The 144,179-nt window shown below is 34.5% G+C and overlaps 1 protein-coding gene and 1 pseudogene across 1 annotated transcript; one reads left to right on the plus strand and one right to left on the minus strand.

The window, feature by feature from the left end:
• Positions 1 to 6,261: 6,261 nt before the first annotated feature.
• LOC149543345 (Cleavage/polyadenylation specificity factor, 25kDa subunit) lies at positions 6,262 to 63,794 on the plus strand. Its single transcript, XM_089798162.1, has 7 exons — positions 6,262 to 6,805; positions 40,474 to 40,519; positions 48,628 to 48,721; positions 48,884 to 48,957; positions 62,621 to 62,707; positions 62,795 to 62,905; positions 63,086 to 63,794. Exons 1-7 carry the CDS (start codon positions 6,687 to 6,689, stop codon positions 63,155 to 63,157), a joined length of 603 nt encoding a protein of 200 aa, XP_089654288.1. The 5' UTR covers positions 6,262 to 6,686; the 3' UTR covers positions 63,158 to 63,794.
• LOC149543346 ((R,S)-reticuline 7-O-methyltransferase-like) lies at positions 15,741 to 21,358 on the minus strand (annotated as a pseudogene).
• Positions 63,795 to 144,179: the final 80,385 nt, after the last annotated feature.

Consider the following 144,179-nt stretch of genomic DNA (forward strand, 5'->3'; position numbering starts at 1 on the left):
GGTATAGGTGGAATTGGTAGGGATTCTTCAGGTAATGTGGTTTTTATATTCTCAATCAATAAAGGGATGCAAACTGTTAATAGAATGGAAGGGTTGGCTATTCTTTATGCTTTGCAGAGGGCATTTGCTCTTGGGTGGCGTAAGGTGATTTGTGAATCTGACTCTCAAGTTCTTGTGAATCTTCTACTTGAGAGAAAGTGTTCGAATGTTAGCTGGGAGTTGTCTTTGATAGTGCAACAAATTTTACAGGTTAGTTCTATGTTGGATTCAGTGTCTTATACCCATATTCCAAGGGAGTGGAATAGGGCAGTTGATAGTTTGGCAAAATGGGCATCTGGAAATATAGATGGTTGGCAGATTGATGAGTGGGAGCAGCTACCAGGTGAGTTACGTCAAGATTTGGAGAGGACGTTGACAGAGGATGTAAGTGGAATCAGGGAGAGTTGATTTTGCTTCTACGATTTTTCTGTGGTTTCTAGTGTTTCCTAGGGTTCAGGCCCTGGTTTGTTCTGTACTGCTTTGATTTCTTTTTCAATAAAGTTTTTACCCCTCTTTTTTCAAAAAAAAATAAAAAATTAAAAGAGAGGTTTTCTTTTAATTAAACGGGGACTTATTTTATTTAATTAAAAGAAAGCAAGTTCTTTTAATTAAATAGGAAATATTTAATTAAATTAAAAGAGAGGTTTTTCTCTTAATTAATTAAATGTGGATGAACTATTTAATTAAAAGAGAGGTTTTCTTTTAATTAAACGGGGACTTATTTTATTTAATTAAAAGAGAGCAAGTTATTTTAATTAAATAAGACTTAGGATAAAATGATCAACCTTAGAAATAAAACAAATTGAATTTGATCAAAGAAATTGATTTGAATTGATTTAATAAAATATTACACACCATTGATTTAAGAAATTTGATAAATTGAATAATGGGGGCCCATAGTCTAGGCGACTATTTTAGGGTGCATACAGGAGGTAGTTAAGCTATGCTGCGAACCCTATGAGGGATACTGGCCTACTGCCAACAATCCCCCTTAAAGCATCACTCACTATGGCTTGCGGGATTTGAACCTATGACCAAGCTCTGATACTAATTGTTAGAAAGAACAAGGTCATTGTTGCCCCAAAAGATTGACCTATTAATGCTCGATACAACCAATAGTCTTATAGAACCATAAGAGGTGGTTAAGCCATGTCAGGAACCCTATGAGGGATATTGGCCCACTACCAACAAGTTGATGGTCAAGATAGAAAAGCTTTAACTGATCCATGTGAGCTTGTCCTTTGTCTCCCATTGGTTGATTTGGATTTGTCCTTTAGTGTCATGTGAGAGATTTTAGGAGGGAATTAATTCAAATGATTAATTAAATTATTCATGTATTGAGTAAATGGGTAGGATTTAATTAATTAATGATGGTCTATATAATTAAATATAAATTCAATTATATAATAGGCATTTTTTTGTTTAACTAATCCGATAACATAAATTTAATTAATATTTGTTGTTTAAATATTTTTTAGTGTACACACCTTACTTGTGTGTTTCTCCCATATTTGTGGATGAGTTTCTATCTCCACAAGCATGGTGTGATAGGCTTAAGGTCTCTACATAGTAGGGTGACGTTGTAGTTTACCACTATTGGGACCAATGTATAAATGACAAACTCTTCTACATGTAGAGTTTTTAAGCATACATGGCTCAATTATATTTTCATCATGTCTTGTACCGTTGATACATGTGTACATATATGTACTAGTGGTATGATCTTTAGCTTAGTTTCCTTTATGTTATTGATATTGTAATTAGTGATACAATTAAGTGATTATGACATCAATCTATGTTATTTGGTACTCCTTGATATGGAGCTAGATGCTTGCTAGTTGAACCTTAGTGTCAGGTTAGGTTTTGGGTTTTGTCCCTTTAGTTTTCAACCGAACTCAAGAATCAACATTTCTGCCAGATTCAATGTTTATCTGGATCAATATTCCCACAACCTGAATTAGCATTTATAACTCACCAGTAAGAGAATTTTTTTATCCCAAAAGTTTTCCAGTCAAAATTGACACTTGCGTGAACTAGCATTTGTGCTTAAATCAATGCTTGCACCTAGTTTTGATGTCTATACCCAATGTACTTTCCACCCAATTTTGAAAGCCAACCTAGATGTTTATGATTTTGGGTTGGTTTCTTGAGGGTTCTTGGATGTCTTTCATGCATCCTTAGCTCAATTTTAGCCTAGGGAAGTGCATTAAATGTATCATTTAATTTACATATTCTTCCTTTTTATATTTTAAGTTATATTTTATGTAATTTTTTAAAGATATTTGAGAGTGGTTTCAGATTCGTAGGTGTTATAATAAAGATTCTAGATTTTGAAAATTTCTACAAAATTTTAGGCTTAGCCAAAATTTAGGAATCAACATGTTTTCTTCTGGATGATTTTTATATGGCAACTTAAATGTGTCTTTCCATTCTTGCCAAGTAATCAGAGTCATCTTGGAACCTTTGGTTTTCTTTAGTCACTGACTTATGTGTGATCATTTGCGAATCATTGCTTGTCGTATTATTTATTTTTATAGGCAGTTGGTAATTAATACATATGTTGAATCATGATATTAGGAACACTTGCTTTAGGTTTAAAATGAATGTCAGATAGATGGATTAATCTCCTTTGTATAGTTGCAGATTTGTGCTGACTTAGCCTCTTGTATCCATAGATATTGTCTAAATCCTTGTAGGGTAGTTTTGTGAATGTGTGTTCTCCATTTCAAGTATGTGATTGACTTTTCTTGGACCATTTAGAAGTGCTTGTTGGTGTTATTCTTGTGCATAATTGTGTGGCAATCATGATGTATTCTTTTGCATGTTGTATCTTGCTTATGTTTATGGTTATGTGATGCACATTGCTACATGATATCTATTCCAATTTTCAAAAAATATATTGTAAAGTACATATTTAACCTCTTTGTTCCAAGGGTTCATTAGTGAGACATTATATACTACTCCAACTCAAATACGCTTAACTACAAAGTTTCCTCCGTGGTTATACCCTCTTTGCCTGCAACCCTATTTGCAAAACCTCCAACAAGTGTTGTGTCTTAAGGATAATTCATTAGAAAGCCCTTTGAGCTCATCAATTGGTAAGTAGAAGAAAATTTTCTAGAAGTCAAATTGTGAAAACTATGTAGTATTTTGAGTCAAACTAATTGACCTATGTTTTATGAGTAAGTAATGGTTCACATGAAACCACTTCTAATGAAAATGAATAAAACATTAAACACTCATTGCACCCAAGTGATACTTAGAGAGGTAGAACACATAAATATATTATAAAATGATTGATTAGACATAAATATTTTTAATCTTATTTAAAAAAAATTAAACAAGAGATGCATAGCGTCCAGTTCCTTTCATTCTATAAATTGGATTAGTGAAAGGTATTAACTATTACAAAATAACTAATTTGTTAATTTTGGTACCTTTTGTAGTCCAAAATAATAATATTTATTTAATTTTATACTTGAAATTTTCTTATGTTTACTTTTGGTAGCTATTTCGCTAACCATGGAATGCTATTAGTGTATATTTAGCACAATTTGAGTTATCTTCATATAGGTGTAACACTTTAGTTGATTTCTTAGTAATTTGGAAAATATAGTTTATAATTTGATCATAAGATTATATCATGAACTTAGATGGAAGGGAACTTATACATTAACCAATCATTTTAGGGGGAATGGGATGTGCTTCTACAAATTCAACACTAACAAATTACACTAGTGTTACCTACAAATAAGACATAACTTCAGTGACATGAAAATTAGTTTTAGGACCAATATAGAAGTATCTTTATTCGAGCAACATGGTTTTCTATGTTTTTTGTTCTCTAAGTATTCCATTTGATGAAGCAATATTATATTTCAAAGTGATCATAAGCAAGTGTTGGCTGGCTGAAAATAAATAATTGTGACTATGTAATAGACAATCTCATGTACGAGAACACTTATTCAAATGGGAATTTAAATTCTAGAACTCAAATTTCTTGTTTAGAAGATGTAATTGGAAGAGAAACACAAACTTGCTGATTTTAAATGCATATTTTGCTACTATAATAGCTGGTAAAGTGTGACACACCACAACAACATGTAATGAATTATTTAGTTCAACAATGCAGACTTCTACTGCTACATACCCTCCCACAGTAACATAAAAGAGGTAAATTGTGTAAATGTTTGGTTGTCAGAATACAAGACATAAGTCCTAAAGGGATGTATGAGAAAGATAAGACGAATCACAAAAATCTCAAAACATAGAACACTATAAACAAGAAAACGTTCAAAACAAGAGTAACACCTAAATGCTGAAAATATTCTTTATATTATGCATTTTACATTTACTACACGTGGTGACAAAAATAATCAGTAGGAATTGTCCAAAGTGACTGTACAATGCAAGGGCTCTCCCTCTTTGATGTAACATATCTTGGCAGCTGCTAATTAAAATAGATAAACAGGAAAAGAGAACAGAATTTTCAGTAGATTCTATTGAATACAAAACTTAAACACCAAAGATTAGACCAATATAGTTCAACTAATAAACAATAGATTATTTGGATAGGAAGAGAGTCATGTCATGGACAACATGAATTTTTAAATGCACTAATAAGATTGAAGCCTAGAAAATTGCAGGTGATTTTATGATAACATTGGGTGAGACAACAATCGCACAAAAACTCACTACTCACAAACTATGTAGACAATGTCTTAATTGGAAGATATAAATATCAAGTAATTTGTTCATGACATGACCTTTGTGTTGTGTTCAGTCTTTACGAATATAAGTATAGATGCAACTAAATACATGACACAACCATAGCAACAAGCAAGGAAGGAAATAACACCCATATTTACAACCACATAAAAGAAAAAGTTTCCAATATAATGATTATAGGATTCTTCAAAAACTAACCCTTTCCTATGCCTAATCCCGAAGAATTTTTTATAAAAAGCATCAGGGTCAAATGGACACAATTTTTAGTGCTATCTACTAAATGAAATAATGCATCTTGAGTATCTTGATAACAATAGATACAATTGAGTAGAAGGTTACAGAAACCCTCCTAACCAAAATATGAAAGCACGACACAATTTTTAGTGGTATCTACTAAATGAAATAATGCATCTTGAGTAACTTGATAACAATAGATACAATTGAGTAGAAGATTACAGAAACCCTCCTAACCAAATTATGAAAGCACTAACAAATTACAAATATTTTATAGCTTCGACACAATTGTTGACACACAATTTTAAGAAGATACATCCAACATATTTTCTATCAAGAGTATTTCCTTACCGCAAGGGATGAATACTGCCCAAATATAGATTCTAACCACTATAATAGATGATTGTAATCTGAAATATAGAAGTGAACTTAAGGCACAAAAGCTATGACCTTTTCAAGAGTACTCAGATAAGTAAGAAACTTTTCTAATTTCAAGTTTTCTACTTTGCTAACAATAGATGGTTATAGAAAATTGAAGCGACAAATAAGGAGTCTCACAAATCTTGAAGATAACTTTATTTAATGTTTTCCTATTCTCTTACTTGTCTACCTTTATTATAATAATACAAGTAGACATACAATACATGCACCAATATCTAGAACTTTCAATAGATATGTGGGTTTCTAGTACCTACTTAACTGTGCTAGTGGTAGGAAGATAAAATTAGGCTGACAAAACACCTCTACCTTCGCCTTTTCAAGCTAGCCATTGAATCTTGACTGCAAATTTTAGAGAAGTTTAAGCCAAACCAACTGCACCTATTAAAAGGGATTGGATGGATATTGTCTTTGTTAGGATACCCAAAAAAATTCAACATTTTTACATTATTTTTTGAAAATAGTATCAACCAAAATTCAAGATTGTTCACTATATAAACAAATTAGAATAAAAGAATTTGTAATTTAGAAAAGAAGAAAATAAATGTTTTACATAAAAACATTATACCAAAACATTGCTTTAAAAAAAATCATTGATCTGATGTAGTTAAAAAAAATGGAAACTACTAATACTATCTTGTACCAATTAATAATATTTTTATTTAATTTTCATAATATATATTTTTAAGTAAAACTATTTTAAATAAATAAACATACATCCGAGCTACAAATCTTTTACAACTAAATCATCATCATTCTTACCAATTAGACTTGCTAGCTAAACTACAACCAATAAATTGTCAACTCCCTCGAACCTAAATTACTTTCTAAAACTTAACCGTTGAGGGTTAGGGTGTGGCGTTGCGGGGGATGCAACCTACAAGAACTTTTCCAAGAAACGCAAAATATTTAGTTACAGGACTATTTTTAGCGAATGAAATAAAGGCCTAAAATTTGAAAAATAAGCTTCGTCAACATTGTTGACCCCAGCACTGGACTGCATCATTTAATTTATCAGCAAAAATGAAAACGGAAGAGCAGCAGTAGCGCACCTAGAATTTTCGAGCCTCTTCAGTTTCCAGACTTTTTTGACCTTTTTTGAGTGTCTACAAGTCTCTACTGCATGCATTAGTAAGCATTTACAGCATTATTTGGGCCACTGTTTAAAGGCCGGGACTTTGCACAGTAGATACTATTTCCTGCTCCTTTTCCTGCTCTGTATTTTTTCAAACGAGAAAGAAGCGAAGATGTTGTCTGGACCAGTGGTGAATGCGTATCCTCTGTCGAGCTACACATTTGGCACAAAGGAGCCCAAAATGGAGAAGGACACTTCTGTTGCTGACAGGCTCGCCAGAATGAAAGTCAAGTAACAATCTGTCTATCTAATCCCGTTCTTTTTCATCATTGTTTGTAATAACGCTTGATTTCTCGCCTCTTGGCCTGTTAATTCCCGATCTTCAAATGATCATTTACCTTCAAATGATTTTTGTTTGGATACAAGTCGTAGTTTTTATGCTTAGCAGTGATGGAAAAGAGTAGAGGAAACCCTTGTTTACTGTCGGAGGGGTTTATATGTTGTCTGTATGTTATCTGTATGGTTATCTGCATGGAGGGATGTTAACGAAAATTTATTGGTACTAGGGTTAATGCGGGAAAAAGAAAAGAGGGGAATGCTAAGCTACTATGTTGGTCTTCAATTCTTGCAGTGGATTCTAAGTCTATCGAATAGTTTATTCAAAATTGCAGATAGTCTGTAAGAGCTTAAACAATTAAACCAAGGAGATCATTTCTACTCCGTTGGAGTCAAAGAGATCAGCCCTAGAAGACTAAAAACAGCACGGGAGTGAAAACAGGGGTAGTTTTAATTTCTTTGATAATCATAAAGTTTTGGTATCACGTTGCTAATAGGAATAGCAGTGTAATGTGGGTCATCAGTAAGGATTTGGTGGTAAATTTTCTAAAACAGAGGTATCAACAAATGTTGTCGTTTTGAGAATAGTTTAGTAATATACCCGAGTTTAGTCGGAATATCTTTGGTTAGCCACACCTTCCTGGGAAAGTCATGTAGCGCATAAAAGCAGAAATGGAGAAATTGGTACTTGGTATGCAGGCTAAGTTTTCCATACAAAAAGGTACAATTTATTTTAAACATTAAATCAAAAAATGATCAAATAAATTTGACCTAATAATTTGCGACTTGTGATTGAATTACTATTTTCAACAATTTTTTGTAGAATTTTTTTTAGAGTTACTGTGTTTTTATAACCCTGACCTGACACTGTCCAAATTAAATCCTGATTGGTTGATAAATCTTCATCTTTGGGCTTGCCGATTTTCCTGAGCAAGGATTTTGCTACTATGATTATGTGCTCTATGTCCTGTGTCCAAAATAGTTTTCAATATGCAGGAAGGTTCTGTTTTAAGAAATCTCAGTATTTATGAGTTCGTCTCTTTCTGTCAAAATGGTTCATATTTTATTTTTAAATATAAATATCAATAATTATAGAATGCTTTGGGCTGTATTTGTCCACTTTCCTATGACTGAGAACTTATTTTGTGGCATTGGAATCGCCTTCTTGGACTTGTGTGAGAACTTCAGTGGGAAACTCCTTATATGAATTATATTTTGGGAAATTAGAAATTGAATTGTTGAATGAAGAAGAACTAAGAAATATCATGGAGAGGAGAAGGGGAACCATTTGATGAATTTGCCAAGACCTACTCTTATTGATTGCGTCAATTGAGGGCAAAAGGGAAGAGAACAATGCCATAGTATAGGTTCTTGAATATCCTGTGCAGGGAAATGGAAGGATATTACTCATGAAAGATGTACCATAAATGGTAAACTACATGTTAAACAACCTTAGAAGTGGAAAAAAAGGTTCAAGGCTTGAACAAAGCAAAAGTGAAAATCCAAAAGGGTGATGCAGAAACCCATCTTTAGGTGTAACGGGTCAATCTGCACAATTCTTGAACTTATGTCATCAAGGGTGATACTTGTTCTTTAATATGTATGATTATCACAAACCCAATTGGAGTTGATGATGACTCCAACCTCCCAGGAATTACTTTGGAACCGAAAATCCTCTCACAATTGAGAGAAAGAGCAAAATGGGTTTGTCATTCAACCTGAGAATTCTATTAATCTTGAATGAATGATTACAATGAATGACGAATCCTTATGAAAAGGAAAGGAAGTCCTAGATTAAACTGTCGGTGAGGACAAAATCAGATTATGACGAGTGTTCTCATCCAATGCAGTGAGACAATATACCGTATAGTCTATAATAAAAAGGAATTCCAAAGTTTAGCTGAAGTTAACAAAATAAAAGGAACCTAATGATTAATTAAAGATTAATCATTTACTAAGTGATTGCCTATGTACTCCAACACGTCCTCTTAAGTAAAACTTAGGGAGAAGGTAAAAAGTAATGATGAATCTATAGATGGATTCCTGAATGGGTCTTGTCTACAAGGGCCGATGAGGGACCCATGCACAAACAAATGAATCCCTTTATACTGGAGAAAATGAGAAAACTTTATGGCAAAAATTTGCTCTCCAAAAGAGAGAAGAAATACAAGTGGAAAAAAACTGTAGGACTCAACATGTTCCCCCAAATTTTGCTTTAGCCAGATAAGTAGAATCCAAATTCCCTTTGTAGCAGAGAAAAGAAGAGGCAATGAATTCCCTCGGAGGGAAGTAGCTCCTCTGTCAGAAGTGAATGCTTGGAGAACAATGTTGAAGATGATCCAAAATTGGAAATCATTAATCCTTCCTTTTAAAAGAGCAAATTCAATGGGGAATGGAGAAGAAACTCCCTCAAGAGATATGCAAGAAAAAGCCTCATGATGTCTCCATCAGAGAGTTGCTCAAGTGGCCACATGTTTGAATCAAAAGAAGCCAAATTAGATTAAGCCAATCCAAACAAGTGTGAAGCCTCCTCTAGAACAAATTTCAAAGTCAATGATAATGTGATATCAGGCCTGTTGTGGCGATCATCAAAGAGGAAGTGAATATCCATAAACATGTCCCCTAAATCTTGATACAGGCCCTAGGGTTTACTGATCTGCTTTACCAAATTCACTGGTGTATGCAGGTCTAATTTACCAATTTCAATCTATTTGTGTTCAAACAAATTCAGACATTAACAATTTACCAATGAACAACACGTCACAGTAAACTTAGAATTCAAACTTCAAATCAGCTTCAGAATTGCAATTACATTGTCGATTTTTAGAACAACTGGAATATTTGAGGTCTGATGCAGGCTCACTTATTCAATGATACAATGAACATGGATTCTTCTTCCATTTGAGGCATGGAATCCTAAGTACATCTTAAATATAACACTCAGCTCTTGTAGAGTACTATATGTGCACCTATTAACCTACTGCCCTGTATATGGATTAGAAATCCCATGAAGATCTGCAGGCATTTCTGAGATTACTGCACAGCATCTTAGGCCTGGAATATATATAGATAGGCATAATGCCAGAGATTTCCTATATATATAGGTATAATGCCAGATATTTGCTACTTGGTAAGATAATTTTCTAATCCTAGATCTTGAAATTGTGTTTGCAGTACCTTATTTTGGACATGTCTTAGAAGGGACATTGCATCAACCCAAACTCACATTTGGAGGCCTTGGCATATAACGAATGTTGCTCCAATATGCCAACTACCTCATCTACATGCCTCAGATGGTCCTCCCACGGCTTACTAAAATCAAGATGTCATCAAAGAAAACAAGCACAAATGTCCTCAACTGTAGAATAAATATCTGATTCATGGAAGATTGAAATGTGCCCAGTGCACTGGTTAAATCTAAACAGCATGACCAAGAACTTCAGAGTGACACCTGGAAGCAGTTGTATGCACATCCTCATTTAATCCTTATTTGATGATACCACAATCGTAGGTCAATCTTGGAGAATTATACCACACTGTGAAGTTCATTAATCAACTCAGTGGTTTTGGCTATGAGGTAACAAATTTTTAGTGTACTTTAGTTGAGGTTTCCATAGTCAATGGACTTATTCATAAATCAATCTTTTTTCTCAATGAACTCCATAGATGAGGCAAATGGGCTGGAGCTAGGTTGTATGTACCTAGTTCATTAATCAACTCAGTGGTTTTGGCTATGAGGTAACAAATTTTTATTGTACTTTAGTTGATGTTTCCATAGTCAACGGACTTATTCATAAATCAATCTTTTTTCTCAATGAACTCCATAGATGAGGCAAATGGGCTGGAGCTAGGTTGTATGTACCTTATGTCCAGTAACTTTTTGATTGCCTTCTCAATCTCTTCCTTGAATGTCCTCAAATGTCAATAAGTAGTGATGACTGGTTTTTCTTCTTCCTCAAACTCAATCACATGCTAAAAGCCTCTATCGTGTGGTAAACTAGGGGGAATGTCATGAAATACATTACTAGTTATGTCCAAGATGGATTGAATATTAACATGGGAGGATCTCCCATCCTTGGATGGACCCGTGACTGTAAGTGAGCACTTATTTGCCCAAGCCACTTGATCTCTTTGCAAAGCTCTGTCCATCCTCGTATTGGAACCAACTTGGGACCCCATTGGAAAGGTCATAAAGAACTACCTCCTTCCCTTTAAATCTGAACCTCAACTACATGGTCTGGTAGTCCTAGGTGTTCTTTAAGTGAGTGTTACCATTGTAACCAACACCATGCCACCAGTGCCTATTACATAGAAGTCATCCTACATCTTATGTTCACCTAGAGTCAATTCCATAATTGAACCAAATTCAATTGCATGGAAGAGTATAGCCATTGACCACTATGACATTTAAACCTTCAAAATCTTTGGTCTGCATGGCTATCTTGGCTGCGAACTCCTCATCAATGAAATTGTAGTTTGCCTGACTATATTAAAATTATCACTCTTTGACCTTTCAAGGGTCCTCTTAAAAAATGGTGATATCTATGTGCCCTGTATAGTGCTGCAAGTGTGTCTCCTAGATGCCCCTCCTTAGTCCTCATGCTCAACCTCATCCACAATAATCCCAGGCTTAAGCTCATCTTCTCTAAATCCTCTTCAAAGAACACTTCTATTGGGTATTTTTCCAAATCATCTGTGGTGTGCTTGCGATGGTTCTCTCCATGTGAGACCTAGCCTTTTCCTTTAAAGTTCATCTTGGATACCTCAATTTGGTTTTAGCTTCAGGGGATGATGTTTTGGGTGGAGGTATGCTCTTCAACAGAGGTGCTTTTAGTTGATTTTATAGCAAAAATAACAAAAAGTAGAGAACAGATAACTCAAAACACAAGAACACCAAACATACCCTGGGAAAACCCTCCAAGTTGAGGGGAAAAAACCCAGTCACACCAAAAACAATGTTTTATTAAATAATAATGAAAGTTTGAATACAATATTCTCTGACTTTTGAGACTACACACACTTAAGGAACAATGGATCCTTTACACTAAATACACCTTTAACAACAATGGACGCCAAATATACCTACCAAAAGTGATGGATGCTACATACAATAATTAAACCACCTACAAAACAACCACGATAATCTGAACAAAATACACCCGATAACAAACGAAGGACTCTTGCAGCGATCATACAAAAAATCAACTTGTCGATAATCACAAATAATGTAAGATTCTAATGAATGATAACACCCTTAGTAACCAGAACTGTGTCAAACCAGTATATGGTACAATAGTACATCATCTCCGCGGAACAAAACAAAAGGCTTTTTGTCTCCTAACTGTCGTGGCACCAGTTACAAAGAAGAAGACCGTTCATAAGTTGGAAACAAAGACTCTTCTTAGTCTCTTGTCCATCACTAAGGGGCGTGACTATACAGTTTCTTGAATTGTTCATAATCAAATTAAGGACTCTTCGAAGTCTTAAACATTGGTCCTCTGTGCAAGAATAATATCTGACGACATCATAGAATAGGAATATACTTTTGAATAAATACATTGCAACAAAATTAGATTACATAATAAGGAATGAATGATCAAAACCATATCATAGAGAAACCATGGTAGGAAGCAAGATATCTCTTGCAACTGCAATTGCCAACACTAGCTCTTTGCAAAGGAGATGTCTTTTCAAATACATGTCATGAAATCTCTCAACATGACACTCACAATGGCTACACCCATTGGTGAGAAGAATAAGAGTTTATCTTGACATCTCTCAATGTGATAATGTCATTGACTTACATGACATTCGCCATGGCTACTCCCATGTGTGAAAAGTTCAAGGTCTTCTCTTGGAATTTCTCAACATGATGTCCATCATGGCTACTACCATGTGTGGAACGAGCATAATCACATGCTTTTATTATAGAATCACTCAATGTGATATTATCGTGGAATCTCTCAACATAATGTCCATCATGGCTACACCCATGTATGGAAAGAACACCTTTGCATTTTTGAATGCATTTTTCTTTTTGTTTCCAAATACGAGTATATATATATGCCAATAGTGGCATGTTGTGATGGTTAAGTTGTTGTGTTGTTATCCTTGCCATCAAGGTTCAAATCTCATGGGGATGAGGTCCCCCGTTTGTGGCCTCACTGGTTCATAGCTTCAGGTCAAAGCGTTTACCCCTCTTAAACTAAACTAAATACGAGTATATGAAAGAGCACCGTTGTAGGTAATTAGGATATCTCTTGCAGCTACAAACATCAACATTCCCTCTTAGCAAAGTAGATATCTTTTCAACTGTCAACATGTCACTCGCAATAGCAATACCCATTTGTGAGGAACCAATTTTTTTTATCACAGTCTCTCAACGTGATAGCATCACGGAGTCTCTCAACATGATGTTCACCATGGCTACTCTCATGTGTGAAAGCATAAACTCTCATCACAAATTCTCTCAACGTGATGTTGTCATGGAGTCTCTCAACATGACATCTACTATGGCTACTGCCACAAGTGGAAAGAGAAAAAAGGTCTTTCACCTCAAATTTCTTAGTCTTAGAGAAAAGTACGTTATAAGGATTTTCACGTCAAATATCTCCTCTTAGAGAAAAATGCATTACAAGGACTTTCACCTCAAAGTTCTCCCTCAGAGAAATATGCATTACAAGTGCTTTCACCTGAAATTTCTCCCTCTTAGAGAAAAATGCATTAAGCTCATAATAAGAACAATTGAATGCTGAGACTCCTTAACAAAGATATCCTCTTAGTAAGGGCAGCATTCTTACAATTTAAATTATCACAATGATTTACAGTTGGCTCCAATGTTTGACCAAACAATGAGCTTTTGAAGCCACACTACTTCTCAAGCTTACTGATCCTCTGCAATGGACTTGACACTTTCCATTTGGCATTCAAGCTCCCTCTGAATCTTCAAGCACTTGCATTAACCTCTTGACCTCCTTGTTCAAAGATTGCCTGCAATGCTTGCCTTAGAGGAACTATATTCAACACACACCTCCGTAACTTCTGATATGCTAAAGTCTAGGATTGTCCTCTATCTCATCTCAAATCACCCTATATTGAAAGTTCATGGTGCTACTAGTGTCAAATCGAGATTGACTATGCAATTATGTACTTTGCAACATTGCAACCCACTTGGTTCATATCTTCACTTCTTTATAGAACTCCTTCTTGGTCCTTGCTGCCTTAGAGATCGCAAAGAACTTTTCTGGAAGTGAACTCCCCTCTCTTAATCCTAGAACCCTAATGCTATTTCAAAATTCCTAATTTGCAACTATGATGGTTGCAACAATATAGTGCACTCTAGCGAGTCTGACCTTAGCAAAGAAAAACTACCATAACAGAAGTTGAACATCTAGTTGTATTTAATGTCTTAGCTCAATCTGTTCTTTAACAATATGAAAGTGCAACGACAGAAATAGGTAACTCATGATATTTGTAATAGCCATGCACAATAGTGTTATGTAGCTTCCAGACTTGCAAAGAAGAACTTCCTCAATGAGGAAGTATAAGAGCAACACAACAATGAAGATTCAATGATTTCATACCAAACAACAAAGACTCTTAGAATTGAATAGCTAACACAGAAGTTACTTGACCTTATTTATGCCTGTAAGCTTCACGTGAGTTCTAATAAGCAAGCCAACAAGCATTTCCAATAGTGTGATTGTGAAATGGCAAATACTTGTGGAGAAGGTGGAATAGATGGCCTTCATAAAATACCTGTGCTGAGATAGAGAAATGACAATTGGTAATTTCCTCTAGCACTGAATCATTCACGTTTAGTGCAAATAAATGAATTCATACAAAGAAATATAATTTGCCAAGGCTCACGATGGCTCATATTTCATTTCCAAGATTCCAATATTTAGTGTAGCTTCTTACGCTCATTTAGAGAAGCTTCCTCCAGATATAACAATAACATTAGAGAGTTAATAATGTTTATCAACAAATTTTCACTAGTGTTACTTGGGGACGTGTCCTCGTCCTAATTTCCCTCGTCCTAGTACTGGGGACATTTCCAAGACTTGGGGACGACCAAGAGACGTCCTAGAAATTTTGGGTACTTTGCCAAAAATCTGGGGAAGATTGGATGTCCTAGGGATGTAATGCCCATTCAACTACAAGACTCCTTAACTTCCCATACCCTAGATGTAATGCCTATTCAACTGCAAGACTCCTTAACTCCCCATAATAGACTGATTATTGTTCATAGGAGATATTGTGCTTTTAGGAATCCCATCAACCATTGCAATTCATGTTAACAATGAATGTTATATTCTTCAAACGTTGAATTTGTCCACATCAATTTTTTTCTTTATTGTTATAATTCTGCTTAACCATACTAATAATCATCTTGACTATGTCTCAGCCACTTAGATCACAATAAAAGAACATTTATTTTTCTCTCACGTCTCAAGAAATTTTACAGTAATTTGTTTGCTCGAATAACAAATAAAATGAATATTCAATGACCAATATGTGGTTACTATGAATTATTAAAATATCAATAATTAACATGAATGCCTTTTAAAACCAATATAACAATCGTCAGAAGAACAAGGTGAGATACCCAAATGTTTCTATTTCTAACTTTAGTTCACGATTGTTTCTTTTAGAAACATCGTCTTTGTAAATCTATATAAGGAGCTTTCAACTCCTTCGTTTAACACAGTTACAACAACATCAATTTACCATAACATGGTATCATAGCAAGTCGATGGGATTTCATAAAATTTGGTAGATCTTTTAAGGAAAACTCAAGCCTCTTTTGATCTGGAATTTTTTTTTTAGAAATTTGCTTTTCGATTTCTAGAAATAAAGATCATAAGAGGTATTTAGCCGATAGGCTATTTTATTTGGGAATGACCTCCCGCCGGATTCCTCTTGTCTCACACCGCCAAAAATTATTTTCCCGGTATCGTTGACAGGTACGACAATATGTGAAGTCTAGTATTTTCTCGGCTGCCTTTCTCAACCTGCTGCCCCGACGAGCTGCAGCAAACCAAAATTTCAAATACATGTACAAATTGGCTGACATGTGTCCAGATTCCTCTTGTCTTACACCGGCAAAAACTATTTTCCTGATATCGTCAATGGGTATGGCAATATGTGAAGTCTGGTATTTTCTCGGCTAGCTTTCTCAACTTGCTGCCCTGATTAACTGCAACAAACCTAAATTCCAAATAGAACATGAACAAATTGGCTACATGCGTCTAATAGATATTTTGCTTGCTTGAAGCGAAGAATGGCAAAGCGCACATGTGTACTAAGTACCTAATGTCACCAAGACAAATCAAGTATACAATGCAAAAAAATTGCATTCACCTTGGAGTTTATCTGCAAAGCAAGTACTAGCATTATTGGGAGCCTCTAAGATTACTTTAGGGAGATCAAAATTACAATACTTGATATTGGGGAAAGAGCGGGAAATTTCAAACATTGTGGAATTGTTTCCGCCGGCAATGCCTACCAGATTCCTGAACTCTAGCTTGCTGAATCCATTGCCATAAGCTACTAAAATCTCTTTCACAAGGATCTTTAAATATATGCCCATTGCCTTGTTAAACAACTTGCCAAGCTCAGGAATACCCTCGGTAAGGAAGAAAATCAATTTTCTGTGAGCTAGCGCAAATGGAAAGCGCCCTTGGATATAATACTCTCGCCCAAACAATACAATTGTGTAATTAGCGATTCGTGAGTGTGAAATAACAACCAGGGAGCAATAGTCCCTTCCGTTGCTCCTCCATTGTCTCTATCTTTGACAAGCCACTTCGAAATAGGCACATGGCAGTATTTAAAGGCAAAATCTGATAGTAGGGTTTGGGAGAAATACCTTTGGTGGCCGAAAATTCGAGTGTGTGGGAGAGGAAATTGTTGGTGTAAATAAGTATTCACTATTTACACTTAAGTTTACTTAGGTAAATGCATTATTTTATTATTTATTAGTTAGTCACGTAGGAGTATGCGTACTCTTGTGAGTTGTCATGTTGGCAACACAGGAGTTACCACCTCTTTTTATGCACATAGTGTCTACAACATGGGAGTTAGCACTCTAATTAAGCACATGGTGTCTACAACATCTCTACGTGAGATACACATTGTTATACTTATCCTCTCATCTACAATGAAGGATAAGACGTGTGCTTAGTTGTCATGCTTATCTTATCTCCTAGAGACACTCTAGAGACATTCTAGATGCATCTTAGAGGCCTTTATATACAGGCACTCCTAGTGTGTATGTACATGTAACAGAGCATTGAATAGCAATAAATCAATTTTGGATATTGTTATTCTGATCATACCTTTGGTCTACTGCTTTGCTTGTGCTTGAGTTCCTAGATCTTGGGTGAATCTTGCCCTAAGGCAAATTCTGATTTGGTATCATAGCTATACCAAATTCTTACATGGTATCAGAGCTCTTGGGGAATTTCTCTTCACATAGCCATTCGAGACCATCTTGTTGCTTCAACACCTCAGCCCAGATCCAGAGTATCGCAGTCATTGGGAGCGTCTAGAGCCAAAGCGGACCTCACCATTGTGTTCAGAATGTCAATTCGGTGAAAATCAGCTATAAATTCGCCTACCCTAGGCCATAGTCGAATTTGAGGCAAAATTGTTTTGCAAACCGACACTCGAAGGTCCGATTTGCAAATCTGATATGATCGTTCTGTAGATCTACAATTTCTTCATTTAGATCGGTATTTATTTTCTCTGCAAATTTTTGGAATTTTTCGGCCAATTGGGCTTGCAGAGATTTTTTTTTGCAGGAACTAGGTAGTGACACCTCGGCTCCCGTAAGGAATATTCCCTGTACATTGGGAATATTCCTTCATATTTTGGCAGGCACACTTTACATTTTTAGGCAACTAATTTCCACACGGCGGGCAGACCGTAATCTGGCGAATGGCAACCGGAAACCACCTTCCATCTCTCAGTGGGTTACAAGACCATCGGTGGCTCTTTGCTTATCCATTGCAAACTGCGGTTTTTAAATAAAATATTATTTTGACACCCCACCAATGTGGGATTAAACTCTACATCTGGCGGCATAAAAACACACCGACGATAGCGATTCCAAATCTCCTTCCGGTGTGCTTGGCTAGCTCCGGCGCCACGTAGTCTTTCCTGCATGAGGTTCTTCTTTCCCAACGACGTTGAAACACTCAGCTTGCCGCTGCTCTTAAAGCCCACCGACGATTTGAAGACTGCTACATGGACCACGTCGTCCTCGTCAACAGTGAGTCCCAGTCACCTGCCAAGTAGTAATGTGGCATGACCATAGACTACCACGTCCGCATGCAGTTCAATGGACACATCGCAAGATCCGTACCTTGTCGAGTCAGCCTTGTTGTACAGTCCAATTGCTTGCCGTACGCCATGTTGGATCCGTACATGCTGACGCCATCACATCTGTATGCTGATGTCATCCGATACGTCACCCAGGCAGCCTTTTTTCGTTGACGTCAGCCAGACACTGCCTTAAATTTGATGGCCGTATGACTGTCGTTTCCAGGGAAATTTCAACTGCTGCGATGGCAGTTTGACCGTCAAATTTAACCTAGCAGTTTGCTGCAAGACCCCTCTCCAAATTCAGTTTTCATTTGACAGTCCAACTTTGTGAGGCCATAACTCAATCATCTAGACTCCAAATCAAGTGCAATTTTGTTTGATATTGGGTAGAATTTCCTGAACTCTTCATTGGTGCTTTTCTTTTCTGGTTTTGGTGCACGGATTTGTTAGAAATTGCATCTTTTGGCGACTGTACCTGTCCAATCTTGCATTTTGCAACTTGAAATGCTCCGTACGGGCTCATCTGGACACATTTTCAAGTTACTTTTTTTTGAAATTGCGTTATTTTTCGTCTACTTTCCAGATCTGCAATTAGATTATAGGGTTGTGTGGACAAAAAATCACTTTTAGACTTAGGGCCTTTTCTGCATTGTATTACTTTGATTACTTTCCAGAATTGTTGTACATCTAAGCTATAGTGCTGAGTGCCAGATTTAGGCCTCAAAAGGTAGTTGTAACTAGCAAAATCAAAAGTCCACCTTGTACATTTTGACAAGTGGCCTATTGCACACGCACCACCTCTAAAGCACCGAATCATGCATAAGGGGGGGGGTTCATTGTTTTTTTCTGCATTTTGGGGGGTACATTGATTAGTACATCATGGAAGAGGAAGATTTAATTACCTTGACACCAGAAAACTATCAACAATAGAGTCAATTGGTTCTCACTTATCTTAGTCAGCATAATGCATTGCCATATGCAAAAGGACTTACCTACAATGAGGACACAAGTTCCATCACTTGTTGTACCCTCTTTCTCAATATGGATGAGGAGTTTATGGATTCACTTGATGACATGACGTCAAATGATCTATATGATATTTGGATCTATCTTTGAGAGCTTTAGGGAGATCCACAAATTCCTCCATTCCCAAAAGATCTTTTACCTCCAGTTGCAACTGCATCCTCACCAGATGAGATCACACCTCCAGATGCTCTTGTTGCTACTATTGATCCAGGTCCAGCCACAAATGCTCCAGATTCAGTGCAACAGGAAACTTCATGTCTTCCTACTTCAGCTTCATGGGACAACTTCCTTCCAGACATAGCAGAGCTGTTCGTGGAGTCTCACATTGAAGATTTGGGAGACATCATCGATGATATTCGTCTTCTCTTTGTTGAGGCGAATACTTCATCCATTGCCACAGTGATCGATTCATGTACCTCAACACAGCAGGGTACACCTTGTCTTCCAGCTCCAGCATCCGTGGACGACTTCCTTCCAGACATTGAAGGTTTGTTTGTGGAGTCGCATATGATTTGGGAGACTTTGTTGATGATCTACACCTTCTTTTTGATGAAGCAGATACTTTTCCAGTTGTGGCAAGGGATCACTTTAACCCTCCTGTTCATTCTCTACATGATCAGTCTTCACAGGTTGATATGATTGTGGATCCTTATGTACAACAGTTGTAGGAGTTCTCTTTACCATTTGAGGAGATACTTGGTTCTTTGGAACAAGTTCTACATTCATCCTTACTAGAATTGCACTTCTTTTCAGTAGTATTGGAAGAGCCACCATTAGTATCGACACAGGGATAGTTGAGCAGGTTTCAGAGACACCTTTCATCATCGAGATTTTTCCTACTCATAGGGAAAGCATCTCACCTATACCTCTTCCATTGTTTCTTCCAAAGGGGAGGAACATTATTCAGTGGTCATGGATCAACTTTTACATTGGAGCATTTCTCACTGATTAACACACTACATTTAAGGGGGGGGGGGGGGGACTACCTTGTCTCCTTCTTCTCTTTTATGGGGTTTTGTCCTTCTCATTCTCTTTTGTATATACTTGATGTATGTCGTAATGGGGGGATCTTGATTCCTCCATCCATCCGTGCATCCTAATTTTTCATCTCTCTTTTTGGGTGACAGTTTTCCCCATAAGGATTTCCCCCTTTCGCTGCTTTATGAGAGATTTCATTGCATTTCATTATGTACATGGGTACCTAACATGGCCTAGTAGCCGAGACCCATTATGCATTTCATCCTAGTTTTTGTGAGCTTAAGTGCATTCCCGTAAGTCACACTTAAGGGGGGGGGGGGAGTGTTGGTGTAAATAAGTACTCACTATTTACACTTAAGTTTACTTAGGTAAATGCATTATTTTATTATTTATTAGTAAGTCACCTATGAGTATGTGTACTCTTGTGAGTTGTCATGTTGACAACACGAGTTACCACCTCTTTTTATGCACATGGTGTCTACAACACGGGAGTTAGCACTCTAATTGAGCACATGGTGTCTACAACATCTCTATGTGAGATACACATTGTCATACTTATCCTCTCATCTACAATGAATGATAAGACGTGTGCTTAGTTGTTATGCTTATCTCCTAGCACCTTCTAGAGACATTCTAGATGCATCTTAGAGGCCTTTATATACAGGCACTCCTAGTGTGTATGTACATGTAACAGAACATTGAATAGCAATAAATCAATTTTGGACATTGTTATTCTGATCATACTTTTGGTCTATTGTTGTGCTTGTGCTTGAGTTCCTAGAGCTTGGGTGAATCTTGCCCTAAGGCAAATTCTTATTTGGTATCATAGCTATACCAAATTCTTATAGAAATCTAATTTTGATGATGGGAGAGGCAGAAATCCAGCAATTTCCTCTACGAAAAGTATCGATTCAGGGCCACCCTTGGCAATAATGTCTGGATTCTCCAATGCCACAGCCCATTGCAGCCCTAAGGAGTACATAAAACCGAACATGAGCTTTCATAGATCGATAAAACCTTCCAAATCCTCTCCTCTCACTAACCGACAAAAATGGTATCTGATTTCTTGGAATCCATTGTTTCCTCTGCATGATTCTGCCCTTCACATTTCTCGCCTATAAGCAATTCATGCCCCTCTACTTGCACTTCAACCTCAATTTCTAATGAAAATTCCATGAACAGTCTGGTTTTGTTTGGGTAAATTTGAAAGTGCTCTTTTCAGTCCAATGACATCTTTGGTAGTGCATACATAAAGAAATACGTAGGCCCTATACATTTTAGATTTTTGGAGTATACGTACCAAAGGATATCTCAATTAATGTTTTATTGAATTTAATTTTTTTGCTTGTGATTGGATTCCAAGCAAGTTTGAAATTGGAGGGTCACATATGAATTTATTTAATTATAATTCTATTGTTTATTAAAATTGCCGCAATTAAATTGTCCAGTGTGTCCATTTTCTTGACCTCGTGAATTATGAGAGAAGTCCGCTTTCAGAGCTTAAGGAAGTCTACTATTTTCTCGACTAGCTTTCTTCTATTTAAGAATATATTAGCGAGTTTAAATAAGCATAATAAGGATGAAAAATCTATAATATGTTTTAGATTTTTGCTGTATACGTACCAAAGGATATCTCAATCAATGTTTTATTGAATTTAATTTGTTTGCTTGTGATTGGATTCCAAGCAGGTTTGGAATTGGAGGGTCACATATGAATTTATTTAATGATAATTCTATTGTTATTAAAATTGCCGCAGTTAAATTGTCTAGTTGCGTCCATTTTTCTAACCTTGTGAATTATGAGAGAAGTCTGCTTTTAGAGCTTAAGGAAGTTTGCTATTTTCTTGACTACCTTTATTCTATTTAAGAATATATTGCCGAGTTTAAATAGAGCATAATAAGAATGAAAAATCTATAAATAATTAAATATATTTATTAATATTAATGATAAATTTATCATATCATGTATTTTAGTTCATTTTAAAAAATAAATATTTAATATTATTTATTTCTTAGAATCTTAATATTTAATTATTTAAATATTCTTTGTTAAATAAGATTGTTCTACATTGTTAAATTGTATTTATTCACATGTCACATGATGCATGAATAGGTAGATGGATGTGTTGAAGTTTGTAGTTGCGATAGAGATCTTCATATCTGATTTTATTAGATGATCGTTATGGTCATCTTCAATTGAAAGAGATACATGTGATAATAATTAAGTTAATATAATGTGTCATATGCCATGCGAAGAGGCATGCATATGGAAATGTAAAGTGTTGAATATTTAAAAATTGGAATGGTCTTACATTTAGAATTTGAAGAGACCTTCGTATGTAATATGAAGAGTCCAATGCAATCTATTTATGTGATTGCTCAGTATATTGTAATAAAGGTCAAGTAAAAAGCCTTGTACTCAAACATTTTTATCTTCAATAATATAGATATTTTGTTGGTGTGGCTGGGTTTTTCTCTTTAAGTGGAAGGGTTTTCCTAGGATAAATCTTTTGTGTATTTTGTGCATCTTATTTACTTTGCTTATGCTGTTTATCTGATTTCTAGGCATAAATCTTAACATTGTATGAGACCCAGGTTAAATAACAACAATTAGAACTTTATGTGAAAGAAGTCTCTTTATATGTCTTCTAGTTTCAAGTACCCAAAGTGATGGTTCCTAATCATATGCTTTGTTGAGTCGTATGATAGGTCATCCGTGCATAATATTGGATAGTCATTGTTGGTCATGCATTTCTTGATGGTGTTGATTTTATTGTGGAACTGTTTGGCATCGACAATAGTCAAGATCTAGTCTGTATCGGCATTTCTTTGAGGGAGAGTATTCATTCATTACATTTTTTTGTTGAAGGGCCTTCATCTCGGTTTATGTTCATTTTGGGCAAAGTGAAGGATAATGTGCTGGATTTAATGCTGGTCAAAGCTTAGGGCAAGGATCTTCAAAATATTGTTTGTTGCATCCAATGTTTTCCGTGACAACTGCATGCATATTGTTTGCTCGCTTCAAGAATATTGTGCTCGACATTATCATAATTAATGATAATTGCCTCCTCAAGAAGCCGTCAAGCTTAATCTTCCATCACTCTTTATGTGAGGTTATGGAGTTCATTTTTTCTACCAATATGGGTTCAAAACATCTCTTTGCTATGTAACGGGGGTTTGCACTCAATGAAGTTTGTACGCGATTACTGGTCGATGATGCTCTTTGCATTCATTAAAGTCTGTTTGCAATTACTGGTGTATATTCAGAGGTGTCATTGATGCTCATTACACTAAATAAAGTTCATTCATGACATGATCGATCAAAGGGGCATAACCATAGCAAATTTCGTCGCAGTCAAAAGATGAAGCAAATCGTCATCTTTATCGTTTCTTTATATGTTGGCTAATGTGGTTCTATTCTTATGTGCAATGACGTTCATTTTTGCTTTTGTCAACATCAAGTCTTGATAATGTTCTTCTTTATCCCCTGCTTGCTTTGAATTTTGGTTAACTGAGCCTTTGCAAAGTAATCTTGATTCTGTAGGTAGTCATCGAAATGTGGCATCTCCATCTCAACTATATTGGTGTCGTATTATATATTGAGTTCTGACTTTGAGGCAAGATTTTTCATGAATTTTTATTTGGGCTTGGACTTCTTTTGGGCAAGAAGTTTAGATTTGTTGGTGTACTATTAGTTCCCCTACTCTTAAAACATTTAAGGTTGGTATCAAGTCAAGAGTTAAGGTCATGTTTTAGTCTAGTTTTCCATTTAGGGCTTCTTCTCTCATCTCTTCCTCGAGTTTACCTAGGTGGGAATCAATCAAGCCAAGTGCATTCAAGTCCTGCTAGGAGATTTAGGTGGGAGGGCAAGTGTTCTATGTTTCCCTAGATGAGAGAAGTAGTTATTATTCTCTGAAACTATAACTTCATGGTTAAAGATCTCTATGTAAAGGAAGGATACACCTAAAGGGAGAGATTACACTACATTCAGAGCAGATGGCGACTAAAAGCATTAGGATCAAAGCGCAGGACCAAGGTGCATATCACAAGAACATCATAGAAGCAAGAGAAATTAGATCAATTGCAGGAGAAGCAGAGAAATGCTTAGAATTGGTGAAAGAACTTGGTCAAAGGTGGTCCCATGTCTAGCAAGGATCCTAACCATCGGATGTATTAAGATCAATGGTGGGAATGAAGTATTGAAGACTACGTAGTAGGACGAGGGATAGTCAACCACCAATGAGAAGCTGCCACCTATGCACGGACCCACAAGGTATCAGAGATCAGTTAAATGAAGATTTGATCCAATAGTCCCCTGTTACAAGCTAGCATTGCTGTTGCACCAAAAGATCGACATGTTAATGCTCAATACAACCACTAGACTTATAGAACACGGGAGGCAGTTAAGCCATGTCACGAATCCCTAAGGGGAACGTTGGCGGTTAGTCCAACAATCTCCCCCTCAATGTTACCCGAGGAGATTCGAACCTGTGACCAAGCTTTGATACCACTTGTTACAAGCTAGCATTGTTGTTGCACCAAAAGATCAACCTGTCAATGTTCAATACAACCACTAGACTTATAGAACATAGGAGGCGATTTAGCCATGTCACGAATCCCGAAGGGGAATGTTAGCAGTTAGTCCAACATCCCTGTTACCCAAGGAAAGATGATCACTCATTAAAGCTTGCGGGATCAACGGGATCCTGTCCAAGGCAAAAAGGCACTCAAAGCATTAACAATGAGATTAGATCGTGATCGTCCATCCTCCCAGATCAACGGTGGTTGCAGTGCCATGTTAGAAACGAAAGCGATGGGCCCGCATCCAGTTAGTGAGTTGTTAGAATGAGCTGGAACCAATGAAGACAAGCCACATGGAGGTGGACCCAGAGGGATGTGGGTAAGCGGACTACGCCTTGATTAGATCCGACGGTATACGCTTTCCCGTAAAGGCAAGATGTAAAATCTTTAAATCATGCAGGGCCACGGGCACCGTCGACTCACCAAGGCACTATGAATGGGCCTGCGTGATTATGATTGTTAGATCTTGTCAGATCGACTATGAGGAATGAAGCCAGAGAAAGTTAAGTGGGCCACAAGATGCAGTTAGAACTCCGATCGCAATGTGCCACGTAGAGGAGCATGCTCAGTCAGTTTCTCCGGACAAATGAAATAGTACCATCTGTCTGCCATGACGTATCCAGATGGAGAGAAACCCAAAAATTAAGGCAAATGAAGAAGAGTTAAAGCATGATCTCATCGTGCGGCTCCTGTGCTCTTGCCAAGATTAAGTGCATGGAGGTTAAGGTCTACTGGTGAACAACAATCGTCGATCGTGTTATAAAGGAAATTTGAAGCGCGGGCTAATGAGTTAAGATCTTTTAATTGCAATTGTCGGTTTCAAATAAAGAAAGATCTACGATCAAAGTTCAAATTGGAGGTGATTGTTGAGATATGAAATTCTGATAATGGTGCCAACTGGATTTTGCAGAGAGGGAATAAGCCATTTTTTTGAAGATTTCTCGAAGCTGCCATAATCTACAGAAGCTAGGATGAATGCCAAATGTCTGCAGGAGTACGAGGAAGTTGAAGCCAAGCATCTGGAGCATTTTGAAGATGATTAAGGGCGTTTGCAAATAGGATTTTGACAATTTGCTATACCTTTTTCTCTCATTCCTGATACACACATAAGTGTAACTGATGATTCTTCCTATTCTGAGTGTCTGCATTATAATTAGGATGTAACTGATGGTCTGCTAGGCGACTGAAATACATTAGAATTAGAATGATTAGTGGTAACTGGCCAAGAAGCCCTAAAGGGAGGCATATATATGTAATTTCATTAGAATTAATGAGGGCTCAACGAGTTTCATGCATTTCTCCCCCTGTAGCAAAGACTATTTAGTGAGAATCGAGATGTGTATGGAATGGAGGATTTGTATGATGTTTGCAACTAGGTAATGTTATGTTTTAATTCCACATAAGACTAGCATGCCTATGTTTCTTTCGTTGTCTCCTTCAGCTGAGCAAGCATGCATGTAGATTAGTTTCCCCTTGAAGTTGTAGGACAAATACATTGTGGAGCTGTTAATGTCTAGCTGATCAGAGAGTCAGTAAGAGTTGATAGTTAAAGCAATCAAAGTGTTGTATTCCACATGTGTTTCTGCTCCTTTCCTTGGTTGTATTGCATCCCTTGCATGTGTAGTATGAAGTTGGAGTTGAAGTGAGCTGGGAGTTTTATAATGGGCAACCTTGATTGGTCAGAGAGCCACTTGGGACCATGAATACTTTACCTCATATGCACACCCTTGCATTCTATAGTTAGATGCATTTAGGAGTTGGAGTAGTCTTTATAGATAGCCCTAAACCTCGCGTAGGTTGCTTATGTCTATGAGCAATCTAGTTAGCCTCTTCTGCTCTCAGGTTAAGAGCATACCTCATAGTCACCCTTTGATCAAGTAAAAACATCTTTCATTGAACATCATATTCACATATGGGAGCTGTACCCTTTAATTCAGGTGTTAAATCTCAAATTTTGACCTAATTTAAATTATTATATGGGTTTTTCTTTCCTATTCATGTGAAAAGGGTAGTTAAATATAGCCATTGTATCCTATGAAATTGTTTGTCGTCAATTATTTTGTCTAACTTTTAATGATGATGGTCGTTATTCGTTATTTGTCATATGATGATGCTAGTAGTTAGCAGTTGCTTGGTTTTGGAATTATGGTTATTAACTAAATTTCTTGTTAATATCAATGTTAAATGTTATTATGGATTTATCATAGAACTTGGTAATATTGTGGAAAATTATTGCACGGGTGATTGTAGGAGCAGATGAAGGGGAGAAGCATTGCTTAACGGGATTTATGGAATGGGGTACTACCTTAGTCCATTTACCTCTAACTATCATGGTAAGGACCTAATGACTTGAATAACATGATACAATCTTTGGACACACGAGCTATTAGATAAACATTAAAAACATTAATCATTTTAACTTAATTAAATACATACCTCTAATGGCTTTTGGTTGACATTTCATCCCTTCTATATAATACATATTTATGTGCGTGCACATAGATATAAAAATAAGGTGACACCATAGTATTATTTATACAAGATTATATTTATTAAAATACGTACATTTAATTGCGTGAACACCATGAGTGGATAAGAAGATAAAATAATCTTCTAGGTGAAAAATATATTTAGATATACATACTTAATAGGTATAACCTTGAATAAACATTAAAATATGATGCCATCTTAATAATATATAAGTGCAAGTAAATATATATGTGTTTATAAATTATCCTTTTTAGTAACCTTCGAGTTCTCTTCCATATTTATTTATTTTCCTTATAAGAGGCAGGAATATACACTTGGCATATGTTCTTGATGGTGCAAGAAGACAATTCTTTTTTTTTTTTTTTTAAACTGCTCAAGAGTTACGGCTTCTTGGAAGGCTTTGATATTTTCAAATGCCTCCTTATTTATGGAAGTCAGGTGGGGCCAAAGACATTCTTTTCCCACGATTTTACCTCTGCTCTCTTATGTTATTTCCTTCTTCTACCCTTTTGTTGCAAGTGATTCAGACTAGTCATAATTTATATCTACTCTGAGTTTTGCATTTGGATCACTCACGTCTAAGGAACCAGCTGCTTAGAATCAAGCCAAGGCTCATGTCTTCTTTTTTCAGACCAGGTTATGCGGTCAGCCTTCCATTTTCAGATTGCTATGTGTTTTAAACTGTTTTCAAATTTACAGCAGAAAGGAATGTGTCCATGAAAATTCCGTACATTACTTTTGAATTGCAAATCGAATGGATATTTGATGAGTCTAATCTCTCTATGTTGAGTCAAGACCAAATGTACATGACATGTGCATACATCTTTGTTTTATTGAAGTATATCAGAATCAAATTATATTTCCCTGCAAGCCCATTAAGATCTTTTTTCAAGTCATAGAGATTGTGATATGACATATTGAAATATGTAATATTCTGACACCAACTGAGGTTCAATAGAAAGCGCTGGATTACTCTAAGATTTAATCACTTGGGACTCACCCGGCTGTATGGCCAAGGGAGAGGCTAAAGAGCTGAGAGAGAAATCTGCAATAACATGAAACAAAATTAGATGTGACATAACTATTATTTATTATTTTTAAAAGGAATCATTTAATAGCTCATGCATGTCCATATTTCTTGTTTTCCTGTTGTCAAGTCGAGTGGTGGTGATCGGGTAATAAAAACCCATCCAAAAACCTTGGCCAAGGTCATTACAGGAATGCTTGCCTTCTTAAGATCACATGATGTCGGTTGTGCCAGTTATTCAGACATGTCCGTCCATAACTGTGCGGACATTCTAAACATCAGTATTGCTCGGATGGCTGGACTATTAGTACCCCAAGCTTAGTCCCAGGGTAGGGATGGCCTTTCTTTCAAAAGATTGTGTGGGGATGGATATGGTCTGCGGTTGGGAGGTTAAGCTTAAGTCAATGCTTCTCCTCTTACCTGAAAGCCGATGCTTGCACAACCAGTTATAGACTCTACCAGTTACTTTTAGTATGTTTTTTCTGTATCCCTGCTATGCATTTGATTCCTCTTACATTATAGTAAAATGACAGTAATCTCCTTTACTTGTTTACAAAGAATGATTAGGAAATGGTTATTTCAGTTAATGGTTATTTTATTTAATCATTAATTAAGTTAATTGTTATTCAGTTGATATCTCATGGAATGGATTATAAGATGTTATGTTTCGAAAGTTAGTTGAAGTATTATTTTCATTTCTACTTAAAAACAGATTTTTGTTTTTTTATTTTATATATTTTTTTTCCGTTAAGAAAATTCGTCAAGGATTAGTGACACAGGAGTGCACTAATTCAATATGTTGTGGATAGTCTGCTTCCTTACTTTTGGGCATCTAGAGTCAAGGTAAAGCCAACTTATAAGAGGATTACAAACTGTACACCAATAGTTTTTGGCGACCCTACTGGGGAACGAACCTAGAATCTATGGTTTCGCAAGATCAGCTTGCTTCCCCAAGTTTTCAAATTTATCCTGTATGTCAAGATTGGCGATTCTATTAAGTGACCATGCCTAATGACAAGAAGATGGTTAGGTTTAAGCCTAACCCTACTCTTGAAGATCTCAATAGATGGGGTGATCCTTTGCTCCATCAACTTTATGATGAATATCAGTGGTGTACCTCCTACACTGACAGTCAAAAACTTTGGTACCGGTTCTGTGCAAGATACCACAAGCTGCAAGACTGGGCTGAACCCAGATTAAAAAGGATAATGCAAGAGATGGAGGAAATAAAAAAGGAGCTGGTCGCTAGAGCTAATCCCCCTCCAATGGTATGTACCTGTGCTCCTGTGGAAGATGAAGAGCTCTCTATGAAGAGAATGCTGGATGTTCATGTGTGTACCCAATAGGAGAAGTCTTGTTAAGGACTAGGACAAATAAAGAAAGTTGCTCTCTACGCATACAAGCCTATCATCAAGATGTGGAAGAGCCCTTTCAGTATGAAGAAGAAACAACTCCTGCACCTCTTGCAAAAGAAGAAGAGGATGTAACTTCACTGGTGCTCAGCCTTTTGAAGATCAAGAGGAATGATGATGAAGGAATCCAAGATTTCATGGACCGGTTTGATCAAATACTGGCTAAGATCCCTGAAGACAGCATGCCCAACCCATACAACCAAGCTGTATTCTTCATCCTAGCCGTGCCTTTGGAGATAAGACATAAACTAAAAGAGATTGAGGTATGTGATCTTGAAACCACCAAAGAAGAAGTAATTAGGATTGAACAAAGTTTAAATTTATCAGGACTGATAAAAGGATTAGAAGATGCTAAGGTTCCTGATAATGCGGATGTTCTAATTGATGAGTCTCAGTCTGAAATGTGTCAAGGCCCATCCCATCCTATTGAGATTATAGATTCATTTGCTGAACACCCTCAAAAGGATATCATGAATGCCAATCCTCAAGTTGCTTAACCTTCTCACTCTACTTGTAAAGATAACATAGGAAGCCCAATGATCGAAGAAGAAAACCTTGGTTACCTTATGTCTCAATCAGCCCCTATTCTTTATAGAATACCAGTCAGCAATGACGAGGAAGAGCCTTTTCATGAGACCACTTTCCATCCTGATACAACTTCTGGCCTTGGCAATTTCATTTCTGATTACCATAACCGTACCTCTGATGATGATGAAGAACAAGTCCTAGATGACAAAGGGAACATAGAAGGCATAGAAAGAGAAGTTTCTCCGTTTTGGTCATCACCTATTGACAAATGCTCACCTGATGGACTCGTTGAAGAAGGCTTAAGGGCGGATGTACTATTTGAGAGCTCGCTGTTATAAGAGGATTACAAACTGTACACCAACAAGATTCACGCATATGATTGAGCTTTAGATTCTCATCTTCTATTTCCTACGGAAACGAGTTAAGGAAATTTTGATCGATTTTGTTTGATTACATTTCTGTGTCTGTCATCGTGCATGTATCTGATATATTGTGCATTTTTTTCCTTCTGCATATTGAGAATGATTCTCGGAAGTGTTGTCAGTTCTTTGAGGAGTTGTAATTTGATCGTTTTTAATCCTATGTGAAGTCACTTTCTGCAAGAACGATGGTTAGTGTTTAATGGTCATGTATGCTGATATCTGTGGTCTCTTGGTGTTCAGTCTTCCTCAACTTTGTGTCGCTATTCATGATAACCTGCAGTGCGGATAGTATAACAAACCAATACTGCGTTTGTCATGTTTTTGAATTTGAAGGTGTCGAATTGGGTTGGGAGCCAGAGGTGACTTCCTATTCATATCATGTGTGGTGCTTGATATGTTTTTAATTTTGCATTGAAACTGGCAATCAGTTTGTATCAAGTCATGGCAAATCTTTGAAGGATGCTGATGATGATTGCTTGCAGAGCTTGGGAATATTGTTTTCCTTGCTCGTCAGGAGATGCTTGCTAGAAGTGGTGATTCAACATTAAAGTGCATCATTTATGTTGACTTACTGCAAATCATCTAGAAAAACTTACATTTGCATATGAAAAGTCAGGGTTTTAAAAAAAAACATAAACGGTGATACTTGAGGTAGAGCTGGATTTCTTGCGGCATATTTGGAGAGTAGAATAATGTTTTGGAAGATGGCACATGATACTGCAAGAATGCAGAAGTCAAGTTATGTTTGTGTTTGCTATTTCTAGCAAGCAGCTGCTAGTGGTTCTGGAATCATGGATGTACGACTATTGGTTCAGTGCATAACAACTCTATATATATGATGGTTACTAATCTCATGCAAATGTGAATATGAATAGTGTTTGATTTGAGCATTGATCTATATATATATATCTCTCTTGTGATGGGTTGATTTTTCTCTCTCTTGGTCGCAGGATGCAACAAGATAAGAATTTTATATACAAAGGGAGACTATTCAACTTTAGAGGGAGAGGGAGATTACGTGACAAAGGGATATGTCAAACCCTTTGCAAGTTTATGCAATAGTTAGCCATCTTATTGTTGTCCTTGCTGAGGGGAGTCTCTATTATTAAATTTGTCCCAGCTGAAAGGGAGTCTCTATTCAGAGATTATCTCAATTATTAAAGTTGTCCTTGCCTACAGGGAGTCTCTGTTGAGAGGAAGTGTTGGTTATTAATGCATTCTTCTCCAGGAGAAGTTTGAGGTGAAAGCCCTTGTTCCACCCTCTGCAAGTAGGTACGGTGGATTACCCTCTGTGAGTAGGCATGGTGGAAATGTATTCCTTTGTGGGAGAAGTTTGAGGTGAAAGCCCTCATTCCACCCTCTGCAAGTAGGCATTGTGGAAATGTATTTACAAGTAGGTACGGTGGACCACCCTTCGCGAGTAGGCATGGTAGAAATGTATCATTCTCTGAAAGAAGTTTTGAGATAAAAGTCTTTGTTCTACCCTCTGCGAGTAGGCATGGTGAAAGTCACGTGTATGAATTCATTCTATGTACTTATGAAGTAACTATGGTGGATTATGTTATGCTGAGATAATATATGTTATGTGAACTTATCATCTTTGGTTGCAGCTATGTGCGCATGCCTAATTAAAGATCTCTCTTGCTGTGAGAGAATGTTGAAGTTTGTAGCTGCGTGTTACATCCCAAATTTTGACCTAATTTTAAATTTATTTATAGCCGTTAGATTGAACGGATTTTTCTTTCATAATCATGTGACTAGATAGTTATTTATACCTGTTGTATTCATTAGGTTAACTATTTAACGAAGATGGTTGTTATCCATTATTTGTCATGTAATGTTTAGAAGTTGCTTGATTTTGGAATTATGTTTAATAATTTTTTTTTTAATTTATATGAAATGTCATTATGAAAATTATTATGAAACTTGTTATTATCGTGGAAATATTGCACGGTGATTGTAGGAAGAAGAGGAAGGGGGGAAACATTGCTAAACAGGATTAACGGAATGGGATACTAGCTTAGTCCAATTATCAGGTTGACATGTATGTCCTTAAGTTGCCTTGGCAAGGACCTATCGACTTGAATTTCTAGATACAATTGAAGGACTCGCATGAGCTATTAAATAAACATTTTTTAAAAAACATAAATTAATTTAATTAAATACATACCTCAAAGGATTTTGATTGATCTTTCCACCACATCATTATAATAAATTCCTATGTATGTACACATAGATATAAGAATAAAGTGACACCATAATATTATTTTCTTTATCATAAAATGATGCCACCTCATAAATATATCTACGTGCATATAGATAGATATAAACCATAGTTATTTTCGATTTATAACCTTCATTTTTTTTTCCATCCTTTTATTCATTTTTCTTGCTAGAAACCGATTGAGCACTTGGCATATTTATTTGGCGTCTAAGAGCCAAGACAGTTCTTTTATGTTACGGCTTCTTGGAAGCCAAAGAGACATATAATCTCTTTATATTATGAAGTTGAGAGGCATAATACATTCATTTTTCTAGCACCCGACTTCCTTGTCCTAACACCCGACTTCCTTGTTCTTCACCCGACTTCTTCATACTACTCGACCACGTTTGTCATAGCACTCGATATCCCTGCAGTTATCATTTAATAACCATTGCATTGTTTTCCTTCCACGATTCTTCGTTATACAGATGCCCTGCTGAAAGCGTGAGCAATATTTATTTTGGAATTTAGCGTTCAAGATCTTTTTCGAGGCGGGTTGTTGAGCATTCAACAAGACTCCATTCATTCTTTCAAATTATATCAGTTTATGCATTTAACCAAAAATCCCAAAACATTGCAATATGATTTCTCTATCAGTTGTTATAGCATTCCAATTTATATAGCAGCAAGCTACAGATTATATCATGATGCAAAATAACTTGCTTAATATCATAGGTTAGGCCTTCTCTAAGTTAGAGTGTTTATGGAAAATAAAAACCAAGTAACCATGTTAGGAAATCATGATTTATTTATGCCACTGGAAAACAGAATCAAATGATATTTTTTTGCAAGTCTTAAAGAACACATTCTTCAAATCACAGATTGTGATAAGCTGGAAACATATAGTATTCATAAATCGGTTGAGAATCAACAACAGAGCCGATTGCTCTGAGATCCGTGCACCTAGGACTCACTGGTTGTATAGCTATGGAAAAGGTGAAAAGGTGAGATGTAATCTGCAAGGATATAGAAATAAAAGTCAGATATGATACAATAAATCTAAATTAATTTCATTTGATAGCTCATACTTGTCCATATTATTGTTTCCTTGTTGTCAAGTTGAGCGGTGGTGATTGGGTCAATGAACCCATCAGAAAACCTTGGCCAAGGTTGTTTAAGGCATGTTTGTCATATATGATCACTTGATGTCAGTAGAGCCAGTTATTCAAACATGTTTGTCCATAATTTTGCGGACATTCTAAACATTGGAATGCTTAGGTGGCTGGACTAAAAGTATCCCAAGCCTGATCTTGGGTTAGGGAGGGTCTTTCTATTTCAATAGATTGTGTGGAGATAAGTATGGTCTGAGGTTGAGAGGTTAAGCCTAAGTCAATGCTTCTCTTCTTACCGAAAGCCGAGGCTTGCACAACCAACAAAGGATTCACCGAATATTACTTGTATGTTTTTCTTCTTTTCATGTTAAGCATTTAATTTACTTATATGTAAGGAAAGATTGTAAATCATTATTTCAGTTATTACAGTTTATCATTGTTATAATTATTTCAGTTAATCGTTATTATAGTTATTACAGTTGATTCAGTTAATCGTTATTATAGTTGATCATAGTTTCAGGTGAATCTTGATATAGTTATTTCAATTGAGCTTTGTTATTTCAGTTAATCGTTGGTAGTTAAAAGAAGTTAATGTCCCATGAAAAGGAATTCAGTTTATTTGTTGAATAATCTATTGAAGAAAACTTCTTCTTGATCGTCTTTATTTTGTTATGAAAATCCGTTTGTTACATTGTGATAGAATCTTAATATCTGATTTTATGAGATGACTGTTATGGTCATCTTCAGCTGAAATAGATATATGTGATTATAATTAAGTTAATACTATGTGTCATACGCATGCAAAGAGGTATGCACATGGAAATGTAAAGTGTTGAATATTTGGAAATTTGAATGGTCTTACATTCAGCCTCTGAAGAGACCTTCGTATGTAATATGAAGAGTCCAATGCAATCTATTTATGTGATTGCTCAATATATTGTAATAAGGTCAAGTGAAAAGCCTTGTACTCAAACATTTTTTATCTTCAATATTATAGATATTTTGCTCGTGTGCTTGGGTTTTTCCCTTCAAGTGGAAGGGTTTTCATAGGATAAAACTTTTGTGTTGTTTGTGCATCTTATTTGCTTTTCATATGCTGTTTATCTGATTTCTGGGCATATATCTGAACAGGATGAAATCTAGGATGTGAGGGCTCCAACTATGAGGACATTTTAGATGCAACATTAGTAAAACTTTCATTCATTCTCCATATTTTCAAGCATATATTCCTATCGGCCTATCCATTGCACCTTTTTTGGGTGCAAGTGCTATTTTATGAAATTTGTGGTATGTCTTTCAATGATTTTTGCTGAAAATTGCAAGTTTGGTTGAGGGGTTTGATTATACAATCTCTTGATTTGGGCAAAAGTCTTTGATTTTCGAAGGTTGCATGTGAGTTGCATGTTCTTGCATGCCCGTGCATGCTGCTTGCATGTGATTTTTATGAGTTGCATGTGCTGTAATATCATGCAAAGTCTTGTGTTTAGCAGCATGAAGGTTTTTTTCGATGGGTTTTCATAATTTTTTCCCTTAATTTTTTTCTAATTCTGTAATTCACAAAGTTGTGAGGGATTCCTTTGTGGGATAATAATTTCTTCCTCGAAATTTATTTGTTGGGTTTTACCTTTTTTGCTAAAAAACAAAGTCTTGTATTCTATTATCCATTTATTGGATTTTGTCTAGTTTTGATTGATTTTTTTAACCTCAAAAATCATGCTAGGTTTGACCAATTTTACACCTCAAAATTTGTGTTCGGTTTTCTTCGATTTTTCTCCTAAAAAATTGTGGCTCTTTGTAGTTTGTTTTGGGGCATCATGCTCATATGCAAAGTTTGGAGGGTTTGTCGATTTTTTCCTCAAAATCGTGCTAGTTGCTCTCAGTGTTTGTCTTTGTCTCCAAGGAAGAGCAGCTTTGTTATCCAACATCAGATTGGATATTTTATGATGATTTTTGGTTAGATGTTTTGCTGATTCTGAGAGGGTTAGTGGCAAACTTATCTTAGTGGCAGAGTCAGTGATAGGCTCTCATCTTTTGTTGCAAAGCATTGTGAAGAAGGCGACACCCTTCTCTATTCTTTTATGGATGAATTTTGGCTTCTTGGTCATTAACATTTTGTAGATCCAAGGAGGGTCTCAACAACATAAAAAATGTTTTGAAGAATTTACGACCAAAAGACATCAATTAGACAATGACCATTAAGGGAGGGTATTAGAATATTATAATATTTTTTTAATGGTCATCTTAGTTAGTCTTTAGTTTATTAAGTAGTTTCTATTTCTGACTTTAGTTCACTATTGTTTCTTTTAGAAACTCATCTTTGTAAATCTATGTAAGAAGCTTTTGTCTCCTTTGTTTAACACAGCTACAACAACATCGATTTGCCATAACAACTTCAACCAGAGACATGCACACAAATGAAGAGACATAGAACCTCCACTCCAAGAAACATTTCATCAGACTTTACACAGCTCAAAGAAACCTAGATGCATGAATTTATTCATTCTAGGACTCCATACTATGCAGTGATAATGAGCATGCAAATATGTAACCACTCTCCCTAGAAAGAAGTGCAATGACATGTAGAAATGTGCCCTGGATGGAGTGCCTTTGATTATTATTTTTAGTTTGAAGTTAATGCTGCACCACACCACAGGAATCGGTAACGACTCTTTCTCCCCCATAAAGTATTGAATTAATAGACTGCATTAACTCATGGCAATTAGCATTGATGGCATCCATCTTGGGACTTGAAGCATTTGCGAGCTCTTCTAGAATGCTGCTTGCTAACTCTAAAGCATGCACTCTCCTCTTCTCGACATAGTAAAGGCACTGCAAGATTGTAGATTGTGCAACTTCAGTTGTCGTGCTGCCCATTGAGCTTGCTATCAGTGCAACTTTTGACTACCTTATTTGCTGTTATCCAACCTGCTCTGATACCATGTTAATGTTTTGACCAGAATTTAAGATAAACAACAAAACATCAGAAATAAACAATAAGGCACAGCATTTATCCTGGGAAAACCCATTAACTTGAGGGGAAAAACCCAACCACACCAAAACAATCTCTTTTATATTAAATAATAGAGGTCTAAGTGCAATGCTTCCAACTGAATACTGCAAGCTTTTCAACTTATTACATATATCAGAATTGACTCTGTATACTATATATATTTGCAGTATAGAATAATCCAACATAGCAAAACATCACATCACACAAAGCAATGATACAAGATATGTACAATGTTGAGGCTCTTCACAAATGTAACTTCTCAGAATTTAAACGAAAAGTCTCTTCATTTTCCTAATGCATGTCTCTTCATATGCAAACACATGTTTCTTCATATTTTCAAGCACGAATATATGAAAGAGCACCATCACAGGTTATCAGGATATCTCCTGCAGCTACAAACATCAACACTTTAAAGGACAGATTCAAAATACTCAACCACACATTATTCACATGTACAAATCTTTGATGAACGCATACACATCCAAGTATTCTCTGCCAAACATAACGAAGGTATTCACTGCAAGCAAAGGGCCATCTAAATTCACACAACTCCTCTGATATGGCTTTCTGAGCACTGATGCTTATAGTACTGACAACGAATGCCAAATACTGGTAATGAAATTGGAATACTGAACCATTAGCATCAAGAAAGGCAGTTATGAACTTTTCTTGTAATGGAATGTGAGAAGCCTAATAAATTATAAAAGCCACAGATGGGAAGTAATCTGTTTCCTTATTCATTCAGGACAAGAGAAAGAACTATGAGAAACACTTTCTCTTATTCTAAATTTCTTTCTTTTTTTTTTGCCCAGACCTTAGAAACACAACAATATTCTAGTCTCAGGCCCAATGAATCTGGTAATGAATTCAATTGCCTTTCAAATATTGCCTGCCGAAATATTTACTCAGCCTGATAATTTCCAATGTCATATATTATATTGCAGATTATAGTAGCAGTCTCAAATATTTGTCTCCTTTTTGAAATAACAAACGATACAAAATAGACAGCTAAATGTAATTGGTTCCACACGTTTATACAAACATATTATCCTTTGGTGCCAAATATTTCATACTATACTTCAACACATGGGGACATTATTTCCCTTTAATATTAGCATTGGTTCATATGGGACTTTATACCAGAGCTCAATATTTCTTTCTTTCATTCTTATGATAAAAGACCATAAAAAATATATAAACTCAGAATAAAATATTGCTCTCTTTCTCCAATATTAGAAATAAATATTTCAGATCTACAAATATATTAATTTCTAACTATTTTCAAATCTTACAGATTTAGCACAAGTTTGAACTCCATCACGAATTCACTCCGAGGTAGAAGACTCAAGTTTCTGTCCAGCTCTCCTTTCAAATCTCTGAAGGTTTCCATCTTCAAAAATTCCAACTAATGCCAAAGTAACAGACTTCATCAAAATAACATCCAAACATTCGAAAATGAGGCTCCGTTATTATCTGCCCCTGCTCTCCCTAGAATATACCAGCTCTGATACCATGTTGATTTTTTTTTCATATTAGAAATAAGGTAAATATGCAAAACGAAATAATGCACAAGAGAACACAGAGTTATCCTGGGAAAACCCTCCAACTTGAGGGGAAAAGAATCCCAGGCACAAATATATGACATATATTAATGAAAGAGAAGAAGTCTGAAATACAATTTCCCCAAACACAGGGCTCAAACTGAAGCAATGATCATCACTGATATGATCTTTCTAAAATACCCATAGATAAGTTTACGAAATCTTTATGTCTCTCTACTTTCTTCGTGGAAGAATATATAAATTTACTTTGACTCTTCATTGTCTTGCAGTTACAAAGTGAAGACCCTATGTTGTCTTGACCCTTCAATGCTTTCTCCCTTCAAGGTGAGGACCCTTCGATGACATTAAGAAAGAAAAGATTATTTGTATAAATCAAATTTAGTAGAAAAAGATAGTTCCTGACACTATAACATCGATGCTCCCTTTTAGCTAGGCATGTATCTTTCCAGATATCAACATAAGCACCAGAGTCCAATAACAGAAAAATAAACGATCAAAATCAGATCAACCATCACAGGTATGTAGGATAGCTCTTGTAGCTATCAATCTTCAACTCAAACGGTATTTTTGGAATTGCAACTATATAAGCATGTATCCATGAAGAAGAAAAATATAGGCAATAAGCTTTTACCCAAGTATATGATGCTTTTCGGACTTTGCCAAAGATTGACATTGCGGTGTGAAAGACGGAGTTACCTCTAACTAAAATATGTCTGGTTTTTTAATGTTTTCTGTTTAAATAAAGTTATTGGACAAGGATTACAACATAGACAGAGTTGCATCGTGAAGAAATTCTCCATGCACACAGAAGAAGCAAAGGGTCAGGATAAACAAAGAACCTCATTATGAGGAAGGATTTGTCTATTGAAAATGCTTCATGAACCATGAGGCTTTCATTCACAAGAATTATAGTTGATCTGCATTGAGGACAAGGGTTATCCATGTTGAGGAGAATTTTTTTTTTGGGGACCATACTTTTAACGCACTGAATATATAGGGATATGTAACGACTATGGCTCACATTATCCTTATTTTTGTCATTATCCTCATCTGGACCAGGTGATTAATATTAACGACTTCAACTCAGGCTACTTGTCATTTTGCATATCATTTCCATTGAGATAAAGATAAAGTTCAGGTGAAATATGGGGTCAAAATCATTCTCATTGCTGATTTTCTTTATTGAAATAACATCCTTCTCCTGGATGGAAGGGAGCTTTTCAGGGCTTTTTAGGTGGCATTATCAGTTTGTGGACCAAGACCAATCAAATATGAGGGGATGAGAAGAATCAAATATGAGAGGATGAACTGTCCTCAAGAATCTCTAATAATCTCTCTTGTTCCAGCATGACCTGGGTTTACATGACTCCCTGTTAGAATTCAGTTTATGCCAATTCGGATCAGGTGGGATTTGTTTCTCATCTGTATAAACCTTCTGTGCTATTCCCTTGTATCTATCTATATTACCTCTTTCAATTGGAGCTGTCATCTCTCTGCAGTACAGATTATATTTTAATCATATTGGGTGAGCCTGCTGGCTTGTTTTCTATATCAAGTAGCCTACATCCCCACTAGAAACAGCTTGATAAGATGTCTTGTATTGTTGCTATTTACATTGTTATGTGATACTGAATAGCTAGTAATCTTGTATTCCAAGTTTTCTTAAGGGAGTAAATAAACTTTTGAGCAATTATTCGCAAGTTAAATGGAGCATTTCGCATCAATTTGTAATGCAATATTACAATTGGTAAATTCATTACAATAACTTGTATTCAAATTTAGTAAAGCCAGATGTGAATTTTATACACAACTAATTGAAGTGAATTTGCAGTGATTTGATTTTATTAGTGTCAGTTAAGATTATCTCATAGAGTTGAGTCTATGCAGCAATTTGATTTTATTATTGTTTCTTCCATGAGAGCTTACTGTTGCCCTGTTATCCAGTTACATGAAAGAAGGCATGCGGACGAGTGTGGAGGCTATCCTTCTGGTAATGGTGACATCTATTTTATATTCTTTCATATGTTGTTTATTGTCTTTGTGGCTGCAGTAGAATTGGAGTTAGTATAATACAGTAAGTGATATGGAACAAGATCATAACTATTCTTCTTACAACCTTGAACATCCTAGTTTCTTCTTCTTGCTTTTCGTTTTGTTCCCATAGCTTCTATAGTGAAGTGGATTATTAGTTTTGACATGTTGGCTTTTGAGACCTAAAAGTTTTTGTACTTATTGAAACACAATTGACACAAAAAGACTAATTGTGCATATGCTTATATCAATATATGATATGATCCTATGATAATTGTTGCATATCTTGGTTCTGGTGGTCTAAGTTTTCCTGAACAAGTACTTATATGGTCTTCAGATGTTGAAAACATATTTGATGTCACGGTACCTAGAAAGATGAAATGAATGTGGGCCTTTCTATTGTTTTGTAAAGCAAGATACAGTTCTGATTTCATAATATTTGTTTTGAATGATATCTAAACCATAGCTGGAAAACTTGTCGGGAATAACTCAAACGATCCAAAAAATTTGAAAAACTTAGAATCACCAAAAATTCTATGAAAAAAATGACTCTTTTATTGAACATCTGAAAATATATGATTTCATAAAATATTCATAAAGATACACATATACACCAAATTTGTAGAACATATACTGATTTGAGATATCCATCAATATTAACCAAAGTTTTGAGTTAAATACATAGCAATTATAATTTATAAGATTGACATAGAATCATATACCAAAAAACAAGTGCAGCATCTGAACAAAAATGAGATTCAATGTAAATCAAAGTCAAACTCCATGAAACTACAGCTTTTAAATACATATCATGTTCATGTTTCAATATCAATGAAAACTAGAAGTAGAAATTTAAATTTTGTCTACTACTAAAGCTGAAAAGAGATCACTGCTGCTGGGTGGGTGGTGCTGAAGTAGTTACAACATCCTCTACAAGTGCCCGAAGAGGTGTCTCAACATAACCTTTTGATGGATGACCAAACTCACGCTCCTCACATGCTGCCACTTCTGCATCGTCGTCATCTTCCTCCATCTCAAACTCAGCTAGGCGAGCATCAGGTAAGAAAGGATCCACATGCATATCCACATCATCACCATTAGGAGCAGCAACCCAATTTGTTGAATATGGATCTATCTCATCCAAGTCAAGTACTTCATATGAAGCCTGCCCTTGCACCTTTTTATCGTGCAATCAAAGGTTGTATTGCACATAGACCAAGTCATTCAAATGCTTCTAAGTCAATCTATTGCGCTTCTTTGTGTGTATGGCCTCAAAAACACTCCAATTTCATTGGCAACCAGAAGCACTATAGGGCTGCGATAATATTCAAATGGAAGGCTTTTGAAGATTAGGTGTTTTGGCACCATTTTCTTCCCACCATAGATCTTCAAGGATTAAAAAAGCCATATATAATGTGGTGAAGATTCCAATAAACTTACTGAGTGAAATAAATGATATAATGAAATTGAACATATTTTCTTGTTTACTTGGCTGTAGGGTGTCTCTCCTATGTTTGCAATTAGGTGAAGCGGACAATGGTGAAATAGCCATCTTGTAGCTTTGTAACTCATCAAGAATGAGATCTCGAGGTCCAAATCAACAACTAATCTCCGAGTTCGTGTGTCCATGCCAACTTGAACCTCTGTATTTTCTTTGAAAGTGTTGGAGAAGTATAACTTGGAGTTCAAGTAGTCAACATTAGCATGAATATGCTAGTGGAGTTGTTGGTTCCACTTACGATCTATTATGTTCCATATGGGTCTATATTTGGTCTCATTTGACCTATATAAGTGTTGAATGACCTCTTTGGCCGTATCCATGGCCTCATATAGATACCCCATGATTTTTTTAATCTCCATCCACCTTTCGCCAAACCGTCACCATTGGTTTTGACACTTGCATATAATTTTTTTAACAAAAATTAGCCAATTACAATATCTGAAAATTAAAAATAAATCATCAATCAAGGTTTGAAAACTTATGTTGATGATCTTCTCCATTATCTAACATCAAACATAGCCTTCACAACCTTCTCTTCTTTAGGCTTCTTGGCATAAGGACACTCCAACCATCTTTCACTCACAAATATCTGGTTTAGGTTGGGCAATGTGGCTAATATGCTTTGCAAGGTGAGAATTAGTAACAAAGCGTGTGACCCCTGATCTCATGAGATCCTTACCAACAATGTGCTCTCTCATAAGACTTAGGACTCATGTGTGATTGTTGATGTACTTTTGTTATATTTCTTCCATCTTCAACCACCTTCTCCGTTCAACTACTTAGTTTCCCTAGGTGGTCGAGGAGCAAGTCAAGACAATGGGCAACACCAAAGCTCCAAAATATATGGGATGCCTATCCTTAGAAGTCTACGGACTAATAGATATGAAAATGTATTATCATTCATAATCTAGATGACATCACTCACTCCCACCACCACCTCATCCAACTTGTTGCACAAAGTCCCCGCATTTCTCACTTGATCAGAAGCATCAACTAATTTTAGAAATACTAATTGTCTTTACATTTTTCACTTGATCAGAGTCATCAATCGATTTTAGAAATACTAGTTGTCCCCTTGAAGCAACTATAAAGTTGATGAGTGTCCTATTCTTGCCATCTTTCCACCCATTAGATTTAATAGTGCAGTCTCTTTATTTCCAAACTCTTCTTTTCTCTTTCGCAAGATGATTAATGTTTTGGACCTCACCCTGTAACAACGGTCCACTCACCTCATAATGACTTGGGGGCTTACACCCCTTACTAGACACGATCATTGCAACAACCAATTGATCCCAATATGGTTTACATAAAGAATTGAAGGGAATATCGTTGTAGTACCAAAATCTTGCCACTGGCACCTTTGTCTTTTGGTACATCTCTTTGTTCCGTATAGTGCCTTGCGATTTGGGTTGAGCACCAAGAGTGTTACTTGAAACCCAAAAGCCTGATATATTGCTGCTCACATTTTCCGATCCTCGTATTTGTGGCCCAGTGGAAGAAGCCCTTGTACCTGTTTGCAGCCATACATAAATGAGATCTCTCATTTGGACTGCCATGGCCTTTGATGTCCTCTTTTGTGCTACCTTCTTTTGAGCATATACTTCAAGGCTTGCCAAAGCCTCCCTTGTATCCTCTTCGAGACAGCCTTCACACCATGTAATATCATTTTATGGAATCTTTGCAAGATTATTGTTGATGTTTGATAGCTTCAGTTTGGTTAACTTTGAGACTAAATTGAAGTTACATATATGTGATACATACACACACACGCACGCACACACACATATTTTTGTGTGTGTAGTTAATTAATTAATAAATTATATATATGAGATATTATATATATAATTATGTTATTATTGTAATGAGTAGACATATGTCCCTTCTCCTCTTGATTTATTATCAATATAAATAAGAGTTGGCTGCCAATTGGAAAACACACCTTGAATAGGCAGTGCCATTACACTTTGCAGTGATCCTCTAAAATTAATATGGTATCAGAGCTATGGTTTCAAATTTCTCCTTTTTTCTTCATCTTCCCTTGCTTTTGGCAATGGTGCTAGTTGTCGAGAAGACAATGATGGGGAGGAAATACAAGATGAAGGATATGTCTCAGGCAGATTTCAGCTTCACAGAGATGCCAGGGCTCATGGCCTACCTGCAGGGTGGACTATAGGCCCTCACCGCTGTTTAAGGGTTGAGCTGAGGATTATTGTGGGTGTCGAGAGAAATGAAGTAGGTGGATTATCCAAGAAACTCGTTAGTTCCTGATAATGATATGGTGTATTTGGGTATCTTGTGTTTTTTGAGTGTCGGGAAGGTGTATTTGCGTATCTCTCAAAATTGGTGTATTGGAGAGAAATCTTTATGTAGGTAGTTTCAGTGCTCTTCCTCATGACTCGGTGCTGTGCAAATACTATATTGAGAAACCTGTGTATGTTCTAATTTGGTTCGTGGCTAATCACATCCTAGCTGTGTCAAGCATGGATCACTATGAGAGGCCTCCACTAAAGTCTAAGAAACACTTGTTACCGTGAGTGTGTTTAGGACATAAATTCCAAGAAGTGGTTCGTGGTCATAACTTATCAAAGTCGGGAATTTTGGTGTGTAGAAAAATATATTGGGGTCAGAAAATCCCTGTGTATCAAAAGAATATTGGTAGTTTGCAAAAAAAACAATGATCAAAGGGCAGAGACTCAGAACAACATTGTTGCCGAGAAAGAAAATGACTAGAATAACAAATTAAACAAGGGTGACACAGAAGTGCTTGACCTGCCATAGTTGCAACTCAAGTCATGTTTAACCCCTTCCTTAAATATATGACAGGTTAGGATGGAAATCAAAGGATGGGCTGAATTAAATATAAGGAAACAATGACAGCTTGAACATTGAAGTTCCATTGTAAGTTTGGTTGCCATGTTGGAAGATTGACCCACCATTAGGAGAATAGAAAACAAAAAGAGAAATGTACCCGATAATGCTACCTGGGGCATAGGAAAGAGTGATTCAATAAGGTTTTAACTAGCAAAGATAATGTTTAAGGGAAGAGGCACATACTCAAAGTTAAATTACCCACCTCTTGACTGATGTGAGACCCAAGGCACCGATCCTACTGATCTCATTAAAGTAAGTATAGAAGGTTTATTAAGTTCTCTTTCTTTCACATTATTATATGGCAATAATAAAATGATAGTTATATATATTTATGTATATATTTGTATACATGTATAAATACATTTGAATTATATACATTCATTCAAAATGATATTTAATAATTTGATAATATTTGTCAAATATAAAGAGATTAATTATGGGAGTATGAAATATAAAGATAGAGTATTATGTTATCTTTTACTTCTATAATTGAAAATGCAAAATAAAGAGTTATGTTACAATCATTTATGTTATTGTTAGTAATAGACATGAGTTAAATTACTTACATCCTAAATAATGTTAACATTATTATTTATATTTTCAATACATACTATAAGAGCTTTTTGCCTTGATCTTTTCTTTTGAAGATGCTCTCGTAGGTGAAGGAGGCTTGATATCAGATTCAAAGGGAGTCCGACTCTCCATCAGAAGCATCACTGGATGAGGAGCTCAAACGATTGATATTCAGAGGGAGTCTAATACTTCTTCAAAGATAAAAGGAGTTCAAATTATTGATGTTTAGAGGGAGTCTGAAGCATTTTTCTGAAGGAGCAGATAGATGATATGATTCAGTCAACCTTTACTGATATGGGTCATATTGATTCAGAGGGAGTAAACCATGTTGGGATGGATTCTCTAGTGATCAATAAATTATAGCAGTCAAGAGGACTGCGATTCATGAATATACCTTGTGACTATGTGATTTTAATGGGTCCACCCCTTGTGTACATCATGAGGAAGTGACGAGTTCCAAACAATGTCACTTGTATTTGCAAAAGTTATTGAAAGGTGACAATCTTACAATAACTTAATTTTCTATTATGATGTATATGCAAATCATGATAGATTATACTTTGCATGTTGGATGTTTATATGGTAAGCATTATGAGAATGCATGTGCACATACCTTATAAACATGTTTTTTGAGTCAATGGTGATTGTTATGCAAATTGATGTTCTAGAGGGCCATTACAAAGAGTATTTGGTGAATATCATGCGACTTGATGTTATGGAAGGCCATTACTCAGAGTACTTGGTGAATATCATTCATCTCAACATTCTGGAAGGCCATTACTCAAAAAGTACTTGGTGAATATCATGTGTTGATATTCTGGGAGACCAATACTCATGATATCAGTTGTGATATCAAAACCTTTTGAGTACTTGGTGAATATCGAATGTCGATATTCTTGGAGACCAATACTCATGATATCAGATGTGATATCAAACCTTATTTGAGTATTTGGTGAATATCATGTGTTGATATTCTAGACAACCAATATTCATGATATCTAATGCGATATCATGGTGGATATCTTTTGGTCAAATATATCCTTAAAATTTGCCATTCCTAATATTAGCAATGGTGTAATATCTATCTTGTGTTTATGTATTTGCTAACGAGTGTTGATGTTTGATAGCTTCAGTTGGATAAACTTTGAGACTAAATTGAAGTTACATGTATGTCAGACTCACACATACATGTCTATGTGTATAGTTAATTAGATAATAAATTATATATATGAGATATTATATATATAATTATGTTGTTATTGTTTTAATGAATAGACATGTCTTATGAAGGGACATGTTTCCTTGTGATTTATTATCAATATAAATAAGAGGTTGCTGCCAATTGGAAAACACATACCTTGAATAGGCAGTGCCATTACACTTGCAGTGATACTCTAAAATTAGCAATGATATTTCAGTTGGGTTATGCCTCTACTCATCTCCGTAGGGCAATGATTTTATTTGACATCTTGATTTGGTCTTGGTGTCCCATGTTTCTGTAATTTGCCTCTTGCTCTTCCACTAACCATCATTTACACTGAATCTGCAAGTCCAAGGATAAGGAATCAGGTACTAGAGAATTTCTTATCTTTGAATGTCAATGCTGTTCTAAGCCTTATTTAATTTACAGAAACTTCTTGGAGGATTTTTAATTAAAATTTTGAATTCTTTTTCTTTTAATACAGTTAATTTTAACATTATGTATATGAAAAGTATGTATATCATAGACTATAGTTATTGCAATTTGCACAGATAAAGATTGTAAAACTAAATATATTGAATACTGTATATTGTTACCATTTATATAATGCAATAACAATATAGAATATTTAATATATTACATTTTACTGATGTGTGGTAACAATAAACGTACTGAAAATTTAATTAATTTTCATTTAATCATTATCATATTCCAATATTCATAATTTCATGTGTAATATAATATATATTACAGGTGATATATTACCAGTAATACTGTATATTACAGTTTACTGGTAAGTTGCAATATGAACATGTTATAATTTTAAATAAATATTATTTCAAAAAAAAAAAAGTTCAAAAAATAGTTGAATAGTCAACAACGACCAAAGTCGCTAGACAATTGTTCAGGGTCCCATTTATAGTTGATGTATTTTGGAGAAAATCGATGCAAATTCGTTGCATAATCGACCAGGGTCCTTCTGCGCAAATTTAGAGCGACTTTACCAGTCAAAAGACAAATTTGGATTGAATTCGAATTTTGAACGAATCAACTTCCGACTTAGACTCAGCAGGGGCGAATATGGCAACTTAGTTTTTGGCGATAAAAACTGTTAAAACCAGCACATTTTAAACATAATATCATCAGTGATATTTTCAGTGATAATATTGGCAGCACATAAAACTTGCTATATCTCACAATATTTCCGGTATATTTCTGAGATTTTCAACCATGATCTAACCAATATTTGCCTTTCGCAATGATACTCATTGACCTCCAATAACTTTATCAAACACATAAGTTAGACAATGCCTTTGGTTTAGAAGGTCATGTATTGTCTCTAGTATAGTTCATAGACTCAGACTCAGAGCAACTCAGCAAGCCTGAAATTTCCAACTCTGTAAATAGTCGACATAAACGTGGCAAACACTTGGCCACTTAGAAAACACTTGAATTGAGATTTCTTAAAGAAGTCATTTTTTTTCTTTTCCAAAATTCAATTACAAAATTTATTAAGTTAAAAATTGATATTTCAAAAGAGAAAATGTATGATTTTACAGCAAAAAATGTGTGAAATTCATTTTAAACCTGTGTTTTACTTGCATAGGCATTTTTAACCGCCTTTTTCCTATGTTTGTATAAACTGGCCCAGCAAGTAAAATAGAGTACTCGTAGAGTTTGCAAACTATTGTCTCCAGAGTTTCTCTCAAGCCTATTTGACCTTTACTTGTGTTGGAAATTCCCATCTGGTTTAGTGTTTTAACTATCTATTTCCAAAAACTTGTTTTGAACAACTAGATAACTGATTAGTTATTGATGTTATTAAACTGGTCTCACAAATTGTTCAACTTCATCTTCAAAAACTCACTGGACATGATTTTAAGTTCATCTATTTTAGTGAAGTCCTTAAGCTGTTTTGCAGGTGCAGGAGCACAACCATCCTCATATACTGCTACTGCAGATTGGGAACACTTTCTGCAAGCTTCCTGGAGGACGATTGAAGCCTGGTGAAAATGGTGAAAGTCTTTGCTGATTCATTTTGACTTTGTATTTTGATTTAGATGATTGAAATTGAATGTTTGAGTACATTTGCATCTTTGTGTGAGGTAATTTTTAGGATCAGGCTCTTTTTTCTCCTGTTCATTTGGTTTAAATATGCTTTGGTTGGAATTCATCAGAAATTGAAGGGTTGAAGCGGAAGCTGTCAAGTAAACTTGCTGCAAATTCTAGTGCCCTTCAGCCAGACTGGCAGGTGAAATGGGATTGTAGATTTATGTTGAGAACATTTCTAGTAAATGCTTATTGAGATATTTTCTAGTCATTTTCTACTGTTTTTGCTTTGTATAAGTAAAATAGTTACACCTTTCTACACACATGAGACATTTTTTCCAGAAGTAGAATCATACCATGATTTAATGTTTTATGAAGTTTTTACTTTTTGCTTTGGCGTTTCCAGTAGCCTACCATTCAATGGCCAAATGTTCATTTAGATTCTGGCTGTTAGAAATCTGTCCTTGCAGATACGACTGTTCTTGATGCTGATTATTGATCAGCGATTACTAAAGAAATTTCCATGAAAATTTGGTAACAGTTCTAAACTGTGTTGCATGGGTACTCGTATCCACACCCCTGGAACATGTTCTGGGTACTGAGTGGAGCATCATAGCTAAGGACCTTGATTGAGATTGATAGTGAACTTTATCGCTATTCAATACCCACTCAATACCCATAATAGCATACTGATTAACAGTAAACGTTTTCTCTGTTCAATATAGAAGTTTATCATTTGCAATATGTCAGTGTCTTATGATATATGATCTTCTTCATGTATAAGTTTGTCTTCTCTGTTATGCATCTAAAGTTCTAAACATTTAACATATATTATTATTACAAACATATTGTATATTTGAAACTGAAAAGAGAGTTTGTGATGGCAGATAGAGCTTGAGGTATTTTCTAGGCATAGAAGTGAAACAAATGCACGAAGGTGTTGATGTGAGTTTTGTTACACTACAACATCCAGAATCAAATACTTTTCAAGGAGAAACACCAAATACTCAATCCTCTATTGATATAAGGTCATCTCTCATGCTAAGCTTGCAAAGATCATGAAATGACTTCAAGGTTCCTTCTTAATTGTGAACTTGACTTAGTTTAATGATGTGATATGTTGGTTATCACAAAGGGACTTATGCTAATGGATATAAACTCTTGCACTTCTAAAGATTTGGCTTTACAACGTGCAATGAAAATATGATTTTGATCGTCAAACATCCACTTCAAATTAAACTTAACTTCTATCTCTAACTAGAAATGCAAGGAATCATGGATGAACTTGGACTCTACTAGATGTAATATTGTCAGTGACTCCACCCACCTAGTGCAAGCTTCTAAGGAATAAATAAATGATTTTCACATCAATATCCTTTCTCCAATCCCATCATCTTGCAAACCAAAGATTGAACATAAATTGAAGTCAAGTGTTTTCATCATCTTATCACGCAAGACACCCTTACCACTGGCAAGAGGCTAGTGGCCTGAATTTGTCTGAGTCAAGCAAGTAAATATCCACAACAACTTACATTCAGCTAAACTATTTTAACATGGAAAGAAACCTACTCCAAGTGAAAGATTGAGGAAACCATGCAATACTAAGTAATCCACCATGAAGAACCAACAATGAATTATCCATTATTTGAAAGCATCATAGCAACAATTTAATCAAGTCTCTCCCTTAGCTATCCTACTCTACTCTAGCTTTCTAATCTTTCCTGCTAGCTCTAATCTAATCTCATCTTATCTACTCTCTAAACTAATCTCTAAACTAATTCTAATGAATTACAAATGAGAAGGCCTTGGTCTTTTATAGTTGCTCAATTACAATGAAGGGTCGAGATCAATTGAAGATCAAAGGCTGAGATTTGTTCCCACAAACCCTAATTAGAGTTTCCCAATTTACAACCAATTACATGAAGGCACCAATTTATGTGCCAATAAGAAAACTGTATTGATTTTGATAGCTAATGAGAAAATAGGACACTTGGCATGATTTGGTTAACTTTTCTTGAAACTGAATTTTTCTAATTAGAGGAGGCAAGCAATTGCTATGTCATCATCCTCATCTTGTGCTTGGAGTCTTGGCTTGTAGAGTATCTCCCAACATTTTTGATTTCTTCTATCCTTTGAAATTTCCTCACAGAATCGACTTGAATCACTTGCATCTTCATGACCCTGTGAACTTGATCTTTCTTGATTCTCCTTGAATATGTCCTCATGTAGCTGGACCCTCAGTACTTTCTTGAATTTCCATTTGATCTCAAGTTGAATTTGCGGGTTGATACCTTGAACATGAATTCTTTATTCTCAATTGAGTCCTCGTGCTTGAGTTGTCTCCTTGTAGTATCCGCTTGAAGTCTTGAGGCCGTGATCATCACCTTGCCCTCTAGCTTTTCCTTCTCGAATTCACTTTGCCAATTTCTGTTGGCGTGACGATGGAGGGTATGTGCACCAACGATGCTCTGTTTTTCCAAAATTTTCCAACAAATTTCAATTCAGCCCTTCCCCTTGAATTCCTTTGCAAAACAAAGGAGAAAAACATGAAGTTTGTGAAGAAAATATGGAAATAAATCACATCAATAATAAATCAGAATTCATACCAATTTGAAAACCAACCATTTTGCAAAGTCAAGGCAAATTTTAATCTCATCACAATCCAAAATCGTTTATCATTATTATTTTTATTTCTTATTTCTAATTTTCGTCACTTTTTGTCTCAGTTTTTTTTCGAGGAGAGGTAAGATGCTTTTGGTGATTAACAAAGGATGATTGTTGCCTGGGGAAGATTCCCCAGGACATGATGTTCTTAAAATTCCCTCACTTGAACGTTACTTGGCGATTCCTTGCTCTATTATGGTTAATGATGTTGCCCTCATGCCATAAATCGATCTTCTAATGCCTTAGAGGATGGCGAAAATTGGGGACTCAATGCGGGAAAATTTCCGAAGATGCAATATTTCCTAAGGAGGAAAATCCTTTAGAAAATGATCAATTTCTTCCCCTCATCGTTCTAATATTGCAATGCTTAATTTACTTCTAAATAAAGGCCTCCTAAAGCGTTTGCACTTCATTTTCCCCAAATTGGGAGGCTTGAGATTTTCAGGAGAAATGGGTAGTTAGGGAAATTTCCGAAGATGCGAAATTTCCCGGAGGGAGAATTTGGAAGATGCGAAATTTATTTAGGACAGAAATTTCTGAAGATGCAAAATTTCCTCGAGAGGGAAAATGCCGAAGATGCAAAATTTTCCAAGATTTGGTTCTCTTAGAAACTTTGTCAAACACGCAAACCCTTCTCTCTTGGACTAAAATTCTACTCTCCATTTGAACTTAAAGCTATGAAAATTCCTCTAAGTGGCGTCAAAGTGGTTGCACAAACCCAGGAAAAAATCTGCCTCCCTGCAAGCCAAAATTGCTCAAACTCACCCCAAACTTGGAGATTTGAAAAGATGTTGCCCACCAAAACTGCCTAAAACAAAGACTCCTACTTGCTAAAACGAAAAGAGGGGGTCCCCATTTGCAATGGGGCGATGTTGTGAAAACCACACGACAGATGGTAGTTTTAGTTTTCAAGAAAAATGTGCAAATGAGATCTTGAAGAGATGTAGAATGCATAATGGCAAGCTTGCACCGAACCAACAACCATAGGTCTAAAGTTGAGAAGGGAAGATTGCAGCAAAATCAGGAATTCAACCATGTAGAGAAGTTTTGGCAGGAGTTTGATGTTGTTAATGCATATAGTAAGTTTGATTTTCAGATTTATGGAGACTCCAAAAGAGTCACATTGGCAAGCGGGTAAGAGAATCTCGAGGTATGTGAATAGTACCAAAGGATATGATATTTTGTATACTACAGTAAATAAGTTTGAGCATGTTGGTTACTCAGATAGTGATTAGGCAGGAAGTGTGTATGATAGGACAAGCACACCTAGGTATGTGTTCCACATGTGGGTTGGGGAGCAATATCACAGTGTTTCAAGAAACAACACAAACATTGCATGAACTGAAGGATTATATCTGAGACAACGTTTCGATCACTATACTCGATGTCGTCATACTTCTTGTTGCATATAACAAAATATTACATCAGAAGTGGCAATAAATATTAAAATAATATCTCCTAAGTTAATATATTTCTATTTTTATGGTCATTTTTAGTTATTGTAGATATCTTGTATAATAGAAAATCTCATTTGTAAACCCTTTATGAACCATTTGTTCTTTGTAAATGAATCATTCACTTTTTTACCAATTACCTCTTGCAATATGGAATCAGAGTGGGTTTATTTTTTCAAAAAAATTATATTTTACCTTAAAATTATCTGTTATAAATTTTTCTAAATTTCGATTCTTAGTAACTGTTCAAATTTCTTGACAGATTTTGTTTAGCAAACCTGAATTAGGGTTTCACCTAATTTTATTGAAGCCTTTGATTTTGCATTTGATGCCTTTGTACTTTGATCCTGCGATTTTAAGCATGACTTCTGTTGGGCATCGATTTTTTACTTCATCATGGCCTCTATTAGTCATGTCTGCAACTTGACAGCCCATTTTTTCAGCATTTCTGGTGTTCTTCTGTTTGTAATAGGGCTTCCCTTACATCTCTTGACCGTTCTTGGTTGTTTTTCTCTGCCATTTAGGATTGGGCTGCAATCTTTCCTTCTTCAGGACACCCTTTCTTGCATGCTTGATGGGTCTGCTCTTTGCAAAATCACTTTGTGGCTGAGGTTATTTGTAGCTTGTTAAGGGTTTGGGCATAGTCTTCTAATCCCCTAGGGTTTCTTTCAAGACCTCCATTTTTCTTCATTTGTTTCAGATTCTGTCTGCTTAATCTTGGTGGGTTTTTCAAGATCTCTACCTGCTGTCTTCAAAATTTTCAGGGTGTCTCATTTTTTCGTGCATTGAACTTTGTGCCAGCCACAATTTTATTTTGTTTAGAGATTCCTGATGGGTCTTTTGAGACTTCAATTGGGTTGTCTTTGGAATCTTTTGGGTGCCGTTTTCTATGCCTTAAATTCTGTGCCAATTGATTCACATTGTAATTTTTTCTGTAGCTGCCTTTACAATTAGTGCATTCAAATTTGTGGATTCAGCCATCTGGGGTTTACTGTTTTTCATGCCTCAAAACTGTGTAATGACATCTTTGGCCAAACATTTTGTTGGAAGGCAGTTAAAAATTCAATGCCACAAACTACAACACATGGATGAAGTGCATGATGACAATCTTTGAACACAAATATCTTGACGAAACTGTTTTGGGCACATCTACTCATCTTGCAAATAAAGGCAAGGAGCAATATAATTTTGATGAGTAGAATCAAGAAGTTGTCAAGCTCATCAAACTTTCTGTTACTGATGATCAACTCCTACAAGTTCCTTCTTGTAAGACAACGAGAAATTTTTTGAACCATTTGAAAGGTTGCATGAAACCTCGGATAAGAATTGTGCATTCTTTCTAAAGAACATGCTCTTCTCGATCATGATGGATGATCAGATCTCTCTATAGGATCATCTTAATAAAATCAAGGATATTCATGATTAGTTAGAAGCCAATGGATGCAAAATGGAAGGAGACATGGTGGTGATCACCCTGAAGAGTCTCCTGTCTCCTTATGAGCACTTTGTTGAAACTATCGACATTTCTTTCACGCATTTTGATGTTTTGTTTTTCGTATCTCTGTTATCATGCTTCTACAACAAGATCCTTGTAAACTACAATTCGGTATTGTACCAGCTCATCTTCCAATCCTTAAAGGCTTTTTTATCTAAATCTATAGGCAACTATCAAATCTCTTAGTTTTCTCAGTAGAATCGTTTTGCTTAGTCATTAGAAGGCCCAAAGAAGAAAAATGTTTAGTGCAAATATTGCCATTAGTTTGGTCATACAAAGTGTTGGAAATGCTTAGCTACTCAAGCCAAACAATCTAGTTCAAAACCTCAAGCTTATGCTATAGAGTACATTGAGCCAGGGAAATTTTCTTTTTACGCCTTAATGGCTAAAAGATCTGTAGATCATGTAAAATCATTTTCTTCGTATATTGATTCAAGTGCTTCCTACCACTTTGCTCATCGTCAGGATTATTTCACACACTTCCAACCATTTTCAAATTTAGTTCTTTTTGGTGGAGAAGAGCACCATTTCTAGAAAAGGCAATATCCATATTCAATCTATAGAGGAAGGAAACTGGTCTTCCTTGATGTGTACTATATTCCAGCCATGGAACTCAATCTTCTCTCTGTTAGTCAAATTCTAAGAATTCTCCTTAGCTTGACGTGACCTTTAGTTCACATTAGTCTAGTATCATTGATCGGGAAAATAAGTCTATAATTGCCGTTAGTATTGAAGATCATGCTCTTTTTAGACTTGGGATTCTCATGAGCTTTCTATGGTAGTGCATTATTCCTCTATTAGTACACTCTGACATCAATGGTGTGGGCTCTTGAATATGCACTGTTTTTTTAGCTTGTTTGAGAAGTTCTTTTCATTGAATTGCCGAAGATTCAAATCTAGAATCTTGGAGTTTACAAAGCATGTTAGGTGGGGAAGCAACATTGCACTTCTTTTTTCTGATGGAGACTCCTAGAGAGCTTCTGAGGTATTACAATTGGTCCATATTGATGTTTGTGGACTTTGTGGCGACATCCTTTGTTACTGAAGGTATTTTTATCGTTTGTTGATGATTTTAGTCATAAAACGTGGGTGTAATTGCTTTGTAAAAAATAGAGGTGTTTTTTTTTGTATTTCAAAAGTTCAAATTTATAGAAAAGAAGTGTGGTCAACATATTATTATTCTTATAACTAATAATGGGAGAGAGTTTTGTTCCTTTGTGTAACAAACGATTTTTCATAACCAATTTAAAGACACCCTAAGATCTAATATCTTCTAACTGTACAAATAACTGATTCCATTTCACATGACAATGACTTCTTTTAACTTTAACATAATACAACTATGATAAAAGCAACTATTACTAATCTAACTGTATTTCATGTTCAGCTGATATAACGAGAACGAGAAAATAAATATATACATTGCTAACAATTTAACCATTCTTAACTGAAATCACATTCAGCTGAAAAATAAAGTAACAATTATCTTTCTTAACTGAATTCATACCTAACTGAAACTATACAAATTCTTATACAATTTAGATGGCAATTAACTATTCTATTTGAATTAAAAAGACTATCCAATTATTCATGCTAAAAGATTAAGAAGTAAAAGAGTGGAAAAACATACAGTAATAATGGAGGATCTTTTATCTGGTTGTGCAAGCTTTGGCATTGGTGAGAGGAGAAGCATTGACATAGGTTTAACCTCCCAACCTCGGATCATACTTATCCCCGCACATCCTAACATATTAGAAAGACTCTTCCTATCTCAAGATCGGGCTTGGAATGTTCTTCAGTCCAACCATTTGAGCTACTGGGTGGTTTGAGTGCCCAATCAGTTATACCTATATAATTGACGTCTACGAACATCAAGTGATCTTAGAATTGGCACATATGCGTATAACTACCTTGGCCAAGGAATTCTGATGGGTGAATGGACCCGATCACCATCACTCGATTTGACAACAGATTCCATTACCAGGACAAGCATGAGCTATTAAGGGTTTCATTACTTAGATTTTCATATCTGATTTCATTCTTGGTTCTTGCAGGTTAACTCCATCTCTTCACCTTTTCATGGCTTCTTTGCTGGTGAATCCTAGGTGCCTGGAAGATTATGATTACTCTGATTTATTTACACCTCTTCACCATTTCATGGCTTCATCGCTCGTGAATTCCTCGGTGTCTGTAAGATTATGAGCATTTTGTTATTATTTACACCTCTTCACCATTTCATGGCTTCATCGTTGATGAATCCTAGGTGTTAGAGAATCTAAGAGTATTCTGATCGTTGTTTCCGAAATTATGATAGCATGGTTATTGATGTTGGTTCATATAATCATTTAAGTTTCTATAGCTACCCTTCGAGTTCATAAATGATGTTTATTCACAGAGATATTACTATGAAGATCTTCAATGAACTCTATGTAATGCAAAAACTAACAGCAAGGTATTGTGTATTAAACTCAGTCCTAGCTGTAGTCAGACTTCTACTCAGAGAAAAAAAAGAATTACTAAAGCATGTATTGTATTAACCTCTGCCCTAGCAAAGTGTGGCCAACTCTAGTCAGACTTATACTTCAGAAAAGAAGGAATTAAGAAATACGAATGCATATGTATTCATGACTTGGGGTTGTGCTTGAGGTTGGTCTTGGATGTGGCTCCCCCGTGCTCAGCCAGAACTCTTGTCAGCTATTTGTTCCACCTGCTAGCTTTGAGACTTGGTTTGTGGATTGCAAACGCTGGCGGATTAAGGGAAGAACGGTAAATTGGTGGTTGAGTAGACAAAATTAATGGCTTGGCTGGGAATGAATACTCACGGCTTGAAATGATTACCCACGACTTGAAATGATTACCCACGGCTTGAAAGGAAGACATATTAGGCAAATGAGAGTGTGATGCCGTATGGGTTGGTTCATGGCTTCTCTTAAAAGCTAGCCGTGGCTTCTCGGCTTCTATCAGTTTCAAGAAGTCCATTGGAATTCCAAAAACATTAATTCGATTTGAAAATGAAGAGGAAAAAGAAATAAGGAAAAGGAGGAGTTGAAGAGTTATAATTTTTTATTTTTATTATTATAATACGTTCTTATATATGTTTACATAAGTATATTGATGAGGTGACATCATTAGATTATGTTATTATAATTTGTTAGTGCCATTTCATTTTTACATTTATGTGTTTGTATGTAAGTGTTTATTATAATGATATGATAAAATTAATAAACAATCTCTTGAGGTATATATTATATTTTAAATTAGATTATTTAATGTTTTTCCTATATTATTTCCTTAATAGCTCATGTGGGTCCCATAATGGAACTTGTGGACAAGTCATCGTATCCCTTCCAAGAAAGTCTAAGGTCATACTTGCCTATCCTGATGACTGAACCAAACGAACATCCCATTCCGATGATCCTGTTTAGCAAAGCTTCCCCTCTCTTCAATCTTCTCCTACAATCACCCATGTAAGACATTCTTGCCAAAAAAATTAATTCCATAGTAATTCAAAATAGAACATATTTTAATCGCTAATTTAAATCAAACAATTGCTAATCATCTAATAATAGTTTTAAGTTACCTACCATTTCATTAACAATTAATATAGCGTATAAAAATAACTAACTCATTTCACATGATCATGAAAAGAAATAATTCGCTAAACCAATAGTTATGATCAAATTAAAAATTAGGGCAAAATTTGGGATGTAACACTTTGCCTTCTATTTTTGTGATCAACATGGTATAAAACTCCAATTAACAACACCCTACACCCCTCAGAAAATGGTGTCATTGAGCCTCAAAATCACACGATCATTGAAATGGCTATTTTTATAGGTATTTTTTGCTGTTTGTTGATGATTTTAGTCGTATAATGTGGTGTGTTTCCTTCGTATAAAAATAAAGGTGTTTGGTGTATTTCAAAAGTTCAAAGCATTTATAGAGAAAGAGTTTGGTAAACATATTACTACTTTTAGAACTGACAGTGTGGGAGAGTTTTGTTAGTATGCCTTCTATTGTTGTGATCAACATGGCATAAAGAGCCAATAAACAACACCCTACACCCCTCAACAAAACGATGTTGTTGAGTGCCAAAATCATATGGTCACTGAAATAGCTTGATGTATGCTTGAACACAAGCATGTTCCAAAGAAATTTTGGGCTGAAACTGTCCACATTGCCATCTGTCTGCTCAATCACTCTCCTATAGTGGATATTAAGAAGTAGACTCCAGAAGAGGCTTGGCCAGACCGTAGGCCTAGAATCGATCATGTCAAAGTTTTTGGCTCCACTACATTTGTTTCGATTCCTAATGCTAAATGCACCAAGTTAGATGCCAAGAGCTAGAAACTCATGCTAGCTGGCTATAGTAATAATCACAAAGCCTATTGCTTGTTTGACATCGAGACTAATCATCTCATCTTCAATTGTGATGTGGTCTTTGATGAGGAATGAGGGCCATTATAACTCTCTCCTCCAGTCATGAATTGAGAGGACCAGTCTCTCCATGCTCAAGACTTGGATATCCATCTCCCACTAGTTCCATTTGATGGGAGGGCTTCAGCTGAAAAGGCTCTAGCTATTTCTGTTCTTGCCTCTCTACTTGCTCGGAAGAAGAGCAAACCGTCTAACTATGTAAACCTTGCTCACATGGCTAACATTCATAGTGTGTATGAACTTCAAACATACACAAGAGACAACAGGGATACTTGAGTAGAAAGAAGATATATGGATTGAGCATCATATGGTGGTGAAAAATGACACTTGGGTTCTGTCAGATCTTCCTTTAGGAAAGAAACCCATCAGCTATAAATGGGTGTACAAAGTCAAATACAAAGTTGATGATACTATGGATAAGTACAAGGCTTACTTGTTAACAAAGACTTCTCTTAGCGGGAAGGAATTGATTATGAAGAGACCTTTTCTCCCATTGCAAAGATTAGCACCGTTAGATTAGTTGTCACCATGGTGGCTCAATATGATTGAAAGGGTCATCAAATGGACATAAAGAGTGCTTTCTTGAATGGTGGGGTAGAAAAAGAAGTGTACATGACAAAGCCTCTTGGATTGAACACCAAGTACTCAAACTGGTAAAAGCTCTGTATGGCCTCACACAGGATCCTCGGGCATGTTATATGAAAATTGACATGTACCTCATGTTACATGAAAATTGATATGTACCTCACAGATCAGGGTTTCCAGAGGAGTCATGACTCAAATTTGTATGTCAAAACTACTGGCAGTGATCATCATTTTGGTTATATATGTTGATGATTTAATTACCATTGATAGTTCCAAATCATTGAATTAGGGAATCAAACAAAATCTGTGCCAGTCTTTTGACATGACTGAATGTGGACTTCTTCACTAGTATCTTGGTGTCGAGGTTTGGCAACAATCACATGGCATCTTCATCTCTCAGCCCAAGTATACACCAACTCTGTTGGACAAATTAAGAATGGAGGATTGTAAACCTACATCTATGCCTATGGAGTTCGGTCTGAAGTTATCAGCCAAATCTGGTTCTCCAGTTGAGAATGAATTTGCATTCAGATAACTAGTGGGTAGTTGATAGATCTCACCGCCACTAGACGTGATCTCAGCTTTCCAGTTAGTTAGATATCTCGCTTCATGACTACTCCAACTTCAGATCATTGGGCTGTTGCAAAACGCATCCTGCACTATGTCAAGGGCACTCCTAATTTTGGTATCCTCTATGGACGAACCAAAGTTGCCCAACTCATCGGTTACATAGACTCGGATTGGGGAGGTTATGTTGATGACAAAAAGTCAACTTCCGGGTCTGTCTTCAGTTTGGGGCATAGGTGCTATCACTTGGACCAGTAAGAAGCAACATGCCCTATCTTTTTCGTTAACATAAGCTGAATATTGGTGAACAGTCAAAGAAGGTTGTGAGGCAGTTTGGTTTTGTCGGATGCTTTCCGACATCCATATGTCTTAGGCAAGTTCTTCGCCTGTCTTTTGCTACAATCAAGGGGTCATCAAACTTGCCAAAAGTCCAGTCTTCAGTGCACTAAGCATATTGACATTCATTGTCATTTTATCCATCAGCTAGTTGAAGATGGCTCCATGGATTTGTAGTTTGTTTCTAGTACTGACCAGACTGCTGATATTCTCACCAAGTCCTTACTTCCGGAGACGTTTGTCAAATTCAGAGGGCAACTTGGTGTCATTGATAAGTTGTCCATTAAGGGAGGGTATTAAAACAACATCTCCTGAAATAATTTATTTCTATTTTAATGGTCACTTCTAGATATTGTAAATATATAGTATAATAGACTCTTTCTATTATTTGTATGTTTCTTTTTAGAAACATCTTGTTTGTAAACTCTTTAAGAGCAATTCTTTCTTTCTAAATGAATCATTCAGTTACTTACCAATTACCTCTTGCAATAACAAGTGATAATAAGACAAGAATAGAGCATATCTCCTATTGTCAAATCAGAGAAAGCTATCAAGACCATCTTACATATTTAAGATGCCATATCAGATATAGCAGAGGTCATTCTATTGCAATGGGTACAAATATATATCTAAGATTTATTCACTTAGCATATATCAATTTGTTTAATAGAGACAACAGTGATATCGATTAGAATAATCATCCAATAAATATATAATATACATATATATTATTCTTGAGATATCATTGTCATAAGTGATATTGTACTTTGTAATTCATAGCAAGAACAGAGATTGTAAATTAATGGCCCCAAAATTCCAAGATATCTTAAACGGAGACATTATATTAGCTGCAGATAAACTTTTCATATATGTTGAAGATTACAAAATATTATAAAAGAATTGCCTAGAGTTGCTCAAAGAACTCTTGTACATACAGTGTACATCCGCTCCAAGCGTTAAGGAATTGCTCAAAAAAAATGGGAACAAACCTGCAGTTTCACCCCACATGGTTCATGTGGAGGTTTTAATATTGTTGTGTAAGCATATAGATGTTATTTACAAAAAAATACAGCAGGTAATAACAGCACAACCAGAAGACCAATCTTTTGCATGCATTCATCAGCCATCAGTGGATGGAGAAGTGATGGCATTCTGACCACATTCTACTCAGCCTATGATTTTGATTTGTCTTCTATCTCTATTCCATTCAATTAGCAATCGGAAAAGGCAATGTAGCTGTTCTCTTTGTTTTGGGATATTTTTATGAATGTTCTTTGTGAAGCTATATTTTAATTTTTCATGTAAACTGTATATACTTTAAGCTGTTATTTTTCTTTTTTGAAGGCCTTAACTGTTATAGGTGTTTTAACGCAACACATCCAAACAATGATGTGTTTGGTTGTTGTGTTGGGGTGCAATGATTTTATATTTTTGAGCAGTTTAACTTCTCATTTTGATGTATGTGCTGATGCACATCTTTTCTCCAGTATTGGAGGGAAAGACATTTTATCAATTAATTATTGGTTGTGTTCATGGGTATTGGAACGTGCAAAGTGAAAGATGAATTCTTTGGGTCTGTAAAAGGAAATTCTATGTTTTGAGGTTGAGAATGTGGCTGAAAATGTCTCAAATGGTCAAATCTAGATTTAGCTTTTGAAGTCGAGGTTCATGATAGGACATTTAAGCTGAGGATTTGGTGTGTTTATCTTTGGAACACGTTGGTTCTTAACCAATGCAAGTCATGGACGAGTAGGAAGTGAAGCATTGTTTGCAAAAGGACAGAATTGGCACTGGATGGTCGAAAGCATACTAAAATTTCAAAGCAATAGGAATTTTAGGCAGTGTGGCTTGACGTTAGGATAATATTTAAAAATATTATAGGCATCAGGTAATTTATTGTGTTTGTCATCTAGCTAGATAGATATCTGATAAATGCTCTATTAGAAATTATTTCTAGAGATTCCAACAGAAGAAATTTCAAATGACTCATTTTAGAGTATTTGACTTTATTTTATGAGAAAATACATATACTATAATACAAGAGAGGATACAGTTGGAAGGAATACTTGGTAATCATATATTTAGAGAAGAAAATGATAAATGTAATTGGAGGTATAACAGGGTATGATTAAGCAAACGGATGCAAGTAGTATTAAATATGAAAAGTTTATGTTTTGGTAATGGGATGATTTCTTTGGGTCTTTCGTGCTTTTCTGAATAAATATCATGGTTAGAATGCAGTTGTTTGTTTCACTAGTCTATCGTGATTCTGCTATGCACATTACACAGGCAAAAGATCAAGCTGATTATATCTTTTCTCATTATAGATTGGAGAGTGTGTTGCTGTGTGGTGGAGACCTAATTTTGAGACATTGATGTATCCCTACTGTCCACCACATATAACAAAACCAAAGGTGTGAAATGGTTTCAAGTTATTAATTATTTCAATTAATGCACGTTATGCACTTGCATGCTGAATTTGATGAAAAGCCTTACTGCAGGAATGCAAGAAACTCTTCCTAGTTCATCTATCTGAAAGGGAATACTTTGCAGTTCCGAAAAACTTGAAACTTCTTGCTGTTCCATTGTTTGAGCTCTATGACAATGTCCAGGTACAATGCTATGCTTCAATTAGTGCCCATTGAGGTTTTGTTTTTCCCTATAACTTGAAGATTGACAATATGTTATGCCATTCTGAGTTAAAGCTACTCTGGTTAGTTGAATTTTTTTCCTCTATTGCTCTTGTTAACTTTTCAAAATCATGCATCTAATACCACATTACTTGATTTCAGAGATATGGTCCCGTTATCTCAACTATTCCACAGCAGCTCTCAAGATTTACTTTTAACATGATTAATGCCTGAGTTGCATTGGGAGTATGTTGTCAATCATTTAGAGTCTCGAGTCTTCTTGCTTCAGGCAGGGCAGTTCAAATTGGTATTCTGTTTTAAAAAGGTTTTGAAAAAATTGAATTGTAAGGCTTGAGAAATGTGGCTGTTACATATGTTTGGAAGCTCTGTACTTGCCCTTTATAAGTGGGCATACTTTGGCCCGTATGTTACATATGGTGTTTGTTGGTTGTAGCCATATAATATTTAATACTAGTGTCTAGGATTCTGCTTGAAAAGCCAGCAAATTTCTTTGGTGAGAGTTGGAGTCAAAACACATGCATATCAATAGTGAATCGCCCTGCAACATAAGAGTAGCGCTAGTTTTAAGAAGGGTAGTTCTTCATTGAATGTTTTATTTTTGAAGTGCTGCCTATGTTATTAAATGTGTAAGTAAATGACGCATTCCAGATGAGAAAGTGATATGACAAGGAGAAATGACGATGACCTTGAATTACTTTTGCAGTTGGTTTGGGCAAAAAAATGCCTTTTGAGATTGATATTAGGAAGAGTGGAGACATCCTAGAATGACTATTGTTATTAAATTTGTTCACAAATAAGTGATTTGCTGTGACAAGTTAATTGTGAATATTTGCAATACTGTTTATGTTGAGTCGAGAGTTTTAATGTCTACAATGCTATAGGTACTCTTCCTTTTGTTGGATAGCATGACTTTTGTATTAAATTTAATTTGGATTCAATATTGGCAGCTAATTAGCTGAGTATTTGTGACACTAATTTCAGGAACTTTGTTGATCAGCATGCCTCTTAACAGCTCTTTCTGAATTAGTATCCGGTTGTCTCAAACTCATATAGTAGTCCACCATCAATAAATCCACGTCATAGTCATGGTCACTACGATTGTAAAGAAAATAATAAAAGATTAAAGAGCATAAGCTGAGGCAGATTTATGCTGTTCCAATTGGAAAACCAATGAAGCTAAATTGGAAAACCTAATCTTTAAGTTATTTTATCAAACCAATTAGTCTGAGCGACAGAAACAAAATTAACAAGGCATTGCATTATGACTAGAGCCTTCATGGCCAAGAGTGAAGCGGTAAAATATTACGTTTCAAGTTATTTAACTGTAAAATTTATTGTTTTGATATGTGATACTCTGTCGGGGAACTCCGAAGGACAAGGCTAAATGTTACTTAGTTTAGTGATTCTTTTAAAAATATCTTTTGCTTGCTTTGTTTACCCAACTCTAGATGCAAAAGTTGTAACAGGTTCCTCAACGTTGTCTGTTTACAAAAGGAAGAAAACTTAGTAAAACATTTCTTAAAACCATATCTAACCAATTATCTTTCCTCATTTTATCTGTTTCATTATCTATTCATCCTATTATAATGGATTAGGGTTAGTAGAACCACTTCCTAAGTGGGATCCCAAGTAGATTTTAGTCATTTTCATTTATGATAGGTCACACTCATCTTTGTAGGAGTTGGGATAAGTGACGAAACAATCAGATACTCTTCTTTATTTATTTCAGTTATTAATTCCTAGTGCTAACCATAACTTCAATTTATAAACTAGCAATTACTTAAGCCATTACCAAATAAAAGATAAGGTACAAGACTATCAAATGCATTTCACTCTCTACTTGTATTGATCTATTTTAATGACACATTAAGTAGATTTAAGTTTTCAACTTCACATGTTTACCAACCATATTCCATTCGCTAATTACTTTTACTCTACCATTCATTTATGGTATCTTATTAACTTTTAGTAAAGCACAAGGTTCTTTTACACATCACAACATAATATTACTACAATCATCTAATCATAAACACAAGGAGATTACATCACTAAGCTCTTTGAAACAATAAATTTTTTCTTTTCCCTTCATTACTCTTATAGACACCCTTCTTCATTTTACATTGTTATTCAAATCATGATAAAGATACATATACATATGATTATAAGACCCCCTTTAAGAGCTCACATTATATGTACCAAACAATAGGTTTATTCCAGTGGCAGTGCAACATTAGGACTTCAAGGTACAAGAAACATAATCTTCAACAACCACTCAACAAGGATCCAAATAGAGTCATCCATGAACCATGAGCAACACTTCAAAATATTTTACCACCCAACTATGTAGAACCAAAAATGGTTCTCTCGCCCGATCAAGGAGATAAGAGCATGATCCACATAGGTTTTAAAGCACTCTTAAGACTACGTTTCACCTTTACCCAAAACAAACACATCATAAAAGAGGGATCAAATACAAAGGATAACCGAAGGCAATAACAACATGAGTGACCACTTCTAGGTCCTAACACCTATGGCGAGCTACTCACATAGGGTATTAAGTTTTAGGATCTCCGATGGACAAAACAATTACAATGAAATGGACCTCTTACTTGTACTATAGAAGGGCAGGGTATGTCTTTAAATGATGATGATCTCTTACTGATTCTGATTCATTATCTTCCTTTTGCAATTCGCTGAGATTCTGATCTATATGCTGAATGTAACTTGAATGTTGTATGTCACTGCAAGTTAGATTTTTGTATAATAAACTGGAAACAATAATATTATAATACTTGCAGATTGTTGGATCCTGTGATGTTGTTGATTGATGACTTTCACCAATGATCTTCTCCCTTTAATAAATAGGCGGAGAGTCACGATCCTTGTAGAGACATGACTCTACGTGGCCAAAAGCCACGTAGAGTCATTCCTCTCTGATGGCATGACTAATTGCCCATTAGTTAATACAATCTAACTAAAGTAAGGAGCTCGATATCAATACAAGTTTAACAAGTTCGACAACTCATATATTAAAGTGCCGATACAAACAATGATTTCCTTATTGCTTTAATATGCAATCAATCATACTGCTGATGGGAAATGTTTTGCATATATATATATATATATATATATATATATATATATATATATATATATATATATGTATATGTATATGTATATGTATATGTATATGTATATGTACATATATGTATATGTATATGTACATATATCTATACATATACATATATGTACATACATATGTACATACATAGATGTACATACATATACATACATAGATGTACACGCACATGCACGCGCACGTGCATGTGCACACACACATATTTATAACATCAACAGTAACAATATATCTGTTAAATAGAAACACAAATTTGTACATCAGATGGACATTAATTTCTTCTTCTGATGCTAAAACATCAACACTCCCTCTTTAGTAAGGGAGAAGAAATACACCATTAGAATACTGCAATAAATCAATAAAAGTCAAATAACAAAAATCATATTATCACCAAGTTATGAATATTATCATAATGTATATTATATTCTCTAGTCATCTAAAACAGTATCATAAAAAATATTTCCTATGATCTCTACTTGCACTTAAGCAATGTCTAGAGATGTCCATGATAATATGTTACTCATGATCTCTACTTGCACTTAAGCAATGTCTAGAGATGTCCATGATAATATGTCACTCATGATCTCTACTCGCACTTAAGCAATGTCTAGAGATGTCCATGATAATAGGACTATTACTTACAAGATCGTCACCTTGTAAATAATTACCTTCTGAATAAATATGTCCATGAAAGATCGTCACCTTTCATTACATACATGATGCTACTAAACAACAAAATCGAAGCATAAACTCACATGAATCCAAAATTTAATTTAATATTCAATATTACAAATTAATCATACCCAGTTTTTCTTTGAAGTATTTCAACTTCACTTTAGCAAGAGGCTTGGTAAAGATATCAGCTGTTTGCTCATTAGTACAAATGTACTCTAGTTGAATAATTCCTCAATTCACTATATCTCAAATGTAGTGGAAAGGAATTTCAATATGTTTGGAGCAATTGTGGAAGATCAGATTGTTTGAAAGCTTGATACAACTTTGATTATCACAATGAATCACAGTGGGCTTCAAAGGTCTTTTAAACAAATTTGCTAACAATTTCTCTAGCCATATTGGTTCTCTAGCACCTAAAGAAGATGCAATGTATTCTGCTTCAGTGGAACTTAATGCAACTGAAGTCTGTTTTTTGCTGGACCAAGAAACCATACCAGATCCTAGACTGAAGCAATATCCAGAAGTACTCTTCCGTTCAATAGAACTGCCTGCCCAATCAGAATATGAATATCTATGAAGTTCAATGTTGCTTTATCAAATCTGCAATAGTACCCTTAAGATATCTCAAAATGTACTTAGTTGCATGTAGATGTATTTGCTTTGGTGCACACATAAACTAACCTATATGTTAGGACGAGTATTAACCAAATACATTAAAGAACCAATCATTTGTCTGTCGTAAGTAGAATATGTAGGTTCTGATTTTATCATATCATCCTTCAACTTGTCTAGGTTTGCTTCCATAGGAGTAGCTGTTGGTTTGCATTCCATCATTCCAAATTTTGTTAGGATGTCGACTGTATATTTTCCTTGATTTAGAAGAATGTAGCTATCTTGTAGCCACACTTCTAATCCAAGAAAGTAGTGTAGTAGACCTAAATCTTTCATTTCAAATTCTACAGTGAGTTCTTGTTTGAATTTCTTTATGACATGTTCATCACCTGTTATCAATGAATCATCAACATATAACACAAGAATAATCATATCATCACCATCAGTTTTGAAATATAAGTTAGGATTAGCTTTATTTTTTGAATATCCTAACTTCAGTAGATAGTTGGCTATCCTTTCATACCAAGCTCGGGGAGCCTGTTTGAGACCATAAAGTGCTTTCTTCAATTTACAAACATGAGTTTTTCTGTCATGAGTACCGAATCCTTCCGGTTGCTCGATATAGACTTCTTCTTCAAGCTTGCCATTAAGAAATGTTGTTTTGACATCCATTTGATGTACCTTCCATCCCTTGGATGCTGTAATAGCCAAAATGGTTATGACTGGAGTATATGTAGCAATTGGAGAAAATGTTTCTTCATAATCAATGCCTTCTTTCTGAGAGAAACCCCGTGCTACAAATCTGGCTTTGTATTTTTCAATGCTGCCATCAGATGCATGTTTAATTTTGAACAACCATTTGGAAGAAACGACTAATTTGTTCTTTGGTCTTGGTACTATATCCCATATATCATTTTTTAATATAGAGTTATATTCTTCAATCATTGCTTCTTTCCAATGTTGATTTGAAAGTGCTTCTTTAACATTAGAAGTTTCTGTTTTTATAAGTTCAGTTAACAATGCAACATAACATGATTGATTTTTTGTTCTTTTGCTCTCTTGAATTACTTCATTTGGTTCAACTTGATTTTCTTCTATAATTTTCCTAGCCCAAAGTGGCCTCTTTTTATTATTGACATTTTCAGAATCTTCATGATTAGATAAGGATGAAGAAGATGGTTCATTGTTATTCTCCCTCTCAATTTCTGTTTGTTGATTTTCATCTATTTCCGGAATAGATTCAGAAATGGATTCATCATTGTTTCTAGAAATATTAAAAGCAATATCTTCTTCAAATTTTACATCTCTGCTATTCTCAATTGTCCTTTGACTTGGAATGAAGACTATGTACCTTTTTGTAGTTTCACTATATCCAATAAATATCCCCTTCTTCCTGGAAGGTTCTAGTTTTGTTCTTTTCTATTTAGGAATATGAATATAAGCTGGACATCCAAATATTCTTAAATGACTTAGGTTAGGTTCAATGCCTGTGAATACTTCTTCTGGAGTGGTGTTCTCTAATATTGAGTGTGGACATCTGTTTTGAATGTAAACTGCAGTATTAGATGCTTTAGCCCAAAAAGAATAATGAAGGTTTTGATCTTGCATCATTGCTCTAGCAGATTCAACAATTGATCTATTTTTACGTTCAACAATTTCATTATGTTGAGGATTATAAGGTACATAAAACTCCCTCTTAATCCCAACAACAATGCATAAATTCTTAAAAAGATTAGAGATGCATTCACCTCCATTGTTCAACCTTAGAGTTTTAATTTTTTGTCCTGACTGATTTTCGACTAAGGCTTTGAAATCTTTGAATTTTGATAAGACTTTAGTTGATTCTTTCTGTTTCAAAAAATAGATCCAAGTTCTTCAAGAGTAATCATCAATGAAAATTACATAGAAGAAAAATCCATTCAGGGAAGGTACAGATATAGGACCTCAAAAATCAGTGTGGATTAGTTCAAGAATGGATTTGGATCTGTGAACACTTTTAGGAAATGATTGTTTAGAATTTTTACCTAAAGCACATCCTTTGCAAATACTTGAATGATTAGATTTTAGACTAGGTAAACCATTTATAATTTTTCGTAAGGATGACAATGCTCGATAGTGAAGGTGACCTAGCCTCCTATGCCAAATTTCAATGGAATTTGAAGTTTCATGACTAAGAGCTAGGTTTAGATTCTGATTATTACAAAGTTTATAAAGACTCTCTGATACCATGTTACGTTTTAGGATCTCTGATAGACAAAACAATTGCAATGAAATGGACCTCTTACTTGTACCATAGAAGGGCAGGGCATGTCTTCAAATGATGATGATCTCTTATTGATTTTGATTTAGTATCTTGCTGGGATTCTGATCTATATGCTGAATGTAACTTGAATGCTGTATGTCACTGCAAGTTAGATTTTTGTATAATATACTGGAAACAATAATATTATAATACTTGCAGATCACTAGATCCTGTGATGCCATTGATTGTTGACTTTCACTAGCGATCTGCTCCCTTTAATAAATAGGCGGAGAGTCATGACCCCTGTAGAGTCATGACTCTATGTGGCCAAAAGCCATGTAGAGTCATGCCTCTTCAGTGGCATGACTAATTGCCCATTAGTTAATACAGTCAAACTAAAGTAAGGAGCCCGATATCAATACAATTTTAACAAGCTCGACAACTCATATATTAAAGTGCTGATACAAACAATGATTTCCTTATTGCTTTAATATGCAATCAATCATATTGCCAATAGGAAATGTTTTGCAAATATGTATTAGCCTAGACATATACATACATACATACATACAATATATCTGTTAAATAGAAACACATATTTGTACATTAGATAAACATTAATTTCTTCTTTTGATGCTAAAACATCAACATAGGGTACCTAACCAATCCTACTCAACATGCAAACATGATGTAAGGTTACACAAAAAAGATGTTGAAACATCCAACATGAAGGGTTAAGAAACATTTTTGGGTCCCATACCCCTAGGATAGCCCTAAACCCCAACACCACATTTTTGGGTTTGAAACACATAATCTACAAAGTATAACAATGAAATAACATTACAATCATGAACCAACAATAATATTGTAAATGCCTCTTGTGGTGATACAAGGTCACAAAATATTCTAACAAGGACATGTTGAAGAAACTATACAGAAAAGATAACACTTAATGTCCCATGCAATACACAAGCAATTATATTACCAACTTATAAATCATATCACATTTATATAGTCAAATTGTAGACACATGAATGTTCATTCTTTAAATTAATGCTTCATATATGATTAATATTCATTTTATATAGGTTTTTAACATTTCACAATCATATAAAATATTTGTAAGGAAACTTGCAACAAAAAATATTACAGTTTCCATATAACCCATAATAGATCTGAAATAACTAAGCACTTAAAATTCACATGTATAGAAGAGAACACAAGACACAAAGATTTATGTGGTTCACCCAATCCCTGGGCTATGTCCACCAACAACAAGTCCAATATTATTATTATCCAGTGATACAATCCACAATCCCTTACAACTCAATACCACCACAAGAAGCTACAATCTCATCATACATTATGAAATCCCTAACCTTAAGCCATTTTATACAAGCTTTTGCTGCTTACAAAATTAGGGCTAGAATAAGTCGTCTAATAGAAAAATAACACCCTACACCTTTTACAATATTAAAGTCATTTGAGCTTCTAGGACCCTACAAGGGGTGCTGCCCTTTGACCCATCTTGGGGGCACTGTCCCCTGAGCTGTCTTGGGGGCACTGCCTCAAACTCTCGTGAAAATAATCTGGGGGGAAACCACATTGAATAAAGTAGGAAAACATTAACCTCCAAGTTTGATTAGGCTCCACATCACAACAAAGATATGTTGGACTAAGATACAACAATTGGGCAAGAGGTGAACGAAGAACTCAAACATTGAGTTAGAAGAATGTGTTGTCATTGATTGGCAACTAGTTAACAAGAAGCCACAAAGCATTGCAAGTGCAACCACTGGTAAATTGGTTTACTGATCAAGACAATAAAGTGAAGGAAAATAGTAAAATTAGAAGGTCATAGCCCAATCGCCATTGATGTGACTATATGAAAGGTCTATATACAACAATGCCATGCAATAGAGAAAAATGTTAGAATGTGACTCAAGTATGTAAGGTCCTAGGTCTAGCTATAAACTTACAGACAAACAAGCTGGCCTATAAGCATAGGCATCTACAGATAGGCAGCCATAGGTGACATGTGATAATGATCATTGTGCAATTCAAAAATCAAATTATATAGTTTGAGCGGGATAACTTTAGGGTTTCCACTCATAATCAGAAAATATGATTTAAAAGATCACTGAACACTCATTCTATGTGTGTGTGTGTGTGTGTGTGTGTGTGTGTGTGTGTGTGTGTGTGTGTGTGTGTGTGTGTGTGTGTGTGTGTGTGTGTGTGTGTGTGTGTGTGTGTGTGTGTGTGTGTGAATGTTTGTTGGCTGAATAAGGAAGAGATATATATATCATCCAGAGAAAGAGCCAAGAATGAAGTTGTCGCAACAACTGAGTGAACCAGAGAATCTATTAGAAAAAGTCAGTTGTGAATAGAGAGCAATCAATAGACAAGTACTGAGCACATGAGAGGAAGAAGGGTGAAGTGCAGAGAAAGGATCACCCAAGCCAGAGCAACAATGGAAGATCAAAACATCTTTAGGACAAAACAAAAAGGGTCTATCAGGCAAGGTGTTCCATACATTTAGATCAATACTTTTGTGTGCTTTCTAACCATAACATCTATTGCAAGTATTTAACATGGAAGGCTTGCAATAAGTCTTTGAAATCTTCTAACAAGATGTCTCTCAGAGAGATCTAAATCCTCTAATGAGGTAGCCTTAACATGCTATTGTAATCCTTATAGGTTACTGACATTCCTAACAAGATGTGTTTTTAGAAGGATCATATGTAAGCTTTTAACAAGTCATCATTTTTCCTGCAATGAAAGGCTAGTGAATATCCCACCATGGTTTTCACCCTCACATTGGGGGTTTCCACATAAAAATATCAGTGTTATTAATGTATGCTTTTGTGTGGGATATTGTATGGTTTTATTGTGTAGCATTCATTACTTTCTTAATAATTAAAGAGGTGGTAATAAAGTGTGTGGCAAAGCTTGACATAGTAACTAGTAGATTTTGTGAAGACAATGGTACTGATTCACCTCACTCTCAATACCAGTTGGACCAACAATTGGTATTAGAGCACAAACCCTGACAATCATGTCTATCAACTTAGGGGAATATCCAGTAAAATCACTAAGAAGACAACTAGAAGAAGCATTAGAGACTATTGAAGATTTGAAAGACAAATTGAGAGAATCCCTAGCTAAGTGAAAGAAGCTGATGAAAAAGCTAAGAGAAAGCCAAGAGCTAATACAGAAGCTCGAATAATAAAGTTATTCTAAAGAGTCAAAGGAAGCTATATCAAAACTCATGGCCAAGAATAATAAGCTAAAGAAAATGATTAAGGTCTTGAAGAAGGAACAAGAACATTCTGCAGAAAGATTAGGTGAAGCTATCAATGAGAAAGGGGGTGCCATCCTAACAAGAGACCAAGCCTATGAAGAACTAAGACTAGCCCATAAAGTAAGACTACAAGCTAAGGAACTGGTGAGAGAAAAGGTGAATGAAATGGCTCTCATGGAGGAAAGGTAAAGATACGTAGCACAAGAAAACAACATACTACAAGAGAATGAACATGAGAAGACAAAGCCTACTAAATATGCTGAGTGAGGAATCTAGACACATGGAAGGGAAAGTTCGCTAGCTGATGGACAAACTCAAAATGGTAAAGGAAGACTATGGTAGACTCACAAAGGCAAGTGAAAACACTTAGGAGGTCGAGAAATGATTAGACATCTGAGGAGAAACAACCGACTCAACTAGTCCATGATTTTGAGGAATCCATACATTTGAAAGAGGAGAGTCTTCAAAGGAAAAAGACTTAGACTACAAAGAACAATCAAAGAGAAAAAAGAGGTGTCTTACCAAACAAATCTACTTGTCTTTACTATGGTAAAATAGAACACAAGTTGAATGAATGCTGGCATATGAAAAACTCAATTGGTAGACATAACACAAATAGAGAACTATGCTATAGTTTTTACCAGTATGGACATAGTAAAAAAGAATGTAGAGATCTTGTGAATGAAGATGGAGAAGAGAAACACTACTACTACTGTGACATGTACAGTCACAATGAATGAGATTGTGGATTGAGTACTGGATTACATTAGTCATCACCTAGAAACAAGAGACATGCTTTCTTCACCTACAAAAATGACAGATACATTGCATTATAGTTCAAGTGGTAAATGAGACAACATAACAACACAAGGAAAGAATGCTACAAATGTCACAAGACATGTCATGAAGTAAAGAACTGTTGGGAAAAGTAGAGACCCAAACAACACAATGACAAAAAAGGAAAAGGCAAGATCACTTATACCAAGAAATTCAATAAGAACTTCTCTAAGATATGGATCAAGAAAATATCAAAGAACACTAGAATAAAGATTAGGAAAGAAACAAGCTCACTGACAAGTGGTGATTCCTCTCAATCAAGTTAAGCCAAGGAAAACTTAATAGGGGTTAGGCAACCGAGGTAAGCCTTGCATCAGTCTCCTATGATAAACTGGTAATTCATGACCAGTGACTCAAAAGATGTAGTTGTATTGCACCCAAAAGTGGAAGACATGTTATCATCAAAATTTGATTGATGGTAAATTGTCATTAGATATTTATTGCACAAAGGAAAAAGTAGGTGAGAAAGGAGGTTACTGTTTGAAGCGCAAAATTACTTTTCCCATTGAATCTATCAATATATACTTCACCAAAAAAAAGTCACTTTTGCAATGTTAAGATCAATAGAGATTTTGTTTGTGAAACCCTAATTACCAAAAGAGTTATTATTTGAGTGAGTTTGTGAAAGAGGCTACCAGTTGCCTTGAAATCCTAGTGTTCACTCAGAGAAACAAGTAAAGGGACAAAATATAATTTGTAACTCACAATGGCCCAATACAATGATTTGTTCAATATTGAGATGGTCAACGATTAGGATCTAGAGTTACTTGTCTATGAGATGATACTATTGAGCACTGACCAGAAGAAAATAAAGGGAACCCTATCCTTGCTCCCAAGAAACATACCCTTTTTTTAAGACATTGGCGATTATCTTAGAACTAGGATAATCGAACTAGGATATGCACATTATATGAGGCAATCCATGGAAATGAGAAATGAGAGGATGATCTCAAAGAGCTAGAAAACACAATCCTAACTCATGCAATGGATACTCTAACCTTCTTCAAAAAGGAGTGGGTAAGATTCAAGCTCAACCAAGTGCATGGGGAGTAAATGTGGCTAGATAAGCCATAAAAAATCACAAAAGAAGTGACCAATAAGGTGATAGGATTCACAGAATTGGGGAGAAATTGAGCACATAATAGTGGAAGTAACAAAGTTCATTGGATGCCAAAAAGACGACAAGATGTGCACCTTAAATGTTATCCCATATGCAATGGTGTAATTTTCTGCAAGGGTGATTGCACATAGACTTTGCAAGTCTAGCCAACCAAAAAACATACCAACTGGAGTAGTATATGGAGCATACCAGACCATAATGAAGAAAACCCAACTAGATCTCAGTGGCTGGTTGCATGGACAAATCACAAAAAATCTTAAGAAGATCAAGATAGATAGTGTTGCACACATATTCAAATTTGGTGCAATATTGGTAAGTATACTTTCCTACTTCAAAGGTGAGTACCCTAGTTACAAATAGTTCCACTAGAAGTCAAAGAGTTGTGTCACTGCTCAAATAATAAGCATGCATAACCGGTCGGGCAAAAAAGGCCTATAAAAGCTTGAGAATTACTTTAAGTAATTCCAAGAGGATATGTAGAAAAAGAAGGATAATAACTATCAACTTGATACTTGACTACAAAAGAAGAAATTATTTCTTGGAAAATACATACAACTACGTAGTACAGGTAGTTGAGCCTAGAACTCACTGGTTAACTGAACTCCCTTATGAGGTTGAAGAAGGACCAACCAGAAACATCATTGAACAATTATTGGACAAAATAGTTGATATAGATTAACAAAGGTTTGGGTTATATGATGAGATGAAGAAAAAGCCACCGAGAACAAGAAGTAGAAGCATCAAAAGATGAGAAGGAGAAAGGAACATACAAGCTGTGTGACGGGCTAAAGAAGAGGCATCCCATGGAGTTGAAGATAGTCCACAATATGACATAGGATATAGCTCATCACCTAAACCCAAGTCAGAAGAGGAAGAACATACAATGAGCAACAAGAAGCTGACTACATCCAAGCCTTCGAAAATGGAGACTTACAAGATGAAAGCCACAATGAAGGGAAAGAAGAAGCCCCCTACTCAACTAGAGGAAGAAGAATCAGAGACTGAGAGCCTCAAATCCACAAAAGGAAGGTAAGAATATTTCACTTCAAAATATTATTGATGATATTAAAAATAATGACAATTACAATACTTTCAGAGATAGATTATTGAAATTTAATAAGCCAAATAGAATTAAGATAGTACATGCAGTACTAGTAAGCTGAAGAGTGTTCAATAGAATACCAACAAATGTAGAATCACAAGTTCTTGGGGAACTATTTGATATAATAAAAGAGAAATGATCCAAGGAAATAGTTGAATGGAAGGGCATGCTAGATGAAGTGCTCACATACATAAGACCTAATTTGAGCAAACAAGAGATCATGGATCTTGTAGATTCTTGTAAATAGAATACCAACCTAGAGAATATGGCATTGGTAACAAAGGGTTGAAGAAAGATGCATTCACAAATGCACATTTTTTTTGGTCACAACTGTATGAACAAAAAAAAATAAAATCTTGAGAAAGGATAAGGACAAGGGAAAAAATCCAAAGATGCATAGAAAGGAAAGAAGCAACCCAGGATAACAAGTCCTAAAACTACGAAGATGAAGATACAAGAGAAGCCTACTGCACAAGTTGAACAAAAGACTCAATTTTTTCAATAACTGAACAAGGCACCAAAGGAGAGTAGATAAACACAATAGACATCTATGACAACATTTGCTACAATAGGGAAACAAAAAGAAGATGCATAAACAGTCGAAGATTGGACAAAAGTCATCGATGTGACTAAGGGGAAAGATGAAGCAGAACAAGGTGCAATTAGTTAGAATGAAGCAGGAAGACAAGAAGGGAGAAACATCACAAGAAATAGAAAATGGTAATAAGATGGAAGAAACTCAATTACATGCAATGGAAATTCAGATCAATGCAGGAGAGGGGCAAGAAAAGAAGACATATGTAACATGAAGGCAAGAAACCTTACGATCTTCTCAACCACATGAGACACCAAAAGTTGAACCATCCTTGACACCCAAGGGCAAAATGAGTGTCAAGAATCTCAAGAAGAGAAAGAAATATTTAGAGGAATCAAGTAGAAAGAGTAAGAACAAATGGTAGAAGAATCCGAAGAAGTGACATACTGCACCACATCATAGAATGAAGAAGAATCGTATAACTCTGATGTAGCCAAACCTGAAAATGTGCAAGGACTTAGAGAAATGATTAATGAAATGAGTAAGAGAACACAAGGAATGAAATCAAAGAAGCTAGGAAAATATACTTGATTGATTGAGATATACAAGAAGATGAAGTAAAGAAGAAAATGGTATGAACGAGAAACTACATTGGTTGACACTCTTGACATTCTGAAGGGACTTATAGATGGAGCAAAACCTAAAACAAGGAAGATGATTTGATCAGCCAAATAAAAGATGTTATAGGATACCTTCACAACAAGGTAGTCACACTTCCATGGATAGTGGAACAATAAGTTCAAATGAGACCTTTTGAAAAGGAAATGAAACTTGGTGCAAAAAAAATAGAGGAACTCTAGAAACTCAAAGATGAGTTGTTAGAATCCATAAAATAAATAGCTCTAGTGATTCATAAACTGAGCACAAAAATACCCTAATAGGTGATCTTGAGCAAAAAAGGGAAAAGGCTAAAAAAGAACATGATGAAGTTGGATAGGAATATGATCCACTCTCTGGATCAACAACATAATAGATTAAAAATCCTTGGATCGACGACATAACACATTAAAAAATCCAAGATACAATGTATCTAGTGCATCATCTACAAGTTGAAGTACATAAAATAGATATTAAACTGATCGACATTCAATGCTTCTTGACTCCAATGATTGGATTCATTAGTGTAGAGATGAAGGGACCATATCAAATGATTGCTACATCATTAGTAGAGACATATCATGAAGCCATTTATAGGCAATTGAGAAAACTCTAGAGTGCATTGATCACACTCTAAACTTGGCAATGGAAAAGCTCAAGGATATTTTGACAAGTTGTAGAGAATATGGCACATAGAGGTAGCCATCAAAATGAAAGCATGAAATTAGAACAAAAAACCTTCCAATACCCCAAACCTTTCCATTGTTATTGACAAAAAAAGGGGTGAGTATACTAATGATACATAAGGGAAGCAAATACAAATCGGGAGTTTACACATTAATAGACAAAACGAGGGGGGTAAACTTGAGATGAACAAAGTTGAAGAAACTTAAAGTGAAAAGTAGAAGGACAAGGAATAAATTTGGTAGGGGGAGTAGACTTGACGAAAAATTCTAAGGCCACAAATGGGCAGACTGAATAGGAAAGCATGGAGATAGGTCAAATTTTAGCCTAAGAATCTTGTTAACCTATGCAGACTAAAAAAGGAAAAAGATTTTTCCATCAATGACAAAGAGGGGTATTGTTGGACTAAGATATATCAATCGAACACATGGTGAATGAAGAACTCAAGCATTGAGTTAGAAGAATGTATTGTCATCGATTGACAACCAGTTAACAAGAAGTCACAAAGCGTTACAAGTGCAACCACATGTATATTGTCTTATCAGTCAAGATACTAGAGTGAAGAAAAAGAGTGAAAGTAGAATGGTCATATCCCAAACACCATTTATGCGACTACATGAGAGAATTTTTGTATATGAGAATAAAATGTAGTAGAGAAAAGTGACATAATGCAACTGAAGCACATAAGGTCCCAGGTCTAGCTGTAAACTTGCAGATGAACAAGATAACCTATAAGCATAGGAATATATAGCTAGGTAGTCATGGGTGACTTGTGATTATTCTCACTGTGTAGTTCAAAATTCAAATTATAGTATGATATAAAATATTACAAAACACTCATTCAGTGTGTGTGAATGGTGATTGGATGAACAAGGAAGAGAAATATATACTGTCTAGAGGAAGAGCCAAGAATGAAGTTGTCACAATAACTGAGTGAACTAGAGAATCTATCATAAAAGGTTATTTATGAATAGAGAACAACCATTAGACAAGTGCTGAGCACACAAGAGGAAGAAGGGTGGAGTGTTGAGAAAGGCTCAGCCAAGCCAAAACAATAGTGAAAGATCAAAACATCTTTAGGACACAAATATAGAAGATCTTTCAGGCAAGATGTTCCATACATTTAGATCAATACTTTAATTTTCCTTCTCACCATAACATCTGTTGTAAGCCTTTAACATGATAGGCTTATAATAATTCTTCAAAATCCTCTAACAAGGCGTCTCTCAGAAAGATATCTAAATCCTCTAATGAGTTAGCCTCAATAAGTTTTTGTAATCCTAATAGGTTACTCATATTCTTAATAAGATGCATTATCAAAAGGAACATATGTAAGCCTTTAACACAACACCATTTTTCTTGCAAGGAAAGGCTAATGGGTATATTACTCCCTCCATGGTTTTCACCCTGACACCGAGGGTTTCCACATAAAGTATCTATGTTATTAATGTATGATCATGTGTGTGATATTGTATGGTTTTATTATGTAGCATTCATTAATTCCTTATAATTAAAGAGGTGGCAAAAAAGTGTGTGGAAAATATTGGCATAGTAACCAATAGATTTTGTGAAGACAATAGTACTGATTCACCCCCCATCTCATTATTTGTTGGGACCAACAAGATATTGTTGGAAATATGGTTAGATAGATATCTTGAGAGTTGTCATTTATGGCAACATGTCTTCATCATTTCATTTATGCATTTAGAGTTAGAAAATTGTCTTAGTGTTAGACAGTTTGCAACAACATAAAGATAGATGAGATGTGTACGAATGACTCATTGAGAGTTAGCTTATGCGTAGTTGAGGAAAGCTTTATGATAGTGTCATAATGACATGTGCTAGTGCTCAGATGTGTATGGACAATATGACACAAGTTATGCTTGAAAGAACAGTATGAGTATTTGACATAGAAGAATAAAGCATAGAAGAGAATTGAGTTGTATGACTTAAGGAATTATTTTGGTAACAAAATAATTACCAAATCATGATGAGCCAAATTTGTGGATGTTATTCCATAAGTTATTTTATATTATGTCAAGCGTGTGAAGACATGAAGGCTGACTAAGCAAATATTTACTAATATACAAGGTATAAGTAAAGATCTTATCTTGTGAAGATAAGAGTGTGACATATGTGTGATCTATGCAGTATTTGTGATGGATGTGAAGTCGATGAGATGATATGCAAAAAATATCTAATGTATGATTAGAGAAAGTGAAAATTATAACAGTGAGGAAGTATCATATTTATATCTATTCTTGTAAAGAAATTTATTATATAAATGCATGTTAGGGCAGTGGGCTCTTATTGCACATATTGTATTTGATATATCGACTCCTAACAAGCTTGAAGCAAACCCTAATAGGGTTGAGGCTTCTAACAAGGACTCGAGACACTATATGTATTTCATAGACTCCTAATGGGGTCAATATGTTGGAATTATGGTATATTTTTCATTAGTGCAAACACTTATTCAATTCTGACTGCTTATCTAGCTCATCACTTAGTCTATAGTGTATACCGAGCATTCAATGGTTACCTTGTAAGTTCAGTAGGTAAATAGTTCTCACTGAGCATTCTAGAGGATATTGAGTGAATGAGAAGTTCAACAGTGTTTACCAAGTGAAAAAGGTAAACAAAGGACTCAATGTTTACTGAGTGAAAAAGGTAAACGAAGGACTCAGTGTTTACTAAGTGAAGAAGGTAAATGAAGGACTCAGTGTTTATTGAGTAAAGCAAGGTAAACGGAGAAGTTAGTTTCTACCGAGTGACACTATATCTACCAAGTCACCAATGGTTACCGAGTTCCAAGCAATGTTGTGTGGCTAGTATGAACTGAGCCTCTACTCCTACCGAGTGCATGACGATGCCGAGTAACATAGTGGATGTCGTGTATCAGAAGGTCACCAAGTCAGCTTGAGGAACCCCAATTTTCTACTATCTAGCCGACTCTGTAATATTTTGTTCACTTAGTTTTGGCCAACCTTGCAATTGTAAATATTGGAATGGTATATATGTAATGTATGATATCATTTGCAGTATGGATGGATATGAAAATATAAAGGAAGTGATGTTCGAATATGAAGAAGGTATTGCTATATTTTGAGAATAGTGAAAGCGAATCAACAGTAGAGTAAAAGGAATACAACAAGGTCAACATAGGAGCAGAAAAGTTATATCTATCACATCAGGTGATCAATGCAAAAAAAGGATCTTATCAGCAAACAATTGTAAGCAGATCCACTGCTTCATCCTAACAAGTGAATCGATTTATAAATCCTTTAACAGTGTAGACTTAACAGTCTTTTTGTAAATCTCCTAACAGAGTGCATACTTTACTGTATGTTTGTAAATCCTCTAACAAGGTGGATCTAGCAGTCCTACTTGCTCCTAATAGGGCATATCATCTGAAGTGATCATTATAAGCCTTAACAGGCCAACTTTATGTTGCAGTATTGAAGTTTTGTGGGCATCATCCCCACCTAGTTTTACTTTCTAATTGGAAGGTTTCTAGGTCACCAAATCATTGCGTTCCTGTGTTATGAATGTTTATCTTTCCATGCATACAGTAAATTAAATAAATAAATGGTTAATGCTTTTCAGTGCTGAATTGATTTAAAGTTTTTAAAGTTACTGATTCACCCCTCCCCTCTCAGTAACTTAGCTAGTCTTGATTATTTCCAACACAATATCCTTAACAAGATTCTTTTGTTTAGTGGATCATCTAGTGGGTATCATCTCCACTAGGCTTTTTCCTTGGCTAGGGTTTCTCTAGTTAACAAATAATGGTGTTATGAGTTCTTTATGTGCATGGTTATATTTATTGTTCAACATTGTTGGTTTACTTTCATATGCAAGTTATAGAGTAATTAATAATATTTAGTTGTAGGCAAAGGTTTTTAGAATATTGATTCACCTCCCTCTTAGTATTATCTATTTTAACAATTGGTATCAAATCCCAATTACTCTGAAGAAGTTTAAAAACTTGAGTAAGATCCCTATAGATATGGAACAATTGAAGAAAAACTTGAAGAAGCTCTTGAATAGATTAACCTTCTTACAAAATAAAGAGATAACCTGAAGTATAGATATGAAGATGCAAAAGTCTACATTGGTAAATTGAAAGACAAGATTGATGATTTGAAATCTGGCAAGGAATCAATTGTGCAGATTAGTGGCAATGATGAAGTAGGAAATCTCAAGAAAGAAAATGAGATCTTGAAACATGAATTGAAAATTGTTGAACTTAATTTGAGGCTTAAGAAAGATGGTAGTAAGAGTGAACCTGATCTAAAATATGAGAATCCAGACCTTAGATCCTAGTTGAGCAAAGTAACACCTAAATTAGATACTATCAAGATTGAGCATGCAAAATTAGAAAAATACAATATCATTGTGAAAGGAGAATTGACACAAGCCAAGCAATAGTTAGAGAAACTTTATTCCAGTAGTGAGAAGATTGATGAACGAATATTTCACCAAAGACCTTCTTATGATAAGACAAGACTTGGATATCTTATTGGAGAAAAATCAGCCAAGAAAGTTGAAATCAAAAGAGAACCAGATCCAATTATTGTTTCCCCTAAAGAATATGATCCGAGTAAAGTAGAATCAAGCACAACTACTGAGGTATCAAAAGAGATTGAATTAGTTGATTTGTTAGCGAGACATGATGAACCTAGGAAAACAAATAAAGTTGATAAACCTAAGCAAGATGAACCCCCCAAGGAAGTAAGACATGAATTCAGAGGTAGATGTTTCATATGCAATGAAGTCGATCATATGAAAACCTATTACTAATTTCTATTGTTATAATTTTCATCATTATGGATATAAAGTTATAGATTGTAAGAAACCTAAGTTTGATGGTAATAATGCAAATAGTAGAATGTTTAGGAACACTAACCTTGTAGGTAATGAAAGAGGGATATCACAAAGTAGATCTAATGATGGAGAGAGAACTAATGGAGAAAAGAACTAGTTTGTGTGTTACAAGTATAAAAAACCTAGACACATTGTAAGAAATTTCAGAGCACCTAAAAGTCTAAATGGAATCAATCAGAGAAGAAATGCACTTGTATGTCAGCTATGCAATAACTTTGGACACATATCGAGATATTATAGAATGGATAGAAGAAACTTCAAATGGAATCCTAACAACATAAGGAAGCAATCAAGGAACATGTTGATGAATTCAAAGAGGCATTAGTGACAGATAAGATCCAAAAAGATCTTATACAATTTTGGAGGAATAGTGTTTCAATGCACTTGATGAGACATTCAAGTCATAGATTGTTTGTTACTCATCCTACCTAAATTAAGCAATTAGAAGAGGAAAAAAATCAGTTGGTTAGAACTAATGTTAGAGACCGAGTTGGAAGTTGCACAGTTAACAGGAGATAGTTGACATAGAGAGGAAGCTATGGTCAAGTGCACAAGCTTAGATATGATCACAATAAGTGGGATTCAGAAAATAAGTTTACTGGTAAATAGAGAAAATATTTGAATTTGTGGCAGATACATATTTAATGCACAATTTAATTTGAAATGATTTAAGGATTGCGAACAAGATTTTGTATACCATTTGTTCATTCGAAGTGTCTTGCATGAATTGAAGAGTGATTTGACAATGAAGTAAAGTGTGAAGAAAGATGTTTGAAGAAAAAAGTTGCAAAAGCCCTAAAACATGATTTTAAGGTATTTTATGAAGATAAAACTAAGTTTTTTAGTACATATAGTTGAATTACAATGGCTAGTCAGAAAATTTATAATTTGAGTGAAAGGCCATGGTATGTATTCAAGAAACATCCATTTGTTTCACTTATGGATGACCTGTTAGGGGCATTTTTGCAAGTTCTGAAGAATGTGCTTCATGTTAAAGACATTAGAAGCTATATACATTGTAAAATTGAGAGCATAAGTGATGAAGATATACACAAGGACTTAGGGACTATGTGTTATAGTGACCTATCCTTGAAGTCTGAGTATGTGTACCTAAGTGAATTTAATTTGGTAAAGTATATGTTTTATACAGAGTTTGACAATAATGATTGGACCCAAATCATTCTAAGTAGGGTACATGATGATATGTTTTGGTTAGGTGGCATGCAAGTTGAAATGATAATGACCTAATTCACAAGGTCATAGGATTGACTAAAGAGGGATGCAATCCCATAAACGAGAAGAATGTAAGGAAGATGGTTAATAAAAACCTAAATAAAATATTTGATGGAAGGAATATGAAGGTAGATTAAGGAGTGAAATTGTTGAGTAAGATATTAGGGTAAAATTTTAACCATGGCTCAAGGGTTAACTTAGTACCATATGGATTTTTACATGCAACTTATGTAATGACAATTCAAGGAAGAAAATTCAATTTTTGTGAGTTACTTCCTCTAAAGGTAAAACCCCTAAGGAAGAAAGGAAAGTTACTCCTTCTACCCACATTCCCTGTAGAAAGAGCCCCAGAGGCTTACCCCCAAATCCCCCTAAGTTTGAGCTTCAGGAGGAGGAGGAGGATAATGATGAAGAAGAGGATACACAATTAGAGGAAGAGAAGAAGGGGGAGGATGATGTGAAGGAGGATGAGAAGGGGAGGGAAAGTGAAAAGAAGGAAGTGGATTTAGCTGACATGTCAGGAAATCCCAAGAAAAGGAAAGTAGATGAGGCTTTCCTGCTGGAAGAAACCAATGACTAGATTCCTAAGACTCTAGGCCCTGCCCCTCTATTTCTCTGTCTGAGGGGAAGATAGAAATTCTAGTGAAAGATAGTGGGGAGGTGATAATGAAAAATAGGAGGAGGTCTTGAAGGAATTTTAACATGAAAATAGTGAAATTGGGGATAGTTAGGGAGCCAACGAATCTCCAAGTGATGAAAGACAATGATGGAAAAACCCACTTTGATGAGCTCATTGACCCTACTTTGGTCATTATCTTAGATAATGTGAGGGAAATTGGGCTTAATCTTTTGAATAACACAAAGAACAACATGATAGACAATTTTTGGTCTATCAAATGGTTGTTCCATGAAATTGAAGACCTTAAGGGGAAAAGAAGCCAGGAAGGAAGCCAAAGAATTAGCAGCGACTAGGGGCAAAATGAAGAGAAGAGAAGCCATGATGGAAGCCAATGGCACTGCAATGTCTAGGGACATAATACTGTCTAGGAGGACAGAAGCACTAAGATTAAACAAAGAGTCCAAAGGATGGAGTTCTCCCATCAGAACTTGGCTAATCAGGTGATTGCTACATTGAACACCTTGAATGAGAATATTAATAGTCTAGGTGAATCATTGATGAGTGCTGGATTTGGTGGGGAAAAGATGGAGAAGGCCAGCTTGGACATTGGGTAGGCTGAGGATGATTTGAAAGAAACCAGGGATCCAACGGATGCTCAGAACTAGGACCAGGAGGACGTGGACAACTGGAAGACCAATGAAGCTACATAGACCCTGTAGGTTCTTGATAGGGAGAACTAATAGTTAGTGCTTTCTTTTTGTCTCATCTTTTTCTAGTGTAGCTAGTTTTTTGTATCTTGGCTGTGGGCCTAAGGTTTGGGTTTGGCTTTTGATAAGGAGATGCATTGTAGCTGGACTTTATTTAATATTTCTATTTCAGATATGTTGTAAAAACTTTTGGATTTCAAGATCCCTATAAAACCTATTTTACTTAATAAAAAACATTGCAAAAGTGAAGAAGACAAAGAGTGCATTCTTCAAATTTGAGTTTTCATTGACTCATTTGTTCTTTTATGCAGCAAGGAAGTTCCCAGGAGTGACAAATTGGGATACCAATATTGAGTGCACAATGAAATTGGTGACTCAATGCTACAAATCAAAGATGGAGAATGTCAGAGATGATGACATTGATAGAATGATGAAGAGTTTCTAGATTGAAATAAAATAGAGGTACAAAATACCTCCATCCATGGTAGAGAAGTACAAGGATGATTTATTCCATATTGCACCATATACAGTAGTTGTTCAAGTGTAACTAGTAAAGACAAGAAATGAACAGCCTAGGAGGCAGCCAGATGTGGAAACACTTGTTGCATAGAAGAAATCAGAGAGACAAGTGAATGTTAAGCAAGAACTTGCACCATCCACCAAGAAAAAGATCAAGTAAACCACTAACAAACTAGGAAAGGGAAGGAAGAAACTGCAAGTCAGTGATTTTGAAGAACCTGAGGATGAAGCTGAAGATAGGCTAGTGGAGCAAGCAACATAAGAAGGAAGAACTCTAGCAGGAAAGAAATTATGGAAACCAAAGGTAGAAAACCTTAACATGCAAATTATTAATGATGAAAATTTTGTACAATTGGACAAGTATTATAGTTTGTAAAATAATATGGATAGAAGGTAATTAGAGAATGCCATTGTAAGGAATATGATACTATGGAATAAGATGTTTGATAGTATACAAAATAACATTCTAGAAGATCTACTTAATATATTGTTAAATAGAAAGAAGAGAGTGTTGGAAGAAGACAACAACTTGAGAATAACTATGATAAACAAGTTGTGTGAAACTAGCTCCAAAAAGGACTCTGACAAAATTTTGACGGGTATTGAGCCCTTGCCGAGGAGAAAAAGAAGAGTAATTCTTTTGATGGGAGGAAATTATGAGGATGTTAGGAAGGAAAGAGAGGAGGAAATTGTAAAATACATGACTACAATGCTAGAGGTGAGTGCGTAGTCAAAACCTATGATCCCAGTTTATGTGGAGGCAAGCACACCTTCCAGTGATGAGGAAGTCGAAGAGACACAATAGACACCTTCACCACTACACATTGTTATGGGTACTGAATCCATGCAAGTGGATAGTACACATATCACTATGGATGCAAAGAAGAATCCATTTATGGATTTTGGCCAAACTATTGTTGGAAACATCATAGCATATACCAACTTTGATGTTGAGGAAGAGGCAAATAAGAAAGAGGTTGAAGAAAAAAGAAAAAAAGAAGAAAAGAGGAAGGAGGAAAATAAAAAGCTAGAAGAGGAAGAAAAGAAAAGAAACAAGAGGAAGAGGTAAGGAAGAGAGAAAAAGAAGAGGAGAGAAAGAATAAAGAGGAAAATAAGATGAAAGAAGAAGAAGAGAAAAAGAAGAAAGCTGAAGAAGCAACTGAGAAGTTGGAATAAGAGAAGAAGAAAACCAAGGAAGAAAAGAAGATTGCAGTTACATCCACACTAGTTGGAACTCCTAGGGTAGTAGTAGCAACACCATCAACAATAGGAGTGGCATATGATGATGATGATGACCAGAAGGGATTGATAAGCTCATTGAGAAAATTATTTGAGAAGAACAAATCAATAAAGTCTTTGGAGAAGATATTGACTGAAGTCTTGGATAGAATGCAAAAGATAGTTACCACACCGATAGCTATTCCAGACTTGCAGTCTAAGGCCAAGGAAATGGTGAAAAAATTTGATGAGGAATTCAAAACTCTAGCTGAGGCAATGTCAGCACAAGCTTAGGCCAAGCATGATGCAATATTATTTGACACAATGTGCATAAATGTGAGAAATTATTTGAAGGCACTAGTTGTAAGCATCAAGGAACTTAGGAAACACATTGATGAAGGTAAGAAGCTATATAGATAATGCGTGCTTTCATACAAGTACCTGAAAAACATTGAGAGTCAAATAAAGGGTAAGATGAGTGAACTTGAAACATTCACTATGAAAGTACAACTCCCAGAGACTAGTATTGAAGAATGTGGAACAGAAGTGGATAAGATCCACAATATGATCAATAGATTGGAATCAGATCAGGAGAAGACAAAAAAAATGTTCTCTAGTCTTAGAGAAGCCCTGTCTCCAAAGATCAACATTTTGTAGAGGCAACTGAGGAATATCTTTCAACAAAGACTTCTTATGAAAAGTTTTCCTATACTAAATTGAGTGCAGTTGAAGTGGCATCCTATGCACTATACACACTACTCAATACCTATGATACAATGAAGGAGAACTGGAATAAGGAAGTGGACAAGATAAAACCTGTTTAAGCAGGTTGTTTTTCTAGAATAACAAGTTGATCAGCAACAGGTCACCCAATTTTTGGATACAATTTTTGACACCTTTGCCATTGATGTCAAAGGGGGAGTAATATGTAAAGGAAAATTGTATATATGTATTGTATATGTAAGGGGGAGTACATTTATGTATCAATTTAAAGGAGTGATAAGGAATGTAACTATCCATCAAAACATGAATAAAATTGTTATGTTTTGAAGGCAATTTTGTGTAGTTACTTTAATTTATTTTTGTTATGTATGACATCATTCTGGGACTTAGCCAATTTTCCCAAATGTTGCCATCAATTCCAAAAGGTGATATTGTTGGAAATATGGTCATATCTTGGGAGTTTCCATTTATGGGAACATGTATTAAGCATTTCATTTATGTATTTAGAGTTAGAAAATTATCCAAGTTTTAGACAATTTGTATCAGCACAGAGACATCAGATGTGTACAGATGACTCATTGAGAGTTAGCTTATGCATAGTTGTGAGGAAATCTCTACAATAGTTTTATGATGATGCGTGCTAATGCGTAAATCTATATAGAAAGTATGACATGAGTTATAATTGAAATACGAGTATGGGTATTTGACATAGAAGAACAAAGCATAGTAGAGAATTGATTTATACGACTTAAGGAATTATTTTGGAAACAAAATAATTACTAAGTCATGATGAGCTAACCTTGTGGATGTTATTCCATAAATTATTTTATATTATGTCAAGCGTGTGAAGACATGAAGACAGACTTGAGTAGAGATTTACTAATATACAAGGTATAAGTAAAGATCTTATCTTGTGAAGATAAGAGTGCAACATATGTGTGATCTATGCAATATATGTGATAGATGTGAATTCGATGAGATGGTATACAAACTATATCTAATGTATGATCAGAGAAAGTGTGAATTAAAATAGTGAGAAAGTATTGTATGTATAGCTATTCTTGTGAAGAACTTTATTGAATAAACTCAAGTTAGGGTAGTGGGCTCTTCTTGCATATATTGTATTTGATCTACCAACTCCTAATAAGGTTGAAGAAACTCCTAACAGGGTTGAGGCTTCTAACAAGGCCTAGTCCTCTAACAAGGACTTGAGACACTATATGTTTTTCATAGACTCCTAACAGGGTCAATACCCTTAACAATAATCTTTGTTTAGTGGATCATCTAGTGGGTATCATCCCCACTAGGGTTTTCCCTTGGCCAAGGTTTCCCTAGTTAACAAATAATGGTGTTATGAGTTCTCTATGTGTATGGTTATATTTATTGTTTAACATTGTTGGTTTACTTTCATATGCAATTTATAAAGTAATAAACAATATTCAGTTTAGGGCAAAATTTTGTAGAATACTGATTCACCCCCCTCTCAGTATTAACTATTTCTAATAGATATATCTTGGGAAACCCTCATTAAGGGAAAAAACAGCCTCCAAAAGAATCCATCACCATGTATTATGCAACAAATTACCATTGAAATAGAACCATGGAAGCCTTTAAATCCATAGCCACAACCAAACAATCCATATGAATAAGCATGAATCTACACATGCCATGCCATGCTTCCAACCTTTACAAACTTTCCCTTGGCTAACCTATGTGGCCTTGTCTTTCTTGACATTCCTTTTTTTAACCTTTTCCTCTATAACTACCCTTGTGGTTTCTAATATAGTAGAAAAATCCAACAAAACCATCAAGTGGTATTACATAGACCATGTGCTACCTAACCCCCATTGACTCACATTTAATATTGGGTATTTAACTATTTTCTCCAATATTAAATAATTACATCAAATATTACCACAATGCTACAATACGACTCATCAAGGATATTCTATGGGAATCTCTTCATGTTGCACGCCCTTCTAGGTGCTCCTAGGTGCAACATTACATAATATAATAAAATAAAATAATAAAATGATATTATCAAATGTGTGTATCCCACAATGTCAATTATTCCCCACTTATATACATTGCATGGATCAATCTGTAGCCACATAAATGAACACAATAATAATCCCTCCTTGCACATCCACCTTCATGGATCAAAGTACACCATGTTCTCTATCTTGATACTTGCAAAAAAAAAAAGTATCTAGCATCTCAAACATGAATCATCCCACTTCCTATTATACCATTATCATCATACATACATAGAAGTCAACCAAAGAGAAAGCCACCCAACCTATCACAAAAGAATCATAAAATTCTATACCAGCTAAAATTCCAAGCACAAACACTTGATCCAAAGGTAATCACATGTATCAACAAGTCTCAAAATCCATAGCTGAAATAACACCCTCAACAAGTGCCAACCCACCCAACTATCCATATCTCCAAAGGATTACCAAGTGAATTTCACAATATCGACATATCAAATCTATAACTACAATCACAATCCTCAAGAGTAATAGATGCCACATATACACCAAGAAGCTCTCACTACAAAAGACAATGCCAAATTTGTAACCAATCCACTCACAACATCTCATAGAAGTGAATCCTTGTAGTATCAAGGACATCCACAAGACATAAACCAATAACCTGCAAGAATAACTATCATAAAAAGTCTCTAAGATCTCTAAATTTATCCACAACCAACAAAGGAAAGAGATAAATGCATAACCATGCCATTTATCACATTACATACATGAGCAAAAACTAATGATCACAATCTCTAACCATCTCAAATATAATGTAAGTGAAATTGAACCTCTAGGAACATAAACAAGACCAAAGAGAAACCATGCAAATCATAATCTATATTGTTATCTTTATCCATACGCCTCTAGATGTAAATTGTACCAAATATGATATACTCCATAAAACCCCAACCAGGAAGCCACAAGAACACCCAAACCATACCATATAACCAATCATGAATTTAAGCCTCTCACAAGAAGATAGAACTCATTAAACCATTTCTAAACTAAGGAAAAACCATTCGTAATCCAAGGAATATGCCCGATATTAAACCATCTCCCAAACTTAACCATCATAACTACAACATATGCATAAGGAGATAACCAATCCTAAACCATCTCTTGAATGAATCCTATAGAACCAACTCATGTACTATAGTTCAAGATAAGTATGAATGAAAGACAAGCATAAAAATAATGCATCTAAGAGAAATAATTTTTTGTACCTCTCAAGTAGTAAACTATTGAGTAGATCAAGAGTGGGGAATGAGAATCCTCATCAAGATATCCAAGTCTCCAAGCAAGAATAATCTAAGAAAAATATCCTCTCAATTCCATATTAGGTAAATACCCCTTGGACTTTGTGCTAAAACTAAACAACTATCCCAACAAATACATCTTGCATCTAAGAGAAATCAACATCACCACTATCTCTAAGTATCCACAAGAACCTGTAACTAATCAATCCATGAAAACTCCAAATGTAACATAGAAATATCATGAAGTATTTGGAAAATGATCAATGTACTCAATACCAAGAAACTAAACCAAGATCAATGCCAAAGTTCCAACCATCACTACATCATTTGGGGTCAAATTGTGACGATGGTGTAATTTGTGATGATTTTCATATTTATTTTTGCAATTGACCTTGACATCATCACAATACTGACATTGGCATCGTAATTGCGACGCTAGCATGAGTATAAGCAAAAAAAGAAAAAATGACATAAATCTTTCCCCATTTGTTTTGATGATGGAGAGATGCACACGAAAGAGGTGGAGAGCTCTAAATGAGGGTGGATAGCTCTAAACATTGCCATACCCTTGTGATCGGTACATTTTATTAACATGTTCCCTTATGATCTTTACATTTCATTACTATGCCCTTGCTCTGCAATTTTGTTGTCGTGCTATGCCGTTGTGATCTCTGTGCCCTTACTCTATGATTTTCTTCAAGGGGAGAAGAGGTACCTACGTAAATATTCTTTTCTTGTCCTTCTAAACATGTATGTCTTTATATTTCCTTCTAAACATGTTTGTGTGAATATGCCTTTGATATACATTTGAGTGAACATAATTAATTATTATTGTGCGAACACACACTCACCATATGTTCGCGTGAACATATTAAATTTACATTTTTAATCTTTGATTTACCATTTTTCCATTTTCATTTTTATTTTTATGGTGATAGAAAATGCTATGGAGTTGGAGCGAACATGTTGTGGGTGCTGAGTGAGTTACATCTTTTTTCTCAAGTTTTTGGTCATTGCACTATTTTGGGTATGTTTATATGTGATTATTTGAATATATTTTTTATTTTTTTAAAGTTTTCAATAAATATTTTAGTGTTAATTTAATATTTTTATTGCTTATTAATGTTAGTTAACTATATAATTTTTTGTTTATAATTTTTTTATTGGTTCATTATATATTAGTCTTATTAGAAAAATATTAGAAAATACGTTAGAAAAAATTAGAAAAACATTAGAAAATATTTTTAAAAATATAAGAAAATATCTTAAAAATATTAGTCTAGAATATTACAAAATATTTGAAAAAAATAAGAAAATATTAAAAAAATATTAGTCTAGAATAAATTAGAATTTTTTTTATTGAAAAATAGTGACATAGCCACTTGATATATATATATATATATATATATATATATAATTACATTTACTCTGATTCTATTATAAGGAGCTCTTGGAGAAAAGAACCAGGTAGGAAAAATCCGTTCATAACCCCATCAAGAAGAAAAGATAAAAGAAAGAAGAAAATGGTAGGTAAACAAACCTAGTTATAACATTTCAGGAATGAAACCTTCAAATTACAATAGAATTACGAAGGAGGAGAAATAAACATATGACTAATATGTACAAATATTTACATAAACAACTTTGATATTGCTTTAACAGAATAGTATCTCCAAAATGTAATCAAAGAGCATCAAAAGGATGTTGCAAGAATCAAAACCTTTCTACCAATCCAAATGTTGACCAATTTTTTGAAAAATCTCCATGCAACAATTTGCTCAGTTCAAAAAGACAAACCAAAAAGATAAAAATAACGCAATACCATGTAATCTTATTCCTCCATGTCTCCTACTATAGGAACATAATTACCAAGCTTAACAGTTAGATCGGGAATCACATTGGGAGGGGAGATCAAAGGGGGAGTAGGTGCCTAAGAAGAATCATACTTCAGAAGATCTAAGATGGAAAAGAAAATTTGATGCACATTATTAACACCACTTTTGGGTAAAAAATCACCATACTATTGCAATGTAGCCTTAACAGGATGAAAAGACTGCCTCTTTAGGGCTTTTTTAATGCTCTCAAACACCACATAAACACCATGGTTACTAAGAAGTGGATGATGATGAAATAAACTCCCAATAAGAGCAAAATCACTCCAGAGATCATACTTTTGACAAAGTTTAATAATCTTACCACCCTACAAGAAATTGAGTTTGATAAATCTGGAAACTATCCGCTCCAAATGAAACAAAGATTGTAATAAATCAAGAGCATTTGAAAAAAAAATTGACAAAATTTGAGAGGGATATATCAATCTTTTTCTAGGAGGAAAGAGAATCTCATGCCCAATAATCCTCTTGATTCCTCTCCGAATATGAGGAGGCTCACAGAAGAAGATAGTAGCTAGCATGTCATCTTTAATATAGCCTAGAAAAGAAATCTCCCAATCTTTAGGTTCCAAAAACACTTTATAATATCTTGGATAATAATCCATGTGCAGGGAAGAGCAAGTCGAACAAATGTCAACAGGATAAATTACTCCAACTAATGAGCTATGACGACCTGACATATTGTTGCCACTGACAACAATGAATAATAACTCCCAAAAAATGCAAAGACCAAAATGAAAACCTAGAAACCTAGAGAACCAGAAAGATTCTAAAGACAACACAATAAAATAAACACATTCAATAATAACCATTGTGCCAAAAGATATGGAATCCATTGCATTATAATAAAAAATTAGAACACATGAATTCAGTACTTAAATCCAATGCAAAAATGCTCAATCAACTTCCTGACGCCTCTTAAATAGAAATAGAATAACATACATAACACTTAAAGACTAGACTCCAAGAAGAATCGATAAATATTGCCATTTGTCAAAAATTAAAACCAGCATGGGATACGACAAAATGACTAAACAACCACATCAAAAATCACCACAGAACCACCTTGCAATGAATTCATGCCAAGTACAAATGATAGATCCACATGCCAAGCCATAATAACATCTAAGATCTCAAATCCCAATTGTGAATCATTTAAACCTCCCCTCTAGATGCCAACTGCTAACTCAATGTTACCATGATTAATATAAGCATCATATCTTGCTACTTAAAACTATATCTACTCATTTAGATATGCATAAATAAATCACAAATAATGATATTAAACATCATAACACAAACCTAGCAGTTCACACTTAGTAGAAAAAATAAGACTCACTCTTAATGATAGAAACAATAAAAGGAAACATTTCTAATAAAAGATTTGAAGGATGAGAATCAAGAATATTACCATCACAATAAATATTAGCTAAACTATCTGCTAGAGCATTACCTTCCCTGTACACATGTGATAACAAGTAACTATCCAGAGAGTTAATGAGACCCCAAATTTTCTCAAAAATATATTCAAGATGCCAAGTATTGCTCTTCCTATGAATGTAGGCATTAATAAAAATAGAGGAATCACCTTCTATATGTAAACAAGAAAAAGATATATGCTTTGCTAAAATTAGACCTTCTAATGAAGATGTGGATTCTACCATGTTATTAGTGCCCAAAGAAATAGGTTTTGCATAAAAAGCTAGCACCTCTCCATGATGATTTCTCAGAGAAATCCCAATACCTAAATCACCAGGGTTCCCTCTAGATGATATATTGAAGTTGAGCTTGATAAAGGGAGAATCATGAGGCTTCCATTTAATAGATTTTCTACAAATTAGAATAGATCTAACTCGTGGAAACACATGAGAGGATATAAGTGCTATAAGCTTCCAGGCTCAGTGTATTGAACTATCCCAAGATGAAAGCATGGAATTACTCTTAGAATGACTAGAAACATAATTATTCACTAATTCAAAAATAATCTGTTCAATTATATCAATCACAATGCTCACATCAGACACCTCTTTTCTAAAGATTCTCTTGTTATGTTCCCACCAAATAGTCCAAACAATTGATGATGGAAAAATAATCCATAAATAAGAAAATATATAATTAGTAAATATAATTGACCAAGATTGGAACAACTCCCATAAAGACTTGGGAAAAGGAAGGGAGAAAGACAATTTCCCCAAAACAAAATACCAACACTGCATGGAGAATTGACAATGCACAAAAAGATGATCAGCAATTTCTTCATGAAGACCACACAAAATACATTTAAATGAAACTACTATATGGAGTCTTCTTAGTATATCAATAGTCAAAATTCTGCCCTGAATGGCCAACCATGAGAAAACTCTAGCTTTTGGAAAAACACATTTATCCCAAAAAAGGTAAAAGCTCGTTGAGCAACATGCCACTCAAAAATACCTAAGAGGGCTTCATAACCAAATTCAACAAAGTAAAAACCACTATTAGCAGGACACCATATGAGACTATCACAACTTTTGACCAAAAAAACCAATTTGTTAGCCAAGATGTCAACAAAAATCCTAGCCAGCTCTCTTCCAATAGATAGGAAAAAAGGATCTTCCGAACAAAACTTGTGAGACACAATGTCAACGTTGTCCATGTAATCCAATAAATTATGAACTCCTTATTCTAGAGACACAACTTCCATAACCTCCTTCAAGGAGAGATTATGACACAATGGAGGACATCCATTCCAAGAGTCTTTCCAAAAGGAAACATCAAGACTAGAATGAACCTGCCAAGACAGAAATTTTGTGGCTACTTCCCTAGATGACATCATAAAATTTCAAGTAGGTGATCTTGATGAGGGATTTGAAATAGTAAAAATCCTATGAGGATAGATAGAATCTAAATATTTGGCTTGCATGATTTGATACCATAATGATTGGGGTTTATAATACATATTCCAAACTAGTTTACTCCCAAAGGCTTTATTCCTCAGAGAAAGATTATGCACATCAATCTCTCTAGAAGATTTGCTTAAACATATTTTTTGAAAGGATACCAGAGGAATCTTTCTAGCATTAGTCATATTAGAAGACAAAGGAAATTATGAATGATTCTCTCAATCTGAGCAATAATAGACTATTGAGCTTAAATGACTAAAAAATAATAGTTAGGAATGGTGAGAAGAATTGTTTTGATCAATAAAATTCTCCCAGAGAGAGAAAGCTATCTCATCTTCCAAGACAAGATCCTACCCTTCAATCTATTTATCACATTATACCAAAATGAAGGCTTCTCTGAACCCAAAAATAATGGAATCCCTAGGTAAATAGATGACAATTCATCCACTAAAAAACAAAGAATGTTAATTATTCTTTTCTCAACTGAATCAAGTGTAAAGAGAAAAAAAAACTTTTGACTTATTTAGATTAATGATGACTAGATCCATTAGTATATGTGTCTAAAATGTGCTTAATACACTTGGCTTCACTAATCGAGGATCTACCAAAGAGAAGCATATCATCAACAAATAAATTATGAGTGATAGAAACCTCAAAATTTAGTATACAAATACCTTTCCAAGTAGCTAATGAATTCTACCTAAGGATAGATCTACTAAGAGTTTCAGCCATAATAATAAATAAAAAAGGAGAAAGAAAATCCCCTTGTCAAACTACTTGAGTAGTTTGTAAATATGAGGAAGGAATGATATTGATTATGATTGCAAAAGAAGCACTCGAGAGGTAATTCTTAATCCACTTACACCAAGGAGCCAAAAAACCAAACTTGGTGAGTACTGCCAAGAAAAATGCCCAATCCACTTTATTATAGGCTTTCATCATATCTAGCTTAGCAGCAAACGAAGATGTTTGATATGACTCAATGGTATGTAGAACTTCTAAAGCAACAAGTGCCCCATCAGAAGTATCCCTACTCAGAACAAAACCTCCTTGCTGAGGGGATACTAATCTAGGAATTAAATATTTAAGCCTAAGGTAAATAGCCTTAGTTATGATCTTATATAGTATAACATTAGGAAACAAATTTAGAAAAATATTAGTGTTATTAGAAAAATATTAGAAAAAACATTAGAAAATATTAGAAAAATATTAGGAAATACATTAAAAAATATTAGAAGAAATATTAGAAAATATTAAAACAAGATCAGAAAAAATATTAGAAAATATTAGAAAAACATTAAAGAATATTAAAAAAACATTAGTCTAGAATATTAGAAAATATTAGTATAACATTAGGAAACAAATTTAGAAAAAGATTAGTGTTATTAGAAAAAATATTAGTGTTAATAGAAAAAAATAAGAAAAAATAAGAATTTTTAAAAGAAAAATCATTAGAAAATATTAGAAAATACATTAGAAAACATTAGAAAATATCTTAAAAACTTAGAAAATATTAAAAAAAACATTGGTTTAGAATATTAGAAAAATATTAGTATAACATTAGGAAACAAATATAGAAAAATGTTAGTGTAACATTAGAAAATAGAAAATAAAAATAAATAATCATTACAAAACATTAGGAAAATGTTGGTAAAATGTATAGCAAAAATATTAGTATAACATTAGAAAAACAAATTGATTTTCTTTGAGCACTAAAGGTCATAATTAATTTTTATTGGTTAATTACATGTTAGAGTTATTAGAAAAATATTAGAAAGTATTAGAAAAAAGATTAGAAAAATATTTTTAAAAATTAGTCTAAAATATTAGAAAAATATTAGTATATAACATTAGGATTTTTTTAAAGAAAAATATTAGTCACAATAGCACTAATCATGAGCATTTTAATATAACTAACCCACATTAAAAAATTAACCTAACAATTACCATAACACTAACTTAAAGTGTAATAATAACACTAATGTCAACTCTTATAGGAGTAGTGACCCCCCAAAATAGTTCCTTAACTATAACTCTAAGACATTTTGTAACTCTAACTCTAACTTGAACTAGAACCCTAACTCTAATTCTAAGTCAAATTCTAACCGTAATCTTAACACTAATTGTAAACCTAACTCTAACTCTAACCTGATTAACCTTAACACTAACCCTAATCCTAACCCTAACCCTAATCCTAACACTAATTATAAACCTAACTCTAATCCTAATCATAACAATAATTATATACCTAACCCTAACCTTAATCTTAACTCTAATTCTAACAGTAACTATAACCATAATTGTAACCCTAACTATAACCCTAACTTTAACTCCAACAATAACTCCAACTCTAACTCTATCTCTAACTCTATCTCTAACTCCAACTCTAACCCTAACCCTAACTCTACCTCTACCTCTAACTCTAACTCTTATGGTAAACCTAACCCACACTTTAACACTAACCCTAACTCTAACCCTAAATCTAGCTCTAAGTCCACCCCTAACCCTAACCCTAGTTTTGTAAGCATAATTCTAATCTTAACTCTAATTGTAACCCTAACCCTAATGCTAACCCAAACTTTAACTATAGCCCTATTGTTAAGCCTAGAACTCTAATTCTAACTATAAACCTAACTCTAGATCTAATTCTAATTCTAACTTAAACTTAAATCCTAACTCTAACCTAATTCTAACCCTAACCCTAACACTAACCCTAATCCTAACTCTATCTTTAATTCTAACCATAACCCTAAATCTAACACTAATCTTAACCCTAACCCTAACCCTATCTCTAATTCTAATCATAGCCCTAATCCTCACAAAATGATATCTCTTTCTCATGTATAATATAGATGTGTAGATTAGATGATGTATGATTTGTATCTTTTAAAAATAAATTTGTGTACTAGACTATTGTAAATTTAACTATTTCTCTAGCTTGATCATAGTATCTTTTTGCACATGTATGTATATGTGTATTTACAATATATATTAGCTCAACCATTGTAGATATGACTTTACATGATTAGCCTAGTCATTAGCTGAGGGTGATGAGGCTCCTACTATGACTCATACTAGTGCAACTCGTAGTGCAACTCGTGGTGCAACTCATGGTGTAGATCGCAGTGGTTCGTGGTGGGGGTTGTGTTTCGACTTGTGGTGCGGCTTGTGTTGTAGCTCATGGTGTAGGTCCTATTGTAGCTCCTGATGTGGATCCTGGTGTAGATCCGAGTGTGGCTTCTATCGTGACACCTCCACACATTAATATTGATGCACTATTTTCATTTATAGAGAAGGTGGTTATCCCAGTGGTGTGGTTCATGGCGAGGGTTGTGTTGCAACTTGTGGTGGGGCTTGTGTTGTAGCTCATGGTGTAGGTTCTATTGTAGCTCCTGATGTGGCTCATGGTGTAGATCCCAATGTGGCTTCTATCGTGACACCTCCACACATTAATATTGATGCACTATTTTCATTTATAGAGAAGATGGTTACTAGATTAGAGCAATCTGTACTCTCCTCAGATGATGTGTATATAGAGACATCTATGCAACCATATGCAAGAGCTTACATGATATGACTGCTAAATTTATAGCACATCATTCTTTTACCCTTGATGTATTAGCTGCCATATCTATGGAGCTTAGAGCTATGATTTTGGTAGATACCTCTTTTGAGGATGTCAAGAGGGTGGCCCCAAAAGATGTTATCAAATGAGACTTTTTTCCATCATATGAGGGTACACAAGGTAGGGTGAGGGGTTATCAAGTGATGTGTTGCATAGATCTTGTTGTCGCTAGTATGATCTATCCTCATTTCTTAGCCGCACATGGTCGTTATCCTAATAATGATCATATTCCTCTTTATTTTTCACAGAAGTTGTATGTTGAGTTTTGCATGGGGCTCAATGTCAACTACTTAGATATTCAAAATTATTGTAGACAAGAGTGTGGTCAGATCATAGATCGTGACCAATATCGTAGTACAAAGTGTCTATCACCTCCAGATGTTAGACAGTTCATTGGGAAGATACTTCCTCTAGTGACTCCAACACTATCTCCTATTGCCGATAGAGTTGTGATTGCCTCCCATAGAGGAGCAATTGATAGTTTTGAACACATTGCATCTGTGGCTGCCAATATCACATTTGACTCTCTTGGTTAGTATATTCACACTCAATGGAGTCATCTAGGTTGAGCATCTTTAGAGGCATTGAGTAGCAGTTTAGGAACCTCTCTTGATGAGGCATATAGAGCTACTGGACTACCATTACCAGGTGATGTTCATGTTCTTTATGGACAACACACACATATGGATCTAGCATTATATTTTTTTGGAGGATTTATTACAAAGTATCAGGTATATTTGTGATACACATGGGATAATAGTTTACTTAGTGATGGACACCATTAGACTACATTAGGGCCTCAAAGTTCCCAGGCATAGACTACACCACTGATAGTTGTTGAACAACATAAATTACAACATTCTACACCAAGATCATGACACTTTATAGATGGCTTGAGCATACAAGCTGGAGATGTCAAGATCATAGTTGAGGGCCTTGATGATTTTGGTGAGCAGTTACAAGGGATATCTTAGATTGATACTAGTCACAACATGGGATAATTATCGTTCATGGATAGGTTATTCCAGGGCACTAATTCTACACCATTACCTAGCCAATTATACATGCCACTTCACTTGTTATTACTAGCATTTGGAGTTGCAGACTTTGGAGTTGGCTTGGGTGCTTCAAGATATTGTGGCATTGAGGGTGCTTCAGTAGGTGTTGGAGCTTGAAGAGATATTGCTAGTGTATTAGGACAAGATGTTGACACTAGTATCAGAGGTGCATCAACAGATAATACAATGGAGTGTGATGATCATCCTCCAACTCTTGAGACCTAGCTACATATATAATATTTTTAAATTTAAATATACGATTTGAAAATAGTTTAGATAGATATTAAAAAAATTCTAATATATAATATAAAATTAAATAAATTTTGTAGGCACAGGTCGCCAAGCACATTATTACATCTAGTGTTAGGTTGGGGCATGTATGCCAAAGAGAGGATTCTACTAAGACACCTAGTAGTGCTCAGGTACAAGTTTTAAATAGTTTATAAAGTTATTTATGTTTCAAACTATATGCACTCATATTCATGTACACATGTATAAGTAAAAGTACAAAGCTATGTCACCTTTTAGGCTAACTTATCAAAATGACTAAATTTGAGTACTTCTTTCCAAAAATCATTTTTTCTCAAACATGTGATCTAGATAAGTTCATTCTAGCTAAGTTATATATGGTCTCAGACTTTTCCAATAGAAAATTTCTATTAAATGCATGTTTATACTAGTTTGTATCCAATTACTAAAGAAATAAAATTATTTCAAAAGATAAATGTTTCAATAACTCTTACTATTTTCTATGATATTTTTTGGTAACATATAAACACCATTTGATAGAGCTCAAAGTCAAGAATATTCTCATATAGAATTTATAATGTTTTAATTAGATATAGTATATTTTAATTAAAAAATTCTACAAGCACATATTTTGATATTCAAAAATATGTTGATTTTGAGAAAGAAAAAATATTAAATCATATCAAAAATATTTAAAAATTACGACATTCTAGAGGAGAGAATCCTCTTTTAGAATGTATAATTTTTCTTCTAGTTAGAATATATTTGTTTTGAAAAATGTGGTGGGAGATGAAAACTATTGATTTCATGTGAGTTGAAATTTGAATCATTATAAAAGAGAAAATATAGGTCTAAAGTCTTTTTTTTTAATATTGTTCTAGCTATATATGTTATCTATAACATAGTATGAGCTCCAATGGAAATAAGTTTATTTCTATATCATTTTGTGCTAGGAACTAAACCCCTAATTTTTAGCATTTTTTAGCAACTAAAAAATCAGTTATAAAAATTAAGAAAATATATAATTCTTATTCCAAATAATTATTAAAAATTATAATCCTAAACCTCATCCATTTCTACACATTTAGTTTACTTCATTTTCAAATTCTTAGTAATAATATCAGTTTTATGTCATTAAAGGTGAGCAGATATATTTTTTATAGCCTTTTCTTGTACAAAAGGGTGACATAGGTTTGTGCTTTTACCTGTATATATATACAAGGCTCAGTTGTTGTGCCTTAGCCACAAGATGTATAGGAGACTAGATTAGAGGGTCATTCTGTTCGTATGCGTCTTGAGGGGTCCCTTCAGTAGTACTAGATATATGTATATTTTGATGCATTTATATATTTGAGACTTTGTATACATGTTTACCTATTGTAGAGACTTACTTACATGTATTTCAGTGCTTGGACGACATGTATTTCACTATTTATTTTACTATTTAGTACTTAGCTCCTAGATTACATATATTTCACTGCTTATATTTTACATATACATATTTATTTGATACTTACATGCATTTGTTGTTCACACAGTTTGCATACATGCATTTTAGTATATATTAGATCTAGATGTTCATTCTTGAGACGTACATGTATATTTTTGTATGATAGTAGACTAAAAAGATTTATGTGAGCTTACATTTTAATCATTATAATATGTATGAAAATTTTGTAAGTTATGCATGTTTAAAACAAATATACATAACAATTAATTAAATTTATGTAATTTGTATATGAACTATATTATGAGAGAGAGAGGGGGGTGGTAAGGGGAAGAGAAAAGAGAAGGGAAATGGGAAGCGAGAGAAAGGGAAGGAGAAGAGAGAAAAAGGGAAGTGAGAGAGAAAGAAAAGAGATAAATAAATATTAAAATAAATATTTTTAGTAGATTACAAAGATATATGAGCTTACATTTTAATCTTTATAACATGTATGTTAATTTTTTTTATTATGCATGTTTGAAAGAAACATATATAATAATTAGTTAAATTTATGTAATTATTTCTAACACATTATTGCACATAATAGATAAATTTGTTATACTTGATGAAAATATAAATTAATTTGTACATACAATAAACATATATTTTATCAATTTAAAATTTATTTTTAATTTCAAATATAATTTTAAAAATCCTTGATACAATGGTGCTCATGTATATCTAGAGCAATAATCAACAAAACCAAAATGTCTACATTTAAAGGTCCTAAAATTTGATGTAAATTAAATTAGAACATCTCAAGGCCCAATTTAACCATGATGTTCACTTATAACATGTAATATCTTCTCATGATCTTTACTGTCTAGTCTCCACTTGTGACATCCACACTTAAATTTGTCTGAATGTAGACAAAGCCCGGTGGCAACAACCAAGTTGTTGTATTGTAAAACCTTGTTGTCAAGTTGATAATCAACAAAGTGTATTCCATGTTGGAATATTTTGATTTGATTCAAATATGTTCCCTATATCATGACAGAACCTATGCCACAAATTCAAATATTCTAAAATTTGATAAATATAAAGTTACCTAGATATACATAAATTCATATACGTACGTGCATGTGTATGCATATAAATTGGGCATGTATACCTATGAGGAAAAACATTTCATCACTTTCTTTAGAATCATATAACTTTGTCCTCTCTGCAGTAGATCACAATAAATAATAATTGACACCTTCACAATTTCTAGGCTCAACAATCATTGCATAGACATCTCTTGCAGAACAAATATTTACATGTACATTGTATAAGATAGTTCATTGACAATTAAATAACAAGTTCAAATTAATTAGCAAGTTGAGATTAATTTTTATAATACTTACCCACTTTCACCAATCTAGAGATATGATTATAATCATAAAAAATCAATGGAATATCATCAAAATTTCATCTTCATCTTCATCTTTATCAAATGCATTGGTAACATCAAGTGGTACTGAAAGCCATGCACCCGTATATTTGATTGATGCATTGTTGATAGTCTTCATCAATACAAATATCACAAAAACATGAGTATTCTCTTGTCTTCAATGTCCAATTGCAATTATTTGTACTCATGACCAAATGTAACGAACATTTTTTTTCTATCCTCTTGCAACCATGCATGTTTTTTTCTATTAACACCTGAAAGTTTATTACAAAAATATGAACAAATTAAATTTAAACTTCAATAAATCAAGATAAAAATTAAATTTTAAAACTTAATCGCATAAAATTAAAACAAATGTACACATCCATACTTGTTATCTCCCAAAAGACTCTACGGTACCTACCAACTCATTCTTGATGATGTCCCAACCTTGTTTGATGCAAAATTGTATCTTATACTATTCAATAATATCATGTGCATTATTTATACAAACTCCCTTATAATCCATTTGATACTTTCACAGAGCATGTTTGATGCAAGCGTCATCACCATCATGTTCACCTTTTCCATTCCGACTCTCAAAGAAACTCCATATGTGTTTTATAATTTATTACAATGATATCTACATAATGCATAAAATGGTCTATATAATTTGAATTGTGTGGCACATCCATTAGACCAAATAGAATTTTTATCAATATTTATGTCTCTTTCTTTCAAATAAGAAAAAACATATTCCTTTTTAATGACCCATGCTTCAATGTACTCTAAACACCATCCAAATTTGACTATGCATGTTTATAAAAAATATGTGCGATAATAGTGACTTTCTTAAAAAAGAAATAATTTAATTGAATTACTTTCTAATGAACAAAAGAATAGTTTTCTGCAAAACCAATGACTGATAGAATCATTCCAAGCGGAAAATTATCTCTCAAAGTTTGAAATTGTTGTGCTTTTCACTTTGCAAAAAATGTGTGATGAATATAAGGTTGAATCAAATTCTTAAATCTGTCCATAAATGTTACAATAGGCAACTCCTCTTCAATATATTCCAACCTTTTTGTCTCTTTCCCCAACTTTGTTTTGTTCTTTACATACTTATAACTTTTTCAATTCACCTTTTTTGTTACATCAATATTTTCAATTTTCAAAGGAAAAAGAGCCAATTCACCATGTGTTTCATAAATTATTTTTATGCAATTGATTTGACCTACTGGATCATCTATGTTGTCACATAAAATGGATGATATAAACTCACTTTTCCTACTAGGAGAAGCAACACAAAAACCATATGTGTCTTCTACAAACTTTCAAAATACCTAATAGTAGAGATCAAATTCAATATGATAATGACAACAAAAAAATTTCAAACACTTTGTTTGACTTCATAAAGTATGGCTTTAATCTTCCATACAAAATTTGCCCAATTTTTATATTAGGATGTTCACTACTAAATGACACATATAACTCATGTGTTATGTCCAACCAATGTTTTGCATGATGTTCATATTGACCAAATGCAATCCTATGTCTGATAACATCTCTACTATTTGATGAAGGACAAGTGTTATCAATCCAAAATGATATGAATAAATTTTTGAATCCCTCATCAATCTTATAAAAATGAGGTTCTCTACACATGATTGTCCAATTGCCTTCCATAGTACTATTATCCAAGATTAATCTTCTCTTAACATATTATCTCATTTTTTTCCTACTAGAATCCATTTAAGATGAAATTGAAGATATTTGTATATTTTGGGTCATATTCTTATTTACAACAGACATCAACATCACTTTTCTTGCCATGGATCTATCTTTAGTTTGAGATTTTGATGGGGACACAACCCAAGAACAGAATGGACACAACAGAAAAGGGAAATTATATTAACTGAGAAAATAAGCTAGTACAAATAGTACAGAGAAAATAAACTTCAGAACATGCCCTAAGGGCTTACAATAGCATAAATCTGGAGAATATTTCTCCTTTTTGCACCTCCTCTCAAACTCCACTCTGAACTGCCTTTTACAATGCCAAAAATCTCCTTAAATAGACCCCGAAGGGTTAAGGACTAGGAGTACATTCTAGAAAGTGCTAGTAGGAATCCACCGACAAAATAGAAGGTTCCGGAAGCTGCGTTAGAAGTCGGTGCAAATCTAGAAGAATCCAGAAACGGTAACCAAACTTTCGGGAGGCATAACTTTTGAACCGTAGCTCCGATTGACGAACCGTTTACATTTTCGGAAAGCTCTCGAGACGCTCTATAGCCCTATGGACAAGCTTCACTCGTCTCCCATTTTTAACCCTTTTTGAGGTCATTTAATGTCCCAAACCTGACTTTGAAGCATTCTTAGGAGGTCTCCAAAACCCAAAAAACTGTAATAACTTTCAAACCATGGGGCCTATTGACCTGATTCTTTTTCTGGAATGCTCTAAATCATGATTACATTCATCTGGCCAATTCACACCTTCTAGTTTATCGAAATGATGGCCCAAATACATGCTCCTATTTTTTCGAGATTTTCAAACGCACTGATAGTTGAACTATGAGAGTTGGAACCTTTATTTGAGCCAAATGGGTACCCAAAAATGTAAAGACATGAAACATAAAATAAGTCTAAGTACATTTTTTTTGGTGACACAGGATTGCCCTTATACGTCTGGATGCTCCTGCATCAGACACCCAGGGTAGATTGAAAAGTGACCCTGTCACTTTATGGATGGTAGAGGAAATTCCAAATGGGAAACCTCAGCTGCTAAAATCCAAGTTGAGTCCTCGATCGGCCGTCCTTTCCATTTGACCAAATACTCTTCATACTGCCTATTTTTGGTACTCCTACCCACACGATGATCTAGAATGTCTTCTATCTCCTCCTTCTTAGAAGTAGGAATTGGACATGGCTCTAAAACTAGCTCCTCATTTGCACCATCATCATGATACTCTGTTAAATCTGCAATGTTGAAAATGGGAGAAATGTGAATACCATCTGGCAGCTCCACCTCATATGCATTTCCTGAGTTATGTTTCTTCAAAACTTTGCAGGGGCCAAATTTCTTCATTTTCAGCTTGTTGTAAGTACCAATTGGAAATCTTTCTTTTCGTAAGTGCACCATGACTAGATCCCCTACTTGGAATTCCTTATGTCTTCTCCTTTGATCAACCCTAGCTTTATACTCTTGATTCATCTTGATAATGTGTGCTTGAACCTCCTCATGTAGATGCTTGATGTGTTCAGCAAATTCCTCAGCTTCAGCACTTGTCCTCTCCCCTTGTTCTATCTTCCTCAATTCTGGTGCAGTCCTTGGGCTATTCCTATATACAATTTGAAATGGTGATTTTTCAGTACTCTTATTTACGGAGTTATTATAAGAAAACTCTGCCTGTGGTAGAATCAAATCCCATCCCTTGGGCTTATCTCCAACTAAACATCTCAGCAAATTTCCCAGACTTCTATTTACCACTTCTGTTTGGCCATCAGTCTGTGGGTGATGCGTGGAACTTAATTTCAAGTCTGTTCTCAACTTCTTCCACAATGTCCTCCAGAAATACCCCACAAATTTAGTATCTCTGTTAGAAACTATACTCCTTGGAAGACCATGCAGTCTTACCACCTCTTTGAAAAACAAGTCTGCAATATGGACAACATCATGAGTTTTGTGGCACGGAATGAAATGTGCCATTTTGGAGAACCTATCAACCACCACGAATACTGAGTCATTACCCCTTTGTGTCCTTGGCAATCCAAGAACAAAATCCATACTTATGTCCTCCCATGGCCTTGATGGAACAGGCAATGGCTGATATAGGCCAGTATTTTGACTAAACCCCTTGGCAACTTGACAAACCTGGCAACTCTGTACAAACTTCTTCACATCTTGTGTAATTTGAGGCCAAAAATAATGTTCTCCAAGAATGGCAATGGTCTTATCCCGACCAAAATGTCCTGCCATCCCTCCACTGTGTTTCTCCTTAATCAGATTTTCCCTCACGAAACTCCTTGGAATGCACAATTGACTACCTTTGAACAACATGCCATCCTGAATCAAATAGTCTAACCACTTGGTTCTATCTATAGCAATAGGTTCTTTACAAGCTTTCCATGCTTCAGCAAAATCAGGATCCTCAGGGTACAAATTCTTGAGTTCATCAAACCCAACTACTTCAACCTGCATTGTTGTAAGCAACAACTGTCTCCTACTTAGTGCATCTGCAACCCTGTTAGATTTTCCACTTCTATGCTTCAACAAAAATGTATAACTCTGCAAGAATTCTACCCACTTCATATGCCTTTGATTCAATTTACCTTGGCTATTTAGGTACTGTAATGCCTGATGATTAGTATACAAAACAAATTCCTTTGGCAATAAGTAATGCCTCCATTTCTTTAAGGCCTGAACTATTACATAGAACTCTTGATCATAAAAAGAATACTTCTTCTTTGCATCATTCAATTTTTCACTAAAATATGCAATAGGCTTACCTTCTTGGCTTAATACAACCCCAATAGCGCTACCACTAGCATCACAATCCACCTAGAATACTTTTCTAAAATTTGAAAGTGCCAACACAGGCTGTTCAGTCACCTTCTTCTTTAGCAATTCAAAACTTCTCATAGCTGCTGCAGTCCATTTGAACTCTTTTCTATCCCCTCTTATTGTATCAGTTAGGGGTGCACATATGCCACTGAAATTCTTAATAAACTTCCTATAAAAACTAACCAGACCATGAAATGATCTTACCTCAGTAGCAGACCTTGGAGTAGGCCATTCCAAGATGGCTTTTACCTTCTCTGGATCCATTTTGAGACCTTCAGGTGATATAACAAATCCCAAATAGACTAACTCCCTTTTTGCAAAGACACACTTCTTTAGATTAATTAACAGTTTCTCTTCCCTTAGCCTTTCAAGGACACTACGAATATGCAGCAAATGTTCTTCCAAAGTCTTGCTGAAAATTAAAATATCGTCCAAATAGACAATAACAAATTTTCCCAAGAACTTCTTGAGTACCTCATTCATGAGCCGCATGAAGGTGCTTGGGGCATTCGTCAATCCAAAGAGTATGACTAACCACTCATAAAGACCCTCCTTGGTCTTGAAGGCTGTTTTCCACTCATCTCCTTCTCGAATCCGTATCTGATCATAGCCACTCTTCAGATCTATCTTTGTGAAGTACTGAGCTCCACTCAAGCAGTCCATAAGATCATCCATTCTTGGTAAAGGAAATCGGTACTTGATGGTTATCCTATTTATAGCTCGAGAATCTGTACACATCCTCCACTCTCCATCCTTCTTTGGTGCAAGTACTGCAGGTACTGCACATGGACTCAAGCTCTCTCGAATCAAGCCCTTCCTCAGCAACTCCTAAACCTGTCTATTTAGCTCCTCTGTTTCAGTAGGAGTCATCCTGTGAGCAGCCTTGTTAGGCAAACTAGCTCCTAGAATCAGATCTATCTGATGACTGATTTGCCTTACTGGTGGCAATCCATCTGGAACATTATCAGAGATAATATCTCCAAATTCCCCTAGTAAATCTAAAACTTCAAATGGTATTTCACTACTAACTTCTTTATCTTTCCTAGGAATCAAAGCATAGCACATATGCTGATGTTTCATGCCATCTAAAAACTTCCTTCCATCAACAAGACAAATCGTAGCACTGCTACATACCTTTTCACCTTCCTTTTTCATGGGCTTCAATTTGTGGCAAACTCCATCCTTTGTCAGAGAGTATGTGTTTGCATGTACATCATGTATTGCATGTCTATCAAACTGCCATGGTCTACTCAACAATAGATGGCAAACATCCATCAAAATAACATCACAGAGAACTTCATCATGGTAACTCCCAATTTTGAATTTTACTAAGCATTGTTCACTTACCAGGACCTTATGATCATCTTTTACCCAAGAAATTCGATAGGCCTGGGGATGTTTCTCCCTCTTGAGCTTCAGCTTAGAGACCATCTCTTCTGATACCAAGTTATCAGTGCTACCACCATCAATGATCACATCACAACATTTATCCTCACACTTGCATCTAGTACGGAACAAACTCCTTCGTTGTCCTAGTTCATTCTCACCACTTAGTAGGACTCTTTCATTTACCAAGGTCTCTCCTCTTTCTGCATCCTCTGAATGTGATGATTGTGCATCCTCATCCACATGAGCAACCCTAGCTTGGCTCTCAGCTCTCCTATCTGTCCTTCCTTGTCGTTGAGGGCATTCAAAGGCACAATGACCTTCTTCATTGCAATGGAAATAGGTACCACGAAAGCCTCCTCTTCCTTGTCCATGTCCTCTACCTCTTCCTCTTTGATTTCCAAAGTCTTGATCATGGGAGCGGTTAAAACCCTCATTCCTCTGGTTTCTGCTAGTACCCACATCTTCATTTTTCTTTTGGGTTTCATTGCGGCCTCCAAATGATCTACTGCTTCCCCTTCCTCCCTGACCACACCCTCTTTGTCTTCCTTCAAACCTTTTATTCAGCTTCTCTTCAACTCGTAGGGCAAACTGGTATGCCTCTTCAACGCTAGTCATTCTTACCAGACTTAATTCCTCCTGGATGCTAGGTCGCAACCCACTGATATAACGAGCAACCTTCTCCTTATTTGCTTCTGCATGCCCCACTCTAATCAAGATTCGGTAAAACTCCTCTGTATATTCTTAGACTGATCTTCCTGCTTGCTTTAACCCATGCATCTTCTTAAACAGATCAAGCTCGTAGTCCACAAGAATGAACTGCTTCTTCAATTTGTCCACCATGCGATCCCATCTTTTGATCTTCTCCTTTCCTCTTCTAAGTCTTTCCAATTGAACCTCTTGCCACCAAATTTTGGCATGGCCTTTCAGTTTGGCCTTTGCAAACTTAACCCTATCTGGGTCCCTTATATCCTCATACTCAAAGTATTCTTCCAGTTCATTGATCCAATCGATCAACTCATCTGGTTTCAAATTTCCTGAAAATATACCCACTTCAATTGTAGGTCTTTTCCCAAACTCAGTAATGGACCTAAAAAGCCTTTCCTCTACAGGATTCAGAACTTCCCCGTCAACTTCCTCTTCTAGTCCCATTACTTCCTCTTCATTGTCATCCTCACTATTGTCACCTGCGGCAACATTTGCTCCTCTACGAATCTCCTCTTGCAATGCTTGTACCTGCCTCTTGAGGGCTCTAACCTCCTCAGGATCAATAGCTCTGGCCCTTCTGCCACGCTCTCTTAGTGGAGGCATCTTCTAACTCGAACCCACAACCACACAGTCCTGTTGCAAACTGCCTCACAGTCGGCGCTCTGTCTACACACTTAGGAAAACCCGCTTTGATACCACTTGATGGGGACACAACCCAAGAACATAATGGAAACAATAGAAAAAGGAAATTATATTAACTGAGAAAATAAGCTAGTACAAATAGTACAGAGAAAATAAACTTCAGAACATGCCTTAAGGGCTTACAATAGCATAAATCTGGAGAATATTTCTCCTTTTTGCACCTCCTCTCAAACTCCACTCCGAACTGCCTTTTACAATGCCAAAAATCTCCTTAAATAGACCCCAGAGGGTTAAGGACTAGGAGTACATTCTAGAAAGTGCTAGTAGGCATCCACCGACGAAATAGAAGGTTCCAAAAGCTACGTTAGAAGTCGGTGCAAATCTAGAAGAATCCAGAAACGGTAATCGAACTTTCGGGAGGCATAACTTTTGAACCATAGCTCCGATTGATGAACTGTTTACATTTTTGAAAAGCTCTCGAAGTGCTCTATAGCTCTATGGACAAGCTTCACTCATCCCCCATTTTTTGACCCTTTTCGAGGTCATTTAATGCCCCAAACCTGACTTTGAAGCATTCTTAGGAGGTCTCCAAAACTCGAAAAACTGCAATAACTTTCAAACCGTGGGGCTTATTGACCTGATTCTTTTTTTGGAATGCTCTAAATCATGATTACATTCATTTGGCCAATTCACACCTTCTAGTTTACCGAAATGATGGCTCAAATACATGCTCCTATTTTTTTGAGATTTTCAAACGCACTGATAGTTGAACTATGAGAGTTGGAACCTTTATTTGAGCCAAATGGGTATCCAAAAATGTAAAGACATGAAACAGAAACTAAGTCTAAGTACATTTTTTTTGGTGACACAGGATTGCCCTTATACCTCTGGATGCTCCTGCATCAGATTTCTTTCCTATGTTTCTCAAACCTTGTTTGACATTTTCAATCACACCACTTTGCATGTTAGAAAAATTTTCTCTTCTTTGATGTTGTGTCTACACCTAACAATTTCAATGCCTCTTGCAACTTGTTTGAGTTATCAGATTTAGTCATTATTTCTCTTATCATCTTATTCATTGATATTTTCTTGGACAAACATAAGGGTTGACCAATAGCTGCAAGTGTTCTCAATCTATCCACATCCATTTTAAGGAAATGATCTAAACTTTTATGAGAAATTCCATTCTTTACAGTTTGAGTAATATTTATGAGTTCATCCATACCAATAGGAGCACCTGATCTTGACCCTTCTCTGACTTCTATTACTTGAATTTATATAGGGAGCGATCTTGAGACTTCTCCAACATTCATTGTTTGAGACTTGGTAGGGAAATATTTTAACCCTTCTCCAACTTATGTTACTTGAACTTCTATAGGGAGTGGTCTTGAACCTTCTTCAACATTCATAGTTTGAGATTCTGTAGGGAGCGATCTTGACCCTTATCCCATATGTAGTTCTTCTACTTGTTTTAAGCCTCCTTCAACATTTTTTTCACCTTCACCTTGTTGATTGTCTACAACATGTTTATAAATGCATCAAATTAGACAAAAAATAAGATTGATATATAATTAAATTCAAGACCATGAAAATAAATAAATTATATATATATATATATATATATATATATATATATATATATATATATATATATAATTACATTCCTTGTCTATTGCTATGATAATATGCCAAAGTTTTGTGAAGATTTGCTTGCTCCATTTAATGAGATTTGTTCCTTGCATGTTTTCTTTGTCTTCCTTTCTTGTTTCCCATAAAAAAAAAAAAAAATAGCCTTTGCCCTCAAAAAACTAAAAATTTTTCGTTGCCTTCTAAAATTCATATTTATTTTATAAAAGTTACCTTCACTTTCAAACATTTTTCTTCAATGTGGAAGTGACCTAATTTTATGTTCAGGCAAACACGTCTTTTTGGTATGTTCATGCAAACATATGAAAACAAAATTCTAGTAAAAAAATTTTTTGGTAGACATGTTCACACGAGCATGGGTTCGTGTGAACACAAATAAAATATTTGTACAAACATGATGTTTGTGCAAACATGGGTTCATGCAAAAAAAAAAAAAATGTTCACACAAACATGATGTTTGTGCAAACACACCTTTTTAAAAAAATTATGTTATTTTATCATAAAAGAGAAAAAATGGTCTTTTCACCCTCAACACTGGGATCAAATGATCTCCTAAATCAAAAAATGTCAAATCGTTTTGATTGAAGCAAGCTTTCCAATGACTATAATTTTAATACGTACTATATTGATTAAGACTTTTAAATATGAGTTTAACTCATTATAGGTTGATTAACGATTTAACATCAACTAACTTTGACACTTCAGAAAAAAATGTAAATTAGGTCAATTGTTAAGTGAAAAATCTCTAGGAAATATGTTACTGAGTTAGCTTTCTATTGAAAAAGAAAACTTAATTTATGATATATTGAGTTCAAGTTATCCTTGTCAAAATGAACGTATGTCTAAACTACGATTTATGTCACTTCAAAACTCGATAAACTATACAATATTCAACCAAATTGAATCAAACCAAATGGATCCTCTAGATATTGATGCTACAAATCAAACATAAAAATAATTACTTCATTATCATTTGTATAAAAAAAATTATGCTTATCAAGTAGACTGTCACTCTTTAAAAAAATGATTTTTCATATGTAGCACTTTTTGGAGGAGAATTTTAATTTTATTTATTTTTAAATATGGTTACAAAGTAGAGAAAAGTACTAGAAATCACTAGTTTATGTCATCTTCAAATTATTCATAGTTTTAGAGATATAGTCACTCAAATGTGATATATGTTTCAAAAATGTTGATTTCAGTGTCAAAATCGGTCAAAAAGTGGCACCCACTATTGTGGGATCACCCATACAATAAAATGAACAATCAATTGTTCCTAGCTAGCAGGATCAAATACCATTTGTCAAGGTGATAAAATTGCATATGCAGATGCATCACTTGCATGCTAGGCATAAAGTGTTTTCCCCAACTTATAATGAATGGTTGGAAATAAAGGATCCATACCCTAGCCCAACAATGGAAGCCAAGGATATAACCATGCATGTATTGGCACCGTCTCCTTGCAAGGATCCCAAATATTTATTACTGTTATTAATTTGGGTATTACTATATGATCCATAATTTTATGAATAAATAAATATGATAGTAACTTCTCCCATGTCTCCATAGAATTTAGCATAGGTTCAGGGTCCCTTAGCTCCCAGGAATATGTAGCAGTTATTCTCACTACTAGAAGAATAACTCTAGCAAAGAGTTTTGTGTAAGGAGTTGAAGAAGCAAGTTTTGCTTCTTTTTAAATGTCATAATCACAAGGCTCATTTCCTTCCAGAAGCCTCTTCCAAAATGACATTACCTATAAACAATGCAAAGGATGTTGAAGTGGTTCCCAACCTTGAAACGCTCTCATAAGAAATGACAAAGCAAGTGCAGATGCAATACATGAAAAATTACACAACTTGTAGTCTTTATATATATATATATATATATATATATATATATATATATATATATATATATATATATATATATATATATATATATATATATATATATATATATACAGAGAGATATTTTTTAAGGTGCTTATTACATATTAATACAATATAAATATTGATCAAACTGCATACATATTCTTGAATTCAAATAATAAAATAATAAAACTCACTCAACCTGTGCTAAGTGACTTAGCTCAAGTTCTTGCACAAAAATAATACAGACCATGAAAAATGGGCAGAGTTAGCAAGAAATTTTACAAAAACATATCATAGTAGATAATTTTAGAAAGAAACAAGCCATAACCTAGTTAAATTGGTCTAGTTTCTAATTAGTTGGGTTTGTTACAAATTTCTATAGAACTAGTTAGAATATATAGTCCACTGATATAATTGAGGGGGGGAGGGGTGGCTGAATTAGTTATCCAATTATTATCACAATTATAAACCTTAAACAAAATTAACCATATGAGAAATATAAATTGAACCCACAACAAGATACTCATACACAATAACACAAGATAAGTTAACTAGGGAAACCCTTGATTATAGGAAAAACCCTAGTAGGGATGGTACCCACAAGATGATGTACTAATATAACTGTTCCTTGTTAGAGGATGGGCCCTGTTAGGAGTCTATGAATACATTCAATACATATGAATCCCTTTTAGGAGAATTTGAATCCGTATTAGGAGACTCCAATCCTGTTAGGAGTTGTGGAAGATAGCTGGACCCACCACCCACATAACTTCAAGCACAAGACCAATGAACCCACTCTCCAAATGATCTCTACATTATTCCTTGTAGAATAATAGAATTGTATTGTACTGTTCCTTCCTCTTTCTTTGTCCTATCAACTAGACTTCTTCTCCTTCTGATCTTGTAACTAGATCACAAATCTCGCATTTGATAATCCCTTGGATCTCTTACACACATTTAGTAAGCACTCTGCTCTTTTTCACACTTCACACGTCATACAATGATCACCATACCTTACAAAAAAGGAAAAAATCTTTCCTTTATACCATATCTTCATAATAATTCATTGAGTTAGCCTTGAGGCTTTCCCAATTAATTTATTACAATTATAATAGCATTGTCAGCTCATAGTCTATGCAAAACTTCACACGTGTGATCCTAGGGCTTGCACACTTGCTGACATCATCAACTGACTTTCCTTTTTCACTATTTGAATGTACATCTTCTCATTACATCTCAAATGTAAGATAGTGAACAAACATCAGAAATTGCATTCCCAATACTCTGTCTCTGAATTTCTCTCTATAAATTATGTACAACTTCTATACATCTTTGAATTTGACTCTACACACTTGCTCATGTCATTAGGACACAATGTAGAAAATGTCCATAATTTCACATCACCAAAAAATCAAACCATTGTCAATATCATTAAGATCTTTTTCTACTACTCAATCAGTCTTTATAGAAACCATGCTATGTTGACATCAATGACAAACACAATCATGAATGTAACATGTCAATACTCTCAAAAGCTCAACATACTCCCCCAAAGTAGTATCATCAACATTGATGCTAATAATCTCCCTCTTTGGCATTGATGGAAACATAGATGAAAAACATCTAAGTTCCAAGAATACCAAGTAATACTCTACTGTTGTTGCTTCTCTCATCTTCATCAAGAAAGTCTGAAATCCTTTGGATTTTAGAACTAACATCAGCTATTCATATGCTAAATAAATCTCAACATATAAGGTGCATAATTATTCTTCTTAGACATCAATTATTTACTTAACATTAAACAATTTGCAATGCACCAAGTGCATATTCTTTCTAAATCTTCCTAAAGAAATATCTCCCCCCCATTTCTTAGGAGTTCTTCTCCCCCATAACTTAGGAGATGCTTTTTCATGCATACTCTCCCCCATTGACAACAATGTCAAAGTTCTCAATATAAAATACCAATTATTAAATACCAATTGCTAATATGTTACACCAAGTATTCAACTAGCTTGAGTGTCCAAAGTCATTGTTCAATACCAAATACCAAGAGTCTTTAGTGACTCAAATCATCATAGATACTCCCCCATATAGGAAGCATCAACATTTAGTCTAGGCTAACAATAGTGCAATGTACCATTGGACTGATTCACTTGCTACATCACCTACTCAGAAGTAGGCAGGGGCATAGCCCTAAGAATACCTCTCAAGTACTCAAATGTATCTTTAGTCAAAGACTTCATAAAGATATCTTCAGTCAAAGACTTCATAAAGATATCTTCAATTTGATCTTTAGTAATCACATAATCCAATATGATATTCTTTTCTTATTCTTCCTTTCTCAACACATGATACTTAATAGATATATGCTTAATATTAGAATAAAATACAATATTCTTAGACATACTCATTGTACTTGTGTTATCACGGCAAATGATAATAGGTTCTTCAAACTCAATTATGATATCTTTCAACATCTTCTTCATCTACATAACTTGATTACAATTATTTGCTACTGCAACTTACTCTGCTTGAACAATACTTTGAGAAATGTACTATTTCTTCTTTCTTAACCAAGAAACCAATCTTCCCCCAAGAAAGGATGCTCCACCATTGGTGATATTTTTGTCATCTATACTACTTTCCTAATCGACATCAATATATGCACATAGAGTGAAATAATTTAATCTGTCATACCAAGTTCCATAGTCAGATGTCCCTTTCAAATATCTGAATATTCTCTTTATTGCTACACAATGATACTCCTTAGGATCACCTTGAAACCTAGCGATAATTCCAAGTGCATTTGATATATCTGGTCTAGTGTGATTGAGATATGACAAACCTCCAATTGTGGATCTGTACTTCTTTTGTTCTACTGCAGGTGTGTCATCTTTGTTGGATAACTCGTGACTACTTATCATAGGTGTACCAAAAGGTTTACAACTTTCCAAACCAAACCTTTTCAACAAATCATTCAAGTACTTAGCTTGTGAAATGAAAATAACATCACTATTATGCATAATCTGCAATTATACTCATTTCAAACTCATTCTTCATTTCTTCAAAAAACTTATCACTTGCTTTAGAAAATCCAAGCTTTACCAAATAACTATCCAACCTTGCATATTAGGTTCTAGGTTCTTGCTTCAGACCATATATAGCTTTCTTTAGTCTATATACCATGTCTTTGTCTTCTAATAAAGGAAAACCTTTAGGCTGCTCAACATATATCTCTTCTTCAAATTCTCCATTCAAGAAGGATGATTTAACATCCATCTGATCAACCTTGAAATTATTATTCACTGAATAAGCCAAGAACATCCTTACTACTTCCATTCTAGCTATAGGTGCAATGTCTCCTCATAGTCTATGCCTTCTTGCTATGAATATAACTTGCATATAAGTCTAGTCTTTTTTCTCATACTTTTTCCTTTCTCATTCATCATGTTTTTGAATACACATTTGGTTCCTATCACATTCTTGTCTTTAAGTCTAGGAACTAACTCCCATGTATCATTCTTCATAATTTGATCTAATTATTCCTTCATTGCTTGAATCCAATAGTCATCTTTACTTGCTTCATTTGTGCTTTTAGGCTCAACTTGAGATATCAAACATATCTCCTCATTTATTCTATTCCTTTTCATCACACCTTTGTCTTTCCTTCTAATTATCTACTTAGGAGGATGATGCTTTGTCAGATTTCTACTATGGGTAAGAGTTGACATCTCAACTCTTAACTCTTCTCTAGGTTCAAATATTTTCTCTCCTCTTTGGTCAATAGTTAGCACATCATTCTGCAAATCATGTTTAGTCTCAAAGAAAACTTTAGCATTTTGTATAACAATTCTAGAATTATCTTCTACTTCTTCTAAATTATAATCTATCATCTTTTCCTTAGTTCCAAACTTTTCATCAATCCTTACATTTGTGCATTCAACTATTGTCTTAGTTCTATAGTTAAAACATTTGTATACCTTAATTTTCAACGAATAAGCAAGAAACATACCTTCGTCACTTCTTGGATAAAGCTTACCAATATTATCATCTCCCTTAATGTAACATTTTCTCCCAAATATTCTAAAATACTCTACTAATGGTGAATGACCAAACCATAGTTCATAAGGTGTCTTGTTCATACCTTTTCTGATCCGTAATTTTTTCAGAGTGTACACTACTATATTGATTGCTTCTCTCCAAAATGTCTTAGAAATATCATTCTCAAACAACATCACTCTTGTTGCTTCTACTAGAGACTTATTTCTTCTTTCAACAATCTAATTTTCCTCAAGTGTTCTAGGTGAAGATATTTTCCTTTGGATTCCATTCTCTTCACAAAATATGTTAAACTCTTTAGAGGTGAATTCTCCTCCTCTATTTGATCTCAAACACTTTATCTTAACACCAGATTCATTCTCAACTCCATTCTTAAATATCTAAGCTTTGAATTTCTCTTTAATAAATTCTACCCACACTATTCTAGTCAAATCATCAACAAAAATCATAAAATACCTTTCACCATAGAATTATCTTGTTCTTGAGGGACCACTCAAATTTGTGTGAATGATCTCTCTTGCTAGGAAATTATACTTTATTCTGTTTAGCCAAAATGCATTCTTTATGTTGGAATATGATTGAAAAGCTCATTGTTGAAGAATGATGAAGTTGATAAAGAGTGTTTTCAATCATTGTTTTATCATTGATGTCAAACCTACTATTTGTTGGAATGACAATTGCTTATATGATCCAAGTACTATCACTTAGTTGATTAACAAGGAGGAGTTAATCAATATGATGTAATTAGAGCACCCAAGGGAAAGGTTGAAGTTATGTTGTTGTAATGAAGTATAAGGATCAGCTAAGACATTGATAAAATAATGTACTGATAATATATTCTAAGGAACAAAGGATGGACACACTTAGATATATTAGAAGCATAAGTTGTAACAAGGTTGACTACAAATCTTAACTAAGTTCATCAGTGAGTGTAGAGCAAGCTAGTTCAAGCCAAGAAAATTTTTAGTTGGAGCCGAGAAAATGTCAAATTAGTGTGTGCTGAGTGAAATTTCTTCAGGTGCCAAGTAAAGTTCAAGTGTCGAGCATCAGTAAAACTTAATGGATGTTGAGTGAATCCATAGTAGGTACCAAGCATCAGTAAAATATAGTTGATGCCGAGTAACACAATATATGTTGAGCACCAGTATTTCAATAGTGTCAAGTTGCTACATTATTTGAAAAGTCAAAGATTCACCAAATCAGAGATGATAAGGTTGTTACATTGAATTTTGTGAACTAGGTGGAAGATAAGAATGATGAGATGGTGTCAAAAAGTTTTATGCTAACTAATTTTAGGTGAATATAGATGGATTCAACATGATGTTTCTAGAAGAAACTAATTGGAGGGAAAGCTACATCATATCTTTCCAAGTTAATTCAAGTTAAGAGTGGAAAGAATTGAGTGGGAAATGAATTCCAAACTTTTACATAAGGAGTTACAGGTCAGAGATCGAATAGTGTCTGTGTGTGGTTAAGAAGTGGTTGGAAGAGGTTGAATAAGGGCAAGTGTAAAGTGTCAAGGAGAAGACATAGTGAGGAAGAATAGAGCATAGAGACTTTGATTCGATCAAGTGACCAAAAGGAAGAGGTTGTATTGGCATAACAAGTAGAAGAATCAAGGAGATAGAACTTGTAAGGGTGGACAAGCTATCAGAACTACAAAGGAAGGAGGCCAAGAAAAGAATGAGCTGAAGTGTGATCTGAGATCTACAAGAGTGAGTTGTAAGTTACATCAAGTCAAAAGATTTCTAATACTCTCTAGAAATTGTATTAGATAATGGAAATCCTATTGTGATAGGTTAGCTTAATAGCTAGGTGATAGAGCCTTTAACAAGGTGATTGGAAATCCTATGGACTTAGGTTGGCCTAATAGCTATTTGTAAATCCTTTAATAGGGTGAAATTGCAATTTGAATGTTCTAAAGTCCTCTAACAAGGCACACTCCTAACAGGGTGTTGAAATTCTTTAACAGGGTCACATCTAACAATGTGTTGTAGCCTTTAACAAGGCAGGCCTTTAACATGCCATCACTTTAGAAGGGTGAGAAAGAAGGTAGCATGTTATTGGTGGTTTTCTCAAATTGGGTTTCCACGTAAATCTCTATGTTATGTGTTGATTTCATGTGTTTCATTACTGCATGTTGATTTACAGTAACTTGCTAGGATAAAGATTTAAGCTTGGATGCATTGTAGTGTGAATGGGCTCACTATAGATAAGTGAAAAAGTTTAAGTTGATATATTGGACCTTGAATCTGATTCACCCCCCCTCTCAGTTATTCTAAAAGAATTCTAACATTTGGTATTAGAGCCAGCTGCTGATTTGGTTTTAAGGTACTAGCAGTAGGAAGATCAAGATATCCAAGAGAGATGTTCCCAAGCTCAACATAGACAACTTTGCAACATGGAAAAGTTTGATGAAATTGCACCTTGGATCAATAGGTGAGTATGTAAAGACCTCAATTACAGTGGAGCATATAGATCTAGTAGGACCCCTCTCTACTAATGATATGAACAAAAGGAAGGAGCACAATCAGACAATGCTGGAGATTGCCTCTGCACTCAGTTATGCAAAATTTGATGACATCAAAGGATGTGATACTACATGCAAGATGTAGAAAGCCCTATTAGATATCTATTGAAGAGATCAGAATGTTCAAAGAGAAAAATGAGAAAGTCTAAGAGGAAATTTTGATGACATGCAAATAGAGGAAGGACAAAATGCTACTCAATATGGAGCTAGATTGAAAGAAGTGGTAAGTGCAATAAGAAGTTTGGGTGGTTAGTTGAAAGAAGAGACTATTAGCAGCAAATACTTGAGAACCCTACTCCCTATCTATGATATTAGAGTCTCAGCCATCCAAGAGCTAAGGTGTGTACAAGGAAACACACTAACTTTTGAAGGAATAATTGGAAGACTCACTACATTTGAACTGTCCAACTTTGATAAATAAAAACCAGAGAACCTTGAATCTTCTTTCAAGGCCAAGCTAACATTGAAAGACACTAAGGAGGTGTAATCAAAGAAGAAGAATAGAAAAGGAAAGCATTCATCTAGTGATAGTAGCATTGATGAAGAAGATGTGGAACAATTGGAAGCATTACTAGCCAGAAGATTTCATAAAGGCAAAGGTAAATTCAAAGGTAAGCTTCCTATTATCTATTTCAATTGAAATGAAGAAGGTCATATTGTTGCAAGGTGTACATAGAAGAAGAACCACAAAGAAGGAAATAAGTACAAGAAAAAGAGAGAAGATAGTAGCAAAGATTACAAGGACAAAGGAAAAAGGTGCTACATTATTGAAGAAGATTATGATGAGAATGATGATGAAAAGTCTATGTAGCCATGAAGGATGAATCAGATGAAGATGAAGCAACAGCCCTGGTAACCTGCATGAAAAAAAATGACAAGTGGATCATAGACAGTGGATGCTCACATCACATGACTGGTGACAAAAGTAAGTTTATTACCTTTACTCAATATGATGGTAATAGTGTTAGATTTGGTAATGATGCTCCATGTCTAATCAAAGGAAAGGTAGCATTAAACTTATAGAGAAGATATCATGTGATAATGCATACTATGTTGAAGGCTTAAATTATAATCTACTAAGTGTATCACAATTAGGCAACATAGGATGCAAAATAGAATTTGGAAATAGAACTGCCAAGATCTATGATTCTCATGGAAGTCTGAAAGGAAAAGGTGACCAAACTAAGAGTAATCTATTTTATCTAGACATGGAAGATGCTTCTTGTCTTCTTATACAAATTGATGATGTGTGGCTATGGCATAAGATGCTATGCCATGTAAATTTTGACAATCTGATCAACATCAACAAAATGAAGAAAGTCAGAGGATTGCCAAAACTAAAGAAGCCTGTCAACACAATGTGTAAACAATGTCAACTAGGGAAGATGAAAAAATCTAGCTTCAAAAGAAAGACCTATACTTCCAATGAAGTATTAGAGTTAGTTCATACTGACTTGTGTGATCCAATTGAAGTACAAAGCTACAAAGGAGATAGGTACATAATGCTATTTGTGGATGACTACTCAAGAATGATGACTATCATGTTCTTGAAGCAAAAGTATAATGCATTCCAAATGTTCAAGTGGTACCTAGCCAAAGTTGAGAAAGAAATAGGAAAGAGCTTGAAATGTCTAAGATTTGATAGAGGAGGTGAGTTAACATCAAAATATTTTGAAGTGTTCTGCAATGATAGAGGAATCAAAAGGCAAACATCAACACCTAGAACTCTACCACAAAATGGTGTAGAAAAAAGGAGAAACAAATCAGTGATTGATTGTGCCAGAACCTTGATGATGGAAAAGAATGTTGCACTCAAGTACTGGAGAGAAGCTATAAGTACAATAGTCTACACTCTCAATAGAGTTCAAATCAAGAAAGGTACTCATGCAACACCTTTTGAGTTATGGTATGGTCATTCACCTAATATTAAACATTTAAAAGTATTTGGATGTAAGTGCTATATTCTCAAAGAGTCTAAGAATGGTAAATTTGATGCCAAAAGTGATGAAGGCATATTTTTTGGTTATTTCACTAGAAGCAAAGCTTATAAGTGTTTAAATTCTAACACCAACAAAGTTGTGGAAAGTGCAAATGTGAACTTTGATGAGCTTGTAGAAGTTCAAAATGATGAATGCACCAAGAAACTAGAAGAATACAAGTCTTTTGTATACTTCTATGAAGGAATGTCTAATGAAGAGGACTGGAAATCAAATTGGCAATCAACAACAAACTTCAATATCTGCCGAGTCATAGCCAGTGAATGTCGAGTTGCATTCAAATGCTAAGTTGCAGAATGTAGAAAATGCACATTCTAATTCTAAAATTAGCACACATGAAAGAGATGAGGAGTTACCTGATAGAGATGTGCATAGTGAATTTGATGCTAAAAGGTCAAATATGGAGACAAGGACATAACCAAGATTAGCCAAGTATGTAAGAAGACACCATCCTACATAATAGATCATTGGAGACAAAGAGGCTAGACCAATGAAAAGAAATAGACTTAGAAGTGAGACATGTATACGTAGAAAGATTGAACCTAGGATAGTGAGTGAAGCTCTACAAAATGATGATTGGTACAATGCAATGAAAGAAGAGATAGAGCAAATTGAGAAAAATAAGACTTGGACTTTAGTTCCAAAACCAACATATAAGAATGTGATTGGAACCAAGTGGGTGTTTAGAAACAAGTTAGATGAAAATGATGAGATCACAAGGAACAAGGCTAGATTAGTCTGCAAAGGGTATGCACAAGAAGAAGGACTAGACTATGGGGAAACATTCACCCTTGTTGCAAGAATGGAAGGAGTTAGGACCCTACTTACATATGCTACCTGTAAAGGTTTCAAAGTCTACCAAATGGATGTAAAGTCTGCATTTTTGAATGGTATACTAGAGGAGGAAGTCTACATAGAGTAACCAGAAGGTTTTGTTGATGAAAACAACAAAGACAAGGTTTGCAAGTTGCATAAAGCTCTATATGGGTTGAAGCAAGCTCCTAGAGCTTGGTATGAGAGACTTCACAAATATTTGGTAAAGATAGGCTTTGAAAGAACAGATGACAAAAACAACATGTAGATCAAATCTAAAGAAGGTAAGGATATCCTAATATCAAAAATCTTTGTGGATGATATAATTATTGGAGGAAAAGAAGTACTAAGCAAGGATTTTACTGACAAGATGAAGCATGAATTTGAAATGTCAATGTTTGGAGAAATAAAGTTCTTTGTTGGATTACAAGTACATCAACTTAAACATGGTATATTTGTGACCCAATCAAATTATATCAAAGAGATACTCAAGACATTTGGTCTAGAGGATTCCAAACCCGTCAGCACACCAATGGCAAAAAGACATAAACTATCTAAGAATGATGAGTCTGCTGAAGTCAATTAGACAATGTATAAGTCCATGATTGGAAATTTTCAATATGTTGTACATAGAAGACTAGAAATTGCATTAGCTATTGGGATAGTAGCAAGATTTTCTGCTAATCCTAGAGAAAATCACCTTATGGCAGTGAAAAGAATAATGAGATATCTTAAAGGGACATATGAATTTGGTTTGCATTACAAGAGGAGTGATAAGTTTGAGTCAAATGCCTAAACTAACATAGATTGGGGAGGAAACATTGATGAAAGAAAAAGCACCAGTGGAGGAGCACTCTTCTTAAGAAAGAGACTAGTCACTTGGACTAGCAAGAAGCAAACTTGCACCTCATAGTCCACAGCAGTAGCAGAGTATGTAGTAGTAGCCATCAATTGCACCAACATTGTGTGGCTCAAACACTTATTGAAAGGCATGAAAGAGGAGATTACTAAGCCAGTGATACTGTATTGTGATAACACAAGTGCTATCAACATATTTAAGAATCCTGTGATGCATGCAAAAACCAAGCACATTGCAATCAAGTATCACTATGTCAGAGAACTGGTAGAAGATAAGAAAGTGAAGATGAAATACAGTCACTCAAAGGACTATATTTCCGATATCTTCACTAAAGTAGTACCTAAAGATGCTTTTGAGTATCTTAGAGGTAAGTTAGGGGTAAAGCCCATATCCCAAGATGTTTGAAAAACAATAGAGTTGCCTTGCATCAAAAGGAGTTGATTGCTGAGCTAATGAAATTTGATGCAAAGGATACTAAAGTGCTGAAATTCCCAATCAGTCACAAGCATGGTGATAGAGGGAGAAGATTGGAAGATGCAAAGTCTATATCAACATAATCAAAGATGCTACAACTTTAGCATTTTTGTCAAAGAGGGAGACATGAGAAGATGATCAACTGACTGATCAACAAAGAGGGAGAAAAAAACTAATCAACAAGAGATATTAATAGTAGCAGTAAAGAATCAGAGGGAGAAATAGTAGAAATAGATCAGATAGAGGAAGAAGTAGAGGATCAAACATACAGAGGAGAAGAAGGAAAGGAAACAATAGCTAAGAGGGAGAAGCACAAAAGAGAAATCAAGATAACAAATCAAAGGAAATAGTTTGTATCAACAAAAGAAGGAGATATGATACAAAGAGGGAGATATAGAATGGATATGGAATGACAAAAAGTTTTCTTTTTGACATACAAGTATGATGGTAACTAAGTTGATCAGCTTGATTAATTGATCAATTTGGTTTGCCATCAATGCCAAAGAGGGAGATTGTTGGAATATGATTGAAAAGATCATTATTGAAGAATGATAAAGTTGATAAAGAATGTTTTCAATCATTGTTTTGTCATTGATTTCAAACCTACTATTTTCTAGAATAAGAATTTCTTATGTGATCCAAGTGCTATCACTTAGTTGATTAACAAGGAGGAATTAATCAATAAGAGGTAACACGAGCACCCAAGGGAAAGGTTGAAGTTATGTTGTTGTAACGAAGTATAAGGATCATCTAGGACATTGATAAAATAATTTATTGATAACATATTCTAAGGAATAGAGGATGGGAACACTTAGATACATTAGAAGCATAAGTTGTAATAAGGTTGAATGCAAAGCTTAACTAAGTTCATCAGTGAGTGTAGAGCAAGCTAGTTCAAGCCGAGCAAATTTTTAGTTGGAGCTGAGAAAATGTCAAATCTAGTGTATGCCAAGTGAACTTTAGGTGCCGAGTAAAGTTCAAGTGCTGAGCATCAATAAAACTTAATGGATGCTGAGTGAATTCATAGTAGGTTCCACACATTAGTAAAATATAGTTGATGTTGAGTAATGCAGTATGTGTCAGACACCAGTATTTCAATAGTGCCGAGTTGCTGCATTATTTGAAAAGTCAAAGATTTACTAGATTAGAGATGATAAGGTTGTTACATTGAATTTTGTGAACTAGGTGGAAGATAAGGATGATGAGCTAGTCTCACAGAGTTTTATGCTAACTAATTTTAGGCAAATACAGATGGATTTAACATGATGTTTCTAGAAGAAACTAATTGGAGGGAAAACTACATCATATCTTTCCACGTCAATTCAAGTTAAGAGTGGGAAGAATTGAGTAGGAAATGAATTCCAAACTTCTATACAAGGAGTTACAGGTTAGAGATTGAATAGTGTCTGCGTGTGGTTGGAAGAGGCCGAAGAAGGCCAAGTGTGAAGTGTTCAAGAGAAGACACAATGAGGAAGAACAAAGCACAGAGACTCTGATTCAATCAAGTGAACACAAGGAAGAGGTTGTTTTGGCATAACAAGTAGAAGACTCAAGGAGACAAAACTTATATGGGTGGACAAGCTGTCAGAACTGCAAAGGAAGGAGGCCAAACAAAGAATGAGCTAAAGTGTGATATGAGATTTGCAAGAGTGAGTTGTAAGTTACATCAAGTCAAAGTTTTCTAATACTCTCTAGCAATTGTATTAGATAATGGAAATCCTATTGTGATAGGTTGGCTTAATAGCTAGGTGATAGAGCCTTTAACAAGGTGATTGGAAATCTTATGGACTTAGGTTGGCCTAACAACCATTTGTAAATCCTTTAACAGGGTGACATTCCAAGTTGAATGTTCTAAAGTCCTCTAACAAGGAACATTCCTAATAGGGTGTTGAAATCCTTTAAGAGGGTCACATCTAATAATGTGTTGTAGCCTTTAACAGGGCATCACTTCAGAGGGGTGAGAAAGAAGGTAGCATGTTATTGGTGGTTTTCTCAAATTGGGTTTCCACATAAATCTCTGTGTTATGTGTTGATTTCATGTTTTTCATTATTGCATGTTGATTTACAGTAACTTGCTAGGATAAAGATTTAAGATTGGATGCATGGTGTGTGAATGGGCTCACTATAGATAAGTGAAAATTTTTAAATGGACATATTGGACCTTGAATAATTGATTCACCCCCCCCCCCCCCTTAGTTATTCTAAAATAATTCTAACACTTTATACACAATATTAGTAGGCTTTGTAATCTTAGGCAAGTCTTTGATTGCAAAAGTGATACTAACCTTTACAATATTATCAAAGTTTATGTGATAGAATCTTATATTGTACAACCAACTATTATCCAATTTAGCTACCAAACATGTCATTTCAGTAGGATTCAACTAAAATATATTACCTCTAGATCTAGTTCTAGTTCCAATTAGCTTACCATCTCTATCTTTAATAATACATGTCTTCTGAGTGAATTGTAACTGATAACCCTTGTCCACCAACTATCCAACACTCAAAAATTTATGCTTCAATCCATCAAAAAATAAATATCATCAGTGTTAGTTTTACTATCAAGAGTAATGGATCCAATTCCTATTATATGATAGGTTACATTGTTACCAACTCTAACAATACCTCTGTCATGGTTCTTGAACTTCACAAAATTATTCATATCACCAGTCATGTGATGTGAACAACCACTATCAATTATCCAATTAGATTTATTTCCCACTTGGGAAATCAAAGCTCTTTCTTCTAAAATTTCTCTATCAAGATCATCTTCCTTGATAGCCATAAATCCTGATTCATCATAACTTTCACTTTGACCTTTCTCATTAGATTCTTCATCTACAATTGTATACAAACAATTTCTATCTCTATCTCATCTGTGCTTAAAATTTCCCTTATACTTTTTCTCTCTTTTAGGAATTTAGATTCATAATGACTAAATTCATCACAAGTCCAACATTTAAATATTTTCTTACCATCTTTTTGAAATCCTTAGTGTAGGGCATTACTAGCTAAATCATCTGAGTTACTTATTTAAATGGTTGTGTCAAACTTTTCAAGATCTTCCATATTACTTCATCTTCTTCCTTGGTTCCACCATGAGACCAAATTCTTGCAATAATTTTTAATATTCTACCAATATAACTTCTTACAGATTCATCTTTCATCATTTTAGCATCTTGAAATGCACAAATCTAATTTTGTAATCTCATTCTCTTTGCATGTGTATCACCTTGAATAGTAGATTCTAATCCTTTCCAAATTTCATAAGATGTTTCAAGTGACTTTACTTGACTTATTTATTCTCTAGAACACCTGATACTAGAAATTCTCTTGCTTACATTTTACACTTGAATAAATCTCTCTCATCTTCATCGCATCCTTGAAGCTTTTCTTCTTCAATGATTTTCTTCTTACTCTTTGTCAAGATCCAATATCCCAAACGCATGCACAATAGATGAGTCTTCATGTTCTCCTTCCAACTTGCATAGTTTCCCCCATCAAACTTAAGACTACCCTTTCTAAAAATATTCACCATTGATCTCCCAAAGCTATTAAGCTTATGCTTCACAAACTTCATGCTTTGATACTAATTGTTAGAATATATAGTCCACAGATATAACAGAGGCGGGGGTGGGGGGGGGGATGAATTAGTTATCCAACCATTGTCACAACTATCAAACTTAAACAAACTTAACCATATGAGAAATATAAACTAAAGCCATAAAAAGATACTCATACACAATAACACTAGATGTGTTAACTAGGAAAACTCTTGATCAGAGGGAAAACCATGGTGGGGATGGTACCCACAAGATGATCTACTAATATAAATGTTCCTTGTTAAAGGATGGACCTTGTTAGTATTCTATGAATACATTCAATTTATATGAGTCCCTTTTAGGAGACTTTGAATCGCTGTTAAGAGATTCCAACCCCGTTAGAAGTTGTGGAAGATAGCTGGACCCACTGCCTAAATAGCTTCAAGGGAAAGACCAATGAACCCAATATCCAAATGATCTCTATATTATTCCTTGTAGAATAATATAATTTTACTATACTATTCCTTCCTCTTTCTCTATCTTGTCAACCAGAATTTTGCTCCTTCTGATCTTGTAACCAGACAAAATCTCACATCCAATAATCCCTTGGATCACTTACACATGCATTTAGCAAGCACTCTTCTCCTTTTCTCACTTTGCAATTCATACAACAATCACCATACCATACAAAAAAGGAAATTTTTTTTTCCCTTTATACCATATCTTCATAATAATTCCTTGAATTGGCCTTGAGGCTTTCCCAATTAATTATAATAAGATAATTAATTAATTACAATTATAATAGCATAGTTGGCTCATAGTCTATGAAAAAATTCACACATATGATACTAGGGCTTGCACACTCATTGAAATCATCAAATGAATGTCCTCTACCATTGTCTAATTGTGCATCTTCTCATTGCATCTCAAATGTAAGATAGTGAACAAATATCAAGAACTACTTTCCCAATAATCTGTTTCTACATTGCTTTCATTAAATTAGGTACAACTTTTGTACATCTTTCACTTAGACTTTTCACACTCAAGCACGTTATTAGGACACAATGTATAACATTTCTATAACTACATATCTCCAGACAATCAAACCTTTGTTCGTACCATTAAGATCTCTTTTTTCTACTCAGCTAGTCTTTACAGAAACTATGCTCTGTTGACATCAATGACAAACACAATCATGAATGCAACATGTCAATACTCTCCAGTTCTCAGGATACTCCCCCAAAGAAGTAACATCATCATTCATGCTAATAGAACTATCATCAAATTAGGTACAATAAATTGAACAATCACCTTTCCTAACTAGTAGTATCAAATATAGTTTTTCAAGGTGATAAAATTTCATATGCAAATACATCACTTGCATTCCAGGCATGAAGTGAATTCCCTATCTCATAATGAATGGTTGAATATAAAGGCTCCATACGCTAGCCCATCAATGGAAGCCAAGGATGTAACCATGCATTTATTGGCATAGTCTCTCTATGAGAATCCCGATCATCTATTGTTGCTGTTAAATTTAGGCTATATGATTCAAAATGTTATGAAGTATTCAATCTCATAGTAACTTCTCTCATGTGTCCAGAAAATGTAGCATTAGGGGATGACATCAATTCATATTTAGGGGATTATTATACAATTTTTTAAAAATAAAATGTGATATAAAGTATAACTAGTATGATATGGAACATATAAATATGAAATGGTTTGGTTAGAACTTAACATAGATTTTTTTTGGTGTCATAATTTATTTTATATGATTAAGCTAATCATTTATATTATTTTCTTTTCTGACATATTCAATATACAATTGAACAAAAATCTTATTGTTAAACTTACATGGAGATTTATAATTATATGCTCTTTGACACTTCTTTGGTTTAATGACATATTTCTCCAGTCATCTACTTTTATTTTATACTATAAAATTCTAATTCCTAGTTATATTATAATTTTTTAATTTTTTAATTTTTTTATATTAATGATATGTTGCTCCATCCATCTACTTTTATTATATGATGATATTATAAAGTTCTATTTCTTGGTAATATTTCAAACTTTTCTGTTTTAGATTAAGGTAAAAAAAGGTTTTGAAGGGACTCGAAACCCCTAACAATAGTAAAAAGATATTCAAACATAGCATAACTAGGAAACAAGATCCTGAGACCAAAAAATAGACACAAAATCAGGTTTTATAGGGACCTAAAACCATAGAAAGTAACCAGAAAATGCGACCAGGTTTTACAAGGACCAGGAACCTACAAGTTTTACAAAGCTTTCAAAATGAAAACAAAAACCAAAATAGGAAAAACCTCCTTCCCCACTTCAATTGTACTAAGAATGGTATCACTAGGGGAAAAGCTAGTACCAACAACAACCTCAATAGCCTTCTTCTATGAGCTCAATCTGGTCCTTTTACTTGGTCCTCTAGGATACATAATTTCCTCATTGGTCTTCTTCCCCAAACTTGTCGCAGTTACACACAAACTAGAAATCACTTGTTCCATATTTTTGCCACTTTCCTTGATCAGATGCCGGAGACCTTGCTCATATTCCTTCAAATTTTTAGGCATATTTCCCACCTGGCAGCACTAGTTTGGCATGGTCATTCTCCTTATCCTTCAACACTTTATCCAGTTTTATCTTTAATCTCATAATCTCATTGTAAGTCTAGGAATCTCCATGTAGAGAGGACTCAAATTTCATCTTTGCAGTATCAAAGAAGGAGAGAGAAATCCCCAAACTTGGATCATCCACCTCCTTCTCCCTAGGGTTCTCCATGCCTTTCTCTTCTTCTTTTCCTAAATCTTTCTCCCTTCCCATCTCCTCCTCCACATTCTCCTCTTTGAATCTTTGGGTTTCTCCACCCTCGTTTTCCTCATTACCAATGTTATTCAACCCTTCTTTTTTATCCAAATTTTCCTCCCCATCATTCTTCCCAGTCTCATCTTTATTGCTAGGATAACCCTCCAAATTAGAGCTAATATCCCCCAACTCTATATCTTCCTCTGTCTCCACATTTTTATCTTCATGATTATCAAAAGAATCAATAACTTCCTCAACATTTTTTTGGGGAGTATCCTTAATCTCTAATTTCTTCTTCACGCTCTATCCTTCATCCCCTTTGCTCTTTCTAGACTAGGATTCATCCTCTTTTCTCTTTCATCCCCTTTCAAACTTTTCTGTTCATTATTTTAAGATTCATCAGTTTCCATGGAATCATTATTCTAAGGAATCCCTCTATTTTAGTCTAATCATAATGATTACTTTTTGATAACTTTTTAGATCTAGGCTCCACTAATAATATGATAATCTTATATCTCAAATAGACCAAGGTATATCATATACACTAGATCTTTTTATTATGTAGCAAGGGCCTTATACATACATGTCAAGTTCTAAATGTATATGGTAGTTTTGAGTTTTTTAATTTTCTATTTGGTATTTCTATATATCAAGGTTTTTATGATGCCATTTTCTTCAATTTAGTGGATGTAATATAAAATCCTATTACACTTTAAATTTTTTGTGAATGTTCCCATTGTCACAAAAGATTGTACCCTTACCTAAGGTTTTGACCTAAAAGAAACCTTGTGAAACATGGAAGCAATCTCCAAGTTATGGGACTTGAAAAATGAGATTGAGTCTTCAAACAAGACCAACTTCCTTACTATCAGGATACACCTAATTAGCTGTTGTGAGAAAAAGGGAGAAAGAATGCATGAAAGCAAACTACCTATTCTAATCTAAGAGGAGGTGATACAAAAAATAGTATGTTCAACTTTATCTCTACCTAAACATGCATAATTCATCAATATAACCTCAAAATATATAGATTCAATCCCTTCTTAACTCAACAAATACATGTAGATCAGAAACCAAATTAATGCTATCAGGAAGAGACTTCACTCTATATCACTTAAAGGGAAAATTGATACAATCATATAGCTGAAGAGTAAAGATAATACATTAACACAAGGCAAGAAGGTATTACATAGTATATTAATGGAAGAAAGATATACAATAGAGAATTATATTCACTCAGAGGTAAAGGAAATTATAGTAGTAGAGCATATACCACAATGCTATAGAATCATAGAAAAAATCAACCCTTGGAAGGGTGGCAAAAGTTGCTTTTATAGTTCAAGAATAACTGAGAAACTTCTACTGGAAGCCAAGAAAATCAGCCACTACCACCAAGGTTCAAAAAATACATCAATGTAGATACAAAAGGATTTGATCAGGTGCACATCCATATGCAAAAATATGATCCCTACGTGCATATTCAATTTTTTAAGGAATAGAAATGGAGATATAACTGAAATATTGGGTAGATGGATAACCCCAAGTAGCAAGAAGATAACAAGTTCTTTCACTAGGCATGGGGAACAAAAACTAGCAGTTGTAGATGATCAAAAGATCAATCTGGTCATTAAAGACAACTAGTTATGTATTTTTGATCATTGCCAAATTAGATATGTCAGAAAATCAAACAAAATCAATTGTCAATCTTGCCACGTGGCCCAATGACATAAAAACATTCTTCCAAGTCACCCCAACATTCAAACTTATGTTGACCTGTGCCTTTGCCTTAGTCACAGCTTCACCACCTTTTCTTGCATTAGCCATTTTAACCCTACAAAGTTGCAACACCATCAAAATAACTATTTATCACCATTTCACAACTTAATATTATCTCATTTCTTAACTATCACAACCTTGTTACTGCATGATTTTAACCCTTCACACCATCACTGTAGTTTAGTCTTATCAGACTTCTAACCATGTGATGGTGTGAGATCAATGAATAACCTTGGTCAAATCCTCATAGCCTAAAATTGACATAGCATATAATGCTTGCAACCTTGCAAATATGAACTTAATTGTTTGATGGATGTATTACCACAACATCACAACTAGAAATCTAACTCTGCTACTTGACCCTGTGATGATGTGTTTACATGTAGTAGATTGATTTCTTAACTAGCCATTAACCTCAACGATCATGTGATGAAGCTATTCATGGCCTTATAGCCTGAACCATGTTTTATCATTTTAACCTTGCAATAGAGAAAACAAAGGCATGTCGCACCATCACAACTTTAACCTTGGTTTATCATTAACCCTCCATGATGTTGTGTACACTAAAACTGAATGAACTATTGACCCTCCACATAGTCACAAATTAACTCTTAATCTTGATGTTTGACCTTGCCACCATGAAATCTATAAGCTTTTGTAGCTTCACTTCCATGACCACAGAATAATGATTTAACTCTACAAATTGGTGAACAAAGGTATTTGTTGTTTCATAACTTAAACCCTAAGTAAGACCTTAAATATATCAACCAAGCAATGGAGGAAACTCATAAAATTTGGCAAACTATTCTACATGTCACAATGTTGTTTCCTACTTTGGCTAAATACCTTACATCTTCAAAATGAAAGAAAATAACAACCCTTGACTGAACAAGATCTAATGACAATAACCAGACTGAAATTTCCCACTGACCTTTGCACCATCACCACTTGAAACTCTGAAGTCCATTTTGAAGGAATTCATCAACTGAAAATAATGCATTATCTAATGAAGAATTAATTCAAAAATAGGTTAACCATTAATATTTTATACCTTCTGACGATGTGATCATTGACCATAAAATGCTTCTTGACTAATTATATGCACTATCACAACCTTGAACTAGGATTAAGTATTTAACTCTATGACCCAACAAACAAAGGTATTCTTTGTATCATTTCCTTAACCATGATCAACCATTAATCCATTGTGACTATGTGACCTTAAAGAGGATTGCAACATCACCACTTGAACATCATCATCTTATTTGAAAGAGATATGTCAAATGAACATATACTTTTCTTTATCAATCAGTATATGAAATTCATTTGAAAACTAGTCGTACCATTTCATGCCGAGCTTTGATCCTTCTTGGAATGCACCACATGTCACTCCTTGATTTTGCTTTCTTATGTTTTGGCTTCACCATCTAGGTCCATAAGGAGATGCATCCAACTAGTGTAATCTTGCATTGGTTAAACATTCCACATCTTCAGAAAGTGTGTATACATTGACCACCGATCCTAGAAAATTGGATGATTGAGATTAAACTAAAAATTTCCCTTGGCCTTCTCATTTTCATAACTAAAACACTTGAAGTACATTGATGAAGGGTATCAATTGAAATATTTATCCTTTATTCGATAACTAAATTTGAAACTTGTGATGATGCCATGAAGATGATAATGTGGTTAGCTCATAAAGCTGAAAGCGGTCCCACCTAGACGTGTGTTGCATTATCATTATGTCACTTTGGTTAATAAACTTGTAACTATTAAAATTGACATAATGACAACCATATATTTCTCTAGACCCAAAAATAAAAAATACAACTAGAATATTTCATGCATAATTTAGAGCTTTGACCAATAAGAACTACCACATCATTGGGGCCATCCACCTAGGGCCATTTTGCAACTTTGTGACCTTAACTTGTGATTATTCATTAAATTCAGTGACAGTGTGACTTGCAGTGTTTCACCACTTCATGAATTAAATCTAGGGTTATCCTTAAACTCATGCAATGATGCAAACAAGAGAAACTTGCTCCATTGCCACTTAAACCCTCATTGACTATTTTAACCTTGCGAACATGCAGAGAAAAGAAAAATGAAATGTTGCTACCTTGATCATGGTTAACCCTTAACTTAGTGTGACCTTGCGATGAAGCAAAAAATTAAACCACAATCACCTGATCACAAATTATCATTAATTTGAATGCTCTAACCCTAAGAATGAGCAATAAAGGGATTCACTATGTTGTTGCCTTGATCTTGAGTTGAGATTAACCATGAGCGACCTTGCAATCCACATGACATATTCCCGTTGGAGTTAACCTTGCACCACCACAATCAAGAATCACGTGCAAGCATAAAATTCTTCAAAGATGTGCTGACTAAAGATTTAACCATTTTACACCTTTATGGCTTACTTGAGTGTTAAGTACTAATAGCCCATGACTAGGTGATGAATGATAATTGCACAGTCATGACTTGGATGGTTCATAAGATATAATCATGAAAATCATGAAAGGTAAGGTTAGACTTAGGGATATAAAGGATCAAGGCATTATGTATCTATTAACTTATATGGAAATTTCAAATTGAAATAGTCAATTGACTGTTAGACATGTTTTCCACTTTGAAATCCAAATTTTCGTAGGGGGGCAAGTGTGGAGGGGGAGAAAAATGGTTGACTATTTTTGCAACTCAAAGGGGATGCTATCACACTAAGCATGAGATTAGTGGCCTTAAGAATCTATTGGGCTATAGAGTCATGAAAAACTAAGATCTACTCTACAAAAAAGAAAAAATACTGAAGAACTAGAAACCTTACAACTACTAAAAATGAAAGAAAAAAATTGCCTCCTCTATAAATACAACTCAAAACTTACTATCTCATAGAGATAAAAGCATGTTCTCATTCACATATAAGAAAATAGGAAACTACTTAATATGTACAGAAAACCCTAACCCTCTCTAGAAGTAGGGTTTGAGGTAAATTCCATTAACTAGAATGGGTAGAACATTACCATTAGACCTAGATAATTGGAAGGCATTTGTAATGCCTTGCCAAGGGATCCAAAGAATTAATCTAAAATTTCACTAAATTTGCCAAATTTTTTTTTTTTTTAAAACATGAAAGTAACACTACTCACAACATACATATAGTAATAGAAGCATTAGAATCAATTCAACTAAAAGTAAACATAACATAATATAATAGGTTTCATTCTTTATGGACCCCTTAACATTGAATCACATCTAAAATAACTATTAGTCTAACATCACATCCTCATGAAATAATAATGAAAAGTCCAATGTTCATACGTTACATTTTAGATTGCTCAATCATCCACTGTACATGTCACAGGGTATGAAAAGCTTAAAAGAATAAACATCCATGTAAATAAAGTTCATCATCATCCAATATTAATCCATGATGCAATTAAAGTAAATGAAACCACATATCATACATGATACATCATCATAAAAGATATAAATATCCATCATAAAAGATAACCATACATTACAAACATAAATAACTAAGTGCACAGTTCCTCCCAATCGTAAATAGCATCATTAGACCATCGTGGATCCTAACTATCCCTCCATGCGTAACATTCCAAATTACCAAAGAGATCATTGGTATTAACATAGTAGGAATGTCACTCTTAGAACATACTACATCATATGCAGAAAGTAATCTAACATGCAAAGTAAAGCATAAGATAACATCATCTAACATATGAAAATCATCAATATAAGAAACATACTAGTAAATACATCCATCATAAGGTATATTATCTATCATAATGATCCAAGAACAGAATGAAGATAAATACCAACCAAGAATACTCTAGCCACGGTGTCTTAGACTGATCTCAAATGATAAGAGTGGAAAAACACTACCACCCGACTGCATGGAACCTAAGTGTTCCACTCCCACCGTGCTGAGGAGATAATCTCAAGTCCCAAATAGGCTATCAAAATCACATAGCAAAGATACTTTCTAAGTCCAGGAATCCTAAAAGTATACTACCTCAAAGGTTCCAATCACAAAATTGACATCTAATTCCCAGAGGAACACAATGACATGTAGGAAACCTACGATGCAAGTGGAAAAGTGTCATCGCATATATCATGTAGAAGTTACCCTAGAAGTTAGCTAAACTCCACGGGTCCCTACTGATCCTCATGTGGCTACTAGTATCCTCTCATACTAACGAGGCATACTATGGAATGCAAGGTCGCAACCATGCGTTCTCTCTACTCCCATCCTAGTCTGTACAAGCACTTGAGGCATGGGCGAGAACCAAAACAATTATCTTTTTAGGTTCATTTAATCCCCATTTAGTGTGTAAATGTTATCACTTATTAAAAAACTTACAATGAGTTACCCTGGTAGCCACTTAGGGCCTCGGCCCCCATTGCAAGCCACTTCCTGACACTACAAGTAGATAACCTACCCTACGCTCATGGAATCATAAAATCACCCCAGTCCTATAAGAGCGACTGGAAAGAAATACCAAAAGATAATCCACAATAAGAATAATCAAATATCCATAATGAAAGCATCAAATCTCTATGAGCATCTGAAAAGCATTCATAGAAAATCATGACCACAACAACTCTCTATTGGCAACTAAAGCATCATTGATAATCAAAAGTATCCATTGGTTCTCAACAACCAAAATATATCTCAAAATCATACTGATCGAAGACTCCAAAATGGTTGAGTCAAAACATGTCACAGCATGACATCATCAAGAAATAAATCAACATTTCAGTCCCATCATGGTGACTGGAAAATAATCCAAGGCTAACTGATCGATGACTCAGAAATGGTTAAGTCAAGTGTCTCAGATACATATAACTCAACTTCACTCAAGAAGACTGATGAACAATAACAATCAATAAATGCAAACATCTCATAGAGCATTCCATCACATAACCATGGTTGGGTTTATAAAGATCGAGACCAAATAAGATCAACATGCCATCACATCTCATAACCCCTGAACCTCTGGTAACAACCTAAGACTGGTAAGCACTAGTCAACCCAAAACCCAAAACAAATAGCATAGAGAAAACACAATGCAAACACATGTTTTGGTTTACTAAAATCACATGGATGAGTTAAGTGTAGAGGTTTCCAGTTTTTGTTTCAAGTAAACTAAGAGTAATCATTTGACCTACAAGTCAATCCATTTGTTTCCTCGATAGCATTATTCTTTCCATTATTTAAAATAATATTCTAAGAATAACTTAAGGTTAAATACTTACTTATTAAACTAATCATCATTGACCTTTAATTAAATTATTCTCTTTATTTAACTAAGATCCATATTCTAATTAAATAACTCTTCCTTAATGTTACTTCAACTTTTCAACATAATCAAAGGATCATTATTTGTTAAATTATAAGAGAGCCAATTATCAATCTTCGAATAAGAAGATTGTAACTTTATTAAAATGATCAATTAAATCAATCAATTAACATAGGTACACAATCCATGACCTTTTAAAATTCTAATAGTTCTCAATTAAATATTACTAAGTCTCACCATTAAAATATCTAAGGACATTATTCAAGTCATTAGAATAAGACTTATTAACTTTGATATAAATACTTTACAACTTCATTAAAATAATCATATCAATTAAAAACTCTATTATATAACTTAATTATCAATTAATTCTAATTAACTCTAATTAATTGATTTAATTAATAATTACATAACCATCTCAACGATCCAATTAATAACTAGACATAATTTATAAGTTAAAGGTCAACCATAATGCAATTCTCTAATATTAATAATGACTCTATAATGACCACATTCGTTACTCTTTTCAACAATGTTTCCATTAATACTCTAATAACAACAAGTTATAATAAAACCCCAATACCAATTATTATCCTTAAATAAATTTCCCCTATGTAAGTTGATTTATAATCTAATTAATTAATACTCTTCCAATTTATTAATTCAAATTGATTAATATTTTTTACAGAACTTTAAACATTAACTTTAATCTGATTAATTAATAACTATTTAAAACATTTATACCATTATTTATTAATAGTTTGTTAGACCCAACAACCATTAATAAATAATAAACTCATCAAAACTATAAATAATCAATCTAGAGAATCCCTCCATAAACTTCATTGGTTAATATTTAACTAACTCTTAACACCATTAAGGTATATCAATAATTTATTTAATAATACATAACGTATTAATAATAACATAACAATTCAAATTATAGCAATGTTATAACAATGACTCCATGTCAATTAAATCTTAATCCATTATCATTAAAGTCTCTTCATTTAAAAACATCCTCATTAAACAACTATTATTAACGTAATACAAAATTACAATCTCTTAAATTATTTAATATATATTAAATAATATTTAGTATACATTAAATAATTAATATTAAAAGTCATCCATTCTTTAATGAATTCAATATCTCTTTCCATCAGTTCTATCTACAATCGTTCCCATTAAAAATCTTCATTAATTCATTTAGAACATTCTTATTAGTCTTTAGACTAATTAAGTAATTTTTAAATTCTAACTATATTAATATCTCTCCTTTTACAATAATAATTGACAATTTATTATTAATACTTTTAAAAATCATTTATCATTTCCAATCAATCCATTTACAATTTCAAAGCTTCATAAATTCTAACTATATTGCTTTATTGAAATTTCAATGACTTGATTAATTACTTAAATAAAATTTTATTAATATTATATATATATAATAATCAATAATTAATAACTTCAAAATCGAATCACCAAAAATATGATTCATAACATATAAATTGACCTCCGTTTATACTTATATCATGATGCAGACTGTACTAGTGACAGATGGGAAGAACGGTGGTGCTGTGGTAGTCTGCTGTCGCAGGCCTGCAACAACATTGCCATCGTAGTGCCTATGGCAGCAGAGTTGCTGGCACTCTGCATCATGAGAGGGGTGGGGGTACGGGTCCGTCCCTCCCCGCCTCTCTTTATATATATAAATTTTGTTTGTTTAATAAAACATTTTCAATAATGTTTATTATCATGCGCTTACTTTATAATAAGTTTCTTTAAAATGTTTTTCCAAAAACATTGCGATTCAGGTTATGTTATAAGGTGTGATTTACACAGATATACATATATGTATATATATGTATATATGTGTATATATATGTATATGTGTATATATATATATATATATATGTATGTATATATATATATATATATGTATGTATATATATATATATGTATGTATATATATATATATGTATGTATATATATATATATGTATGTATATATATATATATATATATATATATATATATATATATATATATATATATATATATATATATATATATATATATATATATATATATACACTCAGTTTGCTATCAACCATAGTTATTTTTCTTCTTTTAAATAATAAATGAATATATATATATATATATATATATATATATATATATATATATCCATGTGCAGATTTTACACATATATAACTTAAAACAAAAAGGGCTATTCAAACTCTTGTAATTAGGAATTTTTCTTTTGAAATAATTGTTCTAAATTTTGAAATCTATTTCTCAACTTGATTCTAATTCGAACCCAAACCCGATTTAGAACTAATTTTCTTTCTTAAATTGAAGTAGGGTTTTCTATTGTTTTCAACCAATTAACATATATATATATATCTAGATTCCAATTTCAAAATTGAAGATTCATTCATGGAATATATTCAGACACAATGAAGACAGGAAGAGAAAGAGTGCAAATAGAATAAGCGAAAATCACGAGTGCACCTGGACACTGATGCTAATTTTCCATGCCTTAGAAGTCCATAGAAAAATCTCTTCGTTCTCCAACATTCACAATTCCTCCAAGATCCAAGCCAACCGAAATTTCCATGTGACTAGAAGTGCTTGTAGAAGCAGAGGAGCATGTAGAAGCATATGAGCTTCTCAAATGCATGTAAGCTTTGAAGCTCGTCCAAACACACTAGGAGAGCCTCTATTTAAAGGCCTCTAAGATGCATCTAGAATGTCTCTAGAAACAACTAAAAGATAAGCATAACAACTAAGCATGAGTCTTCTCCAACCTTCTAGATGAGTCATAAGGTTGTAGACACCATGTGCTCAAATAATATGCTAACTCCTAAGTGTAGACAACTTGTGCATTCTTTGAGTGCAAACTCATGTGTTGTCTACATGACAACTCTTGAGAATTTGCAAACTCCTAAATATTAAAATAATGCTCATTAATTAATTTTAATATTCACTTTACTCTTTTCAATTTAATTTATTTATTATTTTTAAATCTCATGCACTAACTTTAATATCTCCACTTGTTTAACCTTAATATATTTATATTTTTAATCACATGAAATCTAGAATCTTTTAATAATTTTAAATATATTTTTCACTTTTACATTTATTTTCAAAACTTAATTGCAAAAATATTTATTAACTTAAGTAAATATTGTCACATTCCAACTTAAAAATTATGACTTCTATCTTCAAATTTAATTATTTTATTTAATTAATTTCCCAATTAATTAAATAAAATAAATATTAAAATATCATATTAATTTTTCATTAAATTAAACCATTAATTAAATCTTTTAATTAGGCTTAATTAATAGAAAATACTCCAAAGGCTCACAAGGTAAAAATATGAAAACCCATCATAGCAAAACACCTACAAAATCAAACCAAAAGGGTTAATATCATAAATTACGTCATTCGATGTATTCAGAGGGTACTCAACTCAGATACTTGTCCTAATTTCCAATTAGGACAAATGGCTTAAAGGGTTGGCATTTGGACTTGAGAATTTATCTCCCCTCTCTTATCATTGAGATAATGCGATAGGGTACGCTCATCTTGGCAATTCAGGGAAGTCGATACCCGGTACCTGCAACCTACATAAAAAACCATGCATGTACAAGCACAATATATACTAAACTAAACAAACAATGGCATGAAGTGGTGCATCTTGTAGATCCCGACTAGCAGGTGACTATGACTCCCTTCCTTAACCACATCAGAAACGCCATACAGAATGAAAACAAACACACACACACCATACACATGCAAGTATGGGGTAAGTATCCATAAGAAAACATATATGATAATAAATCATCTAACTAATCATCATCAATAATTGAAATCACTGAATAATCATCATGCAACCATGAAATATAAAGTACCAAGTAATCTCATCATATATTAACTGAATCCATAGTACAATATTTGATAGTCTCAAAACAATGCTGCTAACCATCAACATAAAACTAGCCCTAAAAGAGTTCGACAATGATAATAAAAATGCGACCTAAGGGCATGCACTACAACATTGGACTCTTTGTAGCTAGTGATAACATAAGGGCCACTCTACATAGCATCAAAATTGGAGTGCCTACTTGGCTTTTCTCTATCTACATCCCACTTGAGAACAAGGTCCCCCTCTTTGAAAACCCTGGCTTTAACTTTTTTGTCAAAACTTCTTTTGACATACTGTTGATGTATCTCAAGAGTCTACATAGCCTATTGCCTTTTTTCCACTAATTCCATTTATTATGCCATTTTTATAGTCATGGAATTGTCTTCCGTTAGCACCAATTGATGACATAACTCTAGGGAGGGGAACTCAAGTGAGATAGGAAGCCTTTCTTTCCTTCCATAAACTAACATGAAAGGAGAGTTCCCAATAGCCCTCTTAGGTATAATTCTGTTAGTGCAAAGAGCTGTTCTAATCTTCAAATGCCAACACCTTTGGTTGTCTTCAATTATCCTCTTCATGATTTTGATTATGTTCTTATTAGGGGACTCAACCAAACCATTTCCTTGGGGATAGTAATTTGGGGATGTACTCAAATATATTCCATGATAAACTATCCAAGAGAAAATATGAGTCCTAAGAAAGGACTTAGCATTGTGTGATATTATAGTTGAAGGAATACCAAACCTCCTAATAACTCCATTGAGGAATTCCACTATTGAGGCCTCTATGGAATCCTTAAAGGCTACTGCCTCTATTCACCTTGTAAAATAATATGTTTTAGCCAAGATCCACTTCTGACCAGAGATGGAAGGTGGATTGATTGGACTAATAAAGTCTAGTCCCCATTGGGTAAATGGTTGATCAACTTGAATAAGATGTAGGGGAAGAGCTGGTAATCTCTATTTGCTTGAAAAGAAAGCACACTTCTCACATTTCCTTATGTACCTATAATAGTCATAAAATAGAGTTGGCCAATAATAGCCAGCTCTCATGACCTTCATAGCTATTGTTCTAGCTAAGAAGTGACCACCATTAGGGCCATCATGAAGTTGTTTGATCATCCTATATTTCTAATCAGGGTTGATACATCTCTGTAAGCCTCCATTTAGATCCTTCCTGAAAAGAATCCCATCCACTAGGGTGAAAGGAATAGATTGTAATATATATTGTCTTCTTTTGGCCTTACATAACCCTTGTGGATATCCTTCTCCTAACAAGAAAGATGTCATGTCCTACATCCAATTCTTTGTATTTTCATCTTCTACTGGTTGCTCATCTATCAATACTAGTGCAACCTCCTTAGTCATCTCCTAAGATGAAATAATCTATTTACACAACCCTTTTCCTCTTACAAGATTTGTGATCTAGATATCAACATCATATTCCATGACGTTGGTGATCTACCTAGCTCTCTTCTCATTGATGTCATTTCTTAGGAGGAAGTCCTTCACACTTGCATGAGGGACCAATAATTAGACTTTCTTGTGAGACAAAATATGCCTAAAATTCTTTAGATATCTCATGACTACAAGAGACTACTTTTCAACATAGT

This window comes from Cupressus sempervirens, chromosome 8, assembly GCF_028749045.1.
Source record: "Cupressus sempervirens isolate cs-2001-9-10 chromosome 8, ASM2874904v1, whole genome shotgun sequence".
Taxonomy (NCBI): domain Eukaryota; kingdom Viridiplantae; phylum Streptophyta; class Pinopsida; order Cupressales; family Cupressaceae; genus Cupressus; species Cupressus sempervirens.

Excerpts from the sequence above, each read along its gene's own strand:
- LOC149543345 (XM_089798162.1), top strand. The coding sequence starts at position 6,687 with ATGTTGTCTGGACCAGTGGTGAATGCGTATCCTCTGTCGAGCTACACA. Across the intron at positions 6,806-40,473 it reads CTCGCCAGAATGAAAGTCAA|TTACATGAAAGAAGGCATGC; the intron begins GTAACAATCTGT and ends CCTGTTATCCAG. Across the intron at positions 48,722-48,883 it reads ATTGAAGCCTGGTGAAAATG|AAATTGAAGGGTTGAAGCGG; the intron begins GTGAAAGTCTTT and ends GGAATTCATCAG.